Source organism: Lathamus discolor, chromosome 11 (genome assembly GCF_037157495.1).
Source record: "Lathamus discolor isolate bLatDis1 chromosome 11, bLatDis1.hap1, whole genome shotgun sequence".
NCBI lineage: Eukaryota > Metazoa > Chordata > Aves > Psittaciformes > Psittacidae > Lathamus > Lathamus discolor.
This window is the reverse complement of record NC_088894.1, coordinates 8,935,868-9,057,763: the sequence shown is the minus strand read 5'-3', so window position 1 is coordinate 9,057,763 and position 121,896 is coordinate 8,935,868. Positions and strand designations below refer to the sequence as shown.

The 121,896-nt window shown below is 41.8% G+C and overlaps 7 protein-coding genes across 15 annotated transcripts; 2 read left to right on the top strand and 5 right to left on the bottom strand.

Annotated features, from left to right (window-relative positions):
* Nucleotides 1–324: 324 nt before the first annotated feature.
* On the bottom strand, nt 325–27,673 carry RTF2 (replication termination factor 2). 2 transcript variants are annotated; one of them, XM_065691254.1, is made up of 9 exons: nt 27,534–27,673; nt 26,358–26,452; nt 26,160–26,253; nt 25,826–25,965; nt 24,594–24,672; nt 8,578–8,691; nt 5,101–5,143; nt 4,910–5,002; nt 325–2,453 (listed from the first exon to the last, which is right to left on the bottom strand). In XM_065691254.1, the coding sequence occupies exons 1-9, from the start codon at nt 27,600–27,602 to the stop codon at nt 2,272–2,274; spliced, it is 909 nt and encodes a 302-aa protein (XP_065547326.1). In that variant the 5' UTR covers nt 27,603–27,673; the 3' UTR covers nt 325–2,271. The 2 variants fall into 2 exon arrangements, with proteins under 2 accessions (XP_065547326.1, XP_065547325.1); XM_065691253.1 differs by having other exon boundaries at nt 5,089–5,143; nt 27,534–27,672.
* Nucleotides 11,786–18,971, top strand: LOC136020283 (beta-1,3-galactosyl-O-glycosyl-glycoprotein beta-1,6-N-acetylglucosaminyltransferase 7-like). Of its 4 annotated transcripts, XM_065691249.1 has the most exons (6): nt 11,787–12,184; nt 14,644–14,771; nt 15,240–15,334; nt 16,099–17,130; nt 17,584–17,679; nt 18,381–18,971. In XM_065691249.1, exons 4-6 carry the CDS (start codon nt 16,155–16,157, stop codon nt 18,605–18,607), a joined length of 1,299 nt encoding a protein of 432 aa, XP_065547321.1. In that variant the 5' UTR covers nt 11,787–12,184; nt 14,644–14,771; nt 15,240–15,334; nt 16,099–16,154; the 3' UTR covers nt 18,608–18,971. The 4 variants fall into 4 exon arrangements, with proteins under 4 accessions (XP_065547323.1, XP_065547324.1, XP_065547321.1 ...); XM_065691251.1 differs by lacking the exon at nt 15,240–15,334 and having other exon boundaries at nt 11,786–12,184; XM_065691250.1 differs by lacking the exon at nt 14,644–14,771.
* A 1,879-nt stretch (nt 27,674–29,552) lies between the features above and the next one.
* Nucleotides 29,553–51,377, bottom strand: CASS4 (Cas scaffold protein family member 4). Of its 2 annotated transcripts, none has more exons than XM_065691619.1 (7): nt 51,097–51,377; nt 38,110–38,538; nt 35,764–35,868; nt 34,694–34,843; nt 31,967–33,298; nt 31,148–31,207; nt 29,553–30,466 (listed from the first exon to the last, which is right to left on the bottom strand). In XM_065691619.1, the coding sequence occupies exons 1-7, from the start codon at nt 51,139–51,141 to the stop codon at nt 30,053–30,055; spliced, it is 2,535 nt and encodes an 844-aa protein (XP_065547691.1). In that variant the 5' UTR covers nt 51,142–51,377; the 3' UTR covers nt 29,553–30,052. The 2 variants fall into 2 exon arrangements, with proteins under 2 accessions (XP_065547691.1, XP_065547692.1); XM_065691620.1 differs by lacking the exon at nt 51,097–51,377 and adding an exon at nt 47,650–47,899.
* A 2,987-nt stretch (nt 51,378–54,364) lies between these two features.
* On the bottom strand, nt 54,365–62,872 carry CSTF1 (cleavage stimulation factor subunit 1). Of its 2 annotated transcripts, XM_065691911.1 has the most exons (8): nt 62,734–62,872; nt 61,780–62,579; nt 61,091–61,261; nt 60,192–60,387; nt 58,512–58,789; nt 57,522–57,719; nt 56,568–56,958; nt 54,365–54,908 (listed from the first exon to the last, which is right to left on the bottom strand). In XM_065691911.1, the coding sequence occupies exons 2-8, from the start codon at nt 61,897–61,899 to the stop codon at nt 54,649–54,651; spliced, it is 1,614 nt and encodes a 537-aa protein (XP_065547983.1). In that variant the 5' UTR covers nt 61,900–62,579; nt 62,734–62,872; the 3' UTR covers nt 54,365–54,648. The 2 variants fall into 2 exon arrangements, with proteins under 2 accessions (XP_065547983.1, XP_065547982.1); XM_065691910.1 differs by having other exon boundaries at nt 61,780–62,872.
* A 90-nt stretch (nt 62,873–62,962) lies between these two features.
* AURKA (aurora kinase A) lies at nt 62,963–70,542 on the top strand. 3 transcript variants are annotated; one of them, XM_065691914.1, is made up of 9 exons: nt 62,963–63,061; nt 63,390–63,477; nt 64,321–64,603; nt 65,179–65,233; nt 65,936–66,127; nt 66,733–66,871; nt 67,240–67,388; nt 67,950–68,124; nt 69,822–70,542. In XM_065691914.1, exons 2-9 carry the CDS (start codon nt 63,424–63,426, stop codon nt 70,011–70,013), a joined length of 1,239 nt encoding a protein of 412 aa, XP_065547986.1. In that variant the 5' UTR covers nt 62,963–63,061; nt 63,390–63,423; the 3' UTR covers nt 70,014–70,542. The 3 variants fall into 3 exon arrangements, with proteins under 3 accessions (XP_065547986.1, XP_065547984.1, XP_065547985.1); XM_065691912.1 differs by lacking the exon at nt 62,963–63,061 and adding an exon at nt 63,098–63,147; XM_065691913.1 differs by lacking the exon at nt 62,963–63,061 and adding an exon at nt 63,154–63,280.
* A 499-nt stretch (nt 70,543–71,041) lies between these two features.
* Nucleotides 71,042–78,776, bottom strand: FAM210B (family with sequence similarity 210 member B). The gene is made up of 3 exons (XM_065691915.1): nt 78,534–78,776; nt 75,474–75,646; nt 71,042–74,051 (listed from the first exon to the last, which is right to left on the bottom strand). Exons 1-3 carry the CDS (start codon nt 78,708–78,710, stop codon nt 73,835–73,837), a joined length of 567 nt encoding a protein of 188 aa, XP_065547987.1. The 5' UTR covers nt 78,711–78,776; the 3' UTR covers nt 71,042–73,834.
* A 37,546-nt stretch (nt 78,777–116,322) lies between these two features.
* Nucleotides 116,323–117,300, bottom strand: MC3R (melanocortin 3 receptor). Its single transcript, XM_065691475.1, has one exon. It carries the CDS (start codon nt 117,298–117,300, stop codon nt 116,323–116,325), a length of 978 nt encoding a protein of 325 aa, XP_065547547.1.
* Nucleotides 117,301–121,896: the final 4,596 nt, after the last annotated feature.

Sequence of the window (121,896 nt, the reverse complement as noted above, 5' to 3'; positions counted from 1 at the left end):
TTTAAATAGAAGAATAATGCATTCCTCTGAAGCACTAATAGGACTTTAACATGTATTGTCAAAACAGAATTAGACTGCAAATGAAGGCCTTACTATAGTATATCTTTTAGTGTAGTAATTTCATTATCTGTAACTAACAACTAATAAAGGTTAATAATGAAGTGGAAAAGAATACAGAACAAGGAGAACAAAGCTGATTATTAGACATGCATACAAACCGTGGCTGAGTGCTTCCTGGAAGCTCAAGTAAACCTCAAACTGTTTGATGTGATGTATATAGGCATTCCCATCGTCAGAAACCAAAACTGCTTACCACCATACAAATTCTGCAACAAGCCAATTTTTAATTATACTTATCAAAATAATAATAAAATCCTAGCAGTTTCATTCAACACACCTGACTCATGGAGACCACCTACACAACTGTAAACACAGCATTTGAACCTGCAATTCACTATTGCCAATTAGACATGGGGACAGTTTTAAACATAAATTATGAGGATAATGAATCATTTTCACACACAAGGTAACAATGTAACATCATGCAGTGGTTTTATAAGCCTCCTAGTTTCTGCATTTCTATTTTGGTTAGTTTGTGCCAAGATAATAAAAGCATATTTTAACAGAGGAAGAGAGGAAGGTGAAAGGGTTCCATCCCCCCCTCTGGTCATTTCATGTTGTTATTATTGGATTCAAATATTCAGCTGCTATGGAATTGCTATGGAACATTAACATTTTAAAAGAATTCCAGCCTTTGGAAAATAGCTAAGAATACAAGAGGCAAAGGAAAGCCCATAAAAAGTTATTCTGTTGTAGCACTGACCAAATAAGCACTTGTCTATCAGTTCAACTGAACACGAAGCATTATGGTCACACAACAAGAGCAAGTTTCATTTCAATCAACATCACAGGGATCAAAAGTATAAATACAAAAGCAAAACTGAGTGAGTACTACACCTAGCATCTTCCTGTAACAAGCAGTCATTGCTTCCTGGTAAAGACTTTTATGTCAGAAATGTGTGCTACAGATGTGAAAGCAGCACATTTCAGTTGCCTGCAAACTTCAAGAAAAACGTTTGCAAAGGCTAATCCAGCCTGGCACGGTTCCCTCCATCAGTCACCAGTGGATTTGATTCCCCTGACACTGGTGCCCACTTATTTCTCCCTAAAAAGCCAGTTAAGATCTGCCTGTTCCTGTTCTGTCACCACTCATTTCTCTCTCACCCTGTGCAAATGCTTGTATTTTCATGTAAGCTGCCAAATTCAAAATGGCAAATTGCTCCTCAGAGTTACACAGAACCTTACTGTTTCAGCAGAAAAGTAAGGAAACTCGCAAGTTGGTTCCATTGTATTCTGATCCTCTGAAAAAATAAAGCTTACACCTGGTAATTCTAACTTTAAAACACACACCCAAAAATAAAACCCTCAAAACCTTCCTGGGGAAAACCCAGAAAGCTATCGCAGGCTCATCTTTATAGATAACGATTTACAAGGGAATACTTGGTTATTAAAAACAGCCTACAACAACATGTACAAGAAGAATGCTGTACAAACAGTTTCATTATTATCCATTCATGTACTCCATCAAAAGGCAAATTACTTGAAAATACTTATAGAACCTTTAAGAAACATACTAGCTCTACCAAGTTAGCTGTCAGAAAGTTCCAAAAAATGTGAATTTCTGTACTAATACATTGAAAACTATAATTATAGTTGCAGCAAATATCAAATATGAGGCAGGAATTGTTTCCTGTGAGGGTGGGGAGGAACAGGTTGCCTGAAGAAGTTGTTAAAGGCCTAGCTGGATGGGGCTTTGAGCAACCTGGTCTGCAGACAAAGATGTTGCTGCCCATGGCAGACAGTTGGAACGGGATGATCTGTAAGGTCCCTTCCAACCCCAATCATTTCTTGGTTCTATGATAACAGAAGAGGACAGTAGGCAGATCCTCCTCCCCTCACTGTTACTACTGAGGACACTAGCTACTGTGATTAAGAATGACAGCGTTCAACCAGGAGAAGAAAAATTTATGTGCAGATAATCCATTGTAGAATCAGGTCTGCTGATACAGCATGGGTTCTGGTGATCTATTTCTTATTTAATAGAAGCTGCAACTAATACAAGTTTGTTAGTTATCCATAAGTTTATAAACAGTTTACAAACTGCATAATCCCAGATAGCATCAGATTACAACAAAAGTTCTGTATCAGTTATAGAAAAAGCCTTAGGGAAGAAAAGCAGTAATGAATGTTACATTCAGGCTCATCATTACTTTAGAAGCAGTATGCTGTGTGAGTAACCCAATTGGAACATTCTTCCTTTGAACGTTTTGCTGAGCTGTGCGATGTAAAAATAGATTTGTATGCCTCAGACTTCTCACTGTCCGCAATGGATCTCTTCACAGTAGTAGCAGAAGCCTTATTGACTTTTCCTGCGACAGACGAATTTCCATTATCTGATAGAGAAAAAGGAGTAGAATAAAGCAGGCTTAAAAGCTTACAACTGATAAAAGTATTTAAATAATGATGGAAAAAAGTATTAAAAAATAATGTGTGAAGAGATTAAGTATATACATTTTTCAGGGCTATTGCAAATATATCCCATAACCGTACTCAACACCAAGTATGTTCATAGCTTTTAGAATTTATGCCCAAAATGCATTTAGAAATCTTGGAGAGGAAGGATTTCTTTCCTACTTGTGTAAATCCCTTGCACTGTAATTCAGTATTGACATTTATCCCTCTACATGAAAAATGGCTCTGAACTGTTGTCTTAAGAAACATGAAAGTATTCCACCACCCTGCAGTATTATTTAGAAACTAGCTATCAAATGACAAAAGCTAAACTTGTGACATACTGTCCCCAGGGAATCTATCTCCTCCCTTTATTCTTTGCAGAGTCATTTATGACCAATAACAATGGCCTGCATAATTTCATATTTGGGATAGGAAAATGCCCATCCCTCTGTTTCTGATACAATCTCTCTCAGTGTATTATATCTATTGCTACACCCCCGCTCCCCCAACCTCTTTCTTAACAACTGTTTAATCTTTTCCAAAGTTGAAGGACTATTTTAAAAAGAATATGCCATCTCTTGCACAAAGAAATGAATACATAAAAGTCTGCAGAAACTCAACATATTCAACTCTGGCACAACAGCATGTAACGAGCTAGTAGGGAGCCTGTCTGAAAACACATTTATCTCTGATTTCTGCATGGAATCAGAGGAATTGTATGTGCAATCCTGAATCATCATAGATCAGACCCTTTTTATTTTTGGAGACTGCTGTTTTTAATGCCACCAACAATTGTCTGGAAAGAATTACCAAATACTGGATTTGAAAGAATGAATATGCATGCTGCAAGTCCAGAAACCTTAGGGTGCCATGTTCACAAATTAATTCCTATGCTACTGGCATTCCTCAATACACAGATCTTCCTTTATTTCCCCTTCTCTCCTCTTAACCTCTTGCTGGCCAATATAACTGCTGCCAGAAACATAAACTAATTACCTGACATTTCAAAAGGCGTATGTTTTCTTTTACACTCTTGGAAGACAAAGATACATAAACTATTATTAGAATTACTAGGTTTCTAAATATCCAAGAGCAATTATGATAACCTGGAATGCAACATTCTTAGAAGTCTATCCTTTATAAGAACCGACAGAAGAGGGCAGGTAAGGCATTTCTGATGGAAATTCCCCCAGCTGCTCACATAGTTTATCTACAGTTCATTGTTTAAATATTCTTAGTTTCTTCAAACAGAATTTTTCTGTGGCTGTTATGTACATGACTGAATACTCCACACGCAAAGCTCATACTGACTTTAAAAATGTACCCATTCCTATAGTTCTTAATGAAAACATTGGAGACATTAAATGACATAATTTCTGTAATATAGAGAGAAGGCACCATTCTCTAGACTACAGGACTGCAGAGTTTACTCATAGCTGCATGAGGTGCCATAGGTGCATCACAACATCCCAAAGTTACATTCCACTGCTAAAATTGAGGACTAAAGGTCAAGCTGTTAGCTTGGGACATTTTAATACACTTCACTGAAATAAACTACCATAACAGATTTCTTGACCACTTGTACTTCAGGAAAACTACCAGTTCTCCTCACGCTACCTCCTAGCTAATAAAACAGATATATCAAACCCTCGACTACATCACTGTGTAAGTAAGAATCTCTAATCTCATTTATTCAAGTTGGTTCCCACCAATCTAAAGCAATATTGGAATGACATAAACAAGAAGATCTGGCTGGTTTCAGAGTGAAAAAAAAATACACTGTGGTGGAAAGCATTTATTATTTTTATTAGTTATCTGCATCACTACAGCACTTGCCAGTCACAAGCACGGGCAGAGACCCTGTTGTTTAGGACTATAACAAGAAGTCAGTCCCTACTCTGTGAATTATTTACTCAGAGTATATGATGGATGACAGACAGCAGCTGGAACAAAGGCAAACTGTAGAATAAGGAAAACCAGACAAACAGCAGCCATTATACACTTTCTGCAGAGTCAGTGTTGTAGATTTCACAGATTTTAAAGCAAAGCTCTAACGAAGACTTAAATTGAGTACAGTTTCTATTGAACAATGAGATTTGTGCATGTTCATGAGTCAACTTCCTACTTCAGCTTGGAAAGGCACACTTTCAGGACAGAATTTTGAAATAGGGGGTTCTTTGAAAAACTGAGCCATGACATCATGGCTCCCTTGAAGACAAGAGCTGACCTTTTATTATTGAGGAAGATAAAAAAATAAAAGAAGTGAGAGGGTAGCTTCTCAAAACCATGGTACAAAATAGCCAGAAAAGGATCTCTCCTGCAATGTTTTTTTCATAAAGCAGAACTATTTGTTTTCCCAGGTTTTTCAAATTTAGATTAAAGAAGAAACACCAACCTGAACTTTTGGTGAGGATAACCTGCCTCTTTTCCCCAGAACTGGAACTGATACAGTCCTTTCCATCCTTAGCCTTTGATGGACCTGGAGAATCTATGAAAGAAAAAAAAAAAAAAAAGAGCTCATGAATCTGCTTCACAACTCAGAAGGCTACACAGAATTTGGAGCTGTGCCTTTACCTTCAGCAGTACCTTGCTGAGAAGCCGATTCTGCTGACTTGGATTTCCTTGATTTCTGAAACAACACAAACAGAAATCTGGTAATGTACCAAAAGGATATACAATTCCAAACTTGTATTTGATAGACACACAACTTCAGGTGTTATGTTTTTATGTCTTACACATCGGAAATTTTCCTTCCACTATCCTGATCCACACTTTTGCATTATTTCTATATGGAAGAATAATAACCTTGGGAACCTTGAAGTTACCTTAAAGAACATTCTGCAGGCCAAAACTAAACTGTCTGGATACAGTATTTTGGTTTGTATGCTTTGAAGGGGAGGGTAAGTGTTATCATTAAGGTAATTTGATACTCCGAACCCACATGGCAGGACAGTAAATTGCATGACATTAAACAGAACAGTTAACTGGAAACAACAACATAAGAAGGACATGGAGCTGCTGGAAAAAGTCCAGAGGAGGCCATGAGAATGATCAGGGGCTGAAGCACACCCCATATGAAGACAAGCTGAGAAAGCTGGGGCTGTTCAGCCTGGAGAAGCTGCAAGGAGCCCTCAGAGCAGCCTTCCAATATCTGAAGGGGGCCTACAAGGATGCTGGGGAGAGACTTTTCATCAGGAACTGTAGCAATAGGACAAGGGTGATGGGTTCAAACTGAAACAGGGGAAGTTCAGGTCAGATATAAGGAAGAAGTTCTCTACTGTGAGGATGATGAGGCACTGGAACAGGTTGCCCAAGGAAGTGGTAAATGCTCTGTCCCTGGCAGTGTCCAAGACCAGGTTGGGTGACATGGTCTAGTGTGAGGCATCCCTGGTTGTGGCAGGGGAGTTGGAACTACATGACCTTAAGGTCTTTTTCAACCCAAACCATTCTATGATACTATGATTTTTCAATTAAAAATAAAAACAAAACACAAAATCAGAATAATCCTGCATCTCATATCCACTTAATTTCATTTAGTTAACACAAAAATTCCTCCTGGTACCTTTCAGTAACTGGGGCCTTTGTTGCAGGACTGCTTGGGAAGATGCAAATAGTTAATCTAAAAATTTTAAAAGCATCTGTGGACCAGATTTTCCAAGTTAATTTATATTTGTCCAGATTAAAGCACACAAAACCCCAAACAACAGCAACAAGAATCCCATTAATGGCTTTGATGACATAAATGCCAAGCTGAAAAAGAAAGATGTGTTAAAGCAGTCATTGGCACTGTTATTACAAAAAATGACTGTATACATTCGGAATGGTGTACATATGTCAGGAAAGCTGCACAAACTCAGAGAGAATAAATAAATTGAAATGTGTTATAAAAATCAGCAAAACCCATGCTGCCAAGAATATGGTTAATGCTTGAGGGAAAAAAAATGCTATACCACACGTTGCTGCAAAGCTTAGCCAGAAGGTGGTGGCAGAGGGTTGCTATTCTAAAAAGCAAACTCTGATCTCCGGGTCCTCCAGTGCACATGAAAAACCTCTTTTCAGGGTGCTTTACAAAGAAAGTTACCTTAAGTAGCTGGCACCCGAATTATGAGATTTTAAATATATGTATGCATATATATTATATAGAAGTAATACACATTATATGTATTTCATTATAATATGACATAGTTGAGCTTGAATAAATTTTTACACTAGTGCAAACTGTGTCTTCCTTCCAAGGAGTTTGTACTTTATGCTCCAAATACAGTTGGTTCCTTTCTCTCCTTGCCAAAAGAAGGAACTGGGGAAGACACCTGAACAGCAATGCCAACAGACCCAAAATTAGAAATTGTCTTCCAGTATCAGGACTGCAGCTCACAGATCTCAGATTAAAGTGAATAGTGCCAGTGACAGCAGAGGAGACTGGTTCTAGATGCAAAAACATCAGCTTGTGCAGCAAGGCAAGGCAGAATTGCAAAAAACATTGAGAACTTGAGGATAAAATGCAAGGCACCTGCCGAGAGATTTGCAAATACTGTACCTGCCTGTACTGTAAACCTCCACTAAACAAACACAAAATATTTGCATATTCACCCCAGGCATATACACTCCAAAGCATGATTTCCCTTTGTCTGCCACCATAAGTGAACATGCCAACACTGTAAGACAACTGGACACCACACTTAGGTGGTACTACTTTGTTGCGTGTAAGCTTTGCTCCAGCTTTCAGACTATTCCAATTTACTTGAACCAAAGCTATCGGTGCTTTGTTAGGGCTACCTTCCTAATGAAAATTGAGTGCAATCAACTACTGCTTTTGGGGCTGATTACTCATCTGCTCAGATCTCCAAAATTCTATCACAAATTATCTGTAAAATTCTTTCAAATACTGAATTATAAATACTGGGAATAAAAAACCCACAAACATCTGAAGAGACAGCATGAGATTTACAGTACTGCTTTTATGCAAAAACCTATAGGATACTAAATGCAGAGGCTATAAACACAGAGGAAAAAGAATAGCAGGATTTGTAAGGGTAACCATTCTTTTGTTGTATTGCCCAGGCCCAAAGATGGTGTAGTGATGTATAAAGACCCTATGATGAGAAGGAATTATGTGCTCACAGGAAATTAAACCAGTATTTGTCTCAAAACAATCTAGGAAAACATTTGTACGCCATCTAATACTACAGGCAGGCAAAAGCAAGTGCAGTAATAGGGATGAGATGATCGACCTCCATCTAAAGTCTCCGTGGCTGAAAGTGTCATATTCATGCTCTTGAGATTCAACCAAATCTGTCTGCACTTTGGACTGAGTCAACACTGAGTTTTTGCTTGCTCTGTCATCCTCCAGAGCAGCAACGCCAGTTTAGAACAACACAAAAATGTTGAAAAAGTCCCTTATGCAGAACTTCCATTTGACATACAGTACCACAAAACAACTACTACCTCGCAGAGTAGTACACAGTAGAGCATTGAGCAGATAGGCAACTTTATTTACATGGCATTTTGCATCATCAGATTGAAACCAAAAATAAATGCAAAGACCTCAACACTGTGGCAGGAAGTAGCATCACCAGTAATCACCCAGGACTGTAAGAACCACAAAGCATGTAAAAATTTCCCAACAGTGGTCTTACAGAATCAGACCAGGAATCTACATACCCCAGTATTGTTTCTGACATTGGCCTCAGAGGATACTTTGAGATCAAAAAACTAATAACCTGCCATCAGTTTAAGATTTTGCTCATTACTAGAATTAACTAATACAAGCTCTCTTTGTTTCAAGAAAGATCTGAAGCATAGCTGGCATTGAATTCTGTGATCTTCAGAGCACTACACACCGCTTGCTATTCAAGACAGTTTCAGTACATACAACTTCAATAAGCCATTAGCAAAATATGCTCACAATCCCATTACTTTTTAAAGTAGCACTGAAGTACAACACAGCTCACTGAGTAAATCCTTCCATCTACATAAAGGTTAGCAAAACTATGCGATCTAAGAGCAGACTGCATTACAGACAAGAACTGTTTCAATTTTGTTTTAAACATATAAAAATATTACCTTTTCTAATTTACTTTTAAGTCTTCTATCCTCCATTCTTTTCTTCAATACTTCCACATCTTCTTTACTGCCATTAAGGATAATCACATCTTCCTCTTGAAAGGGAACACCACACTTAAAGGAAAAAAAAAAATGGACAAAAGCAGTATTACTTTTAAGGTCTGTATGATGGCTGACCTTTGCTAGAATTAATACTGTGCTTAAGCTCTCCAAGGAGATCTCCAGCCCTTCCACTTGCCACTAAGTCTTTTCCAAGTTCTTTCTGTTTTAATACAGCCTAACACACCTTCTCACTTAAAACGTCAAAGAGAAAATCTCAGTTGATTACCACAGAGCAAAATAATACCAATTGGCAGCATTCCCCTTCTTGAAAAGCAGAATAAATACTCATCTTACTAGTGAATAGTGAACTTTTGATAACCAGTTTAAAAGCAGCTCATATATCAATCTGCACAGCAAACTCTAAAAGAAAAATACATAGGAAATATTTTGTTCTTCTTCAAAGCCCTATTCCATTAATAACAAAAATTGCAAATTTATTTCATTATCAGTACCAACACTTTTAATTATTATTATTTTTCTTTAAAGGAAAAGTCCCATTGTGTATTTTCCATCCGTGGGTTCCTTGTCTTACTAGCACAAAATGCACAGTGACTAGATTAAACAAAGTACTCCTATCTACAATCTACTAAATTTTCTGAACCCCATAGGTAAAACCAAACCACTAAATTACTTTGAAATATTGTTTTAGTTATGAATGAATTTAATGAAGACCTAAGTGTTATGCCATGAATTTGTCTTTCAACACAAGGAGTAACAACTGTCAGAAGCAGTTTCTTTACATTGACTAGGGACAATGACAAAGGTGTTATTCCTCTGCATTGACTAGGGACAATGACAAAGGTGTTATTCCTCTGCATTAACTAGGAACAATGACTAAGGTGTTTTTCCTCTACTCATCAAGCAAACAGCACGAGGGAATTTTTCTCCCCAACACTAGACAGCAAAACCTGGGTTGTTTGGAACTTTTTTCTGTTTTAAAAATTATTTTTTAAATGATTCTGGGGATGAAAAGGGTTCATAAAAGCAGCATTACTCATTAACTCAGACTTGCCACCTCACTATCAGTCATCTGATCTATTAAACTCTGCCAAGTTTCAAAGTATATTTGTAATTAATCTGGATAATGCATGTAATGTGGTTCATGTAATTCCCCATTTGCTTTCTGGTTGAAGACACAAACGTTTCACTGTGCACATTTTTGATCAGTTCGCGAAGCCAGTACATTGACTATAACGTTTGCTAAGATCTCAATTTCTTTTCCTTTTTTATTTTGTTATTTTGTTAAATCCAGAAGCTTTCTGTTAATCTGGAAGATCAGTTAATAATCCTACCTCTGTCACTACTCTTCTGTTTTCTAAACAAAGGTTTGCAGTAGGAATTAAACAAATGAAAGGACACAGGGACAGTACTTTGACTGCAGTCTGCGGTGATGAATACATTTATTTAAATTATTTAAATATGGATTTAAAAATGTACTTAAATTCATTTAAAAATGAATCTGAACACAAGTGGTCAGTTTTGCAAATTTAGAAAGATTGCTCCTTCAGGTTAAAGTCTTCTGGGGCATATGTCTGATATCACAGGGTCTCCCTTGTTGTACCTTGTTTATACTGGGACATTAACTACATAGGAAGGTACTTGCTGTACTTCCTTAATGTTTTTGTAGCACCTTAATAGAAGATATTTCTAAATGAGACTGAACTTGTAAACTGCTCAGGAATGGACAAAAGCATTAGACCAGCAGCTTGCAAATCTGAATGCAAGATTCAATCTGTAATCGAAGAAGAGTGGGATGTTATCTGAAGGAGATGATGAACAAGCAGCTAGGATTTTGTCTAAGAAGCCTTCCAGAGTCCAATTATAAAAGCGCATTCAAAATTGTTTATATCTAAATGGCTTAACATGCTCGCATCATGGAATTAAAGGCTGTTCAAATATGATCAAGAAGTCTCCAAAGTCTGATAGTCATAAATTTACATACCCTACATATCCCATGTGTATACATATCCACATACACACACAAAAACAATATCAACTTCAAGAAAAAAACCACCAAAACCAGAAAGCAACCCAAAGATGTAAACTTATAAGTTTCAAGGTATTATGAGCTGTAAAGGAGATATTAGCTTTGACATAAATATAATCTTTTAAATTTAAACTAGTAAAAGAGATAGCTAAATAACTTTCAAACAATGAAGACCTAAATTTCAAGTCATTTTAACCTGGTAGGATAGTTTCTTACCTTTCTCAGAGAATAAAACACATGACTTTTGTTAGTAATAATGAAATCTTAGTTTAAAATGACTTCCTGAATTCTAAAGTTTACGTTTGTCTCTTAAGTTTCAGCTACATAAGACAACAACTGTACTTCATTTTTTGAGGTCAACTATTTTTGACAGTGAATTTAGGAGTTTTTTGGTACAGCATCTAAGATGTAGTTCCGCCCATGACTACTCCAGTCTTAATACAAATAAGCAGGCAATTATGTTCGTATATCTAGATGTTTACAGTAGTACAATATTTGACAAACACGATTTTTGACTATGCCACCCTACTCAGACATACAATGGGTCAAAGAGTAAATGACAACTTGGGAGAAGTGGAAAGTCTCCTACATACTAATTCACAGAACACAAACTTTCACACAGCAGTTGTAGCACCTCCTACAAAAACACTGTCCAAGCAGAAGCCTCTATTCACAGAACTTCCCTTGGAGTCAATGATAATGTTGTAACTTCCACACCTGCTGTACCTTAATTTACTTCGAGGTTTTCTCTCTATTTCTAACCAACACGCTATTTTTATTGGAACATGTCCAAAATACACCAGCCTTCTTACTTGCTTCCAGAACCCCAAACCTTCCCAATTCCAGCAAATTTCAGATGCTAACTTTTCACTTATTAAAAGCCTTTCACTTACTAAAAATCTTTATAAAAGTAGTATTATTCTGTTTCAGAATGAGGCATTTCATTTATCTTTTAAGCTTCCAACTACTATAAATGACCAGAGGCATTTCTTTGCTATATTTTTTTGCTGCAAATTGGAAAGTTTCAGCAGGCAAACAGTTAAGAACTCGGAGGAGGAGGAGGAGGAGGAGGAGAGGGCTGTTTCTTTCCCAGTTCTCATCAGCCAGCATGCTCGGTTAGCAGTGCAGAGGTTAAAGCCTCTGAGGTACGGCACTACTATTTATAATCATCAGCAATGTACTCTACATATTTGAAAGTCTGATTTCGGTCCTTTAAAGGCTGTCTGAGAAACAGTGGTAACAGAATTTAGAGAAGCTAAAGTTTTCACTCATTACTGTGAAGCAGAGGACATTTCTGAAGCCAAACAGCATTACTGCAGAATAAATATGCTAAGCATTGCGGGAAGCCAGATGAAGCCCTAAATGAAAACATTCCCGTTAATGTTTAACCCCTTTCACTTACACCAGATCTCCACACAAGCGACAGAATGAAGAACACTGTCTGAATTCTGCTGAAGGACAATGGGACTCTCTATTCGTTTTTATGATGCTGCCGTCTCCTGGCTAATTTCATGCAAGGTAAGACTGGATAAATTAGATTGTATGGCTTCAGATGTCTACTATTCCTCTATTAAAGCACATTTTTATTTTTGTGAAGCAGCAAATATTTTCACTTCAGAAATAGTTAATTATTATATTTATAGAAATATTTAATTATTTCACTTAAAATACTCAACTCTGACATAAGGTTAATACTTCATTTCTTTTTTACTTTGTCATAGAGGTACTGTATGATGGAGGTCATTACTACTGCTGTTGTTTGCATTATAAAAATTACAATACTTAGGAATACTTGTTATGCTCTGTTCAACTTCATTTTTATACCCTCTAACTCAAGGGTTTAAATAGCTTTCATAGTATTTGTTTGGAACTGTTATAAAGTCAAATACACAAGGAAAAAAACCCAATGACAGGAAAAAACTCTATAAATCTGTTGAGTATATACCAGTAAACACCAACACAGGTGTTTTAAGGAAGAATAATGTTACATTTCTAAGCCAGGGTTAATTGGGTTTGATGAAGAAATTTTGTTTTACTTGATATAGCACAACATAGAAGCAGGCTCAGCACACTTCCCTAGGCTGAAGCAAAAACGCAAAGTAAAAAGCAGTTAAAAGCGCCGATTTTTAACATTTAGATTTTAAAGGACTGAATTAGTATTCACCTCTTCATGAAATGTTTATACTAATGCCTGCATAATCCCCTTTCAGACAAAAAACAGACATAAAATATTTTGGGAGGAGGAGTTAGTACCTTTTAACCATTTTTTTATAAGATGATGTATTCCTAAATTGTTTGGTTCACTGAATTATGAAGTTTTATGAACTACAATTTAAACTAAGCTTTAATATTAAGCAAATACAAAGTTTACATTTTAATCTAAGCTTTAATATTAAGCAAATACAAACAGTACAGACAAAATAGAGTATTTAGAGGTGAAACGATGCAGTCCAAAACACTGTGGCAGGAAGGAACTGCAAAATGTAAAATGATTTGCTACTGTGAACTGCAGAGCAAAGTACATAGCTAACGGGGTCTGGATTAACCGAGATGATATTTCACAGGCTTCTTTTCAGGCATAAACGTAATTCTACTTTTCTCCAGTTTACCTATTTAATTGAGATGAAAGAGCTTAGCCTTACAACAACAATTTTCTGTTGAGTAATATCCGTAACAGCAATCATAAAGTTGCTTGAAAATCCCTACAGTGTCAACCACTACTCTCCGCAGTTCTAAAAATTAAGACAACTTCACCCTCAGATTTAGAAAATGTCTGTAACATAGAAAGGGTTGAGTTTCAAAGACATTCTGATAACAATAAATACCTATAATGGCACTCTTGCATAATAAAATTTAAAAGGCAAGATATCACAGACTGGGTTATGTCTGGACAGTGGATCTTCTCAACAGTATGACAACTTGCTGTTCAAGGGCAGGAAGAAATACAGGAGTATAGTCCTTGACAGGAGACAATAGCATAAGGGCTAAAGGATTCTTCTAAGTGGCAAACTTCAAATGCAATTGGACTAACAGCACCAATTCTAGCTCTAGATCTGGTAAAATCATAACAGAAAAATCAATGCTTTCATTCTATAATATATCTTGAGGCTAAAAGATGTCAAGTTCTGTTCTCGTAGGCAAGGCTTCATCATTTAGTCGTTCCCCAGAAACATATTAACACCAGAGAAGGAATTACTTCCATGCTGCCATGTAAAACACAGCTTCTCGACGCCTCATGGTTCAATAGGAAAAATCCATAGTAAACACTGAACAACCTAAAACATCCCTGGAAGCTATTACCTGTAGGGTAATAAAAAAAAATAATCTAAGTGTATGATACAGACAGCTTGATTCCCCAGAGAACTATCCTCTGCAACCTGTCCACAAAGATGTATTTAAGGAAAAAACCCAATGAACATGCTCATGTACATCATCATGTACAGATATTCTATATTCTAAGCAGGTATAAAGTCCCAGTTATTTCTACAGCTGCCCAGTGTAATTTTTATGTCTGGAATGAGCATTCCCTGTGACATACCATAGGGATCTCATCACATTCATTAATTCACAGGAACCTCAATGCTCCTCCTGTAATTAGTTTTTCTGACTCCATGAAAACCTGTGCTTCCCTAACAGACACTCCCTCTTCCCAACTTCTGCCACTGGGTACGTCATGGCCATATGCAAATCTATTCTTGGCTCCAGCAGTCAGCTGCAGGCTACAGCACAGCGTACTTCATTTTTACTGCAAACCCCTGGCTTTCACCTTTTTGTGGCATTCCTTTTCTCCTCCTTTCTGCACAATACCAAAAGGTTGACATGGATTTGATTTGCTGAAGCTTTTCTTCAAAGGGATCAAAGACTCACATCAAGCTTGTTTACCCAGTAAATGCATCCCTTGGGAGCCATGAAGAAAAATATATTCTTCTGGGACCTGATTTCCTAACGTTTTTCTTTGGCCTATTCATCCAACACAGATTGATGAGCACTACTGACAGAACATACAGGCAAAATGGATGAACCCTCCACCTAACATTCAACTCCACTTTCTGGAATGCTAAGTGGCAAAGAGGCATTTTTCCAGCATGAAATCCAGTGCATACTAGTAAGGACAATTAAATAAATACATTCTTTCCCAACAACCTAATAAGATTTTAAAATTGTGGTAATACAGAGTATCCATTCTCTTGATTCAAACTCTGTATTCTTAATGCTTTTTGAACTCTATGTCTCATTTCTACTACTTAAACTAAAACGCCCTCTTTATTTTCAAGCTTCTAAGACTGATGTATACTGAGTTTTCATTAAAAGAATTATCATCATCTTCTTTCTAATGAAAACCCTAGAGCCTTCTAACCACAACAGCATTCTTTATAAACACAGATTGTTCTCTCTCCCTGTGTAAAACCAAGTATGTTGTGATGTTGATAGCTGCAAAGCATGAAATATTTACAGGTGAAATACAAATTTTATTAAATAAATTCACTGAACAAAGAAAAATAATGTCTTAATTTAACTCTTAAGATTAATGGCAGTTGATGAACCCTTCCTCCACCCCTGGTATTTTCTCTAGGAAGTTCTATACCAAATGCTTCAAGGATAAAGCCTCCATGTAACTGCTGTGGGATTTAGTACTGCTGCACTCTCATTCTTCTGACTTTCAATAAGGTAAACATGAGGGCAAAAGAAAAATCACGATGGAAAAACTCCTGTGCCTATACTGATGTAAACTACAGTTACTGCAATGCTAACTCTGGCAGTGATGCACTTAACTCTCGATATGCACACATGCTAAAAATAAGAAATGAATGTCTGCATGTTCTGTTTTCCAAAGCACTAATACAGAGATGGCAGAGAAAAAAAAAAAAAAAATCTTATTTGCTGCCTGCATAAAGATAAAACCCAGTGTATTTTGTGGATTACATTTCAGTCTCTTCCTTTTGCTTGTTTAATAAATTTTCTGCTGATTTAATTTATTTAATTCTGGTCCTCTGGTAGAGCTTAAGGTTTCCTAGACCTTCAGGAAATCTCAGCAGCAGCTGTCCCCCAGCACACAGTGTTCACACATCTGCCCCGCTCTAAAGCTAGACCTTGACCAACCCACAGCATGGGACTCGCCCACTGACACATACCTGGCCTCAGAGGAGAAGGCTGTATCCAATGGATCAGCCCTCCTCCCTGATCAACTAATGAACCATAAAAAGCCATTTTGGGTTCTTTGGATAATTTTGTTTATCCTAGAAAGACTGCTTCATGGCTCTGCAAGTACCATATCCAAGGGCTGAGTACACTGCAGCATGAGCATGGGCACACAGAGTTCCTACTGGTAACTGGAAAGAGTAATCTCAACATTTAGATACATCACTAACATGTCATCTATTAATAAATTATAAAAAGTTCTCTCCATCTTTCTATCTCACTTTTCCTTTCAGATAACCCGAACACTTAATTCAACTACAATGAGAAGACAGTACCTGGAAAATAAAAGATGAACCCACTTGATGCAACAAAATCAGGATTTTTACTGTGCATTGCTGTCTGCATGTTCATCTACACTTTCATCTACCTGAAGGATACACTTTCTGAAGGGCCAAATGAACAAAAACTTAATGCAAATATAGCAGAGTGTGGGTTTTACCCGGATGAGCTTTGTTCAGCTCTTTTTACAGGGAAAACTGCTGCCTTTAAAATTGGAAACTCTTGTCAGAATACCTACCAACCTAAAACACTCAGCTGCGTTCAGACTTCATGCAACTGCTCTGTGGTTTTGAAGACTCTGCATTTTATCACAAGACCACTGTCAGATGAAGAAGGGAATTTCTCTTTGGCATACATTATTACAATTCACAAGGAGCTGGAAATGTTTGTAAAGCTGCTAAGAGCTATTTATATGCCCCAGAATATTTACTGCATACATGTTGATGAGAAGTCATCACAGGATTATAAAGCTGCTGTACAAAACATTGTCAATTGTTTTGGAAATATTTTTCTCTCCTCAAAAAGAGAAAATGTTGTTTATGCAGGATTTTCAAGATTACAAGCTGATATTAACTGCATGAGAGATCTAGTTCATTCCAAAATTCAGTGGAATTATGTTATTAATCTATGTGGGCAAGATTATCCCATTAAAACAAACAAAGACATTATACAATACATTAAAAGTAAATGGAATGGTAAAAATATGACTCCTGGGGTAGTTCAACCACTTCATATGAAACATAGGACACAGGTTAGTTACAAGGAGTATGTACATTCTGGAATGTCATACGTGTATCCAACAAAGAATACAAAAGCTAAACCTCCATATAATTTGACTATATATTTTGGTAGTGCTTACTACATACTCACTAAAGAATTTGTGGAGTTTACACTGACTGATGCACGTGCAAAAGATTTGCTTGAATGGTCAAGAGACACGTACAGCCCGGATGAACACTACTGGGTCACACTGAATCGTTTAAATGGTAAGATGTATGTTATTTCTACTATGCATAACCCCTGGAGCAACAGCACTGTAAGGCCTCTGATATGGACAGCTAGTGAGCTCCAATTCAGAGCTTAACAACACTGCTTAACTGAGTCACATTGCATAAACATGGTAATTTCTTCAGCCTTGATGCTGCCCTTTCAAAAAGTCACATCTGACAGCCAAGAAACAAAGCTTGATTCCAGAAAAGTACTACTTAACGTGCAGATCATTAGCTAGAATAATGTTGATTAAAAAGGAGGGGTTTTTGTTACATGAAAGCTCTTGCTCTCAAGGAATTAAAATTCATAAAACTGAGAATGATGCCTGTTTGCATGATGCAAATATCTGTAAATAAAAACTGAACATGACTACAGTTAAGTCTTCAGCAGTGAGAATTTTCCTTCTAATAAGTAGAAACAAATCTTATCAGAACTTTATGTTTTTAAAGATGCTCCAGGGGCTACACCACATGCAGACTGGGAAGGAAACATACGAGCCATTAAATGGAAAGATCAAGAAGGAACCGTACACAAAGGCTGCAAAGGTAATATGAATTTCAGTATTGAACTCAAATTTGACTCACTGACCAGCAGTAATGGCAAATTACACATTATGCTTTAAACAGGGTATTAAATGTGCCTCACTGGTCACATATAAGTTATTTTGGAAGTATCAAAACCAAAAGCCACCTTACTCCAGTGTATCCTATCTAAATAGCTTCTGACATATTCTTGTAAAGACTGTCACAGTACCCATATACTGACAACTTTCTTTCAACTGCCGATTACCAATGCATTGACTTGACCGATTGGTTTTCAGTGAAGGACAGGGGTTTTTCTGACAGGCATGCCTGCCAGGCATTTTCATCAACATTGGATTAAATCTTCTTCAATTTGAACAATAATAAAGAACAGTGCTGACCACATGGAAAACCACAAAATGTTTAACTGTCTCAACTCAGCACAGTGAAACATGTTAAACAGGTATCCAAATAGATCAGAGCTTCAGTATGTCCAACTAGGAAACACAGAATTAAGCAGAGCTGGAAGTAACATACCCATTTGTGTAAAATACAAAAGCAAACCCTTGCCTCTGTGTTTAAGATCTAACACTATCCTACATATATATTTTAGTGATGCTCTATGTGAAATCAAAAAGTAAGTTTTGTTAATAACACTACAGAGCGGTACTATTATTCTGTTCAGCTTTCTGCTGCTTTCAGGTAACTTCAATTTGTCTTTGCAGGTCATTACGTCAGAGACATTTGTGTCTACGGACTAGGGGATTTGCAGTGGATTATAGAGTCACCTCATCTGTTTGCCAACAAATTTGAGCCTGCAACATACCCACTTGTTATGGACTGCCTAGAGAGACGCTACAGGCTTAAAGTACTGCACCAGGCAGAAGTCCCCATCGAAGATCACTGGCGTTTTCAGGAAGAAAACTACTTCAACATGAAGCTGAATGTTTGAGCTTAACTAACACCTAATCAAGTGCTCAAAATACTGACAGAAATGTTAACATTCTTAGCCACAGACTTTACTCTGTGCATTATAGCATAAGTACAATACTGTATTACCAGCTTGCCAGTGAAATAAAGTTCTTATTTATTACAGTAAGATAAAAGCCACAATTAATGGGTTAATTCTCAAAGAAAATAACATGTCTGAATCTATAATTTACTCAAGACAAGGGGGAAGTTCATAATCCTTTAAGTGACACATTTAACTGGAAAAATGTGTTCCTTGTGTCCTTGGCAAAAAAAGGACTAACCAGTATGAAAACAATAAAATGGATGCAAGACCGAACAAAGATAAAAGAAAAGCACAAATTAAAGTCATGTCTATTGTGTGTATTATGAAACAGATTATTCTGAATAACTAAGATTTCAGAGCTTGTAGATATGCAAGTGACAGCCGGTTTCAGACACAGCCCATTTCACTGAGGATTTTTTGTTGGTTTGTGTCTCTCTCCCCTCTTTTTTCTTTTTTTCCTATGGCCAGCTGCATTTCTAATTTCATTGTGTAGCATGGCAACATCACTCCTGCCCTAGTCAGGTTTTACTCCCAATGTAAAGGGGGGGTGTACCAGGAACAGTAGTAGAGATCCTGCGATCCTTTAAGTCCCTGTTTTGGAAGCTCTGCAGGGGCTTAGGGCAAGCAAACATAGGAAAGTTGAGGCCAGAGAACAAAGGAAAATGGAGTGAAAGCCATCTTTCAACCCCAGTGTACCTGAGGGAAATCAAACTTCCCTGACCTTGCAACAAGTCTGCAACAACTGGAGATAACACCTAGCAGCAACTGGGACAAGCATCTCATTTCCCAAACCTTCTGCAGACCAAAGGCAGCACTTGCTGGTTTTATTTAGGAAGTGCTTTTCAATACGCAACACAGGCATAGCCAGGGAACAGTAATGAACAAGGAACAGCCCTTTTCCAGGCAAGAGCTACTCCTGCCTCTTCAAGAGTATGAAGGACACCAAGCCAAAGGGATATAGGTGGTGGTCTTTTCTACAGTATGACAACTCTTCCACAGGATTTAGTCTTACAAGACCATCTCTATACCCTGTCTCCAAAGGTCTTTAGTTAGAAGATACTGACAGAAAGAGCCTAGTAGAAACCTGAATTGTGACAAGTTGTTTCAAACTGTTCATCTCCCTTTACAAGTATTTTGGCAAGAATGCAGATGAAAGTATCATCCAGCAAACCCAAATAAACTCCTAGTTATTTTGCTTGAACTCTGATGGCAACTAATAAAATATAACCTGTTACTTATAAGCTCACTTGATTAGAAAATACAAGTTATTAATACAGGCCTAGGAGCAATTTAGATGTAAGCTTCAACATGCATCCAAAACATCAGTCAATTTTTACAAGAAAACTGACTTACAGATTAAGCATTATTTCCAAAAAAATCAAATGAATCAACAAATAACCCAGCAATAGAACATGAAAGCTTCTTACTACAAACTTATTCCCAGGTTCCTGGAACTGCACTGCTCATTTTCCCACACGAATTTCCCAGAAACATAAATTTCTTCCAAATGAACTTTAACCTAAAGAAAGCCCATCTGGTCTTTCTATTTACCCAGAATAAATAAATCTAGTTAGTTACAAAAACTTATAATCCCAACCCAAAGGCCTGTACTCAGTTTCATGTATAATTCAGGACTTATTCTGTTGTTAAATACTGCTGAAGATGGCTTTTTTATGCCAGGAAATACAAGGGATAAAAAAGAAAGGCAAAACAGAGCCAGGCAGCATGCTCACACTGAGCTTGTGGAGAGCCCCTGTGAAAACCATTAGTGAAGCTAATGGGTCTCTGGCATGTATTAATCATAGCAATATTCATAATTAATCTCCAAACCACTCCCAACCCACGGAAGGGCACTGCCAGCATTAATCCACTCCATGTTGTCTTCCAAAGTGCAGCAAATGCAGCATCTAGCTTTTACCTTTCATCATCATCACATAGAACAATTGTTGCGTATCGCTTCTGAACTGAATTAGAAGGATTAAAGTCAGTAACAAGGTGCTCTGTAACATGGGCTTATTTTGCAGAAACTGAACAAGTCAAACTGGGAAAAAACATCTGCACAAATAGCCCTCTTAAAATATAATTTAGTTATGACTTTGCCCAGATCAGTCCAACCACACTGGAGTGTGATCCACTTTTCCTAAAGGATTTCGTATCTTAGACAGAATTTTACATCTAAAACCGCCCAGAAAACCCATAATTGAACCACCCCACTGTCAATCATAAAGAAGAGCATTCTACACATTAAACTGAGTGACCATGACCACATTATAGTCTTGTGATATTTTTTACTTCTAACAATGGTAAACAAATTAAGTAATAAAACTGTCAAAAGCTGAAAGCATTTAAACATACATAAAAGTAATTCACAGAGTTCTGTAGGTGTTATGCGTAAATCAACCAACCTTTAGATCTCAGCAGCCAATGTTTACTAACTTTTGGTGACTGTTGATGTAAGAGCAGTGTCAAAGTGACTTTGTTCAAGGAAACACTGTGCTCTGTAACGTACTGCACACACATTAACTCTCTATCTGAAAGATGCATACATATTTTCTGTTTCAAAAAGCACACGTTCAATAGCTCTGTATCTAAGTTAAACACGTGGTTGTTTTATATGGCAGACTTTAATAGTTAGGGTACTATTTCAAGTGTGTATTAAGAGTCTGTTGACTCTGAAAACAATTCTAAAATAAATTTCAAGTGATGTAAGGAATTATATTTTAAAATGTAATCTTGTCCTTAACTTCCAGAGTGACTCCCCAAAGGGCTTCCACTGCAGATTCAATAACCACTGTTCCATCTCCAAACTACCTCTAGCATACTATTACACCAATCATAATTTCTTAGACAGGGGACTCAACACTAACAGTTAGCAACAGTGCCTTTTTTGAACCCCAAAACATAAGGTTAAATAGATGCCATACACTCCTAGGCACTTCTTTCACTGCATCATTTGTACAAGAATAACTGTCAAACAGCAACTTCCAAACAAGCAGGTACCAAAGATTGCCCATGAAAGAACCAGGAAGCCAGTTAGAACAGAAATTCTAAAACATTTAATCACTTTGGTACATTGATTTTGGTGGGGCCCAACAGAGATTAGCACTATCTCACAGTCTTCAAGATCCCATAAAACACAAAAAGAGCGAGTAGAAACAGTCTTCCTTGTTCTTTTCATTTAGCAGTCTGTTGGAGAATTAACAATAGGTAAGAATGTCCTATTCAAAAGTACAAGTTTCAATAGCCATGTCGCATGTAATTCTTCCTGAAGAATAGGAAGCAAGAAGCAGCAGAAAACTACTGATCTTCAGGGCTTCTGTGCAGAATATATAGCACCAAACTCTTATCTGGAATCAAAGCTGTTTCCCTTTCTGCTGATTGGAAGTCCTGTCCTGCACATTTCAGCATGTGACTTGGTACAGAGAGTTAGCATTTTTAATTCTTACTGTACAAAACCTCAAAAACATGGCTCGAACAAACTACGTTTCTGTGTAAACAGGTATTCCATATTTTCTTTCTACTCATAAGTTGCTGTGTTTTAGAAAAAGCTCTTTTTCAGTCTAAATAGAAGCTTCAGAATTTGTCCCAAGCACTTACTTCATCTAACAAGGTCACTCTCCAACATAAAACGCCATAAAAACATACTCACTGCTCTTTCAAAAAGTCTTTGGCCAGGGAGTTTAGTATTTTGGCAAGACCCTTCAAAGCCTCCCTCAACACTGCTACAGTGTCTGTTTGCTTGCCTTAGGGTTTCTCACTTTAACATCATTTTTTTAACTTGAATCCTTCAGTATACTACTACTTAAGATGCGAAGCAAGAAAGAACAGTTTACTTCCAAGGGTGGTTAAGTCACTTAGAAAAATGCCTCACACAATTACAGTTGCCTTACTAAAAGTCCTCCATCCATGACAGTTTCCTCTCAAATTCTTGTGCCATGCCCTAGTACCAGTACAGTATTTGTAACAATTCCAGTAAAGCAGATAAATACATATATTTAACATTGTCAGCTCTTTATGTAAGTTTCTATGGAGGCAAAATGTGGTTTTTTTGAAAGAGAACTCCAATAGAAAGACTGCTTCATCCTCCCTGCACCTAGAATCCATAAAGCCTTTCAAATCTAGTACTACAGAAATGATGAATTCTTCATCTCGGTGTTTTTCATTTCCTTGAACAAGACTAAATGTTTATAAATTCAGCTTTTTCCTGAACACTTATTTTGTGACCTGCATATCACTGGGCAAATAGATTGCTCTACTTCTTGTATGAGCTGCAACAGAAAAAATTCTGAGAAGAAAACTGAGCAGTGAGAAAACTGTCTGGTCTGTTAGGTTTCCCACAAAGTAGTAAGCATTCCCATGAGCAAAGCCAGACACCCTGCAAAGGGAGCAACCTAGCACAACATTTTGTGATATGCACCTTGTAGCATATAAGTATATGCTCATTATCTTGTTCAGATGATCTAGTTTAAGATATATGAGCAGAACTGCTGTTTGGGCTGCTGGGTGTTTGTATTCTCTGGTGAATGTTTTCATTGCATCACTACAGCATCTGTTTGACAGAGTCCTTTGGGAAACTTGCTGTTTACAATTTAGCAGAGTATCAGGAGTGCTCTGTAGGCTCACAGACAAAATTAACACACAAGAACATCTTGTTTTGAAAGAGCTTTCTTGTAGTGGAGAACTGGCACACATCTCTTAGACTGACACTTCTCTAGTTTATATCCGTGCTATAAACCTCATCCCCTGGGATGAAGTGAAAATTCTGCTAGCTGAAAAGAACTGAAAACACAGCGTAAACAAGCAAATATAGTAGTTAAATTCTTTTTTTAACTACTCTCATTGTGTTGCTCTCTGAAATCACATAATGCCTCTATGTCCACAGACATGGCAGGGGAGCCTAGGGCTGAGCATCTGGGCACACACTGGCATACAGAAAGTGGCAAGAAAAGAGTAATACTGTAGCCCACATGGATCTCAGGTTGCTTTTCATTTCAAAAACAATCCTGTAATTCTTAAAAGACAGTGGTTAGGACCAGTAAAAATGTGTGTATGGCAACCTGCAACACTCCAACATTCTGTGTTTACTTTTTTTGTGCTTTGAAAGAGCATGGATCAGAAGAGGATTCTATTTATTAATTTAAAAAAAATCTATTTCTAGCATATGTACAATAGACAATGATTATTTTTCAATTCATTAGTTCCAGTTCATTTACCATATATGCCCCATTGCTGCATAAACATAGAATGTGCTGGGGGAATGCTGCTACTTAGAACTTTAGATATAAACAGTTAAGTTAACCAGAACACACAGCAACCAGTCCCCCATGATCCTATTTAGAAGAGTTCTGTTCCCTTCTTGGTTCTGAATGCAGAATGAGAACATCATCAGTGTATATCCAAAATATCTACCAAATCACTCTTCAACTTTGCTCACAGGAAATGTGGACTAAAACATGTTCTCCTGGGTGGTTAGCATTGTCCCTGGGCACCAAAATCCAGTAATGAAAAGATGACAGACTAAGTTTAATACATCCACTTCACTATTTCTAGAAGTGTCCTTCTGAATATTGTGAAGAATCAACATGTGTGAAAACATTTACATGCAAACACGAGGTTGTGCTAAATACTGATTATTTAAGAAATCCAGAAAACATGTGGGATTCATTTAGTTTTTATAAGATCATCAGACTAGCCAAACCATCTCATTCCTGCATTGAAAAATCAAGCTGCATCCATCCCTCAACAAAATTCAGATTAAAAAAACAAGCTTTACAATAGTGGATGTGAACGCAACTGTGTATGTGTGTATATATATATATACATATATACGTACACACACATACACTCATATGTATGTATTTGTGCGTCTATCTGTGGAGGTCAGATATGACCCTACTGCTACTAAAGCTGATGAAAAACTCACCTTATGACAAACTTCTGATTTAATTTCTTTGAGAGCACGTTCAGAGAACACACAGCCACAGTTTCTCAAGAAGCAAAACCTTTGAAGAGAAGACAAGACATACAATTGTTTTTAAGAAGCCCTGTGCAGTGTTGATTTAACACAGAAACAACATAGGAATGGGCTAGCAGGACACAGTCAACTTCTTTACAAATTCTTACAGCTAATCAAAGTATCGGCATCTTTAAATAGATTAAACCACAACACATTTTGTTATTTCATTCTCGGTGTAACTCATCATGGGCTTACAACAATCTCTCAAGTGGATCTTATCAAGACAAATGCTCTTTGAGATGTTTTGGTATATTTGCTATAGCTCGATACAGGTCACAGAATCACAGATCATTTGGGTTAGATGGGACCTTGAAGCTCATCCAGTTCCAACCCCCTGCCATGGGCAGGGACATCTTCCACTAGAGCAGCTTGCTCCAAGCCCCATCCAACCTGGCCTTGAACACTGCCAGGGATGGGGCAGCCACAGCTTCTCTAGGCAACCTGTGCCAGTGACTCACCATCCTCACAGTAGAGAATCCAGTACATAGACTCAAGTGTTTATTATCTCCCACTCACATAACCAGCCCTCCCTGTTATGTGTATGTATGTGTTCCTCTCCTTTAATGCAAAAAGGTAGCTTGGGCATCAAATACTAAGAAGTAAACAGGATTTCAGCACCAGATAGTCTTTTGTTACTTCCTTTGATCTATAAAGACAAAATTTTATCAATTTCTTACGTAAGTAAAATCTGTTTTCCAAATCTTCTACTTAATTTTAAATAATATTTTAAGTTCTTTTTAAAAACTTCCAGGGATTTTCAGATTTATGCAAGTTTCCACAGAGAAACAACAATAAAAATACATTTTAAGCACCTAAAATTTCAGTTGATGCACACAGTAAAGTCCCAAACAACTTGTAGTCACTTTTTCTCTGCAAACATTGCCCTCTGTATTCCTTTACTGCATGTATAAATTAATTTATGAAAGGGTTAACTTTTTATCTTTCCTCTTGAATATGAAAGGACAGAACACTTAGCAGTCTCAACTCCCTCCTTTTGAAAGGAAGACAAATATTCCCCACAAAGGCTTGAGCATGTATATGATTTGCAACACTATTAATTCAAACATTTTTACCTACTCTATATTCTGTTTAGCACAGTAATGACTTTTAAAACAAAATCCAGAAACTTCAATACTGACCTATGTCTTCCATTCATTTCCAATCCCACCACTGGGCATATGAAGCGTGCAGACTGCATGTCATCATATTTGCCACCTTTTATACTCTCTTTATCACCACTCCAAGCTGGATTATCTGCAAGCTTTAGTTCTGTTACATTCTGAAAAACAAAAATGTAAGTCTTAAGCTATTTAATAATCATTCTTAAGCCATGATAACATTCCCTAAGATTTTTTTAGTGTAATTTGCTATTTTTAACACTTTTAGTGTACACTAAAAAGACAAGCAAACTGAGGTCTTGTTGCATGTTTTAACTTTCATGGCACTCTTCACTATTTGACACAACCTGTTTACCTTGATGCTCTTGATATGTGATGCAGCTGTCATAGGAGTTTTATCAGCTGACTTATCCAACAAAAATTCAATGATGGCATCTTTATTATACAACCTGTAATATAAAAAAAAATAGTTAATATATTTGATTCTCATAACATTCTTTCAATAATTAATTAGCACCTTTTATTACAGTGGTCTATAAGGAAATATTCATACCTGCCCAGCTCACAGGCCACAATTGGGCGACGCAACTTCTCCTGACTCAGAGCACAGTAGTGCCATTTTGCCACCAGTTCAGCATTTTTGTCAGCCTGAAGGATAAATAATACTCATGATTTAAAAATACCTTTTGTGTTTGTAAATTACTTAACCATAAAAATCAAGTAATACTTGGAGCTTTAATCAAATCCCCAGGTATCTTACCAAACCTACTTTCTGCGCTCAAAGCTTACCCATTAAATAGCTTTAGCAAAACTTCTTAGCAAAATTCATTATCAGCTTTGAGAGTTTACCTCTATTAACTTTTCCTGCATTATGGGACTGGTGACCTATCTCCCTCATCTGACTCAGTTTTCTTATTTTTTGCCACTTCCACCTGTCCCTCTCCTTCTTTTTCTTTTTTGCTCTTCACATTTTCTCCTTTGCCCTCTTCCCTCTAATTCTGCATCTCTGCCCTGCCTGGGTCAACTACCAGATCCACTCCCTGTAAGGATCAAGATAACAAAAAAAGCAAACATGGGGATATCAGGCTGCTACCTGCTCCTCCAGTCTCAATCCACAAATTTTATAACAGATTAGGTCATAAAAGAAAGGCTGAGGTTCACAACTACTCCAATAGCCTCGTGTGGAGAGGAAAAGGATTTTAGTTACTTATTTTACACCAGCACGCAAAGTTTATCTAAGTTTTCTGAAGCTTCTTGTGAGATTTTCAACTTTCATCCACCTATACGCACACGGGATGCCACTGTATATCCATTACCCTAAAACTTCAGCCAAAAAGAGCCCAAGCACCATTCAGAATGCAGGCAGATGGAATGCTGAAATGGCCCATAGTCTAGCCACACTATTAAACTACTTATTAAAAGCATTACCATCAGACACCACGCCCCTAGGTGAAGGCAGAATGCCCTGTGCCGGGAAAGCCCTCCAGGAGAGACACAGCTCTCCGCTACAGCTGCCACTAGCGCCATAGATGCAGACCCAGAGGCGGTACCCGCAGACAAGCGCTTTTCCCCCCGCTGCCAACTGCCAACCCCAGCGGGCCGCGCAGCGTTCACCAGCCCCCCCCCCCCCCAGGGCCCCTTCCTAGGCCGCGGGCAGGGCCTAGGCTCACAAGGCCGGCCCGACGGCCCAGGCCGCTCTCCCGGCCGCGCTCCCCGCCGCCCCTCGAACCTTCTCGACTTTGCGGGGTCCCTTGACCAGCTCATGGCGCTTGGGGATGGTGCCACCATCGCATCCCATCTTGCTCCCCCACCCACCGCGCTTCCGCGTCCACTTCCTCACAGCACAAACACTTCCGGAGGTGAGAAGCACTTCCGGCGCACAAAGAGGGAGTCATCTCTGCTCCATAGCAACCAGCCGGCTGGGGGCGTGGCCACAGCTCAAGGAGGGAGGGGTGGGACGGGGGGGCGGGGCGGGCGAGTCCATCGGGCGGTGCCGGGGGGGGACGTACCACCGCACGCCGGGGGGTACAATGGCTCCTGACGGGGTGGGTCACCCGGCGGCTCATCGCTGCCCGCACCTCACCGCAGCGGAATTCCCCCTTAGTTATGAGGAGACCCCTCATGGGACACCGATTTTGGGTGATTTATGGCCAAACGAGGTGTTGCAGCGGGAGGGCTGTGGGGTGCCCCCGCTCACCTCACCGCTGCCCGGGCCGCTGAGGGGGGAGGGCGGTGACGGACCACGCCAGGGTTTAATGCAACTGAGAGGGAACGCGAGGTGCGGTTACGGCACCGAGCTGTGCGAGCAGTACTCTTGGGAAAAGCTGGTGCTTAAGTAGCGGTAAAAGCCGTGGCTGTAGTAAAAGAGATAACGTTTGTTAATCAAATCCTGCTTATGCTAGTAGAAAAGCCAGATGTCGGCCTTGAACAGAGAAGGAGTAGGCCTTGTATTAACCACAGACATCCGGTAATGTAAACAGTGCTTGTGCAAGCTTTGTACTTATGCAAGATATGACGAGCTATGTGTTAAGCGAAGGTCACAAGACGGTTACAAGAGGAAGACTCGGGGCCTTCATCCCAGCGACCACCAAGAGACAGAAGAAGACCCCATAGCAACAGACTGGCGCAGACGCAGAGCACACCGCGGAAGGACACGTATACCAGAAGCAGAGGACTATAAGAACCACAACCAGGAGAAAGGGGGTTGCGCACCGTTGGTGGAGCAGAGGCTCCCCGGCCGCCCAACGCTGTTTTGCTTGCTATTGCTTGCCAAATTTATTGTAATAAATTGATATATCATTTTACTTAATTGACTCCCTGATTTTATCCAAGCACTCTATAACAGTGGCGACTGCCAAGTGAAGGTGCAGCCGAGGAAGATGAGCTGGGTTTCCCCAGCGTGTGTGCAGCAGGGCAGTGCCAGTTAGCTGTAACTGCTCACAAAGGTAATGGTCCAGGACAAAGACACAGGTACAACACTGCCAATAAAGGCCCGACTTTGACATTTCAGATAAAACCTTTAAAATAAACCAATTGGGAAGATCACAACGCAGGAGTACAATCTGCCTGTGTGGTGACCGGCCACTGTTGTAGTTCAGATCCAGTCCATGTGGGGATAAAGTCTGGCAAGTTTCACAGGCCAACATAATACAGGCTCTGTCCCGTTTGCAAGGCTTTGCTCCAAAGCATCTGCTTGTTCAGTGACTGAAATTGTTGTTTCAGCTGGAGCGATGCTGTGAACAGCTCCAGGCTGCGGCAGGACCACTGTGCCGGTATTTAAAGGGTAGAACAAAGAAGATGGAGAGGCTCCCTTTTTACAAGGAGTCACATCGAAAAGGCGAGAGGTGATGGGCACAAGTCCCTCCTGAGGAGATTACAGGAGGGAAATATCTCTCAATGAAAACAATCAGAATCTCCCCGAGAAGTGGTGAATTCCCCAACCTAGACACTTAGTACTCAGCTGGACAAGGTGTTGTGACAGCTAGTCTAGGTCATGCTTTGCCTAGGAAGGTTGGACCAGGTCATCCTTGAGGTCCCTTCCAACCTGGTGTTCTATGGTTCTATGCTGATATGTAGCTCCCTGTAGATTTACCAGGAGCCAGGACTCCTCCAAGTTTACTGTGCTCAGCTACCAGCTGGAGCATTTCCCATTAACGTCTAGGATATGTGCAGTACCTGTCAGATTTTGTTTTATAATATATGCATCACATTCGTATATAAAAAAAAAAAATAATAATTATCTCTGCTGTTTGAAAAAGAAAAATATTATTGTAATTAGAAATTGTGAGTAAAGTCCTCAGGGAACGATGATGGGATATTATAAATTACAGAACATTGTGCAGCAAAGTCTAAAAAGAAACTTGACATACCTGAATAAGAAAGTAAAAACAAAGGGAAAATATTTATCTGACCTGTACAGAAATTAAAAAAAAAAAGAAATCAGCCAGATAATAATTTTGCTCTAATACATAACAAACATTCCTGCCCAGCCACTAAGATGAGGACATTATCAGGCAGGATCTGAGCAATGGAGAAGAAAGTACAGATTTAATTCTACAAATCATTTTCTACATCTGCTGCTGTGTGGATCTCCACCTACTAAAAGTGCACCAGCACCCAGGAAACTGCCCAGCAGGAGTTCTTAGAGGTGACTTAAAGTTAGTCTCACTGAGCTGCTTTTGCCTCCCTTGGCTGCCACATGCCAGAGGAGCAGCAACAGTGAAGAATCTGTGAAAACAGCAGTGTCTTTCACTCCATCATTGCTCTAAACTGCTGTGTGTATTTAGACAGCTCCTCAGTTTGTTCCTGAAGTTCCCTGATGGCATCTGCATTTGGATATTGTATTGCAGCATTTTTAGTAGCGAGAGCCAGATTCTTCAAGAGGCTGCAGAACCGGCTGCTGCCGTGGAGGACGTCGTTCCGAGCATCCCTGTCTTGAGTCTCTTGGCAGAGAAAATCCACTAACTTTTGTCCCACCATAATGATCAATTTGCTGTGGGATATGAAGACTTCAGGTGGCTGGTTGTTGTTCAGACTCATAGTAAATACACCAATTGCCTTGTGAAGTGCACCGAAACACAGCCTGCAGTGCTCGGGGAGAGCTATTTTTTTTGCAGAGTCCTGCTTGCTTTGAATCACAGTCTTCTTTGCAGATGGCAAAACCTGGAAAAAGGTTAAATAAAAAATAAATAGACTCAGCTTGGTGGCACACTGATAGTTTTTTTACTCTATCTGATATCCTTCACTTACAGGGAGTTTTGTTAGTTAATAGTCTCCAAATTGCCCCGTCCCAGGAGTCTTTTACTATCATTTCTCTTTCCATAATGTACTCAATTTCAAAGTGGTATTTTCTCCTGATTGTCACTGAACACAGTTTTAATAATGGATAGCACACAAAGTGCTGTAGTGAAACATCAGTCCTTTATACGGTCTGGACTTCAGGCTTTCAGGTAGTACAAAACACTCAGACTTGATCTTTAATGGTCCTGACTTCATGAGGATTATGAATTATTAAAACTGTACAACAACAGTAGAGTCAGTCCTTACGCCAGCGGTATACAAGGTATTTGAACTACTTTCACAGCCCCACCCCATATGATACACAAAGGCAAGCAAATAAATAGTATAACTTTAAACTGTAGTGGTTCATTCCATTTGAGGAAAATAAATGCTTTCCACAGGTTTTCGGCAGTAATTCTAAGAACTAGTTCTGGAAAAATTAACTAGGAGAAACCAAATCAATCTCTCTGTATAGATATGTGTGTCCAAATGCAAATTACTTTGAATTTTAGCAATTGGGGCCCAGGAATCCTCATAAGTAATAGTTTTCAAAATCAGAAATACCTTTGGTTTTGAATCTGTGCTCTTCTTTACTACTTCTTTACCTGAAATGATTTTCTGTGCCTGTTACAAATCAAAATGAAAGCAAATTTGAAATGGTTTGCATTAAATATTTAAATATGAATGTGTTTTTCCTCTTCTTTCGGGTAAAATAACTACTTGCTATGCAGCCTTCATGTTGCAACAAAAATAGTATGTTTATTAGAAGCAACTATAGGGGTTTTCCTACTAAAAATTTCATGTCTGATCCAGCAAGAGCTAAGACTGAAAGCAACATCAGCAAAACATAACGTTTTTGAAATTACAAGGAGAGGCCAGCATTACTTTGTGAAACCAAGAGTTACATTCTTGTAGACATTTCAGTAATTGCAAGGGGAATGATTCTAACAAGCATCCAAAATGCTTCTAACAAATCTGATAATTCACAGTTAGAGTTTAATTTGTTAAAGCAAAACCATGCTTTCCAATATACCTCAGGTTAGAAAGTGAACATCACCTGGAGTGCCATGTCAGAGTCAAACAAAATGTACTGGCAAGAAGAGAACTACTAGTTAGAAGCAGCAAATTGCCAATCCCCACCTAGAAGCTAAAAATGTTTTCTCAGTGCTGGCTGGCTGCCTAAATTCTCAAATGCCACTTCAAATGATCATTCTACATGTGCCATCCAGCCCTCTAACAAAATCCTGAATTTATTCGAAGTCTGGAAAATAGAAGTAATGCAAACTGGATTTGGCATCAACGCAAAGATGTAAGAGTGCTAATAGCTTAGTGTTTGCAAACCCTGAAGAATGTAGCTAGCTAGTAAAATCCAGTTATACTAACCTGTAACTGAACATAATCTGAGTCCTCAGTGGCGTTTTCTTTTGACTTCTCAGAAGAGGCCTGACTTTGATTGGATTTATCAGGAGTATTTGTCTGAAGTGAACCCATTTCTGTTCTTCTCGGCACTGTGATTTGTTTTGCCATTTTGTATTCTGGGATCACTTTTGATTGTTTCATTTCTTGTTCCTTCTCACTCTTTCTGAAGAGGAGCTTTCCATTGGCAATGATGATGGATACAAACCTCTTGATATCATCTGGAATCGTGCGGGCTACCATAACAAAGCGATCAAGATCATCTGGGCTGTTTTGAGGTTTCCTGAGGACCAAAGCCTCTAGTGACCAGCTGCAGTTGTTTAGAGCTTCTCTTGTTTCTGTTAAAATTTTGAAGGAGTTTGTGAGAATTTCTAGCTGTTTTTTAATTCTGGTCTGAAGATTGTTATCAGTGAGGTAAGAGGTGTTTACCTTTACAAGTTGAGCAAAGGCCAAGAATTCTCCCAGCGATACTTTTATGTGATCGACTGCTCTATGGATTTCCTCAATGCTTTTCTCTAGATGTTCTTGTAACCTCCATTTACTACTCACAAAGATCATTAAACTTGCAACAGAGCTGGATACACTGTGCTGCAATCTAGTCAGGGTCTCTATGGCTACATCAAGGTCCAGTTTAATTTCTTTGGCAGGCTCTTCTGATGATGAGATAGAAAAAGACTCAGCAGAAGAGTTTGAGGATGTAGAGAGGGTGCTGGTTCTGCTGTCCACACTAGAAACAGATAATCTGTCTTGTTCTAATTTAGCATCTCTTGAAAGCTGTGGAGAAGCACTGTGTGCTTGCTCTCCAGAACTATCACTGCTTTTTTCCAGCTCTTTCTTGGACTCCACAATAGTGGGCAAACCTTTTGGAATATCGTAAACACTCTCTTCAGAGATCTGATTCTCAGCCTTTGGAGCCAGGAGAAGTGGGGGGACATCACAGCTACCGTTTTGTGGCAAAAGGAGCACATCCCGTGAGGGTGGAACATCGTAAAGATGGATATCTGGAAATGTTAATTTCCGTTGCATTGGTGGAATATCATATAACTGTGGATTTGCAGCTTTGGCTTCTGTATTTGTTGTTAACGCCTTGTACCTGGCTGGTGGTATGTCATACAGCACTTGGATCTCCAGGGAATGGCCAGAAGGGGTTTTTAATCCTGTTTTTTCAGGTGATACTGGAATATCATAAATCCATTCTGACTTTCGAGGATTTGGCAAAGTATTGTAATGGCCCCAGCACTTTTTCTGAGATCCATTTTCTGCAACATCACTTTCTCTTTTGGGAGGAACATCATATAACTGCAACAGAGCACACAGGATGTATAAACTGTGGTTTGAAACAAGAAACAAAACTGAATTTCTAGAGCCCGTAAAGGAATGCAACTCTCAAGTAACTGCAATAAGTGATACAGGTTTGCTAAGATGGAAATAGAACTTGCCCCATGCCTAGAAAAATGTCTGTGTACAGCTGAAGTCGAAGCTGGAAAATGTGGATGCAGGACCACTTCTTGTGTGAGAAAATCCAGACTAACAGGCACTTCAGGAGAGACTGTACCTGGGTGCCTTACGCACATGAATCACAAGCACTAGGGAGTGCAAGGAGCTATAGGACTGTGCAGCATCAATAAATATCTGAAGGAAGTGGTCTGTAATAAGTATTTTACAAAGAATTGGCCAGGTCAGGCTTCCCCATTTGCAGAAGATGTGTGTGAGAAGGGGAGCCCAGGCACGGGTGTTTCAGACCAAAGCCAGATTTTTCCAAATTGCCCACAAACAAAGAATTCGAAGATAATTTGATTTTGGAAGCAGCAATAAACCACATCTCTGGAAGGAAATCTGCTCCCAGGCTGTTACAGCTGATGGGTACAGTTGCTAACAGGACAAAGGTATCAGGAATGCCAGCTTTAGTGAACAATTGCTCATATGCCAGGACCCCAGTTCTGGGTAGCACCAGTCCTACTGTCACAGCTGAACAGGCTCTGTGCAAGGCTGGTTTCTCTAATCATGAGGCAGCCATGAACCTGCAGCATTTCTCTTTAAATCCACAAAACCAGGAAGCCTCAGATTTCCTGTGTTGTCATAGTCTGCTGCAACATCCCGTATCTTAGCCCTGGGCATGTGTGCTAAGGAGCCTGTAAAAATTCTCTTGGATCTTAAAACCATTCAGGAAACCTGAAGTAATTGGCACTCAACTCATAAAGAGTTTTCCACTGAGGCATTTTCTTTGTTGTGAAATTTCAGATCGGTCCTTTTTTCAAGGATGGTACTTATCAAACAGTGGGAAGCCTGACCCACCCCCCAAAACCAGGTGTGTTTCACTCCCCAAAAAAGTCTCAGGAGGGTGCTGCATGGAATAGGGACCATTCATTTCTATTTGCTTGAATATTACAGACATTCAAGAACGGGGGGTACTGAATTTGCTTTTCGCACTGTCATAAAAAGAAGTCAAGGCAAGAGATGATGTTGCCTGCAATCTAAAAATCAAACACAATCACAGCTGTAGCTTTAGTCCTGGTAGGTACCGTGACTATCCAGGAGCCAAGCAGCATTTGTCTCTTTAATAGGAAGGACAAAGCACTACACTGAAGATGTGCTGGTCTTACCCCTCCCATCACCTTGGGGGAGGTTCAGCACACGTGTGCAACATCACAGTAATGAGAGATGATTCTCTCATGTCCAGCAAGCCTTACTTACTTTGCCCACTTGTGAGTCTTTCTGGGTAACGCCTCCTGCCTTTTCTGGGCTGGACGGGATGTTGTAAAGCTGCTTCTGCTCCTCCTGGAAACACTCCGTGGATCCGACCAGCACAGCGCCCTTTCGTGCGGTGGGTGGAGTAGAACCACTCTGGTCAAAGGGAATAAAACCAGGTTGACTTCAACCCTGTTGAGACCCCACTGAAGAGTTGGACAGATTCAAAGGCTTTCAGGTCATGTACTGCATGGCACAAGGCAGCCACCACCTAATTGCCTAACTTTGGGTCTGAGCAGGGATCACCCCACCTATACAAAGTGGATAACACAAAGGAGTTGTTGGATAACTTAACAATAAATGAATTAGAGTGGGTTCAACCCTGCAGTGTCAGGAGCATAACGTGTGTGGAGGCTCTGTGGACATGCTCCAGTCCCACATGCACCTTCGTGTGGTAGATGACGGGATGGGTCCTGGCATCTGTCCCATCTTGGTGACCTACACGGGCTGCAGTGAGATGTAGAGGCAGTACGGTGACATTTGCTCTCCCCAGGGCAGCATGTTAGCAAGAGCAAGATCGTGTAACAGGATGCTTCAGCAGTAGATGCAGCCAGCATGTTGCCCTTATCCTGAGTGTATCTAATCCCTTGCATTTTCTTGCCCAGGAGGCAAGTGGTGTGTGTGACATTTAGTTTCTTTTTCACATGCATGGTGACTCTTCTGTAAACATCTTGAAATCTTCCTGACCAAATGATGCAGAGACAAAGCATATTTCCTGATGGATAAACCAAGGCAGAGAGGCTGACACTCTGATACTGAGAATTTATCTGTGCCCTGGAACTCAGTAATGGTAAAACAAGAAGTGTTTCTTAGAAATGTACCAGATAAGCTACATTTCCCTAAATGTCTGCCAAACTCCAAAGAGAACTGCTTTACATCTTGAGCTTCCCTAAAAATAGATTATTTTCTGCCAAATTCTACAAAAAGTGAACAGGGAACCACCAGAATTTACCTTTAATTCTATTCTGAAGTCCTGCAGGGTCAGAGCTGCAGGGGGGGACCATGGTTGGACTCACCTGCGTGAGCAAGGACTCCCGGCGCTGTGTGGATGGAACATCATACACCTCACTCCTGATACTTGGGACTGAAGCCCGGCACGCTCTCGGGAGAGTAAACAGATGCTTAGAGGGGGAGAAAAACCAACAGTGAGAGAGCTGCAGTGAGCACTAAGCTCAGGACATCTTTGAAAACTCACGTTAGTTGAATAGGCCACTGTCAGAGTACTCACTCTTAAGGGATTAAAAACCTTCCAGCTTTTCACTGATGGTGATAGGAACTAACCTTACAATCCTGCGTGGTGTTTTTCCCCCCCAGAATTCTCCTTTGCCAGCATTTCTGCTTTATTTCAGATTAGAGTTGGCACATACAAACCAAAGGTGATCTGCCTTACTAACCAGGGGAAGGAAAAGATTTAGGGAAAAACCAGTTTATCACTTTAATCTTTACACTACCCAAAAGCAGAACCACCAAAAGGAGTAAGTGGGGGAATTTCTACTTCTCCAGGCCCACAGAGCCATCAAGTCAAGTCATATTTAGTGGAAGTAAGAGCAACAAAAAGGTACAGGCTGAGACACATTATTCTGTATTTATGAAAGACTGACTCATTTGGAAGGAGTAATCTAGATGTCCTGACCAGCTCCATAGAGAAGTCTGATATGGGAATTACATGAGATCAATTACACACAAATTCTCCTGTTTGCTCAAAATGTAATTTGAAGGGCCATGACTGGTGAGGCAGTAAGTTAAGGTGCCAAATGAATGTTTGGAGAGGACATTGTTAAAAATCAGCTTCCAAACCACTGAATTTTGTTCGTTCAGCATGGGTTTAGCCTAGCTTTCCACAAGTAGTTCATAAATGTACTCCTACATGTTACTGACCCACAGAAACCCTACTGCAAAAGAGACATCACGGTAAAGTATTTAATATTGGAAGTTGTGTTCCCCACCATGTGAGTGGTGTAGCCACTGAATTCAGAGGAGCAAGGCTCCAGCTTTGCAACTGCCTACGTCATGAAGAAAGGGAGCAAGGAGTGAGCACAATTCCCCTAGTAATCTGTGACATAAGCCAACTTGCTTGCAAACACAGGCATAAAAGAAGAGACTTTCCTGAGTTGAAAGGGTAAAAGGAAAGGCATCTTTAGCTGAGGTCTGTTTTCAGATGGATAGATCTTGTTCAGTATACAGCAGAAAGGAAACTAAACCAAGTACCTTTTCTTGCTATTTTTTAAAGTACTTTCAGTCACAGTGAAGCAAGAAGGTGCCTTGATGTTAGGCAGAACTGACAAGGCTTTTTCAATAGGGTGAAAGCACACAGGCTTTGGGGGATTTTGTTGTGTTTTATTGCTTTCAATCAGCTCCCTCAAAGATTTACAGTGGCTTTACCCAGCTGCTCAGAAGGCAGCTGAGTATGCCAGGAACTTTGCCAGTTGTCCCATAGGATCTACATGGGACTGCCCAGACCGTGGAGGTTCCCTCTGCCCTCACAGAGCCTGTTCACCCCTGAGCCTCCTTGTGCATCTGTGGCCACCACGGTACAGTTGGTGTAGTAACAGCTGGGGCGTTGTGCAAGAGGCAGCTCAGGCATATCTGAATTTCTTAAAAGCACCCTAAGATGTTGTTTTGTCTTTCTCTGTTAGAGGAAACAAGGCTTAGGTATATAAACTCATGAAATGACAGAGACACAGGAATAGCCAAGGACATCTTCTGTTGGGCCATTCATCCAGATCAAGAACAATAAATGACATTTTTCAGCCTGTTTTGCTGCACAACATGGACAATTTGTATCCATCTCACACTGAGCTTGCAAATGGCTTCTTTAGGGTTAGGAGTGTGGAGAGATCAGATCACAGCACTTACTGAGGTGCTGGAAATAATAAAACTAGACCAAAGGCATCAATCACACAGCAAAGGGTGGCTTTTTTAGTTACAAATCATGTTCCTGTGCAGATGGGTGCAAAGACCCCACATGTGCCCAGAGGACTCTGGTCGCTGTAGACCAATAGAGGAAAAAGCTCTGTGTCTTGTTATTTTAACTTTGGGGTAGGTTTGTAAACCATTTCTAGATTCTTCCAAACAAATGGTATATTCTTTATTTCCTGCCCTATTTGACAGCCTCTTTAAACTGTCAAAAAAGTGAGGGACTACAGAATATAGAGTACTATATGTTGCCCAGAGCAGCATTTCTCATACAATGCTATAAACTGTAACAGAATTGATGGGAATTTCCTAAACACCATTTATTTGAATGGCTCTGCTGTGAATTCCACTGAGATGTTCAGGCCAACAGCAGTTATTACTTTCCTGCTCCCAGTGATAGTTTTAATAATAACACTTACTACTCTTATAGCTGCTTGTGTTCTTACCTGGCTTGTTGAGCTTTGTGTCCTTTCACTGAGCAGCTGTGCAGCCATGGCTGGTACCTGGTATATTGCTTGGGCAGGTAGAGCGGAGACCCTCGCTGGAGATTTAACCCACCCCTCCATCTTCTCATAGGTAGATGACATCACGGTGGGCTTGGGGACGGAAGGAACCTGGTAGATGTTTTGCTGGCCGGGTGGTGACTCTGCGGCACCGCTCCGGTTGGAAGGAGGCAGCAGGGCAGCCTGAGAGGCAGCAAGTAGCTGCAGGCGGTTAGCGGGGGCCAGGCCCTGCCTGCCATGGAGGGAGCATCTCCACCAGCCTTCGCTGCCGATGACATTTTGGTCCAGAACCGTCAGGATGTCTCCTTTGCGGAAGGCCAGCTCATCCGAGCACTCTGCCTTGTTGTCATAAAGCGCCTTCGCCAAGGTGTTCTAGAGAGAGAAAAAGACCAGCACTGCTCTACTGCACCAGCAGAAGTGTTGGTTTGTGTCTGGTTTGGTGTTTATCTCCTCCTTAATTTCATAGAATCATAGAATCGTTAGAGTTGGAAAGGACCTTAAGATCACCCAGTTCCAAACCCCTGCCATGGGTCACACTAAACCGTGTCACCCAAGGCTCTGTCCAGCCTGGCCTTGAGCACTGCCAGGGATGGGGCACTTCTCTGGGCACCCTGTGCCAGCGCCTCACCACCCTCACAGTAAAGAACTTCTTCCTTATCTCCAACCTGAACTTCCCCTTGTTTCAGTTTGAACCTATCACCCCTTGTCCTATTGCAACAATCCCCGATGAAGAGATTTCTTTCAGTTTAATTCAAGTCCACCCATTTTTGCATTAACCACCATTTCTCAGTGCATTGGTTTCAGTGAGTTTAACATTTACAGCCTGTGTCTTCTGGGCTCCATGCAGTAAAGAAATATATAATAATAATAATATAACAATATATTTTTTTACTACATTTCCCCCCAAAGGCAAGAGCACTGCTAATGTTCATTACTTAGACTCATTACTTCACCACATCTCCATATGAAAACCAGGTGTTTTCCCATTGCTATTCTGTGTATTTTTTGTCAGAAGGTGCAGAAAAAACACATCAAGCATCCAAAAACTGAACCTCATGCCTTGCTGCCTGCTACCCAGCTCATCCAAGGACTTCAACTGCATCTGGAAAAGGCTGATTACTTTTACCTGCCCTCCCAAAAAATCCCTTCACAACCAAACATCAAAACCATCCTGACCTTGCTTGTTTTCCTTTAAACTTTGTCTTTTCTCAGTCTTATAAAAGCAGATCTCTCAGCAACATCAATGCTAAGGGGATTAATAAGTGCTCAACGGCAACACTAGTGGCAGAAATGCTGCTGAAGAGCTGTGATGCTTGTGAAGACCCAGACTCAGCTGTCTGCATCCACATCCACCCCAGACTGCAGGGTTGGATCATACTGATTCAGAGCATCCCAGGCTAATGACTTATGTGAGACATCAGCTGAGGGAGAAACCTAGTTATGCACACAGTGGCACCAGCTCTGCTGGCTGCTAAGTCTTCATGGCTGGTCAGTGCGTTTGTGAGCATTTCTTCAGGTAAGCACACCTGAGACAGTGTCTGTGTTTCTCTCCATCACACAGACATTACCTGTATCTGAATACCTCTGTCTCCAGTATATCTTGCAGCATCTTCCTAGACTGCTCTTTTAGGCAGGAAACCAAGGAGGAATAAGCAAGAAATCCTAAGGTCACAGAAACTGTGAGATAGCAAGTATCCATCTTTCCCAGCTTCTTCACCTCTCTAGAGCCCTACCTCTCTCAGCTGAAGCCCATAAATTTCTGGCAATTGTGAGTGTGTAGATCGCCATGTTTTATTTTTACCATATTTTCGGAGGTATTTGACTACTCTGCACAAGGTGAAAGTTAAAAGAATAAGAAGGGTAGGAGCATGCAGTTTGATTCACCCAAGGCATTTGTGCAAAGGGTAAAGCAAGCTGTAGACATAGTGTTTTGCAGTACAAGATACCATTTTCTTTCAGCTTTAAATCCAGACTGACTGCTTCCCAGTCAGTGGGACACTGGCTGTTTTTAAGCATTAGTTTCTTATCAGAACATACAAGTAATGTCCAAAGAGATAGTACCCAAACAGGAAATATGATGCCTTGCATTTTTGTCCACAGCATTTGCTGTAAAGCAACAGCTGGCTTGAAGTTGCAGCAGGAATAAAGCAATTTGTCAGCTCAGCTGATGAAAATGGCCTGTTGTTCGCATCATGCATTTCTTGGTCAGGGTGACCATGAACAATGGCCTTTTTATGATACATGGGCTTGTACCTCAGCAGCTGCCAGAGATGGACAACAGCCCCATTTACCTTGCATCCTAGCCTTATTAAAACAGCCTTCTTGCCTTGAACGTGGGAGTCCACTTTCTGTTTGGACCATGCCAAATGCTCTGAACCACCTGTGTTGAAGGCAGGCCTCCAGGAATCCCACCACAAAGCACAGTCCAGGCTGGGCTTGGGCTTCACACATTGTTGCAGTTATTGAAATAAAGAGGAAATCAGCCAAGTTTTCCTATTATCCATCAGCAGCACTTGTAGATCCCTTGTTGTCGAATGCTGTGCATTCACACTGAGAGACAAGACCCTCTTCTTCTGACCCGAAGAGGATGGGTAGAGGAACACTCTCCCCACTTTGCAACCAGGCAACTGAAATGTGAAGAGCCTTATCCAGGCACATACAGGAAATCAGTGGCAGAGCCAGGAAGCCTGAACCCAGGAATTAGTGCACGAGACAACGAGGCTGTCCTTCCTAGCTGCAGCAACACAAATAAGAGGTTCATGGTACGGTTTTAATGGCATCTAAATGTGACATTTCCCCAGCAAATTCTTGTGGAAATAGCATACTAAACACATTGTTGGTTCTAATTCTTTAATCAGCCAATGTATTGAAACTACGCTAACCTCAAATCTAATTTGTTTTAAATATGCTGATTTTCACTGGGTCGGAATTTGGCCTGTACACATCAGTGAGGATTTCTGCAGAGACTGCAACCTAAGTCACATGGAGTGAGGGGATTCCTCCTATTCAGCAATACTCAAACATGACTGCAGCAGGTCCTAGCACGATAAATTATTCCAACTATTCTCTCATTTCTTCCCCTAGACACTGCTGGAACTGCTTTGCTGCAGAACAAGTGAAGCAAGAGAACTGCCAGGTCAGTGAAAGCAACAGAGAGTTCTAAGCTGTGTTCAACAGCCAAGCTCTTCCACAGACAGGTTGTCAAAATTCAACTGACCACCTTGTCATTTGGCAAAGGCAGATGATATATTCAGGGCGCTCACACTAAATGAAGAGTTAAACTACAAACTCACACCATGAAAGTCACAAACCTGTTCAGCAGAGGGGTCCCTTCTTGTGAAGCACAGCACAATAAAGCTGTGCCAGCATCCAAGGGCGAGTAGCCCACAGCAAGGTACCTTCAAAGCAGAATGGTTCAGCTTTCGAAACATGGTCTCTGTTCTGTGGAGCTCAAATTAGGGCATGTGGGCTCACATCTGTAGGCAGCACAGATACCCAGGACCCCTTGAGACCCTCTCAATGGCAAGCCAAGCAGGGGACTAAAAAAGTAAAAATTAAAAATCATAGGACACTTTGGAAAAACTGACTTAGGTGGAACAAATCGGCTCATGGATCATCTCATAGCCCTTCCATAGAGCTGGAACCAAAGTGATGGAGACAGGCTGCAACCTCCAGATGACAGAACATGGACAAACTGGGAGGATGTCAGACCTCTGAACCTTTCCAAAGGTTTTTCCATGGAAGGCAGTGCCACATTAAGTTTCAAGGTTCAGAACACATGGTTGAGGACACAGTGATAGAGTTGGAGAGCAAATCTTTTCCATCCACTCTGTTTCCTTATTGTACAAGTGCACAGCAATATAATTTGGTCCTTCATGCTTTTCTGTCAGCTGAACCAGCCCATCACTGGCACAACAGGACAGCCGGTGGCGCAGATACGGTTCCAGGTGACAGTGACCCAAGGCTTGCAGCCCTTGGTGATGCTTTTCAGTTCATTTTGAAAAGGGTAGAGAAACTTCGGAAGGTATTTTAATGAAGGTCTTCATCCTTTTGCCTTGGAACTAGCCTCTGAAGGGACTTATAAAAGGCAGAAACGTTTAACACAGAGGATATCAGTAACTTGTAACTAGCAGTCCCATGCAAAACCCTTTCAGAACACATTCTCTTGTCGCAGTGCGATATGAGGAGGCACAAATCCCCCACACCAGCCAAATCACTAAGACAAAGCAAAAAACCCCTGCCAACATCTTCTGTGACTCTTGTGTGCCCACAGCCTGGCAGAAAGCTTCAGCAATACATTGAAAAGAGCAATACAATCAGCACCACACCTCAGAAGTAAGGCATTTCTGCTCAGTTCCAATCTCCGTAACAACAGAGAAGAAGGAACATTTGCACAAGGTGTAAAAGCAACAGGTCAAGCAGGCCTGCCTTTGTATTTTGCTCCCTCTTCTCCTTTGCTCCTCTATTTACAGGACTAGTAAGTCCCCTTTATTTCTCATTTCCTTTCCAAGCATTCTGGTTGCTCATACAGCCTCTCAGGACCTGACTGCACCAGGGCTGATGTGAAAACATTTCTACTGCACAGTGTTATCTCCAAGGGAATGTAGGCAATACTGTTCACATAAGCTCCATTAGTTTTTAGGAGTCCCAGTTGTGGATTCAACAAGTATTAGCCCAGGATGCTGAAGCAGATGTTGAGGATCAGCCTAATACTGGTAAAACCAACTGTAACAAGCTCACAGCAACGACTAGCATCATAGACGCTGATGTGGTTAGCTATTTTATAGGATATACATGTAAGCAAGTTTTGAACTGGCAAGCTTTGGTACAGACAAGTGCTGTAGTTCTGTCAGCAAAGAGTTTGCTATTGGTAGTTGATTTTCCAATGAAGTTTGAAATGGCACTGAATCCTATGGCTCCAGAAAAACCTGCCGGAGCCACTGAGCTGGGCCAGTTATGAAAGCTAGATTGATACATCCATGTTCCACTGACATTAAACCCCTAGCAAGACTCCTATGAGGAGCGTACAGCCATTCTGAGTAAACCAAAGCATGGTGGGGCTGGGGAAGGAGCCACCATTCTGCCTGTGCCCTGTCCCATGCTGCCCACAGCCAGCTCAGCATCCTGCTGGCTCCATCTGATCGTGTGAAGAAACTGAATTACTGAGGAGCCCCTGGATGCCAAATCTGTTCCCATTTGTTTTCCAAAGAAGTCTGATTTGTGGAGACATCTCAGAGAACTCACCCGAATTGATTCTGTGATCACAATCACTGGGAGTAATTTTATAGGCAAAAGGTACAGGAGGTTTATGGGGTGAGTGCTTGACCTGATAGCACAGATAGCGGAGGTCTACCCAGTAACATGGGGTGAGGTTATGTGTAGTACAGGTTCTGGTTTGGTGTGGGGCTGTTAATCAGAAACTGGGCCCTATCTACACTTTCAGCTATCCAGGACATATATAAGGAATCACTGTGGCAGCCCCCTTCTGTCGTGTAAGCAGAAGCATCTCTGACCTGCCATTAACCATAAACAAGTACTGCATTCCCAGGATCACAGAGACCTTACAGGATGTGTAGCTGGGAGGAAGCTTTGCTGTGGGGCCAATGGGATCTGCACTTTCTCTTTATTGCCAGAGGAGCGGAAATGGGCTGTCTAACGCTATCACCCACAAAATGCCATCGAGGGCCAGCTATGTACAGCTCTTTGTTATTTTATGCAACCTCATTAATGTGTCTTTACAATAACCCACATGTGGTCAGTGCTAAAGCAACACATGAGATCAAATTGTTTCCCCTTCTTTGACATTTGCTGCTTCTTCCCGTCAGCAGCCCTGAAAGAAATCTCCGAAGACAAAGAACATCTTAAAAGCCAGTCTCTCGCCCCATGAGAAAGCACCCGCGGATGGTGCCGATACTCTTCTCTCACTGAGCAGATTCTAACAAGACAATGACAGAGCACGGACCTAGAAAACAGAGGCTGCGTCTGCATCCTCTTACCAAGACACTGTTCTCCCCCACACAGTCCACGACCATGTTGGAGTGATGCAAGTTAGTCACGTAGAATCACAGAATGGTTTTGGTTGGAAAGGACCTTAAGATCATCCAGTTTCAACCCCTGCCATGGGCAGCAATGCCTCTCTCTAGACCATACTGAATGGATTTACAGTGCAAGACCTCTGCTAACACAGGTTCAGTTAACTTAGGCATGCAGAAAAGTTCTCCTGTAGCTGGAAGGGTGTCTCCCTTCATTGGGGTGTAGATCAGATGTTAAGATAGCAATTCTCCCTGCAGTTCAGACTTTTTACATCTTTATTGTTTGTGTAACCTTACCCAGCAGCACTCCCACTATAAAACCTAACAGCCCTTGGGAATCTTCACAATGAAAGCTGTTAACTCATGTTTATTAATGAAGAGAGGGAGAATTGTAATTAGGACTCAGTAAGGCTGATAATTGTACAATTCTACAATACAGAATTCAGTACTCACAGACTGACATCTGTGCTTTATATACACAGTAAATACCTGTGCTTTTACTAAGGCAAAAAACCCCCCACTAAGTTCTCCTGATCCCTCTCTTGTTCCAATCTGTATCCTCAGCCTACAGCAGAAAAGAGAAGTCCTTTTAGTCCTTATAAAATACATGCAAATGTTGCATAAAAACCCTTCATGGTTATCAAGTGATAATGTGAGCATCCTGCCTGCAAGTCTGCCAAAATGATGTCTCTACCCCTCCCCTTCCCACTCAGTTTGTGTTTGGAACATCAGTTCACTACTACACACTATTTCACGTGACACAGAGGTACTGTAGTACCTCAGCATTTAAAATGAAAAATAACTTTTTTTTTTTGTCTGCTGTCTTAAATGTGCTTCTTAAAAAAGCCCCATTAAAGCAATCTTAAAAAAGAGACAGTTTTAATCATGGGAGTTTTTGTGGGTGAAGACAAATATTTCTCATCTGCATTTCACACATAAAAAAACATCTGCAAGCACTTTTACTGCAGGGAAATGGGATTTAACGTATTTGAGGAGAAGATACAACTAAAAGCAAGGGGTTGTGCTTGCTGAACGGTGATGTTCATGCATCAGTGACACCCTCTGATGTGTTTACAGAACTGTTTCCAGTTAATCCCTTCACCACCACCAAAGCTGAAGAAATAAACATTCTCCATTGCCCCGTGAGCTGGGAACAGGCTATCCAGAGAAGCCCCATTTAAACAGCACACCAGGCTGAGTCAATTGAATTGCCCGATTCCTTTAATTGTAGACAGGGTTCACATCTTCAACATCCCGCTGAAGAAAGGAGAATCCACCTTGAATGCTCAGCTCTTTCTCCACATGCATGTGATGCATGATGCCTTCCTTCTACTCGCGTCCCACTTGATGCGCAACATCTGTGACTTGCGGAAGGTCCTTGGCCCGTGCTTTTGTGTTTGTGTGTTTTGGAATATAAGTGACCTGATCACGCCTTTTCCAGACCTTTTTGCATGAGCTTCAACAAGGAATGGGTGTCAGGGCTTGCTTTTATCGCCTGTTCAGTGGTTAATTGTTTTTTTGAGCGTGGAGCCAGCTGCTAATCAGCAGGTTTGAACTTCGGAATGGTCAAATCAGTTTCGGATGCAATAAAGAAGAACCAGTTTCACAAATGAGGCAGAACCACTGAGAGACAGAACTTGTGCAGCTCCACGTTAGTCAGTGCTGCAGAGGTGGGAATTACAAGCCAGGTCTGTTGGTTTTCTCCACAAATGCAGTTAATCACATTCCAGCTGCGTTAGAACCAGCAGACGCCTCCTCTCCCTGTTTCAGTGCGATCAGGATTTCATCCCCATTCACATTTTTGCATGTGTGGTCTCATGCCTAAGTTCAAGTTAAAATAAACTGCCATTTCCTGATATTTAGAAACCAGAATACGTATTTATGGGTTTTGGTTCCTCCCACAATCCAAACAGTTTTGCCCATATGCACCAAATGACTTTGCTTTTAGTATCTTCATTGCGTTTTGCTACAACATTTATTTCCGAATGTGGATTTAAAGATCCAGAAAGTTCTGATGTGCACAGGTTTTCTCTGCCTGCCTCCTAAGCAATAGACGCTTCAGAGACTCATCAGAGCAGGGTCCTTCCTCCCCTTCCTCTGCTTGTTTGAACAAGCAAACAGTTCCTAGGATGCATACCAGGAGCAAGCCGCAGGTTTTCCCTTTCCAGGCACTGCTGTACATCCCTGCTCTGGGTGCACAGGCGGGACAGGATGCATCCCACACCCCATCTGACCCGCTGATTCCCTGGGCGCATCAGAAGTGACGGTAGCGAAGGGGCAGCAGCCCAGGGGTGGGTGTTCTCTGATTCATAATGAATCAGCGGCGACACCACAACTCCCAAACGCTGCGGCTTCCTCCAGCTCTCCCAGCGCAGTTATCTGCCCCAGAATGGTATTCCTGTTTCAGACTACCACTTGGGAGCAAGCTGCCTTTATCTGGAATGTTAATGTTTCCCTGGGCTAGGATGCGGGAGGGTTTTCTCCTGCCCTGGTCCCCTGTGTGCATTCTGGCTCAGGGCAGCAGCTGGACATGGCCCCTTCCCCTGTCATTAGAGCAGGCACACGGGGACCACACAGACCCTGCCCGAGTCACAGCTGCCAGAGATCAGCTGCACATCACGCTGCAAGATCCACCCCGGTTCACAGCCAAAGAAATGGTCCTTAGCACAAAGCAGGGTAATGCCAGGAGCCTCTGTGTGTGGGGCTGCAGGCTGGGGCAAAACCATTAACATATGACTCTATAAACCAGTTTATAGTCATGTTTTTGATGCTTCCACTTCTTCCCCTCTCCTTCCATCCCAGGGCAGTATTCACTAAAGGTGAACACAACCACTACCTCTTCTTTTGAGCTTCAATTCTCTTTGCAAAGAGCGCTGCAGTGTTATCCTAGAATGAACAGACCTCCCCAGGCTTGCACAGCTCATATTGATGTTTTCTTCTGCAAAGAGTGGCTCAAGTTGGTGACACATTTCCATTGCCCGTTTTCTAGTAATCAGTGAAAAAAAAAAACTAAACCAAACCCATATATATTATATATATATATATATATATATAAAATAACATATGGTTCAAATGGTACTCATGTCTCAAATGGTACTCATTTAAGCTCATTATTTCCCAGAAAATATGCAAAGCAAAAGACATCCTAATGACCAGCCAGGACCATCCGTGTTAACACTTTAACAAGGTGCATTATTGCCTCATGTGCAGGATACAAAACCTTGCCCTTCTTAACCACACCGTTGTTCTTGATAAAGCATTTTTGTTCAGCTTGATTTGAATTGTATTTTAAAGACTAAGACCCCATGCTCTGTGCGCAATGAGCAAATAGGATCAGCGGTGTGCTGTGAACAGGGATCCTGATAAACACAGGTTTTACACTGTCCACGTTTCCGCTCCAAATGAAGTACGGCCACTAACTGCAACAGAAATACAATAAATCAGTACTTACATTGACCTTCATTTTGTCGTCTCCTACCTCCCCGTTACTCCATCACCTGAGGAGGAGGACGATGAGATCTCCCCCAGCCCTTCCCCTCCCAGCCCAAGCGGAGCGGCAGAGGCAGCGAAGGGTCCGGCTGGAAGCCCCGCTCCAGCCCCGCTGCGCTCGAAGGCAGCCGCGGAGGAGCGCAGCGCCTGGGAGCGGAGGGAGCTGATCCCGCAGCGGAGCTGCCTCCAGCGCCGGCAGCTGCTGCGGGGCCGTGCGGGCACACGCACAGCGTCCGTCCGGTCCGTGCCCCCCTCCGGCGGCCGCCCCAGGGAGCGCCTTTGTGCTTCACAACCGCATCCGAGCGGGGAGCCGGGGGGCGGTGGGGCTGAGCCGGGCAGCGGGGCTGGGTTCGAAGCGCTGCTTGCAGCATCGCTCTTTGCTCTTGGTTTGTTGGGCTTAAAAGGGGTCTGGCTTCTAGATTGCGGTGCTCGGGCCCCTGGAAAACTGAGCAGTTCTCTGTTGTCACAGAAATCCCTGCAAAATGACCTCTTTCTTCAAGGGCAGAAAACCTGAAAGCTAAACAGTGACTGCAGCTGAAGGGGTTTGTTCCTTTGGTTGTTATTAACCTGAATCTGTAATATTATTAAATAACAGTTATTTAAAATTACCCATAGTTGCTATTTGCTCAGCAACAGCTCTGCCTGGGTCGCACGCAAATGCACGGATTTTACCACTCTGCCCTTGTGAGTATCTTGGGGTTTGCACACTTCTTTTACTGGCTTTGCCTTTGCACATGCTGCCTTTGCTCTGGCAAGTCTTTTCCTTCCTCTTTCCATGGTAGCGCAAGACGAAATTGGGCACTGGCTCTCAAACCCACAATCACGCAACTAGAAAAGCCAAGCATCTTGAATAGGAAATGCTGCATTGAAAATGCTTTCTCAACAAAATCTACATGGGGCAGACCAGCAGCTGATGCCCTTGTCCACATGAGAAAGGATTCCTGGCACAAAGCAGCTCATTTCAGTGCTTTTGGGGCTTTACTTTTCTTTCTTTCGTATCACAACCAGCACTGTTACTGGTGTGAACGCTCCATAAAGAAGATAAGGAGCAGCCATTCACTGACTAACCTGGAATTTTTCCGATGTCACCAGCGCTTGAAACGATCCAGAAGTACAAGTAACAAAGCTGTGGACACAAAGCTACTTTCAAATACAATTAAATGTTCCCTTCTTCCCTGTGAGGGTGCTGAGGCGCTGGCACAGGGTGCCCAGAGAAGCTGTGGCTGCCCCATCCCTGGCAGTGCTCGAGGCCGGGTTGGACACAGGGGCTTGGAGCAAGCTGCTCCAGTGGAAGGGGTCCCAGCCCGTGGCGGGGGGTTGGAACTGAATGAGCTGCAAGGTCCCTTCCAACCCAGACCAGTCTGGGATTCTGTAAGCTGGGGGGGACAGAGAGTATCCCCCCCCAAAAGGTGTTAACTTAAGTTAACACTTAATTGTCTTAACTTTACTTAATTGTCCATGGTTCTTCCTCAATCACCCACACCAGTGATCAGAAGTTTGTATTAACTGGCGTAAATTACATGAGGTTAAAATTCCCTGGGTCAGGACTGTTCCGTCCATGGCACAACTGAAGTTTTACCTGTAAGATTTCCCCAGGAAAGCTGGGCACTGACTCCACTTCCACTCCTCTGCATCCCTGAGAACGGCCCCAGATTTCCTGTCTCAGGAGACTCTCCAGTATTTCCTCTTGGCTAAGGAGCTCCTTGTTCAGTGCATCAGCTTTGGCAAATCCTATTTTGAATCACGTTATCTGCCTCCAGGTGCTGGAGATGGAGCCTGGGGGGTGATGGCCTGCACGTGGGGCTGTGGGTGCACGCATCACCCACATAACCACATCGCACTCGTCTGCCGGCAGGATGGGAACATGTGAACTGGGCAGTCTGGAAGGGGAGAAAACCTCCTATCAACTTAATGCGTGTTTAAAAGCCCTCCCCTGTTTTTCTCTGGCAACAGAAAATGTTGTCAAACAGCACAAGAACTGTTCCCCAAGCGCAGGCCGACACGCACACTGTTTTAGATTGCACCACGAGGCGCAGCGTTTCCTGCGCAGACTGTGTCGCAGGTGTACGTGCAACAAGAAAGGAGTTGCATCATTCCTCCAGCTCCGCCTGTGCCCTGGGTTCATTTCAGAACCAGTTTTCCTTGTGAAGGTGGGATAATTTGGGCACGGTGGTAACTGCAGCGTGTTACCTGTCCCACCAAAGCTACCGATGGTTGGCACGTGGTGCTTCAAGTCCAGGTAGTAGAAAAAACACATCCCTGATGCTTCTGTGTTAAGTGTAACGTTCAACTATTACAATAAACAGCACTGCCAGGGGAGCAGGAACCTTAGAAACAGCTAATAAATTATAGAGTGGAAATTAATCGGACTTTTTCAGTTGTTACTCAGCTGAATTTGACTGGGTGTGCTGTGGCCATGTCTAAAGATCGCACAGCAAGACAGGAAATGAGCTTGCTGTCACCATTACATTTCTTCAGCCAATTCAGAAAAGTGAAAATATCATTCTTAGAAATAGAAACTCCATTCTTTGTGCAGAAATCATGCGATTCTATGTCATTAAAAACGTCATTTCTGATGACGTCACATGAAGAAGAGTCCTCTTAGCTTTACATCCTCAATGGCAACTTTTGAGTGCAAAAAAAGGACTCACTGTGCTGGTACTGAGCTTTTTTCCCCCACTGTGTTTCCTGTCAAATTTCCAGAATGCAGTTTATTTACAATGACCACTGAGATCATAACCCAGGATGAAACTAATGATTCCATTGCCCTGCTCATTAACCTTGCAGACAGGAGCACAATCAAGGCACTGACTTTGGATCAAGACTTCAGCATTCTCTAACCCTTATAGCTGCAGCAGGGTATTTTATCTATGTATATATACATACAATTACAGCAGATGCAACAGGAATACACAGATAAAAGCCAAGCCCCTCATAAGCTTGTTCCAGTCTTTCAAACTAAACTAATACAGTATTCAAAATGGTTTGCATGTAACACCGGGAAATGATCTATCACACAGCGAGTCACCTGGACTGTCTCTGGAAGTCTCTGACAGCATAACCACGTCTCTAATGTTACTACAGGATAGAGGAAAACTATTGGAAGCTTGAAGGTCCATATTTACTATCTCACAAATGAGTTTATCCACAGGTATTTTCTGCCTGGGGAGCCTGCTTTATTCAGAGCCCTCCCTAGGAGGACATTCCTTACGGTCAATAGTTTTGTAGCAACAGAGAGTGCCAGGAGACAGTGAGTACATTGGCATCGTAAAAAGCTTTCTGTGCAGCTCAAGAGAACACCAAGCATTTCCCACATCACCAGCGCCACGCTGAATTCAAACATCAAACCCTCCTCTAGGCCCCTTTTGTCTTAGTTGTTTATACGCTGTACTCGGAAAACCAGACCTACCTTTGCAGTTCTGTCGAGTCTCACGTGTTTATCCATTGCTGTCATTCACATCACTTGGAGCAATACAGATAACCCCGGCAGGAGGGAGAGACTCTGCCCAGTCTCCATGTGTTAGGAGCTACGTCTCAAGAAAGCACATCTGCATTTAGGAACTTGTAGAAAAGATCCTTATGAAAGGCAATTTCTGTGACAACAGCCAAGATTACAAGGGGCAGAGCTCAAACCAGAAAAGCCCCTTAGCATCGGCAAGCGAGAAAAAGAGCCTGTCTGCAAGTGGAATTTTCCTTGGTCTCACTGTCACCAACTTGTCGCAATTAACCGCAGTCAGAAGTCTCATCCTTTGGGTTTGCTGCATGTTCCTGTATTTCCTCTTTTAGAAATGGAATGAACACAAAACTAATACGTACCACAAGGGCTGCACAGTGCTCGATGGAAACAGGACTGCTACAGCGGCATCAGTTCAGGAGTTTGAAGCCAGCAGCTCTTATGCCTTTCAAAGACACTGATAAGGGCTTGTTTATAAAGGGGCTTTGGTAAAACCTTACATGTTGCCATCCACCCCTGTGGTGAAGGCTGTGAAAGATTCCCCCCAGCTGCACCAAGGCTCAAACACTTACAAGGGAATGCATTTGGCTCCTGGCTTGCAGCATCCACTCAGTGAGTAGAGCAGTTGTGCTGCACCAAGTTTGAAGGGTCCCTTACAGCCAGCTGAAGATCTCCTAACCTGAGCTACAACCATTGTAACTACTTTTCCTTTACTGCACTTTATTTTCCTGGGGTTCAGTCTCATTGGCAGCTCTCATGGAAAGCCGGGCTCCATGTCCAGGAAATGAGAAATACTCATCCCAGCCCAGAACCCCCTCTTCAGTATAAAGTTTGAAATCTGTTAAAAGGGTGGCAGATTAGCCTAATTCCAGAAGGAGCCCTATAGGAAAGCCTTTCGCTAGAGCTGGGTACCAATCAGTGCCAAGTCAGTGTGCTGAGGAATGCTGAAGGCTGAGAGATACAAATCCATAGCTATGGTTGTCTCCAAAGCTGCTTTCACATCGGCATGGCTCTCTGGCCGAACGCATTAGCTGTGGTATCATCTCACCACGCTTCCATGACAGCTTCTTCTTCTGAGAAGCAAGAGTAGGTTACACACCAGACAGACACACCAGACCTTTGGACAGGTGACAGAGGCTTTCTTGAGGAGGTGGTAAATCCAAAGTACAACAGCGCTGCTCTGGGATGTAGCTACTGAGAGACACAGACTGCAAAACTCATGAAGGGCAAGTGGCTGCACTGGCGTTTCAATTGATGAATACAGCTTCTGTGTGTGAGGCTTTTCTGGCAGTAGCAGTATGATCACATAAAGAATGTTTATTGAGATACTTGCAGACTTGCACAGCAGAAGGATGTATTCCCTCCAAGCAACTGCAGATCAAACAGGGTGACTACATGTGTGCACAACCTTGTTCTCCACAAGGCAGCTACAGCTCCTCTTCACTTAAACCATTGCTTGCTCCCAGTGCTGTATAGCAGCCTTGCCCCCCCCAGCCACCTTCAGAGCACCACTAGGATGCTGTAGCACTAAACCATTTCACTCCAGGATTTCATTATCTACCCAGAGGATGAGTTTAAGTTTCTTCCAGCCCTTATTGCTTAAACAGAAAACCCCAAACTTCTGGCCTCAAGCAAGATGATGAAAAGTAAGAAAGAACGTGATATGAAAAAGAAAGGTGCCAATGGCAGAATGTTCTTGTGTTGAATGAACTATTTCTACATTTTACATTTCAATATTCTATAACTACTCTTTTAAAGTGTTTTTAAAATAGAAAAAGTCCAAACACCAATAATGAATGTGTTACTTAGGGCCTCTTTAACGGAACTGACACGAATGCAGCACTCCTCTCAACACTGACAGTGCTACCAGCTTAGCAGGCAGGCTGCAAGAGGAGGGTGGCTGCCACTGAGTGAGCACAGAGGCACTCTCCTTGTTTCTCCACGAAAAGAGCCACCAGAACTGCTATCTCATGATAGCATTGCTGAGCCCAAGGAACGTTTCCAGAGCAGCAGCTTTTAAGAGAAAAAAATCCATTCTCTCTTTCAAAAAACAACCCCATACACCGCAAATGTACAGTTGAGTCTGACCCAGATGTAACACAACAAATGAATTCAAGCTTCAACATGTCCCCAAAGACACAGCTTTCCACTATTAATTTTCTTCTTCGTTATATAGAAAACTAATACATTCATATGTTAAGTAACTTCTTAAAAGCCAATTTTTATTTAAATACAGACAAAACCTGTACCCTCGGCAGCCCCTGATAAGCATCAGTGGGAATGGGGAGTTAATCCAGCAGTAAGAGTAATCTTACATTTAAAAATCCTAATGAAGGCAAGTGCTGAGCTTTTGACAAGAGGAAGCCTCCCAAATATGAGGCCCGAGAACACTGTGCAAAGATGCCTCAATCAATACGTTTAAAGCTTTGCACAGGCAACTCTCTGTAAAATAAGTAGTGAATGTCAAACTTACAGAAGGTTTAAGCATAGTTCCTTATGGGATGAGGTCTGGGAAACTTGGACTATAGCAGTAACAAGGAGAAACACTGAGTCTGGGTTTCTGAATAATGAAGAAAAAATGTAATTCAAGTGCTGTGTAACAGAATGAAAACGACTCAATAAAATGAAGCAAAATGACATTTCTGAGGTACACGTACAAAAATTAACATGCACAACAGCTTCTTGGATACGATACTAAAAGTCTCGATGGCAAAATTATTCTCATTTTCACATGCCACAGCACATTTTACATTTGCAATGAGGGTATTTCTTGGAAATACCATGAATTCATTTTGAGATCCCACTTGTCAAGATAAATTCAAAACAAGACCCGATTTTAAGTCTGAGCTTTAATACCAGAACTAGAACACCATTTCTGGAATTCATCTAAACAGTTTAACATCCTGTTTCAAGTTCTTATGGCACAAAACTGGCTCAGAACTGAAGGGACACTTGGAAAATAATTGAAAAGAAAAAAAATACACCCCCCCCCGACAAAAAAATACAAAACAGCTTTACAAAGAATGATCAGAACTGAAGGCAGCTTAAGGCTTCATTAAAGTATTTGCCAAGTTCTGCTGTTATTTGTGTAATCCATTCTTTAAACAGACTTCAGTGGGATTGCACAGATACAATGCAGCGCAAAACTGGCTCACACTGCCCAGTCTGAGCAAGATACAGTCACATTATTGTTTTGTGGCATTTAGAAAGACAGGAAAACAAATTTAATCCTTTCCGCAAGGATCATTTTATTCTTTGCCCCACTCCTTCCCCTCTCCACTCCTTGAGTACAATTGGAGATGACTGACAAAAACCGATGCCACACACACTAATAAAAAAATTAGCATGGGGCAAAACTTAGTCTCAGTATTTTGATATTATTTCTGCCACACTTGACAGAATGAAAGACCAGACACAGAGCAGCTTTCTTGTAGGCATCTGTCGGCAGTACAATCAACTCAAGATTATAGAATCAATCTGGAGCATCACTCTTTTATAAAGAGGTCCTTAGTCTGTCGTCGATCTTCTGTACCAGAATCTAGCCCTGTAGTCGTCACTGCAGGTCATGAAGCCAGGATTGGTAGGAGAATGGACAATGCAACGGACAATGCTGTTGTGCCCCAGAGAAAGAAGATTTCTCCTTTCAGCAGTTCTTGAGTCCCAGCAGCAGAGACTTATGGTCCTTTCATCCGGAAGCAGCACATAATCTTCTGTGTGGTTGAAGACAGCTTGTGTCCTGTGTACTTGTCGTCCACTCAAACCAGCTCCTAAATACATGCAGCAAAATATTAACACAGATAGGATTAGTTTTTGGAAGTTTCCAAAGACCTAAGAACAAACCTCCCATAAGCATCAATTTCTGCAGTCTATAAAGGAGCCTTATTTTCTCAGTCTACTGCTTCCACATACAACAGGTGAGTCAGTAATGAACAGTTAATATACACAGTACATTCTAAAACTTCTTAAAGGACAGAAAGATTAACTACTCCAGCTGTGTCAGTCAAGTCCAGCCACTCACTATGAGTGCAGTCACTTAACCTTAAAAGTACTTTTGCCTTATATATTTTGTATGAGGCTTACAGCTGTAACTAAGGCGAAATAACCAGAGACAGTCAAATACATAAGATTCTCATTACCAATGACAATTTTCAATGGATATATCATATGGCACTGTATGACCTAACTTGGCTATGCTTCCCCTCCAAACCCTTCAAATAAAACGTGTAGCTTCCTATAGGGGGCCTATAGGCATGCTGGGGAGGGACTCTTCATCAGGGACTGTAGTGACAGCACAAGGGGTAACGGGTTAAAACTTAAACAGGGGAAGTTTAGATTGGATATAAGGAGGAATTCTTTCCTGTTAGGGTGGTGAGGCACTGGAATGGGCTGCCCAGGGAGGTTGTGAATGCTCCATCCCTGGCAGTGTTCAAGGCCCGGCTGGATGAAGCCTTGTGTGGGATGGTTTAGTGTGAGGTGTCCCTGCCCATGGCAGGGGGGTTGGAACTAGATGATCTTGAGGTCCTTTCCAACCCTAACTATTCTAAGATTCTATATAGGCATTTACTCTGCACTGCACACACCTGCATCCTACCTAGTATGTTGCCAAAGTTTATCAAGGAGGTGCTGCACTCTGCTGGTTGAGAGCAGATAGAGCTAGCATACAGAAAAGGACCATACACATCCCAAAAGCTGGTATAAAATGTTTTCAACATCTTCTCATCTTTTATGCTATGACTTCTAATGCTTAAGCACATTAGTGCTTGACTCAAAAGCTTCCCCATCACTTAGCCGCTATCGTATGCAGAGCTTCTGCATCCTTCACCATTTAAGTCCTGCAGAGATCAAAGCATGGTATTGCCAGAATGCTCTGAGTAGGACCACCTTGCATACAATTGAAAGGAAACCAAACAGCTGCAGTGATTTTAGAATATTGCCACAGCTTACTAGAGCCATCTTTCGCACAAGAGTCTGATTGTTAAATAAACTGCCACAAAGTAGGATCAATTACCCCTGTCTGAGTGCGTGCTCTGAGGGAACGTGGCCTACTCTAGCCAGAAATGGATTAGGTATTGGTTTTGACCCTTCCAGTTTAAACTGTGCCCCTACTCTAGCCGGAAAAGGGCAGTGCTCCTTCTTACTTCCCCCTAATTTAGTCACAACTTCCCCCCAAAGCAATGGAGTAACAATGTCAGAAAAGTCTCCAAAATGCACTCAAACTAAATACATTTACACTGACTGACATACAGGAATCACAGTTGCTCTTCTAGAATTAGTCTACTTAAATGTTTTGAAAAGTCTGGGGCAATTTAAGCTCAAAGCAGCAGTCTCCCAGTGCCTTTAAGAACTACTGTTCTGACAATATTACCACCCCTGCTGTGGGTCAGTACCTGAAAGAGAAGGTACTCGGAAGGTCACATGCCACATACCTGTATATTTGACAAGTGTTCGACCAGTGGATATCTCCCATAGTTTAGCTACAGAGTCTTTTCCACTTGACAAGATATACTTTGAGTTTTTGGAAAAAATAGCAGAACAGACTTCAGCTCCATCATGTGCCTTCTCAAAAGTAGTGATGCAGCGATTTGAAACACCATCCCACAGTTTGATGCATCCATCCTTACTTCCCGTCACATACATGTTTGCACTTGTGTTGTAATTCACTGAACATATGGCATCAGTGTGCTGATCTTGAGGATTGCAAGACACAAAACACTGGAAAGTATTGATATCGTATAGTCGTAAAGTAGGGTGCTGCGTACCAACAAGTATGAAATCTCCAGAAGGGTGAAAAGAAATTGAGCGCAGCATCTCTGCCTCCTGTTTGAACAAAAATACGTAATTGGTGTAAGAAAAAAAGTCTGAAATGGAAGTGTCAATTCTGGTGGCATTAAAGTGCTAAAAACCTGGTTAAATTATCAGCACAATGTGTTCTGCTTTTTTCAAAATAGAAAATGCTTCCCATAGGATTAAAATGACAGGCTGCCTTAGTTTTTGTCCTGAAGCAGCTTGCAATGCCTGCTCATTTTTGCGATATTGCACAAGAGTGACAGGAGGTGCTGTCAGCTAGTCACAAACCCCAAAGCCCACCACCATATAATCCCAAATTTCTCCAGAAGAAAGATAATATAATTGACATCAGAGTTACCCAGATCAGATCTGATCTAAATTAACAAAAAGCAGACAGGCACTAGACCTAAGGAAAGTAGGTATCCATTATGCACAAACTCTTAACACGTAATTACCATAATGTCTCCACATTTTGTATCTGCATACGCCTACAAACCTAAGGACTTACAAACCCAGACACAATTCAGGTTACTGGTACCTCAAGTACATATACATTCATGCTTTGGTGGCTCTGAACTAGTATCATATCTAACCTGTATGTATTTGAAGGCTCTTTTGGCAGAAGGTTTTGAATAATCAAATAATTTAAGTGTGTAGTCCCTTGAACCAGATGCTAGGATCTGTTCTGTTGGATGAAAAGCTAAGCACGTAACTTCATCCACATGATCATATAGAGTCCGAATAACAGGATGATTTTCCATGTTTTGCTGTGCCGTCTCATTCATCATGACCTACAAAGAACATTCAACAAGTCAGTGTTAGAAAGCAGACATGCTTTTTAACAGAAAATGTAGGGCTTATGCTTGCCAGAGCAGCTAAACAACAACTTCATTTCTGACACACGCCTAGGCACATATCACCATTATCTCAGTCATTTAAAGGCCCACCAGATATTGTTGTAAGATCCCTGTATCTTTACAAAGGTCAACTGACTTGCTAAAGGACATGCTAGTTTCAGCAGCAGAGAATGGGTACAAGAAAACATACCACTGTCATAAGCAGCCCAAACCAAACTACTGTACTGTTGTAAGAATTAAGGGACGCTGTACCTACTGGGAAAACTGCAACTTCTGCTCACAGGATACTGCTGAGAATTTGGTGTGCGCTCTGCGCAAAACCACCCCAACCCACCCACTTCTAAACTGCTACCTGGTAACCACACTGGAGAAAAAAAATGATGCAAATAAACATTATTATGTGAAACAGTTCTGAAACACAGCAAATAGAGGCTGTGGAGGCCAAAGGTGTAAGTGGGCTCAAAAATAAACTGCGTTCATACAGTGTAACAATTATCGGCATCTATTAGAAGCAATTTCTGGCTCAATTCTCAAGGCTGCTGCCAGAAGTTACACAGATATACTTGCCCTATTTCTTCTTCCTTCTCTTCAAGGGTACTTTATGAGCCGCTGTTGGAGTAGGAAATACGGCGAGACAGAACCCACTGAGGCAGCCACAAGGCACAGCATGAAACAGACAGCATCTCAAGAATTCAAACAGTGGTTACGATTCAAGTCATATTTTACCTCAATAGGCATAGCACTTTTGGCCAACATTCTCTCTGTATCAAGAATTTTTATTGAGGCATCAGCAGATCCTGTAGCTATTAACTGTCCGTCTCTGCTATATGTAGCTACACGACACGGCCCTTTGTGAGATGTGACATAACAAGTCTCATATTCAGAAGCCTCGGGAGACATGGTCTGTACATCTGCATCAAATTCCAAATCAATTCCTGTGCCTGGAGCTACTGTATCTGACCGTCCAATTGCATACTGAACAGCACTGTCATCGTTCTCCATTCCTGCAAGAGAGAAGTTGATGCACTTAAACCAGGTTAACCTTCTCCTTAGACAGACAGGCTGTGGCCATATCTATGCTACAGGCTTTGGTAACAGCTACAAGTCAGGTTTTGAGGCAGCTCCTGTTGAACAAGGCTAAGCTAGCAGAGCAGATTTAGAGACACAGCAGTACTTCTCACAAGAAGTGAGAGGTAATTTGGCTACTCTAGAGCAAAACACAGCTCTCAAAATTAACTGTGAAAATACAACCAGCAAATTCTGTAGAATGACAGTATGACAGTAGAATGACAAATGCACTGACAATCATGTCTGTGAAGCCACTGGCAGCTTTTCACGGAGGAAGAAACAAGCTCCAGCACTGTTACATGAGATTTTATTTTAAAGACTGAAGCATTTATCAATTCTTTCCAGTTCACTACATTGAAGGAAAAAACCCTCTACTCCAACAATAACTAGTGCAGCATTGTAAACAGAAATATTTACTCCTCTTCACACCCACCCTATAGATTTTTATTTATTTCCAGGATGCATCTACGAAGACAGTTCAGCACTCGAAACGGTAACAGAGCAGACACAAGAATTTCCAGCTACGTGCCCAACTTTGATCATCGATCCATCAAATGCAAGTTTTTCTTGCTTTCATCTACAAATTGCAAGTCTAGCATTCTTATTTCAGAGACAGGGCTTCACATATTTATACCCTTGGAAGTCAAGTAGCTCAGGCAGCAGAACCAGTTCAGTTACAATACAATGATGGTATGGCTAGACCTCTTTGAGTATCTTAAGTCAGCTTGTTTCAACAGCAGCTCTGGTGTTGTGACTACATACTGCGGCACAGATGTACTTTCAGAGAGAAAAATACACAAGGGAGAGAACAGGCAATACCTCTGCTGAGACCCTAGATTGTGAAGCTAATTTTCTTCAGACTGATATACTAAGGCTAGCAGAGACTGCCAACGGAAGGGCTTGCTCCCTTTCCAGTCAGGAAGAATCATATAGAAAATATCTCTAAAGTTGGCACAGAACTGTGTGGGTCTGACACAGAACTGTTACGTCTGTGGGCACAGTGATCCTGTTTACTGGAATGTGCTTTTAGAAGGCTGCCAGTCACCCAGGACCTTGAGCAAGTATTCTTATGTGTTACAGAAGTGCAAACAAAAGGATTTTGACTATGTGATGTTTTGCTTTTAATGCATATTAAACAATGAAACACAGAGCTAGAATGCCCGTCAAAAAAGCCACAGAGGCAAAGGCTTTATCTAAGTATGTGAAGTGTTATGCTATTACTAGACATAACCATTGCATAAAAAAATATTGTCAGAAACTCTAACCTCTTAATTCACAAGGATCTAAACTAGAGATTTAGAAACTAGACTTCTATGTTAACTTTTTATTGCAGCTTACCTAACTTAATCAGGTGCAGCAGTTGTTCAGATGGGGCACAGACTGATTGTGGTTTTATCTCATTTATCAAGCCATTGGCAATATTTATGTATCCATCATATAGCAGCTGACTAATTATCAGTTTATAAAGTTGCTGACGGTCTTTCAAACTGACTTTTGTTCTATACATTGTGAGCAAGGAATGCCTTGGAGGGGCCTGAAATAAATAAAGAAGAAAAATGACATACAAAAGAGTCTCATGAAAAAAGCACAGCCTTCAAATAAAGCACATCCTGCCCAATTTCAGTGCAGACACCTTTATTTTAGGTAAGAATCAGAGACATTAAACTGAAAGGAAAAAAAAAAAAAAGGCAAGGAAAAACCTGTTGCACTTGTCTCCCGTAGAAATGAAAGCCTCACCAATAAACAGAGCATGAACTGTATATTAAGGAGCAATGGAGAAGACAGAAATAATGCGGCATTAGTTAGCAGAATGAATCTGTCAAGGCCTTTCGCTGAGCCCCGCCAGAAGGCGGCCCCGGGCACTGGGGAGGGGATCGACCCAAACCATGCAGGGCAGCCCAGCGCTGGCACCCTCCCGCCGCCCTGCCCCGCTCCCTCCCTCTCTCTCATCCCGGGACACCGAATCCTCCCCACCGCCCGCAAACCCTCTCGCAGCCCCGGGCCGCACGACCCGTAACCGGCTCCGGGGACCAATAACCGGGCAGCGAGGGGGCGTGGGGGAAAGGGGGCTGAATGAGGGCGGGGAGTGCTCAGCTGGAGCGCTGCGGCCACGGAACGCGGGCTTCCAGCGCCGCGGGAGGGGCGGGCAGCTTCGGGCGGGAGCTGCCGAGGGCGAGGCCCGGCCCGGGCAGCGGAGCCGAAGGCGTCGGACAGCGCGGCGCGGCCCCGGTACCTACCGATCCTTCCTTCTGCCTCCCTCGCTCTCCCCCTAAAATGGCGACCGGAGCCCTGAGCGCATCGATGGGCGGCGGCGGCAAGGGAGGAGGCGGCGGCGGCGGCCGGGACCGAAGAATGCTCCTCCGCGAAGGCTGCTGCATCGATCGCCCGCAGATCGATTGGAGGCGACTCTTGAAGGGGAGAGAATCGCAGTATCACATGACCGTGACACCACGCGCGGGCCCCGGCAGGTCCCGGTGTCACGTGACCTGTGACGCGCCCAGGGAGCCCCCGAGCGGCGCGGAGGGGCGGGGCGGGAGCGGCCGCGCCCGGGGTCCCAACCCACGGCCCCTTCCCGGTCCCCTTCCGGGGAGGCCGCGGCCTTGGCCCGGCCGCGCTCAGGGCGGGCGGCAGCCCCGGGCCGGCCCCGCACTCCGGCTCGCAGCAGGGGGACGACTGCCGGCGGGAGGCGGGGAACCGGGTGCTTTTGTGTCCCAGCCGCAAAGCTCCGAAACGCTGCTTCCGCCGAGGCACCGCGATCCCAAACACGGGACGTGAGCGGGCTGTGAAACAGCAAGTGCTGACACTGCTGCCCGGCGCTGCAGGCCGGCCCGCACCCGGGCACCTCCCGCGGCCGGACCGCTCAGACCCCGGCGGGCCGAGCCCGCCCCGAGAGCACGCCCCCCCCCCTCCGAAAAGTCCTACTCACGTCAGCCTCAAGAAACGGCAGTCGAAGCGGGCGCGGGTCAAGCAGGGGGGATGCCATGCTACCCATGCCCCGTGGCAGCTGACGTCTATCACATGCTGCAGCGACACGGCGACCCGACATCTTCTTTTTACCTATCCTGTACCACTTGTGAACACCAACACACACAACTGGTTCGCCTCCGCGCTTGTTTTCAACACCGCAGAGACAGTTAAAAGTTGCCTTCGATCAGGGTTCTTTAGAGGCCCGAAGTACTGAACCTAGCTTCAGCTGCCGCTTGTCACCCGGCAGCCAAGGTCCCCCTCACAGGCGTGAGCAGGACCACAGGGGCAGCTGAGATAGCACAGCAGCCTCACGCTCCTGTTACGCTGCTGCTTGCAAACCGCACTCGCCGATTGTCCGCTGCCGCCCGGCGTCTCCTCGAGAACCCGTGCGGTTTGGGGCACTGCCACGGGCTGCGGGTCACCGCTGCTGTGCCACGAGGGGTCCGCGGGCCGGGGGAGCCACCTCAGGACAGGCGTCCCCTGCCGCGCTGTGCTGCGCCGAGGCGGGGGAACCCTTCGCACTTGTCCTCAAGAGCTGGCGGCACGTGGGTGCTGCCCTGGGCCGCACGTCCCGGCAAGCGCGAGGCTGAGGCCTGCTTCACCCCTCTGCCCGTCCTCCCGCCCCTCGGGGCTGCGAGCTGCCACCGGGGCACCTACCTCACCGGCTGCACACAATGGCCCCCGGCCCCACTCGCGCTCGGCTCCACGCGAGGTGGCAGCACCGCCTCTCCCTCGGCCCGGGCCGGCGGGTAGTGCGTGCTGGAGAAGGAGAGGGAAGCGGCTGGTGCCTCGCGGGATGCGGGACGAACCTGGCGCCCTTCCCCCCGCGGCGGCGGCAGGCTCCGAGGCCTCGGTGGCTGCGAGGAGGGCACGGTAGTTGTAGCGTTGCCACAGGTGGGTGGTCTGGGCGTACGCGATTTACGTAGCGGAAGACCCGAGCAGGCAGACTTGGCGGAGCAAAGTGTGCGAGCGGCGCCGGTCCACGCAGTTGGAGTACGGAAGGAACCAGCGGCGGAGAGACGGTACGTAAAATACGCATGTAGCGCAAACACCGCCCTCGGGGCGGGCGGGGCGGGCCAGCGCGGGGTACGCAGCAGGCTGCCGTTGCGCATGCGCCCCAGAGGCTCTCGGCGGCCAGGCTCGGCCTCGCAACGAGCGGAGCTTGTGGAGAGCCAATGGGCCGGCGGCCCGGTTGAAAAGCAGCCAATCAGCGGGAGCGAGCGGCGGGAGAAGGGCCAATGGTGAGAGGCGGTGGTTTAAAGGCTATTTAAGGGAGGGCGGTTTGAATTTAAACAGTTGTGGCGGCCGGAGGTAGCGGAGCTGGAGGGTGAGCGGCCGCCGGGGTTCCGGGCTGCGTGGTACTGGGGGGCCCGGCCCGCTGGGCCCTGGACACTGCGGGTGCTGGATGAGACACCCCCGGCCGGCGGGAGGCTGCGAGCGCGGAGTGGTGGTGGCGTGAGGTGGTGTATAGCTAGGTCTTGGGGCCCCCCGGCGCTCGCGTACGGGGAGGGGAGATCCGAGGCGTGGTGTTTTGTGTGCAGCTGACCGTTTGCCACGTCCTGTCTGTAGGCTAAGTTCTATGTAATTGCTGTTTTCGGGCGCTATGGACAAGAATACAAAAGAGAACCGTTCTGGGTACCACAGCCGTACTATAAAGGTAAATGACTCGTTAGGTTGGTGGGTGCGTTTATCCTGATAACGCAAGAGCTACAGGTTCCCAACTGTAGTAATTATCAACTGTACTAAGCAGCAAAAAGGGGGGAAACTGTCTTGAAGCAGTAGCTTCCATGTGCAGGAAATAATTGCCAAAGTTGTTGAAGCTAATCATTGGCATTTGAACTTCACTGTAGCCAAAGTATCCTAGAACAACTAGGTTCCTCAGAGAATGGGGCAGCTCAGATTGCTGTCCCATCCCTGGCAGTGTTCAAGGCCAGGTTGGATGGGGCTTGGAGCAGCCTGGTCTAGTGGAAGGTGCCCCTGTCTGTGGCAGGGGGTTGGAACTGTATGAGCCTTAAGGTCCCTTCCAACCCAAACCCTATTGTGAACTAAGAGTTTTCTTAAGCATAAACCCAAACTACTTTCCCTTATTGGACATAAAAGGTTAAGGTTCAGCTACCTGTTTTTACTGAGTGAACTTGCTTTGTTCTGTGGAACTCCTGTTGCAGTGCAATATATGTTAAGATGACTAGCGTTAAAGGAAGCAATGACTCAAAGCAGGGTATGTTTTTATAGTAAGGATCTGCTGTCTTAATACCTTTGGCTGATGTTCTGGAGAAGCATGTGGAAAGGTTCTGCTAGCTATAAGTATGTTTGCTGTTGTAGAAAACTTAACTTTCTTCTCAGTGTAGAAATTTAAAAATGCTTTTAATCATAAACCAGATCAGACTGTGCTAACTTTTCCTGTTCATGTACTTTGTGGTGTTCTCCTGCTTTATGAATGTGGCCATGAAGGTTGTAGTATGCTATTCCACAAGTAATACATAATCTTTTCTTTTTGAAGGTTGCTAATCCCTTTGGGGATGGCCCGAAGCGTGTCCCTGTGCCTCAGCATTCTGCCCAGAGTCGGTTACTAAACAGTGGAGTTCAAGCGCAGCGCGTTCTTTGCTCTTCAAACTTTGCCCAGAGAGTTCCAGTACAGCCACAAAAGCCTGTATCTTCAAACCAAAAACTGTCTAATCACCAGACAACGCAGCAGCCCCGACCAAAATTATCAGTCCAAGCAACTGCTAGGCCTCAAGTTCCAAGCAAGAACAATGAAAAATCTCAACAGGCTCCAGCACCTGGTAATTCTGAAGATTATGTATATATGTTTGTACAGTTATGACACTTGGGATACTTCTGTTCTACGAAGCAGAGTGGAGTGCAGAAAAAGCTGATGTTGATTACGTGGAGAGATGGCCTTATAGAGAAGTATTTGGTTGTGCCCCTGCCCCAAAACAGAATAGCAGCACAACTTCAGCTTAGATTTTACTGCATTCTCCTTGTTGCCAGGGTTACCAATATAGGGCCAATATGGGTGTTTAAGAATTTCCAGATGCTCATTTGGCAGTGTGTTTATGTAATTGGTACTCATACATCAATTTTTCCAGTATTCATGTTAATCTTTTGTATATAAAAATACTGTATTTGGGGGAGGGGAAGTTTTTTTTTTTTAATTTTAAGAAAGCTTTTAAAATTACATCTTTATCGCTGTTAACTGCTATGCTGCTTTGACAGTAGTAAATTGTTGGAAATGCCATTGAATGTATTTAAAGAACTGCCTGAGATACTGCGCAGAGGCTAGATTTGCTCCCATGTGAATTTTTGTCTTGTGATTCTGGGTCTGTTTCTTAAAATTGATCTACTTCTCTATACGTAGCAAAAAGTTCTGAAGCAGAAAGCACCTCTAAACAGAAAAAAGAAGAGACTAAAAAGTAAGTTTTATATCTAAATTGTTTTAAGCTAACTGAGCCCTGTTGGATTCAGCTTGTTTTTGTCTTCTAGGACTTCATGCTGCAACTTAGTTGCAGCTAAGCTGAAGGCTACTTGAGCCTCTTTGTTGTGGAGAGCAGTGGCCCTACACTTACTTCATAGAGACAGCAGATGAAACTAGGAAAGCTTACTTTGACCTGGTAATTCTCAGGAACAAGAACTTCCTGTAATCTAAAGAAAACTTTTGGCTAAATGCATAATAGGTCTTCCCATGAGAGAACACTGATAGCCACTGCTCCAATCACAAGATGCACACTTGAAAACAAAGCCTCTGTTGTATGTGCAACAGGTTGGAGTTCAAGGGTCAAGTTAGACATGTAGTATGGCTATCTTAAATAGCTTTGAAATGCTCTAGTGATAGGTCTTTATTAAGTGTATTGAAGTGAGCCTGACTTGGTATTTTGTAGTAGTGTGGTTGACATTAGTGTGTCTGTGTGTAAACTTAAGGAAGGAAGAGACAAGCTTTCAGAACTTTCTTTTGAAAAGTCTCAAGGCATATTTTGTTCTCTTGGTGGTGGTGTAAAGACTAAAATCTAGTGCAGATCACTAAGTATCTATTGAACAGTAACACTATAGTCTGTAAACCTAGGAGTCAAAGCCCACACAAGTATCTAGTTTTCATAACTTGTTCTTTCCTCTTACAGAAGGCAATGGTCTCTTGATGATTTTGAAATTGGTCGTCCTCTGGGGAAAGGAAAATTTGGAAATGTGTACCTGGCACGTGAGAAGCAGAGTAAATTTATCCTGGCACTGAAAGTGCTCTTTAAAACACAGCTTGAGGAGGCTGGCGTAGAACATCAGCTACGAAGAGAAGTTGAAATACAGTCTCATCTTAGGTAAAATTTCATGACCAGTTACACTCTTTGTGTTTAAATAAAATAACCTTGTTTATGACAGCATAACCTGCTGTGAAGAAGAGAAGTTTCTTTTCAAGTGTATGACACCTTGAAATTGCTAGTTAGAATTCTTGCTTTTCTGCAAGGAGATTTATCTTTGTCTACCTTGCACTGAAGCAACCTCTGGTAAGATCTTCCTGCTGCTTGGATTTATGTGGGTAACAGCTTTTTCTCAAAGTCTGAGTTTGTTTCTGGCATTTTGTTTCTCAGAAAATAAGCCCAACTTGAAGAAACTAGTTTTCACAAAGTGTTAAATTCCAAAACCCATGAGAATTGGTACCTTCAATGGTTATTACTCTTCCACTTGCTGTAGAAGGGTATGGACAAGAAGATGTGAATTAGCTAAACTTTTGGTTAGCTGCTTGCTAGCAGGGAATCTAAGCTGCTGCTTAGATAAACACCATCTATCTGCTATGAAGCTCTCAATCAGTATGTTGTGAGCTGAAGGCACACTTACAAGATTACATTGAAAGGGGGGAGGCAGGAAATTAAAGTTTTATGGACAAATATACCTGTTCAGAAAAATATTTAAATGTTTTTTGCAGGCACCCCAATATTCTCAGATTATATGGCTACTTCCATGATGTTACAAGGGTCTACCTTATCCTAGAGTATGCACCACGTGGAGAAGTCTACAAAGAACTTCAGAAGCTCACCAAGTTTGATGAGCAAAGAACTGCTACTGTAGGTTGTTCTAGCTTCTGATGTGTTACTTGCTCTTCATATTTGGAATATTTGCATCATAAAGCTAGATCTTCAGATAAAGTTCTGTATTGTTGTGTGAAACTGTGATTCCTTAGATGCTAGTTGATGTACTTGCAACAAGAAAGAAAGAAATTGGGAAGATGCTGCACAGCACTGATATGATATTCAGCATTGCTGAAGATAGTTGTAAGTGCTTGGTCATTTCAAGTAGAGCCTGTATTGTCAGACTTCCAAGGGTTTGAGGAATAATTGCTGTAACTTCTAATTAGGCCTAGAAAAGGCTATAATGTAGCCAGATAAGCTAGAGTGACAATGAATTTAAAGTTTTGTTCTCTTTCTGAATACAGTACATCACGGAACTAGCAGATGCTCTATCATATTGTCATTCAAAGAATGTGATTCATCGAGACATCAAGCCAGAAAACTTGCTGCTTGGCTCAAATGGAGAACTAAAAATTGCTGACTTTGGATGGTCTGTGCATGCTCCATCTTCTAGGTGAGAATGTAATACATACCTTGTGCAGTGAAAGACTTCTGTAATGAAAATGTTACTTTCGGCACTCTTACAGTTGTGGAATGGAAGTAAATGCTAACTTCCTAAAATAGTGGACAAAAAAATCCTTTAAGAACTGGGCCACTGCAGCAACTTGTATATTTGAAAACTTGCTGAACCTGGAAGTGAAGAAGGTTGGTGTACTGTTGTTAAGGGTTATAGCAGTCCCTGAGAGCACAGACCAGCATTTGTGTTCAAACATCACTCTAGCAATAGACTTAAGTAATTTCTTCATTAGTGTGAATTGTATCTAACAAAGGAATACTATACTTAATCTAGGAAGTGGAATAAAGAAAGGAGGGATCAGGCTGACTGCAGTGATTGGAATGCTTTAAAGCAAAATTACTGCTAGCACTTCTTTACCAGGTGTTCTGGTGGTGCAGTCTATCCAGGGTAGACAACACTGAAGTACAGGTGATTGCCAGCATTAGCTTTTATCTGGCTCTTTAAATGGACCTTACAATTGCCATAAGCAGTAAATTATTAATTTTGCCTTTTATTCAGGAGAACAACTCTCTGTGGGACTCTTGACTACCTACCTCCTGAAATGATTGAGGGAAGAACACATGATGAAAAGGTGGATATTTGGAGCCTGGGAGTTCTGTGCTATGAATTCCTTGTAGGGAAACCACCTTTTGAATCAGAAACATACCAGGAAACCTACAGAGCTATCTCCAGGGTATGTGCCACACTTACTTAAACTGAGGCAGATGAACCGTGCTGTCTTTCAGTTCTGTTTTCTTATTGAAGTGTAACAAATGGTCATTTTGAAGCAGGGCATGTATTTCAACTAGAACTGTAGAAAGACATAATGATACGCATAAAATGTGCCATGCCAAGTGCAAGGTCCTGTACCTGGGTGGGAGCAATCCCAGCCACAGCTACAGGTTGGGCAGAGAAGATATCCAGAGCAGCCCTGTGGAGAAGGACTTGGGGGAGCTGGTCGGTGAGAAATTTAACATGAGCCAGCAGCGTGAGCTCGCAGCCCAGAAAGCCAACCGTATCCTGGGCCGCATCAAAAGAAGTGTGACCAGCAGGTTGAAGGAGGTAATCCTGCCCCTCTACTCTGCTCTTGTGAGACCTCACTTAAGAGTATTGTGTGCGGTTCTTGTGTCCTCAACATAAAAAGGACAAGGAACTGTTGGAACAAGCCCAGAGGAGGGCCATGAGGACGATCGGGGGCTGGAGCACCTCCTGTACAGGTTGAGAAAGTTGGGTCTGTTCAGCCTGGAAAAGAGAAGGCTGCATGGAGACCTCATAGCAGCCTTCTAGTGTCTGAAGGGGGCCTATAAGGCTGCTGGGGAGGGACTCTTCATTAGAGACTGTAGTGATAGGACAAGGGGTAATGGGTTAAAACTTAAACAGGGGAAGTTTAGATTGGATATAAGGAGGAAATTCTTTCCTGTTAGGGTGGTGAGACACTGGAATGGGTTGCCCAGGGAAGTTGTGAATGCTCCATCCCTGGCAGTGTCCAAGGCCAGTTTGGACAGAGCCTTGGGTGACATGGCTTAGTGTGAGGTGTCCCTGTCCATGGCAGGGGGGTTGGAACTGGATGATCTTAAGGTCCTTTCCAACCCTAACTATCCTATGATTCTAAAACTAAATCCCTAAAACAGTCTTCACTCATTCAGTAGAATGAGACCTTAAGGATACCTTGCCTTATTGTGGAGATTGGTGACATGGACTCTGGCGGGGTACAGGGCAAAGACCTTTATTGCTTCACTAACACGCTTTTTATACCATTGTTCTACAAGCATGTGCCACCAGAAACACTGATAGGGTACTGCCTTGTGTTCACACGCTTCTACTGCTATACTGATTGGTTCAATGCTGCTGTCCACGCGTTTCTCCAGTCGTTAACGGAGTTCTTTCTTTCCACCACAAGTCCCCTCCTCTCCTGCCCTCCTCTGCTTCAAGGACAGAAAGAAGGCCACCTCATCAAGGTTAAACTCGCTCTGGCGCTCCACACCTTACGTACTTAGTTCTCCCCTGTTTCTGCCTGCATCTGAACTTCTGCCTCTTCATGAAGCAACCAATCTTCTCCACCTCTTTCCTAATTTATAAAATGAATATTTAACATCCAATGTGTTACTGAAAATAAGTAAGATTAACCTTTCCTGTTGCATGCCCTAGAGAGGTCCCAGCTAACTGATCGTAAGTACATTGAACCAATAAATTAGCTTCACTTCTGAGAACCTTGTTTTCTTCAGGATTATCATGACATTTACTTAATCTTGCCTCAACAGGCATAAGGTGCATAGCCTGAGGCTGACTCAGCCTTTCTTGATCTACATCAGGGGGTAGAGCCATTTGTCTCTAGTTTGGTTATTGTCAAGGAACTCCTGCATCATGTTTAGTATCCTTCTTTTTCCCTAGGTGGAATTCAAGTTTCCTCCATTTGTAACAGAAGGTGCGAGGGATTTAATTTCAAAGCTTCTGAAGCATAGCCCATTCTGTCGACTGCCCCTGAAGGATGTACTACTTCATCCCTGGATTACAGCAAACTCTACAAAGGTGCCCAGTAGCAGAAAAAGCGATGGTGCTGCCCCATCCAGAACACAGTCTTAGCAGGGACAGCCTCATGGGATCAATGAGAGTCTTGTACTGTGACTACTGTAATGCCTACAATACAAAAAGCAGGTCTTGGAATCTAGTGGCAATTGGAATGCAAGTCTTTGGCTTAGCAGTCTTACTAAATTCTGATCGCAATGTAAAGTTATTTGACTTCTAGCTGGACGTTGTGGAATACTTAAAAGTATACTTGAAACCTTGTCATGTGTGGGCCAGGTATGTTGATGTAAGTATTAAGCTGTTCAAGGCTCTTATGATGTGGTTTGTCCTGGTAAAGGTTCATTGGTCCAACAACAAGAGTAAGTTGGTTTAGCTTATTGAACAGTGCAATATCCTAGAGATACCTGCCTCTGAATTTACTGGGCTGCTAAGGGTATCGTAACTGTGGTGTAATCTGAAACTGAGCAAGGCGAATGTGTTTCTTGAAATGTCCTAAAAATGATGTGTGCATTATTTTTGTCTAATTTTTATTTTAAATGTGAGCAGTCAACTTCTGAAATAAAGATGTGTTGTATACTGATGTCAACATGGTAAGGCTCCTGATGGCATTATCACTTTCACTGGCTGTGTCTAACCCCTTGTCTTTACCATCAGGACAGCTTGATTCTTTGGCTGTGATCACACAGTAAGTTTACTTCACTCCTCTGTCAAAAAGGAAGCTGGTATTAAGTTCTTGCTCAAACTGCAGGTACCAAAAGTAGGTACACTTGCCAAAAGCAGGTATTCTACATTTGCCATACAGGACTACAAGTACCAACCATGTTGCCACTTAACCTTTTGTGGCTTTTCTACAACCACTGAACCTAGGCAGAAGCCTAGGTTCATATTTTAAATGCAGTTATTCAAAGACAACACAGTCTGAAAGCACTTCTGGGAGAAAGGTCTGGAAAGTACAGTTTTCCAATGGGATATGTAACGGGAACTAATGTTAACATCTGGTGTTGTAAGATGTTATTCCCTAAAATGGAGCAAGGGTCAGGACACTTGCTACCAAAGCATACAAACTGATAAAACTCCAAGCAAACTAAGAGAAAGCAATTTATTGTATTTTCATTATAAGGCTTTAAAGGTCATTGCTATTTTACAAGCCATTTAAAAAAACCTTTTTAAAGCAAGGATTCTAGAATTCAAAAAATATACTCTCAAATTAATATAATACTTTGTAAAAAAACCTTCATCTAAAATTGCCAGTAGTTTATACAACCATGTTTTATCTGAATAGGTCATCTGAATCCTGGTCATAATTTAAATGAAGCTGTTTCTTTACAGCAAGGAAGTTGCCAGATAAAAGTACCAGCACTAAGAACTTTGAGGTGCATTTGCTTTAAATGATTCCTGATTTATAGAGAGACATTTCAGAAAAAGCTTGCATCTTCCTTTTCTATCAACTCTAGGACAAAATGTACTTATCAGAAATGACTGATTAAATATATCAAGGCTGCCACATGATGATTCTGGAATTCTTCTGTTATCCTTGTTAATGGAACATTGCCCTGAATCGATACAAACAGAGAGGACATGCAGGAAAAAAAACAAAACACAAAGGCTTCTGTGACCAGGAGAGAAAAAAAGCCAAAGTAAAACTTACTATTAAGAAACAGTGACTGCCCACTTGAAATTTAAAAATATGCTACTTGCTCTAGAATGTAGCAGGTCACAGAAAGCTGCACTACTGTTTGTTGCACATTGTCATACCATGCTAACCCTTCAGCTGTGGTGTACATAGTGCACTGTTTGATAGGCAAGAACTGCATGAAGCTTCCATCCACATAACAGGTATAATCACACAGATCAGTTAGGGGTAAAGGCAGAGCTTCCTTATGCTCTAATTAGAGCTGGCAAGTTGAAGCTAGTGCCCTGGCCAAGCTGCCAGCTTCAGCAGCCATACTGCAAACAGGCATACAACAGGAGCAAGCCAACTGCATTTTGTTGCTTTTATTTTTGGGGAATAACCAGCTAGTTCAAATGAATGGGACAGACATGCCTCCTCCACACACAGATATGTGAAGCACCAGAGTGCTGGCTCCATATTCTAACAAGTAAGCCAAGCAGCTGTATGTGACATAAGTTCTCTTTGTGACACAGTTTACAGCTCGACAGGCCACACTGCAAGGCTAATTCTCAGTATGCCCTGCTCCTGTGGCTGTTAAACACTGCACAAAATACCAGTGTAATGCACCTTTACATGTGCCATGGATGGCTATGTATGCATTATATATTAAGCCTCCAGTATGTGTATCTGCTCACTGCAGGGACTGTTTCCATCCTAAGACACAAACCCCTCAACTGGGCTAACAGCACAGCCCCACAGACCAAGGGGGTTCCTTGCTTTCAGCTGGCAGTCTCTAGTATCAGCTTGCTTCCACAGGGCAGATGAAGTAAGCTACCTCTTCTACAGTTTTCCCTTTCTCTCAGTTCACTAAATTTCAGGGTAACTGCCTGCTATTTTACTTAAATCAGACTCCTGAATGAACAGATTGTGTCAGAGCCACCTTGGGGTAAGTATCAACAAAGGCCAATGTAAAACAGCAGACCTGGAAGGTGGAACAGATCCTGAAGTCTGACAGATTTGACTTAAGCTATCTCACAGCAGCACAGTCCTGAGTCTGAAACCCAGGTTTACCATGATGCTACAGTCAGTACTCAAGTGTTTGGGATTCAGTCTTCAGTTTAACTGAAAAGTAGTACATAAACATGTGCATGTGCAGCTGCATTCTAATAGGAACAGCATCCAAATAAGATTGAAAATCACTTCTAACTGGTACATTCAAAAGTCTGTCAGACAATAGCACACGAATTGCTCTTGGGAAGCTATGAATTGCTATGTCAGGACTTCAGGTGCAGATTTCAGTTTCCTCCACAGAAGCAGAAAGCTGCTAGGATTAGTTTTCAGATCAAAAAGATGTGTGCCTAGTACACAGCCAGATCTCAGTACATTAAAAACCCACAGACATCTTTGCCTCTGACTTGATAATCTTTGGAGTATGTTCCCACAGGAGGTAATTCTGGTTACACCGATTTCAGTAGAGTCTATAGGCATAAAAAAAAAAATAAACACCACAAAAAGGACTTTAGTAAGGCCAGCTCCTAGCCTATAAATAAAACCCATCTTCAAATAAACTCTTGAAACATGGAAGCACCTCAAAGGTAGTTTCAGAACAGTGCATTGCCTGTTCTGGCTAAAACAATTATTACTGTGCAATTAAGTGTGCGGGTACTCCTGCCTAAGTTAACTCAGCATGTGTGTTGTGCTGCAAGACTGTGGTCATGATGTATGCCCCTTATAACAAAAGAAACACCCACCTACCACTTTTGATTCCAGTATATACCCTTACCAAAAGAGCTATTCATATAGTAGGATATTGTTGATCCCTCAGCCTATTAGGAAGAGAATCTTACTCTGTTTCCCAAATACACAGACACAAGCTACTGCTGACACTCTATTTTGACAAAAAAAAAAATAAAAAATTAAGGCCCCCAAAGCTAGATTATGAAGTCCTAGAACTGTGTGTTCTGAAGAGACTGCTCATTGTCAAGCACTTATATTACCACTTGCAGTGAAAACCATTTTAACAGGTTTTTCTAAAGAAGAGGTGGCAAACTGGAAATAAGGACAGCACTTTTCAGTGTACCATTCACCACCATTCACCTGAAAGAACAAGTAAGAAATGCAAGAGGAGGTCAGCATTTACATGGATCCAAACAAGTCTTTTAAAGAAATTTAACAATCTCAAAAGCTATGTGGATATAGAGCATTAAAAAAAAAAAAAAACCCAAACAAAAAAAAACCCATTGGAGTAAAAACCAGCAAGAAATCCTCATGGATTTGGGGTAGGAGGTTTGAAGAAACCAATCTTCCGGCAGTATCGGACAACGAATGGCACAGAAACTACGGTAATGCTGATTCTTACTGGAGCAAACAACTTGTGAATGGCATATGCCAGCACAAATGTGCTTGTGCCTGCTGCCATTTTAGATTGCAACGATGATTCACTGAAACCAAGTTTGAAGAGAACTGCAGTCATATCCACTCCACTGGGGAAAAAGAACACAAAATCTCTTTAGTTTATTTTAAGGTTGCATGCTAAAAGAATATAAAATGCCATTTTTTATTTTCCAGGGAATTTCACATGGCATCCAACTGGAATTTATTATAAATTATCTGATATTGTTAAATAAGAAACTCAACCAATTAGTTCAGCAGTAACAGCTTAAGTGACTTCTGCAGCAACACATGCAGTATTATCAAATGCACTTCTTCCCCTTAAATATAAGGACAAGTTACTGTGCAGTCAAATATGTTCTTAGTTTTACAACTGTATAGCTGCAGCATGTGCATGGAGAACATTCAGCCCCATGTTCAACCTTCAGAGAGAAAAGAATCTGCTTCTCTACTTCTGAACTTTAAAAAAGTCAGAAATTTGTGAACTGGTGTTGGAAATTCATCTTCCCAAGATGTACAATGAAGCCTCTTTGTGTCTTGATGAAATTTATCACATTAATATAGAGTGACCCAAACCAAATGAAGTACCTGTTGCTAGGCTTAGAGTGTTCTAACAGTGGAGCAAAAGCTGAGAAAACGACAAGAATCTTATCTAAAATCAAGCAAGTGAAGGAAGTATTATGGATCTTAAAGAAGTGTTATCCACCAAAGCCATTAATATTTTAATTCTCTACAGATGTAACAGCTTTCATCAAGGTCCCCACATTTGGAGTAATTTTCTGAAGCTGTTAAATCATATCTGAAGAAAGAAAATTGTCACCCTGTGTGTGCCACGATGTACTAAATGAGAGAAATCAGCATTCACATATCCTCACTGAAGGCAAGAGTAAGCAGCAGGGAATATTCTGAGGGATAGTGTGTTTCCCTATCTCCTCAACTGGAATATCTCATGCTGAAAGATTATTTATAACTGAGGCATTCGCACCAGGAGCCACAGACACAATTTCCCACCTGACTCCTATATGGTTATCTAGTATTTTCTTTTTTAATCTAATCCTGTTTCAGAATCTGCTACCTTCTGCAGTTCAACTGCAAAAACAGAGTTCAACATCCAGAAAAACAAATTTATCTCTAAGCACCAGCGCTTTTGTGTGGCTCTATCTCTACAGACCATGCTACTGCATGAAAATAAAAGATATCTCTGCAGAACAAAAACGAATTCTCTCATCTGTTTAGTTGCTCCAGTGCAGTCTCCACTCTGCTGTTTTCACCTGCCCACCATGGATCTTGAACTTATGCAAAATAAAAAGACCATGTACATCCAACTTCTCTCATGCCTGATGGGAGATTAGATCCATTAACAGATCTATCTAAACTCAAAATACAGAACATTACTGTGTATAGATCAAAGGGGCACAAAGTAAATGTCCCCTTGCAGAAATAAGCACAATAGTAAGATATTTTTCTTGGCTAAACCATTAACTAGAGGCTACAGACAACTGTAAAAACCTCACCTTGACACAGCCAGGTAGAAGATACCTAGAGATACTAATGAAATTCCAACATGGAATGAAACCCCTACAGCACCATACTCTTTAAACACTCGTTTCAGCTGCTGGGATTTGTTGAGTTTCTTGTTTTCACCACTGGGATCTGTGGCTGCCTTTTCAGAGGATCCACCTGTGTCCTAAAAAGAAAACAAAAGTATTTATTACCATTAAGCACAATACCATATTCCAGCCAGTTGAGCCAATCTGAAATAATGAAAGAAGTGGCTTGCATACAGCACTGCTCAGAATGCTTTGGGAAGGTAGTAACACATTTTTGCTCTTTCGCATCAGTATAGCAGTCACTTGAGAGATGAGACAGAGGTGCCAAAGAGATCTTTGCTTACACCCACTGCTCAGCTTTATACAGCGAATTCTTGTAACACAGCTTTTTGCTCAAGAGCTAAGTTGCTCATGACACTGGAAGCCGACACGATACCAACTGATGCTCACTCACTAGCAACTTCCTGATAGAAGTCCAACATTTAAGTTCCTATAAATCACACTCTGTAGATCAGCTGAAAAAACAAAGAACCAGGGAACTGCTGCTGACAGCCATGAGCAATGCTGTTGACACAGTGTAGACAATAGCTACACAGACATGCCAGTGCTGGTGTAAATAGCCTAACTTCACTGAAAAGTTTTTTCATTTGTCATAGTGAACTTTATTGACAGCTTTCATCTGGGTAAATTTAAAGTGCAGAACTTCATATGAAAATATACCCCAGAGCAATGTGATAGTGTGATGCAGGCAAAGAAGGGCTAGTAAAAAAGACAGCCCTTGGATACCTCCTCATACTTGCCATAGAAGAAATACAAACTGGAGAAAGAAAACGTTTCCACAGAGACCTCGGGATTTTTCTCTAATTAGCGAGCAGTTGTCAGGAAAGATTAGAAGAGTCCTTTCTTTCCAGCTGAATTCAGCAGCAGTCATGACAACCTGTCAAGCACACTAAAGGCCACTGCTGCCCACAGGACAGTGACAGCTACTGAGTGCCTGGCAGCACTTTGTCCTGCTGTAGATTGCTTTCAATTAGAAGAAAATTAGAAGAAAAATACTTTTGATTAATCCCTGGAGTCAGTGAGAGTGCACATGAGTGCACATGAGAGGATCCTCCCACAACATTCATGGTAGGATGAACCGGCTTTAATGTGTGATTACAAACATACCAACCACACCACTTTGCTGCTGTTTTCTCTAAATATGTATTTAGGGAATTGTGTAGCTCAACTTATTCTGATTATCATATCTTTAAAAAAATAATAGATAATGTTAGGTTCGGGGTTTTTTTTTGGCTCATGAGCCAAACTGAACAAAACAGTCTCACAGTACCTTCTGCCAAAAGCTGTCCTAACAATTCAACCAACAGCATGTGTTTAGTCAAGAATGCTCATTTATTCAGCAGTGTGATTTTCTTAAAAGCCAAGCATGGTTTGAATGGTGGTTTAAGACTTAACAGCTTACAGTGAATTTTTCATCCAAAGATGATATTACTAATCTAAGGAGCCAAACACAAGGCTTTTCTTCACACGGCTGCCATGAAAATAGGAGCTGGCAAATCTACAGATACATAAGCCTCAGGGGAACTCCCATGTCTCACAGCCACAACTGCAAGATGGATTATAAAGACTGAAGAATAGCTTGTTCTCATCATTCAAGTACATTTCAATTCACTCATGCTCTCAGGCTCACAAGCCAGGCAATTTCTGCATGGTACTGAAGCAAGATGTTAAAAAAGTCTCACTTTGACAGATGTTATTTGGATTACTCAGGACAGTTGTGTCCTCAACAACTTACAACTTAGCAGAGAAAGCTACCCTTTTGCCATGTAATTCTGCTACAATATTTCTCCTAGAAAGCCAGTTCTGTTCACATAATTTAGGCAAGGATTCAGCTTCCTAAGAAAACTAAGGACATGAAAACAAATTTGAAGCATCATGTTATGCTTTGCAATGAGGCTACCAAAATTAACCTGAATATTAAACTGTGGAAATTAAAACTGTACATGAGGCTTTGTATTGAAAGCTTACATTCACAAGCAGGTGTCAAGCAGGTCCCTGTATCCTACTGAAATACAGTATGAACACGATTTAATAACCTCCTGAACTGGAAAAAACACCTGCATGTAATTTTTCATACTGAGTAAATTCAAATTACAAAAAGAAAAAACAACACCCCAAAACAATGAATGCAGTGAAAGCAGCCTTTCAATACCTGAAGGGGACCTAAAGGGATACCACAGAGGGCCTCTTCATTAGGGACTGTAGCGACAGGACGAGGTGCAGTGGGCTTAAACAAAAGCAGCTCAGGTTAGCTATAAGGAAGAAGTTCTTTACTGTGAAGGTGCTGAGGCGCTGGCACAAGTTACCCAAGGAAGTGGTGAATGCTCCATCCCTGGCAGCGTTCAAGGCCAGACTGGACATAGCCTTGGGCAACATGGCCTAATGCGACCCGTGGCAGGGAGGTTGGAACCCAACCATCTTACGGTCCTTTCCAACCCAAACCACTCTGATTCTGTAACAGCAGAAACTCGCATTACTTTTCCCTTCCCACCTCCAAGAACTCGCCTGGGTGTTGAAAGCGCAGTGGAACACATCCCCAGCGGGGTGCACGCTCGGGTCTTACCTCTCAGCAGATGACACGGCCCAGCCAGGCTGCGACCCGCCGCCGCGCTCAGCAAACCCTTTCAGCCACGGTCACCGGCAGCACCCGCCTGCCCCGCTCCGCGTGAGCTACCGAAACCCCTTTATCTGCTCACGACTCACCCGAAGTGCTCACACTCCGCAGCTCGCAGGGCAAACACGCCAGGGTGCTGCAGGCCAGCCGAACCCCTAACCTTGCACACACCCGCAAAGAGCTGGGGAACCCTTCCAGGCCACGACAACTTTGTGCTTTAATCAAAGCTACGACGCGCTCCTCACCGAGACATCTTCCCTCAGAGGCGGGCCCCGGGCCGCGCTGCCCCCTCACACAGGGCAGTACCTCAGGAGACCGGGTCCCACCGAGCCCCCTCCCCGCTCCCCTACCTTGGCGGAGCTGCCGGCGGCGGATCGCAGCGTTACCAGGGGCAGCGGCGGGCTGAGGCCAGCCCAGGCCGGCCGCGGACCGCAGCACAGGCCGCGGGGAGCGGCGGCAGCGAGCAGCGGGGCGCTGCGCGGGGGCACCAGCGGCCGCAGCGGGCCCAGGCGCAGCAGGCGGTACATAACAGCGGCGCGGCCAGCACGGCGGGCGGACAGACATGACACACCGAGCACCCGCCCCTCCTGCCGGGCGGGGCGTGCTTATGGGCGCTACCCCTTTAAGGAGGAGGGTGCCATCCCTTTAAGGAGGAGGGTGTCCGTCGCTGGGTGGGGTTGTTTGGCTCTCCTTGAGGAGAGTGAGTGCTCGCTGGTTGTCTGAGGGGAGAAAGGTGTTCAGGGACAGTGTCCTGCGCCAGCTTGGCTGGCTACCCGCTCCCCAGCCCTTCCGGAGGGAGCTGTATGGGGGTGACTACTGCAGCTTTGCGGTGTGGCTTTGCAGATAGCTCGCTAGACCGGGAAAATCGCCTTTTCACTCCCCTCGGTGGTATTCAGTCTTGTAAGTGTGAAGGGGAGGCGGTGCCTGTCGCCTTTTCGGCATGCTCCCGAAGTCTGCATGTGCGCTGAAGTGGAGAGGTGGTTAAGGTGTCATTGCTGCTGCAGGTCCGGTGCCTGGGCTCACGGTGCAAGCAGTTTATTTAGTTACTGGCTTTATCTAGAAGAGCTCTGGTAATTTGCCAGGGCTTCATGGTGCAGGGCAGAGTGCAAGCACAGAGCTTATCCAGCTCCAAAGGGTTCATAGCATCTCTGAGACCAGAAGAAGCTTCCCACAAGCACTGAGACGGTCTCACGTTTTCATCTTGTTTCTACATTAAAACCACAACAGGACAAGTATGACTTAAAAATACCACTGAAGTGTAACATCAGTGGGGGAGCTGGAGATGCTGGATGGAGAGGGGGTGAATCCCGGTGCCCTGGGGAGCTCTATTGCAATGAGCAGGGCTTTGGTTGGTCAGTAATTTTCAGGATCAGAGGATAATTGCAGTGATTTCCAGACCTTCTGCAGTGTTCCAGCTATTCAATACTAATGCTACTGAACGCAGAATCATAGAATTGTGTAGGTTGGAAAAGATCTTTAAGATCATTGAGTCCAACCATTAACCCAGCATTACTAACTCCATCACTAAACCGTGTCTCCAGGTGCCACATCGCAATGTCTGTAAAATGCCTCCAGGGATGGGGACTCCAACACTTCCCTGGGCAGCCTGTTCCAGTGCTTGACCACCCTTTTGCTGAAGAAATTTGTCATAATAGCCAATCTAAACCTCCCCTGGCACAACCTGAGGCCATTCCCTTTCAGCCTGTCACTTGTTCCGTGGGAGGAAGACCGACCTGCACTGTGGTTAATACCTATGGTTCACAGAGTCATTGGTGTTGGAAAGGATCTCTGGAGATCATCCAGTCCAACTCCCTGCCAAGGCAGGGCCACCTAGAGCAGGTCACACAGGAACGTGTGCAGGCGGGTTTGGGATGGCTTCAGAGAGGGAGACTTCAAAACCCCCTGGGCAGCCTGTTCATGTGCTCTGCCACCCTCAACATAAGGAAGTTCTTCCTCATGTTGAAGTGAAACTCCTCATGGTTTAGTTCATGGCCACTGCTCCTCATCCTGCACAATGCCAACATTTCATAACTGCAGTGGCTGCAGTTTTCTGAAATGGTGGCTTCTTGCCATCATAGACAAGGCTGCTCACTGGGGTGGGGAGGGTAAATACTACATTAATGTACTGAAACAATGCATCTGAATGCTGAGCTCCAGCAATAAATGACTTCTCTTTTCCTGGTGTCTAAGCGTTTCCTCTTCAGGCATGTTGTTTTTGCAGGGATGTAAGCATACAGGGCTGAGTACAATAGGAGCGCTGTGTCAGATAAATAGGTTTTCCCTCCGGAAGAGCTTGCAGTTTAGGAGCACAAGCTGGAGCTGCACAGGACAGCACTGAATGCATGGTGCTGAAACGGCATGGTGGGTGGCTCTTGTTAAGTGCAATGTGCCATGGAACAGATGGGTTTCAGGGAGTATATTGGAGGAAGAGAGGGAGAGAGTTTTGCATGCATTAAAATAGAGTCTGTTCTGGGTATAATAAACAGCACTGCCACTTCTAGGGTTTTACACTTCCTTTAGTTCTTGCCTCATAAATCCAGTCTCTCTCTGCTTTGTAGTTCCTTGGAACACAACTTCACATACTCATGTTCAAGTATTTACATTTATTACAATTCCAAAGCAATTTGTTGATGTGTTTTCAGTGACAATTTATTCACCAGCACCACCTGAGCAGACAGATGATACTAATGTGGCAATGCTCTAATCATAGCACATTTCACTTTTGTCATCATTTTTCAATGAATTATAGGAAAATCCAGGAGTTAATTTTGGTCTCACTAAGGGAGATGTCAGTTGAGTTCTGCTGACATGAACCACCACTGGACTCTGCACAAAGACACTGGACACTTCCCTGTGTTTGTCTGGCAGACCCATTAGAGCCGCTGCATGGTAGAGAACGCAGAACTGCTCTCCTGTGACATATGTGTTATGCTGCTGCTGGCTGTCTAGAAAGCCTGGGCAAATGCAGGAAAGATCAGGAGGTCAGTTAATGAGGCATAAAAGCATTATGGTTGGCAGTTTTATGTGGCTGGCTGCTGTTTCCAAAGTCTCAGTGGGAGATTTTGCTAGAAGCAAGAAGGAGCAATGCCATAAACATCAAATGATGTAACCTCATTGAAAACCAAGCAAACACCTGGGCTTAAGATGCCTTAATGTGAAGATAGTTCGCAAGTGCAGGGAGAGCCTCACCCCATCAATCCAGCTTGTCCAGATCCCTCTGTAGAGCCTTCCTACCTTCAAGCAGATCAACACTCTCACCCAACTTACTGTCATCTGGAAATGTACTGAGGGTACCCCCAATACCCTCATCCAGATCATTGATAAAGATAATAGCAGAACTGGCCCCAACACTGAGACATGGGGAACACCACTTGTGTTCCCCAAATTGGGAACTGGATTTAACTCCTTTCACCACCACTCTTTGGACCTAGCCATCCAGCTAGCGAACAGTCCTGCAGTGAACAGTCCAGGCCATCAGCATCCAGTTTCTCCAGGAGAATGCTGTGGAAAACAGTGTCAAAGGGGCTTTACTAAAGTCTACGTAGACAACATCCACAGCCTTACCCTCATTCACTCAGTGGGTCACCTTGTCACAGAAGGAGATCAAGTTAATCAAGCAGAACCTGCCTTTCATAAACTCATGTTGACTGGGCCTGATCTCCTTGTCCCATATGTGCTGCTTGATGGCACTCAATTGAATCTGCTCCATAACCTTTCCTGGCTCTGGGACCAGGCTTACAGGCCTATAGTTCCCTGAATCTTCATTCCATCTATTCTTGTAGATGGGCGCCATGTATGCTAACTTAATGTCTGGCACAAGTGGGAGAACAAGACTTTAGGCCTAAGAAAGAACTGCCTTGAACTCCTATTTACTAGCTGTAACTAGTAATTGTCCTTACTAGATCCCATGGAAGGACATAACCCTGTGTCCACCAGAGTGGGTGCAAAGCAGTTGAATGTGTCAATAGAGATGATTGCTATTGTTAGCAAGCAGGACTGACTAGTAATTTTCATTTTTCTAAAATTACCTCAAATTGTCCTATTTATCTTTGATAATTAGAATATAAATCTTTATATTAATTAACAAGTAACACTGTAATAGTTTTTCTCATATAAGTGTACTTATTTCTCTGTCATTCATTTTCTCACAAGCACTTGTATCAAAGTGTTTTGGTATCTCTGCTAAAACATAAGACACACTGGAAAAAAAAAAGGATGCTGCAAAATGACAAAATATTTACAGATCTCAAAAGAATGTTCAGCAGTCCTCAAACAAGAGCACAGTGTGTCAAGGTGTGAATCCCAAAATTCGCAAATCAAGATGGCTTTGGGATCTATTACGTGAAAATAGGTTTAGGTTGACAATGTACTTCATCTACAGCATTTGTGTCCTGTCTGGACCACTGCTTCCTCTCTCAGCCTGTTGTTATGTAGATTTTCTGTTATTTCCCTTTTGTAATTTTCCAACAATCAGATAGTGCTGCTCTGGTTTTGTGTTGTTTGTGTTATTATTGCATAGTTACTGTTTATTGTCAGTAAGAGTAAAGCTGTGAATTAAGACGAGAGATTGCTAAAGAGGCAGTAAGTAAAATATCACCAGAAGATGCATTTGGATTCCCAGGAGGTGAAGATTTTTCTGCAATGGCCTTTCTCATAAAATTTGTCAGAAATGTTCATCATGCTTTTATCAGAACACTTATAATGAAGTAGCACAGGGGGTACCCTTTATCAAGATATCTATTGTAAACCCCTTATATTATACTTTCCCTTCCATAATTTGACTTTTTGAAGTCAAAATCTCTCTTGGTTTCACAGCGCTATAGGCACAGTGACAGAACTGAAGTATGCAGAATTGTTCAATCTGCGGTTTGTCAAAAGTGCTGGTTGTGGGACCCTGCAATGAGCTAGTTCAGGAGTTAAATACATTTGTAAGGGTAAATGTGATTAGTAATTCAGTAACAGCCTACTTTTAATAATGTCTCAGTCAAACTACAATGATGTTTTGATGACAAATAAATCTTAGAAGTCTTCTAAATTTTATAAATTGCACAAGAGCTAATTCATGACACATTTTTCAAATCATTTAATCTACAAATAATTTGGGGATCGTGAATGTTCTAGTTCCAAGATATAATGCCTTCTAATGGACAAGTAGGAATTGGTTCCTATATGAGAGTGGGAGTTGATTGCTTGTGCATGATGGAAGCTATATTGTTTAGTATTTTTACAAATCTAGTAATGCCATGTACATAAATATAATGAGAGAATTTGGGAACTGATCATGAACCTCATTCACAAAAGAAGCTAATATTTCTTTTTAATAGCAAATTAGAGGCACGGCATGTGAACAACTTTGAAGTGGCCTAGTTCTTTAGTACATTGGATTTTTCACATTGTGTCCCGCAGGTGTTTATATTAAGAAGATGAGATAATGTGGGTAGTTGATGACTATGAATTAAAATGATATCAGGAAAGGAATATCAGGAAATTTTATTGCCTTGAAATTAAAATTTGTACCTGTGCAAAGTATAACACAATGACTGTTTATTATTTGAGGAATCCATTGGCAGTTTACAAACATAGTAGGAAATTTCTGTGTTACGAATGCTCAACTGTATACTAACCTTTCAGGGACATCTTCCTCCTCAAGGTAAAACAGGGGAAAATCATTAAAACTTAGTATCTTTTATTCCAGTGGGAGAAGATTGCCCTGCTAGGATAGCTAAATCTGAAGGAAGCCAGCCCAGATATTTTTGTCAGTGAGGGGAATTTAGGGTGAGAAAAATCTCCAAACAAGACAGCAGAGGAGGAATTAGTTGCTTTATTTACTTGCAAATCCTTGAAAAATGGGGCTGTGTGGCCCTGTTTCATTTCAGGGCCCTGGAGGTATGTGGGAACTTTCATTTATTGTGGCTTCAGCCCCAATCCCTCTGAAAGCTAATATTTCAATTTGTGTGATGACTTGTGGGAGCCTCTGCACAAAGTTGAATTTGAGCTACTAAGCAGATCTCGCTCTTTGACTCCCTATTCTTGTTGAGAAGAAAAGGGTTGTACAATAAAAAGAGAGAGGAAAAAAAAAAGTGAAAACATCCATATTGCTTGTATTTATGTGATCTGCTGCTGATTTCATGTGCCCATCCTTGGCATGCACATGTGTGAGCAGACTGTTGCTGTTGAGCAGTGAAGATCCCACTCTTCCTCATGGAGAAAGCAGAGTTTTTCAGGATATTGGTGCCTTAGTTGACACAACAAATCAGCAGCATTAATTCTACTCTCCACAAGAGTCCTCTCCAGTAATCTGATGAGATGTCTTTTCATTTGAATGGTGTGATATACAGCCATTTGGACATCTGTGAGTGAAAATCCCATCTGATGTCTCCTGCTAGGTGTGGGAAAAGCAAGAAGGCAGCAAAGCAAGAAGTTGATTTTTTTCACAGAACAGATAAACTAAAGAGAGTGGCAGCAGAAGCAGCTTCCCTGGCACCCACTAATGCGTTTTACCCTAACATGGAGGGTAGCTCAGCCTCCAGGTTCAAGCAGCTCTTGCCCTTTTTTGCCCTGTCTCTGTGTATTAATGCTGCACTGAGGACACACAACTGACTTCATGGAAGTCACCGGCTGTTCTCACCTTTCAGGAGCTATTAACCTGGGTTGCATTTGAAGCAGCAATAGTTTCTGTATCCACTGTTAGTTTCTTGAAATGTGTTATCACATACCTACTCACAGTTTGAAAGCCAGGCTTCACCATTTAAGTCACCTTTTTGAGTATCTAGCAAAGTTTCCAATCCTTGTGTCTGTGAAGAATTTACCATCCCTTAGATTGATATTTATTTTGCAGTAAAGTGCAAACAATTCATTCAGGTACCTGGGGTTTGGCATTTAGATAAGATTTCAGATGGCTATTTAATTTATCATTCAGTGCAGCCCACTCCGAGGAAGGGTGTCTGCTTTAGACCCATACCTCTGGAAAAAAGCTATCAAATTTTTAAACCAGATGAACTCAGCTATCCCAGCAGAAGTGCAATGACTTGTGCTGATGAATCTAACACAGGGATGGATGCAAAATGATGCTGTTTAGTGAATTCTTTTTAATATCTGCTGCTGTTAAAACAGGTAATGTTTTTTTTTGTGAAGTCAAAAATTATGGGGACAAAATTAGAAGCTTTGCCTCCTCAAGCTGTTTTACACCTTTTCTGATTCCCTTCAAATCTGTATAAACTCCTTTAGATTTGTTTTTTGAGTTGACTCACTACTGACTGAATAATGTGATGATCATAATTCACTTCATGAGAATTTAGGAAAAATTAGTCAAGAGACATGTTTTATATTTGTTTTCCTAAACATTCAGCAATCTCAAATTGTTATCACAAATACAAAAGCCAGTTGTCCTCTTCCCCTTCAGGCTTAAAAGCCATGTAAATAGTTGATAACATTCTGCTGTAGAGGCCCATGACTCAGATTCTCAAGTGCAGCTTTTGCTGCCCTTTGCTCCCTACCAATATTGCAATAAAACAAATTGTAAGCCAATTTAGATGGAACGAGTAACAGCCAAGGCCAGATTTCCTCTTTTCTACCTCTCACTTCATAATGCCGTAATGAGATTCTGGCCAAACTACTCAGTGCAATGCAATATTCAGTCTGCAGCGTACTCAGAAAAGGCTGATGTGAATTACTAAACACAGTCATTAGCCCCTATTTGTATGAGGTTACTGGAAATTGTTCCCATATCTTTCGGGTGGTTATGCTGCTGTGCTGGGACACATCCTTCTAAAGTGAGTGACGCACCCAGTCCATACTCAATATTGCAAGTGAGTTTACCTTGAACCTTTTGATTATAAACCTTTAGTTTGACAAAGAGTTTCTGATGTGACTGGGCGTAAGGAAGAAAACCTTCTGGGAACTTCCTTCATAGCATGGCTAAAAGGGATAAAGCAGTCCCTACCTCCTGCCTGCTCTACAGAGCCAGTACTCAGGAGCGATGCAACAAGCGAGTGTTTTGCTGAAGGGTAGGTCCCCATGCTGGTACCTTATCTCTGTTCTTGCATCAGAAGAATTGCATCAAGAAGTTTCCTGAGACCAGAAGAGGAGCAGATGCAGGAGGAGAGTGTGCCTTCATTTGGTGTCTTCTGCTCTTTTTTTTTTTTTTCAGCTAGAATTTGAGATACACCCAAAATTGTAACTATCTTGAATGACCAAACCTTAAATAATGATAATATTACTTGTGTTGGTAAAATCATTTAATAGATGTGAGTAGCTTATAATATGAGCTAATAGCTAGAGCGCATTGTAGATGACAGACCACAGTTACAAGCAGCCTTTTGGTCTGCTGACCTTTTTAGCAATCCTTAATGGGGAATATTCGTTTAAAGCATCTGATCTCTCAGTTATAAAATATTTATGTCATATTTTCAAGTGTGATTTGGTAAAGTAGGACCACTATGAACAGGGTCATTTCGTAAAGGGTTGTCAGCTTTGTGTTCTTACCTGATTCTGATGCTGCATTATGATGGTGCTTGTTATATGATCTCAATAGGAGAAAAGAGCCTGTTCTTTGCCTCTGGGTGTGTGGTCACCCTGCAACTTGTCATGTTCTTCTTGTGACACTAGTTAGCTGTCAGAAGCACCAGTCCATCATGAGTCAGCAAGTGTAATGGCAGGTATTCTGTCTGCATGAGTAAAGTCTTTTGATGCTTCTGGCAGCTGTTGCTTGAGAGCAGGCATTGTAAGAACTTGTTTGGGACCAGAGTCTATACAGGCTTTCTTTGGGAAATAGCAAGAAGGCAGCACTGAGGGATGTTGCTTATTCACTGTTAGATATTTCTCCCCTGCCAAGCACATGCCTTACAAAGTTTAGTCAATGGATGGCACTGCTGACTTTTCACAGCTGGGCTGGTTTTGGGAGCTGGCTTGTGCAATGCAGTTATGACTTATTGTTTGGTTTAAACCATATCTGAAAGCTTGCTATTGCAAAGTGGTTAATTCAATAGTAGTCATGCAGCTGGCTGCTCTGGAACGAAGAGGGTGTAGGTCTTGTTGGCCACTGGGGAGTACTGTCAGGGAAATGTAACCGTCCCCAGCCAGTTCCCATTCATCACTCCCTAGTTCTTATTAGGAAAAAGGCTTCCTGCACCTCATGCTGTGTGGGTACAGAAAACAGAGTGAGATTTTTTTCCATTGAGAAGGCCTACAGCACATTTTGCTGAGAGAAGTCCAAGCTGCTTGGGCTCCAAGATAACCAGAAGTCGTGTAACTGTTACGTGCTGAGCTAATGAGCTCTGCTGAGAAAAAAGCTGTATTATTTCAGGCCCAATGCCATGCAAATATGGTTATCTGACTTCTAATAACACTTGGAGCCGCTGCCAAGTATAAGCATATCTGTTGAGAATATGGACAGATACAAATTAAATTGCTGAATGTTTTCTTACTGCTGCAGAAAGTTCTTTACTTGTTCTCGGATGTGCAGCCAGTTGCCAAAATACACTTGCAAGAATCAGGGTATACAATCTGCTACAGTAGCAAGTCTAAAGAATGGAGGGCTAAGAAGGTATCCTCAGCCGTAGCGAGAGAGGGAGGAAAGCCACTCCACTGTATTACTTCCCATTATTCATTATTTCTTATTAATAATGAATAAGACATTCCTCATTATTTGTTATCGTATGGGATAGTACATCAGAATTCACTTATTATTTATGGGTTTAGCAAGTTTATCTGTTTATTATAGACTACTTCTCATTTGAGCTTACTGAGGCAATTCTTAATTACACTGTCGTAAACCAAGAGTTTGTAAAGTGGGAGAGAGGGAGACCCAGCAATGTGAATCTAAATGGGGCTCAGAAAGGAGAGCTGAAAAATCAGAAACAGTAATGACCTTGGATGTTGTACAAAGGTTTTTAAGCATTCAAAGGAAAAAAGAAACAAACAACAACAACAACAAACTGTGAAGAAAGGGGAAGGTTAGAAGAAAAGCTGTCTATGAACAAATCCTCTTATTCCAGAAGCCTGGATGAGTTTTAAAAAATAACCTGATTACAAAAACTCCTAAAGAAACTCAACCTGATAACACTGGGTGCAATTCAGTGAATTGAATAGTGTTGCAGTAGTATAAAACTGCCATAAATCAAAGAGCGATCTGAGCCTTAATTATCAGTCTGCTATAACAGCAGATTCAGGCCTATGGAAAACCCTCAGTGGCTTCCATGGTACATCATCCCCCACATACTAGTAGGCCTCCTGCGTTCTAGAAATAGATAATTAAGAAAAATAATAAATTGGTAGACCATTTTGCTTCTAATTGGGGGGCAGATGTATTGAACCCTTGAGAATCTTGATGGTTTTGCTAATAGTCAGAAACAAGCAGCACCTGCTTCGTTCTCAGTGTTTTGTGAAGTATCAGGTTTTTAGTGGATGCGACATGCATCACAGATCGATACCCAAGAGACTATGGTTTTGGGGAAGCTGCTCTGCTGCCAAAGTGAACCTGAAATATTCTGGTTTGAGAATGAACTGTTTCTCATCTTTGTGGTTACAAAACCTAATTTTGCCTATTACTAGAAAAGCCTTCATCTGCTTCTCACAGTAGTGCAGGCAAAGTAATTGCATTGGATAGAAAGATCTAACAATATACATTGTCTGCTAAACACTTACTACATTAAGCAGCTCTTGTTTCGTACTGACTCATGAAGTGAATGAATACCAGTGTTTATCAGTTGCTGGTAACGATCCTTTTGAATTCAAGTTTTTGATGCAGCCTACGGGATTTGGAGTTGTACCTGTATAATGCTTGAACCCACAAACATTAGGCAGGTGGTTGTAAGCAGTTTCTATGGGAATAGCATTAAAAGCTATTTAAAGAATGAAAGAAAAATGAACACATTTTTTGATTTATTACAAAATAATTGATCCTAAAAGCTAGCATGAAGCAGTTCATGCACTGAGACAATGATGCACATAGATGTTTAATTCTGCTTTTGTTAGAGGTGAAGTGTTTATAAGTACTTGCGGCAGGTGAACACTTTTTAGACGGAAGTTATATGAACATTTATAGTTCTGCTCTATTTTTACTTTATGTGTGGAGGAACTGTATTGATGCACACTGCACTCTTTCCTAAGACAATATTTAATATTTGTATTTAATTCTCAGTGAACAAAAAGAGCTTGGGCTTAGTTCAGATAATTTCCTTCCCTTTTGTTATCAGTATAAAGTCAGGAATTTAGGGGGAAAAGAAAAGATAAACTCTTTAGTGTTTTTTGAAGTTGAGGCGGTGGCGCTGGAGTAACAAACCAGGGTGTTCAGCACTCACAGATACCCTAGAATAACAAACTGGCATGTAAACCAACGGGGAGCAAACAGGGAGCAAACCAGCCTGTGTGGTGGGAACAGGGGGCAGAATCGATCTGAGAATCTTGTTACAGGCTGCCAGGAAACAGTGTTTAGCAGGAAATGTAAATGATTAATTCAACAAGATCTGAAAGATGCCTTGTTGGTGTCATTTTGAACCGGGTCACTGTTGTTCCAGTGCAATATCATCATCAGTCCTGAATATGTTGAAACTAGTAGAAACTGGAAATGTTAATTATGAGCCAGCTCAGCTGTCTTTTACCCCTTGAGACAGCATCATCCAGCTGTGATGCCTGAATAGACTTTCTCACACGCCATTGGCAGACACTGATTTTTAGGAGCTGATAGACCCCAGGTCAATAACTTACCTAATACATTTTCTGAGTCACCCATAAGCAACTTTACACATGTGAGATTGGAAAGAAATAGTTGTGAGTTTATGATACCCAATCCTCTTACAGCTGTTTTCCTTGGAATAGGATGCTCTCCCTAGGCATCAGGACTGCTACTGCAGAGGTGCAGCTTTGGCTGTGCCCAGCTTCCATCTGTACACCCAGCCACTCAGGCAGCATCCCCTGCCTGCTTGTTTGACCTGTTCCGCATTGAGCACCGCCACCAGGCTGGAGCTGCGCCAAGAATTCACTCAGTTCAGAAGTTTCCCTTTTACAATGGAACAGATATAAAACTGTGACCTTGGGAGCACATATTACCATTGCCTAGATACGGGTTGTTGCCAGACAGGGCATTTGACCCTGTAGCAAACTCTGTGTGTGCTGCAAGAGATGCTTAAAAAAACCTCGGGACCTTTAAGATCTTTATTTAAGGAACAAGGTCATAATCAGTTCACAGGATGTACTTCAGTGGACAATACCAATCAAATTGAAATTCTATGCTGTATATTCATGCTCAGCAATAGATTTTTTGTTAATGATGTAAAATGCTAGCTAGAAGAATGGTTTCCATCTAGTTTAACAATAGGAGCTCTTGCATAATTCCCTGGAGCTTACAAAAAAAAGGCTTAAAAATAATCTCCTGAAATCTTCTAGAGTGGCACTGACTGAAAATAAAACTTGAAATAATTTCCTCCGTAACCTATGTTATTTTTAACTCGTTATCAACATCTGAATTGCATTTCTGAGGCAGCCACCAGATGTGCTCACAAGTTAGAATCTGTGTTGCATGCTTTTATTTTTGTAGTTAGTAGTGCTCCAAATGAAGGAAGGAACCTTTTTTATTAGGAAAAATACTTAATGATAGTTAAAAAAATCCCACATTGCCCAGCTTGTTATTTCCTGCTGTAGACTACCAGGTGCCAACTTTATATTGCAGTTAGAGCATTTGTATATTTGGAGGATGTTGTGGTTTAAGCCCAGCTGGTAACTCAGAGCCACTCAGCTGCTTGCTCACTTCCCCTCTTCTTCCCTCCAACCCTCCGTATCCAGAGGATGGGGAGGAGAAGAGAAAGAATAGAAATTCCATGGGTTGAGATAAGAACAGTCCAGTAACTAAGGTATAACACAAAACCACTAGTGCTACCACCAATAATAATAATAAGGGAAATAACAAGGGAAGAGAATATAAAACTAAAAGGGGAAAAGGAAAAGAAAACAATAAACACAAGTGATGCACAATACAATTGCTCACCACCCGCTGACTGATACCCAGCCTGACCTGAGCAGTGATTTGGGCCTTCTGGGTAACTCCCCTCAGTTTCTATGCTGGGCATGACGTGCTGTGGTATGCAATACCTCTTTGGCTAGTCTGGGTCTGGTGTTCTGTCTCTGCTTCCTCCTGGCTTCTTGTGCCCCTCCTCACAGGCAGAGCAGGAGACTGAAAAGTCCTTGATCAGAATAACCATCACTTAACAACAACTAAAAATATCGGCGTGTTATCAGCGTTGTTCTCAGGCTAAAGTCAAAAACACAGCACTGCACCAGCTACTAGGAGAGAGAAAAATGGCTGCTAAAGCTGAAGCCAGGATAGAGGGTAAACCAATGTCCAACAGGGAAGATATTTAACTTCCTGGAAATTTGTTGAAGATCATGAATACTGGGGGTTTTTTTGAGTGACTGTGGGAGGAAGTCTGTTGAACACATCTGTCTTCTGGTTTCTTCTTCACTTTCTTTCTTAAACCATAGTATAAGACTGCTGTGTGCTCTCAGGCAGATGTTTCATTGTACCTCAGAAGAATTTGGTGACTTTTTGCACATTTCCTAAAGCATATAATATAAAAAGAGTTGGTGAGCAGGTACTTTATAGCAGTATTTAGGGGTCTGTAAAAAGAGAAACAATACTTTCCACTGTTATATTTTGAACTTAGTTGCTTCCTCATTCATATGAAATTTGATCGTTATTTAAGAAAAAACAAGTTGTCTTTATAATGTGAACTCTGGGCTGTTTATCATGCTGAGTTGCTCTCACCCTGCTGTTTTAATGTGGGGATGTGGGGTAATTTCTTGCTGGCCACCTGCTTCAGAGAATTAATTCAATATGCAGATGCTGAACTTTAATGAAAGACTAATTATCTGGTAGTGACTGAGCCTCAGAATCCTGACTGTACCTTCAGGCCTTTGATTCAGACCCCTGGAAGGCAGCTGACACCTTCACACTGTGTTTTTTCTGTTGAGGTCCTGGCTTAGCACATACACACTTGTGTTGCCACCAGGCCTGGAAGGTGAAGGAGAAAAACATCAATTTCCTTTATGATTAATTTGGATTAATTATGTTTGAATGAAGCAATCTGGAGTTCAATGCGAACTTTAGGAGATACAGTTGCTAATGACCTAGTAGTGGTTCATCTGTTATGAGCTGGTCTTTAGCTACATTATTTAAATACAGTGAGTTGAATACAAAAAGCCAGTCTCCTAGAACAGAGAGGACTTCACATAGGAATGAGCAAAGTATTTTAAGTTAATGGAACAGTTTCAAAATTAAAAACCCCTATCTTCTTTGGACTGCTTCTGCAAAGCAGAAGGAAATGTGCTTTACCGTGCATTTAGATGGGCTTTCCAGCTGCTTTGTTAACTGAATGCAAAGTAGCAGGCTGAGGCGGGTGCATCAGGCTGTTGGTTTTAACCTAACTTTTCCTCTTTTTTCCTTTCAAAAAATAATAATTACGGAATGAGCATTTCTTGGACTTGTTTGAATGCTCAAAATGAGCAGATGCTCACCTAACATAGTGTGACATCTGTTGATTTTAAATTTTGTTTTTGTTTCATCAGTTCTATCCTGATTAAAATGGCATCTTCTGATATTTGATGTTAGAACTTAAGTTTTGCAAAATCTCTGGGGTTTTAACATTCAATAAACCAAGGAGCAGAGAGAGCTGGTAATCTGAGTGCTGAGGGCAGTTAGCAAAATCTGTGAACCAGCCCAAGAGCTTTAGCTGGAAATAACCAAACTTTACATGAGTGCGGGCCCTGACATTTATTTTCAAGGATTTCTCACTAATAAAGGTTTTCTTTCTTTCCCTTTTGGCTTTAGATAGATATGTTTGATTCAGTGGGTTTGTCAGCATTCCCATGCTGTCAGAAATCAGACAAACAGCCACCCATTTATAATGGAATAAGTAAGGCGAAGAAGTCATTTACTATTGATATTTGGTGCACCTAAAATATCTTACAGGACGAAACAAGTTGTCTGCTCCTACAGCTGTCTTCAAAGCAAAGCTCTTATCAGGTCCTAGTTTTCCATGAAGAAGTCATAGTCTTGCAAAGCATTGAATAAATCGTTTTCCAGAGCTGACATGAACGAGTGAGAAGCTTCATGTTTCATTTGATACATCTGGATGAGAATGTAGCCTGAGAAGTGCTCTTAAAATTACTTCCATTTCTTAGCTTTATACACTGCTGAAAGTAATTCTTATCACATTAAAGCTTGGGGTTTTGTTGTTTGTTTTTTTTTATTTGTTTGTGGTTTTTTAACTTATAAAGGAATTAACTGCTGAGAAACATTGTAAGCTTTTGGAAGAACCAGTGATTATTTTAATGTAATGTTTTTTTTCTGACTTGACATCTCTTTTTTATGTATTCCGGATCTGAATCACCCTCAAGCTGAAGCTAAATATTACTGATGAATTCTCCCGTGTCTCGCTTGTAGATCAGTTGTTCCTTTGTCTATTGTGTTTGATTTTCATCTTGCATTGATGGAAACTTGCACTAGTTCCCTAAGGGCAACTATCCCAGTACTAAACTAACATAAACAGAGGATTTTTCTGACTTCATGTGTTTACCAGGTTTTAACTTAAGCAACCATGAAAGAACACACAAGTGGGATGTAACTGTTGAATGATGACTCCCTGCCTCCTCCACATCCAGTTTTTGTACCCTTTGTGCTGCCTGTACCTGTGTACACTTGTGATGACAAAACTGACCTTAGCAAGTTGCCATTTCTGCTTAAAAATCACTTGTGTGACTATCTAGAGAGAAATTTGTGCCAGTGACTCCTTGATTACCAACCTGTCTGCATGGAACAACAGACGCTTGATGACAGGGCACACTGATGTTGGGTGCCCTGGACTTGGCATTGAAGAATCAGAAGAGGTTTTGAAGTGGGATCCTTCCCATGAAAAGAGACCAGTCAATAGCCATGGGGAGAGAAGGCAGGAATTTCACTAAACTTGAAACGGTGACTAGTTCTTTGAATCAAGGGGTGAAGTTACCTTAAGAGATGAGGTGGAAAGAAGAAAGAAATATTCTCTGGGTTTCTTCCACCCACCCTGACCTCACCAACAGTTGGTTGGTTTGTTTGGTTTTGTACTTTCCTTTTTAGAAATTATCTGTGATTTAAAAACACCAAGCAACCAGCAACCTAGAAAACAAGAAACAAAACTTCTCAACTAACCCCCTCTACCAAAACACCCACTTTATTGCTATGTTCTGTGCAGGTGCTGGCTGCAGCACTGAGTCATTTAGCAGCTGTGTTCTCATTCTCTTCACCCACTCTTGTCACCTCTTGACTACTCCTCTCTGCATAGCCCCTGGCTGTTGTAAGCGGTCCTGGTGTGGCCTGGGCAGAGCCTACATGTAGTTTCTGGTGCTTTCGTCCAGTGCACTCCGTCCTGAGCAGTTTCCAGTCTGAATGCTTCTGCGATTCAGCCTTCCAAATTCCCAAACCCACATAGATCTCCCCTAAGTTTTCAGCTACATAGTTAATCTCAGCCCTAGGAAGGGATAACAGCAAAGAAAATGGGTGTTTTAGTAGAGGAGGTTAGTTAAGAAGTTTTGTTTGTTGTTTTGTTGAACATGTGCATCATGTTGTTTCAGTCATATAAATAACTTTGCAGTCCTCTATGACATGATGTATTACCATATAATTGCATAGCTAATTTGGCAGCAAGACTAAATTAATTCCTTAATCTAGAGCTTTGCAAGATATACTAGTCTTTTATGCTGTGGTTCCCTCAATTTGGAAGGTAGCCAGACAAACAATTTGTGATGATAATGGTGTAATTGTTCTCTGTCAAATCCTGAATGTTAAAAAGAAAAAGCCCAGCTTTCTTGTACTGCAGCCAGACACAGTTGTCACTCTCTTCTATTCCACCAGGTGGAGAAGCTCACCAGTGCGGCTGGGAGGAAAGGGCGATGGATGTTAAGCAAACTGTGCAAAACTGCTCTTGATCAAGAAATCGTTTGTTTAAATTGAACGACAAAAGTTTCAAATGTAACATGTTATTTTCTAAGGGAGGAAGATGACTTTCACAAACAAAGCAAGCACCGTTTCACAGCCTTCTCCATAACCGTACTGACTATCAACATTGTCGTGGTTTAAGCCCAGCCAGCAGCTAATATATAACAATAACATAATAAATAATAGTCTTTCCACCTGTAATTCTATTATTCTGTAATCTATTATTAATATATAAATAATAGCCTTTCCACCTGTAATTCTGAAGGCACTCTTCAAAGATGGGTAAAATCTTTAACCCTCTTTTATAGATGCAGAAGCAAATAAAGGCTAAGCAGCTTTCTTGAGATACACTATAGAGCCATAGTAAAGACCGTGAATCACCCAATTTTGAGTAACAGCTAATGAGCCTAGAAACACCAGCACAGGAAAACTGACAAATTCTAAACCTGTATGGATTTATAGTGAGTGAAAACATGTATCATAAGCACTTCTCAAACTGAAGGGCCTAATTTGATCCCCAGTTAGGTGACAGTACAGTATTTGCTTTTGTCATTTAATTGTGTTTTCTGTTTGAGATTGTACTCACTCAAAGAGCATCCTCTGAAAACTTTACCGTGTTGTGTGATAACACATGTGGGGGCTGGCGGCTTATTGAAATTAAAGAATAAAGGGTTGGCTTTGTTGTTGAGACTGAGTGTTGAGCCAGGCAGCCCTACAAAAGATCCTATCCCAAAGGTATTCTCCATGTATAAGTGTGGGATTCTGGATTCCGGACTGAAGACTTATCAACATTGGTAGGAGCAGATAGGTATGAGGTATCTCTGGTTATGTTAACTGTGAATGTAGGATCATTTGCACCAGGCTTTTCTGAGCTGGCAGGACCCAAAACTGCTTTTATGCCTGGTGATCTAGCTATCCTAGCCCAAGACCAGGGCTCTACTAGCTAAAACACAATGTGAAGCTGGTGCGAGTGTTGTGCCAGCTCCGTACATCGACGTAAGCTATCCACTTGCAGTATGGCAATGCTTAGGGCAATGCTGTCCACAGGAAGCACACAGGTTTATGAACCAAAGTCTCATCCAGGTTTCACTGTCTTGAGAGAAATGCCTAACCTCTGTTATCTCAGTTTACTTAGCTGTAGGGATAGATATTACTATAATCACGTAAAGTGGTCCAGTTACACAATTTGAGGATTAAGTGAAGCACTAAGTAATACATGAAGCAACAGATGATCCATAAAAATGTATTCTTTTGAAATATAATCCTGTCTTTTGATATAGGCTAGCTTAAACTTCAAAAGCCTGGCTCTGGGGAAACGGGCCTTATCCCTACTCCTAGACTTTCTGAATGTGTCCTGTTTACTGAAGCATCAACCAGCATTCTTCTTGCCTGAATCTTGCTTTTTTGTGCACATCTCAAAAAATGAGAACATGATAGTTAGAGCCATGATAGTTTTAGGTTGTATCAAGGTGAACTCTGTCCTTTCAATCTATTATAATGTTTGGTCTTTCTGACCCCAAATCAAAGCTATTTTCTGAAGCATTGCCATGGTGATGCACAACACAGTGTATTGTCTTTGCCAGTGCTTTTAGAGCTTTATTGAAATGCTTTTGAGCTGAAGATGTATATAAAATAATAGTACATTATGTTGGAGATTGACTTACAATGGGTTGCTATATGAAATACTTAATAGAATCTCTAAAATTATATTAAGAGAAGTTACCAGAAAATTAAAAATACCTAAGTATATAGAGCTGCAAAAATAGACATGGGTGAGTGAGTACAACTGAGCCTCTCTTCCAAAGCACTGCAGGAAGAAATATTTGCTAGTAAATTGGGTAATTGTTTCTGAAAATTGGCAGCTATCTAGTTTCTGGGTAAGCCTCCAGTATTACCTATTCCTAAGAAACTTCTTTGGATTCACAGAGTGCTTACTATTGTGAAGCTAATAGATACGTTTTTGATGAATACATTTTTCCATTTGATTTGTAAGAGCAGTAACCTTTAGTCACACACAGACAAGATCATTTTTATTCTAGGCTTAGTCCAGCAAAATTGCTTGATTCAGAGTCTGATATGCGCACTGGCTTAATTATTTTTTTCCATTGTGACGAATCTTATGTGATGATCAGATTGTGAAGTTTATTTTACATGGGTGGTAAGTTCTTCTTAGGTCTGATGAATTTATTTCTCCTCTGTTCTCCCCTGCTCTTTAAAAACTACTCAGGATTGCTTTTATTGCTTTTCAGAACACCCTTTGTAACCATCATATTCTGTAGATCACAGAGTCATAGAATCACTTAGGTTGGAAAAGACCTTTAAGACTATAGAGTCCAACCATTAACCCAGCACGGCCAATTCTGCCACTAAATTGTTTCCCCAATCTACATGTCTTTTAAATAACTCCTGGGATGGGGACTCCACCGCTCCCTGGGTAGCCTGTTTTCCTGGCATGCAATTGTGGGGAGTGAAGGCGGTAAGGTTTGCATGAACAGTTTGGGAATGAGCTCTGAGGCCTTGGTGCTTTGACAAGCCCTGGGGTGATGAGTTAGGGTGTTGAAGGCCAGAGGATGTGGGGGTTGTGAGAGAGTCTGTAGCATTGTGTTCGGACTATTTACCTGGAGAGTTTTACAGGGGCCAATGAGATTGAACATTGTATGTATGTGCAGGTTGGGAAAGTACCAAACAGGGGGATAAAAAGGGCTTGGTTGTAATAAAGTGTTTGAGTCTCTGCATCAACTTGAGTCCATGTTGTGAAATGCCATGTGCAATCAGGTGCCACTTGAGGGAAGTAAGTTCTATGATTCTAATTATTTACTGCTTCAGATACTGGAAGTTATTTCTGTTTGAAATGTAATATGGCCAAATTATTACTTTGATCAAGATGATGAGTTCACGCTCATTTATCTCCATTCTCATTTCATTGAGAAATCCTTTAATTTACAGAGATGTCCCACTCCGAGAAGCCTCCCATTAAAATTCAAGCAATACAGCCTTATTTTTTGCAAGAGCGGTTACTGGAAACTTGGAGGTGGAAGAGAATGGGGCAGGATGTTTTAGGTCATAAGACTGAACCTCCCAAGTGCGTTTGGGCATTACTCAAGAAGTTAATACAAACCAATGCAGATCAGTTCAGCTTTGCATCCAAAAGTCCAATAAATAGGCTGAGCTAGCAGACCTAAACTTGCTTGTGGTAACCCTGAGTCACCCTGAGTAGCTGCCTTCTTCCAGCAGGTCCTTCCTAAACCTGGAAAAGGTCTTTTCCAAGGATTTTTATTTTCCATTATGAGACATTTCCTGAGACTGATGTTCTGCTAGTTGGTAACCACTATGTCTCCTGTGTACTCTGTGGTTGTAGGCTATTTTCTCCCACAGAAGGACCCATGCCTACTGCATGGGGATTGCACCATTCTCCAGACAAACCAGTCTTTGTTTCTGGCTTCCTCTTGCTTGAACACTTGAAGCTGTGTGCTAGCTCTAGCTCCCCATCCCTTTGCAGCCTGGGTACAATGCAGAGTAATTTAATTAAGGATGCTCTGTGGGGAAAAAAGAAGGCTGCAGCAGCCGGGGGACAGCACATAAAAGCAGAGCATCAGCTGCAGCTAAGCAATCAATTGTATTACAAAGAGAATAACTATGGGATGCTGTGGCAAGTTGGAAAAAAGGCATTTTATACAACTTCACGTGGATCCCATGTTATGCTCAGAATGAGGGCACAGAATGTTCCTTTAAGAGCTATGTGAGTGTTGCATCTTTGTGTATTGCTTCATTTTTTTAACTGGACCATGACATTTCATGAACTTGTGCCTTTTCCTTTTTTCCCCTTATTTATACTGCAAAATATTTAAACAGTACCTAGCATTGCTTTTGAAAGTTTTGCTGATAACTTTTGTTGCTTTTAGCAGGATTGGTCAGCCTCAGGAAGGAAAAAAAGGATGGTCTTGTCATTTCTGTGTGAGTTTAGAAATTACAGGGCTCCTGTAAAAGAATCCACAGGTCCATTTAGGGATCTAATTTTCCCACATGCTGTACAAGGAGTTTTGCTATCTTGCCAGCAGGGGCCAGCATCCTGGATGCAGAACCATCTTGAAGGAAAACGCAGGTAGGAGTGCCCAGATGTGTACATATGTTCTACCTTGGCATGTATTAACCTCTTTTCTTTCTAAGACTTTTATCTCTGTGTATGGCACAGGGTAGAGGGTCAGATGATTAACAAGCCTCTCTTTTATTACTTCACTTTTTGCGTAAAACTTCCTAATTCCCCGAGGATTTTAGGGTGAGAAAGAACCTCACAACTTGACCTTGGTTTCAAATGGACAGGTCACAAAGGTCCCCATTCTTCTCCCCACACTTGCTGTGGCACTATCAGGGCAACTATAATTGCATTGATGTTGGCAGAAAGAAACCTACTTCTCCAGAAACTCCAAGAGTTCCTCCATTGCAATGGGAATTTTGAGACTGTCATGGTGCTTAAACTGTTTTAAAAGTGCAGTACTGCTTGGTCTTTCAGGATCTGGCTTAAAAAAATATAAATCCAAACTCATTCTAATGTTAATTGCACTGAACTATGTACCAGGCTAATTGCAAAGCTTTTAGCTATGTTGGTTATCCATGCGCTCCCTACTTCCTTGTCCAGAAGTCCCAAATTACATATAATGGAAAAAATTAAAGCATTAAATGGTAACTGCAAGTGGCTTAGATTGCAGTCTGCCATAACATCTACGTCATCAACACAGGAAACACAGTGTTATTGTCTGGAATGTTTCCATTCATCCAAAAGACATCGAAAGGCTTACCCTTTGACTTTTACATGATAAATTGCTTATCTTTAAATGCTACAAAACAGAAAAAGGTGTTTTTCTTATAATGTATTTGTGATTCTGAAAGCCATCGGAAAGCTGTACTTAAGGATTGTAAATTAGATAGTAAAAAGCCTGAGCAACGTAACAGAAAGTCCTCAGTTTGGGTGGCTAACATTTTAAGTACCATGTCGTGATGCAGTAAGGCGATAACACTATAGTGTCACTTTATGGTGATAGGGCATGTCACTGGAAGACAACAAGGACAAGGACTCCTCCTTGTTCCCTAATTCCTCAAAGGAGGGGACTCACAGAAGTGACAAGGCCACAAAGTTCTTTTATTGTTGAGGTGTCTGCTGATGCAAGAGAAACTGGAAGGTTTTCAGAGCAACAGAAAACACATAGCCACCTCTCCTTTTCTTTGGTTAAGAATGTCTTGCATGCTGCTCAGATGCAGTCTGCAAAGTAGGTCCAAACACATTCCAGAGGTCCACCAAAACCGAGCTCTGGCACAGTTTGGATGAGGTCATTCAGAGCTAGTTGCTGGAATGTCTTCAATGTATTTCACTTTATTGGGCACCTCGAGTGTCCACCTGATTTTCTTGTTGTGCAGGTCAATTACTTGTGCTGTTTTTCTGGGGCTGTAGCAAACCAGAAATGTTCGTTAGTGAGTTATATTCAAAGATGATAGAAGCATCCTCAGCACCTGTCTATGAGAAGAGCAGTCCCTGTTGGAAGTCTGTGCTTGACTGACTGTGTTAGCATAACCAGAATGAATGTATTAATGGTGCTCAGCAGGTATCTGAAAACAAGTTTTCCTTGAAAACACTGCTAGATTATGTCCTTCAGTTACCTCCTACTGCTGACACTGCTGGGAGAAAGATCTTTTCCGGTGGTTGTAGAGGTGTTAAAATCAAACAAACACTCCGGGATTTTGCTTCAGCAGGTCTTAGAAAAGAAGTGAGCCGAGTCTTCATGGTTCTTTGAATTTTTTGCCTCTCTTGACTATTCTACTCTGTAGATATGTCCTTATCCCTGAAGCACAGATGTATCTTCATAAAACATTAATTTATCCCCTGGGTGAGAAGGAAACAGAGCGAGAATAAAGGGAAGCATTAAGAAGTCTACTATGAGAGACTGTATGTACCTTTCATGCTCACTCATGATCTGTGGCCTGATACTGTATAAGTCCTGATATAAAACTGCTGGCCTTTGACATGGGCTGCATCATGTCATGATGTGAGCTTTGACATGAGATGCACCATCAATGATAGACTGGGAACAGTTGTGCTTTCCAATAGGACACAACCCATTGGAACCACAGCTGCCAGGGTGGAGTTTATGATGTCAAAGACAATCAAAAGCATTGGGAAGAGGCAGTAAACTGCTTAATTCTTCAGTTTCAGAAGGGGCCTGAGAGGCCTGTTGCTTTGTGCCTCTCTACTTGCTATAGTTACTGCAACTCTCCTGCAGCTGCTTTTGAAATGAGCTAGCTTGAACCCTGATGGAAAAGGCTGATAATCAAATAGGGCTGATCTTTAACTTATCAATCAACCAAACAATGTCATTAGGACATAAAAAATGCATTGTAGCTTTTGCATTTGTTGTGAAATAGCAGTTGGAATGAGGTATTGAGAAAAACAGGTCCCAGAACAAATTCAGCATGAAATATTCACCATCTATGACACAGGCCTTCCTCTTAAATTACCAGTGTCCTGAAGGTCAGATCCTGCACACCCACTTGACAGTTTTGCTGATCTCCCCATGCTACACTGTTCTCAGGCATTCATTACTTCTTGGTAGCAGTAATCACAAAGTCCTTCTGCATTGTCTCTTTTAAAAAGTGTCATGTAACTCGGGAAACAGTGCAGTTTGCTTTTGTCTACAGAAATGGCAGCATCTTTCCAGTCTTTCTTCCTTTAATTATCTTGGAGAAAAAAATTCCATCCAATTGCATAATGGCAAACCTTTAAGTGACAGCACCTCCGAGACTGGCGCAGTTTCAGTACACTGGAGTCAGCGTGGATGACCTCTTCCCGTTGTTCAGAAACAAAACCTTTAGCCTCATGTCTGGGTTTTTTTTTTTTGCTTTGCAGGAGAACCCCAGGGAGAAGATGATCATCTATTGTAAAAAAGTCACACTTTTTCTAAAAGGAATACTAGAAGTAGAAGCACGAATCTGGAATTATGGCAGCATGTTATAAACAAGAGCAGCCGGGGGGCAACCAATGCACAAATCTTTGCTTCACGAGAAAACTACAGGAAAGGTACAATTGGTATCAACCAAGAGAGTAAAAGCTGCATGAAAAGAAACTACTGATGGATGTAAGAAATGCTGATGCATTGAAGATGTCTTTGCTCTCGTTCATTCTCCATGAACGCTTCCTTCCACGTACTTGGCCATCAGCTGCAGGCAGTTTAGTTTTATTCTGAGAAAGTGGTTGCAGATGCATTTTATCAGCTAAATTCAGAACAGTCTTTAGAGGAATGGACCATCTGTACTGCTGTTGTGTCTTCTAGGTGGTCCCACTCCCAGTGCTGAACAAGAACTACCTCGTTAAACAAGCTTCTTCAGCAACGGGATGGAGAGGCCCCTGACAGCCAGGTACAAAAGCACTGACCATGATAATTTTTCCAAAGAGGATTTTTGATCATTAGGAAAAATCCTAATGATTCCCTCAATTAATAATTCACTCTATTGGGATTAGGTGACATTCTCAAGTGTTTCTGTTACTGTTGTTGAAGGTTATTTGGGGGTGTGAAGATGGCCAGTGTAACGAGCCAGAGCCTGAAGCATTTACTTATACAGAATAAAACCCTGCCAGTATCTCACAGTATGGTGTCAAGAAAGCCTTTTGTGTTTTGTTTTAATAAGAAACTTCTCTAATTGTCATTTAATGTACACTGTTGCATCCGGTGATAATTTTTTTCCACTTGAGCGACCTTCCCATTTTGGTATCTATTTAAAACTGATTTTTTTGTCAAAGTTGAATTCACGATGGCTCCATAACCTTCCTCCCTTGAAAGGAAGCAATTATTCAACCAAAAAATATATATACACTTTGGTTATTATGTTAATATGCCCACTTCCTGCTGAGTATTAAACTGTACTATTTCTAGGGGCTGGACTGGGAATATGATTAATAACAGGTTCTGATACAGAAGACAGCAAATCAAGGCAGGGTAATAGTGATTTTTCATTTGAATCACAGACAAATTGGCTGTTTTGCAGTACTTGTCTATGGCAATTACATGTTGTTTTGCTTCCTAATGCTGATTTCCTTCCACAGTTTATTAGCATGAATATCAGGGAAACGCTAGCATATTGTTTTTGTCTATAAACACTTCTGGCCAGGTGGAGAAGGCAGCCCTGTCTGAGCTGCTGATTAGTTCTGTTTGAATTCAGGCACTCCTGCAGGACAGTGTTTTTGCTGAGTGCCTCTGATCATGCCCGTGCTGCGGCACAGCAAGCTTCTTTCAGCATCAACCTGCTTGTGGTGGCCATCCGCGAATGGCGTGATATGTGAGGATCTGGGGAAAAGATGAACAAACCTTCTGCAAGATATAATGTATACCAAAAGCCAGATCATGTTCTGTGGCTTGCACAAGTCACTACGCTGAGCTTAAACTGCAGGTTTGTGCTCTGCCATGGAGCGGTGCCGAGCTGCTTGAAATGCTTCTCACTTCTTTTGTTATTTCCAAACAGGATGTGGAGCCCTTCAGAAATGCTGTCCTGCTGAGTTAGATTTACAGACTTTGGCTGGATTTGCTCAGGGGGCAGTCATCAGTTCACATTTTGTGGTGCTTATGGTTAAAATCCTGTACTCTTCCAGAACCCAATGTTCCCAGCAATTTGAAGAAATTTGGCCCCAGCATGCCTTTAAAATAAAAAAAGGAATTGGTTTTGTTTTCCAATTTCTGCCATACAGAACAGTTGTATTCTGCAGCTCCACAAAATAAGATGATAAAAATTGAAACAACAGTTGGATTAAGTTGACAGAGTGTCTAGAAGAGAACCATTTTGATTCAAGCTTCCCACAAGAAGTAGGTAGTGCTAATCTTCGTAAGTAAATTGTAGATTGCTTTGTGACAGTTTGTCTTTAAATGCTGATGGCAAATCTGTGGATCTCATTTACTTTGCACATTCTAATTCAAACTAGCTAGATGTAAGACAGGCAGCAGAACATGGAGTGCTTTAATTCTTACTAAAAGAACACAAACAAATAATAAATGCAAAGAACAAACATGACAGCAAAACCCAGTTCATTCCAGATTTTCTGTGAATTGTCAGTGGCTGATTCAAAGTGTGCCTTCATAAGGAAAATGAGTGTATGGCTTGTACGTATACATGTATAAATGCACAGATATAGATGTAAATATATGTATGTAACTCATGATGATGGGAAAGTTCTTAAGAAACAGATATTTCTTACTGTGAGCCACTGACTGTAGGATGTTAAAGTACACACTTTAGCTACTTAGGTATCATGAATGTACAGCCAGTGTGGGTCTCATTGCAGAGGTGCTGACACAATGGGCAAGGTGCTATGGGATTCACAGTGTAAACAAAAGTTTTACACCTGGATTTGTTACATTAACATGGTTGTGCTAACCACCACTTTTCGACCAACGACGCATTTTGCGATGACAGTTTCTCATTAAGATATGGCTTGTTTCTAGACTTTTCCTCCCCTACAGAAATTACTTTTTTGCTCTAAAAGTAAGTGGTGGTTTTGATCGTGGACAGCTTTCACTCACTGCTTACAGAGCTGTCTTAATGTACTTATCTCTTCAAGAAAAATAATGTCAAAACCTTGTGTTACGTGTTCTGCTCTTACCAGCTCCCAATAAAACAAGGAAGTGGGTAGTATATCAGTGAACTAATTTTCTAAAGAGCAATATTTGTGCATATGCCTAGGCAGCTATTAGGCAGCTATTTGCCTTTTCTGATTAGTAATTATGCAACAAATTGGGAGTAACTGTCACATTAGAAATAAAATATTACTTCAGTGTTTCAGAATAATTTTTAATTAAGCAGAACTACCAAAGGGACAGCATTTAAGAAAACAAACCACACAACCGTCACAGAGCTCCAGCTATTCCTGAAGATTCTGCTCCCTGGGCTATCTCTTGGCTGTTATAATCTGGAAAATACTGTTCCCTGAATTAAACATCCTCCCTGGCAACTTTGCTAGCTTCAGTATTTGACATTAATTAAGAAATGGTTCCCTACATCTTTTCTGATCTCTTCCTTAAGCTTTATGGAACCATCAAAGATGAAAACAGGAGTGTGTTTTGGTGGGTAAATAAGAAATTCATGTTCATTTAGGAGGGGGGCAATAGCAGGGAAGTATGCAAAAGATACTTCTGCTCATGCTAACCATTTTGGAATCAGTTGCCCAGGGAGGTTGTGAGTGCTCCATCCCTGGCGGTGTTCAAGGCCAGGTTGGATGAAGCCTTGTGTGGGATGGTTTAGTGTGAGGTGTCCCTGCCCATGGCAGGGGGGTTGGAACTGGATGATCTTGAGGTCCTTTCCAACCCTAACTATTCTATGATTCTATGAAGTAGCATTCTGGTCTGTAAGCCAGCAGCAAGGGAAAAACAAAGCCTCGTACTCCAGTCTTTCTTAAGCAAAGCAAACCAGAAATGTCTGGTACAATATTCAATATTTCTTCACGCATTGCTTTTCAGATAATAATTTGATTTTGAATATTTCTTGTATATTTGGAGTGTCAGTAATTTCACTGCTCTTAGATTCTGGTAAGGAGCTGCACTTAGATCAAAAAATTATATTTAAAATCCAGCCTATCTTAGAAATAATTAGCTGCATTTTGATTACCCTGTCAGTCAGAGAAAGCATGGATTTTCACTGTGCATGTGTTATCATATGGAATTTAGATTGTGGTTATTTCACTCTAAGTAACAGTTATTTGGCCTTGGTTGCCTTAAATGTCTGTTTTGTGTAGGCTTTAAGTTTTAAAGGGTATTATCAGCTCGTTATTTAACCCTTAAAAGTACAGTATGGTTTTAGCTAACAAAAATTGAGAATACCTAAAAATAAAGGCCAAAGCTACAGGGCAAAGTTTTCATGTGCCTCTTGAAGGTTTCCTTTTTCTGTCCCTTTGGACTCAGCAGAGGTTAGGACTACTTCCCATCAAGCCTGGATAAAATCATGTAAAGTCTTATTGTTAGCAGAACTGCATGGAGGCAAGTGTTCCCTTGTCTCTTTTGTATGATTGCCTTTGGAAATACATGAGCCTGCTAAGTGCATCTGGTGTAGTGTTTTGTCAGCCAGCAAAGAAGGTATTTTAATACAAGAGAAAAAAACCTTTGCATGGTGACATGTCAGCTCCTAGTGACACTACACAATAAATAATCAGAGGTGGTAGACATCTAATCTAAACCAGTTTAATATTATTTGAGATGAGAGGAGAAAATGATGCATTGAAGCTCTGAGAACATCATGTTTTTCTACGTGGTGAATTCATTTCCAAAAAGAATATTTAGTAACTTACGTGTGCACCATCTGATTACATGTATGCGTGATTTTCTTTCAACAGATTTGTAACTAATTATGTATAGAAATTTGGGGGGAAAAAAAAGAAAGAAAAAGAAATACAATGTTTTATCTTCATAGAAAGTCACTGCCTCATTACTTTTGTTTCCAATGTCATCCCTATTTCTTCTAGCTTTTGATTTAAAATTTAGGTTTTCATAGTTATTAACTTTGTAACAGAATTTATGACATCTCTGGTTTATAATTTTAAGACACTTTTCTTTGACAACAAAAGAATATTTGCATTTTAGGCAATAACAATGTGATAGACTTATCAAATTGCATGCTAGATCATCCATAATGAGACTAAATAATATGCATCAGTAGTGGAAACAACATTTGCATTGTTATTACACTCACAAGTCAGCTTGTGTATGCTTTCAGTTGTATATGCCTGTATGTTATTTTGGCTTCAACTTAGCTTGCTTGGCCAAAAGAAAAAAGCCTATGCTTTCAGATCTAAATACAATTACTATTGCAATATGCAACTGTCACAAATTGTTGCTGCATTTTTTTCTGCTTCATCTAGTCTGGTTTTAGTCAATGGGAACTTCTTTGATATCATAAATACTTCGATATGATGTCTTAGTGACTAATTGCATTTACCTAAGTTGATTTAGAATGTTGAACACTGTCCTCTCCACTGTAGGTATCAGCTTGTATGAAGTCTCTCAGTTACTCCTGTGCATGAACCTGCTTTTTCTGGGCACAAATGCCATACCAGCACATGAACTCTAGCCACACAGTCACAGGTTTATTTATGAAATGGCAGGTTTATGCCAGTTGTATACATGGGTTGTTGATTTGTTTTTTCCTTAGACCTCATTCTGTGAAGTCCCCATTTGCTACGCATGGCATTAAACAGGGCAGTAGCATCAAATAGTACTTAGGAAATGGGGCAAATTATTTGTCTGTTCAGCTATCATTTGAGTAACAATAGCCATCAGTACAGAGAGAAGGGTAATAGCTGAGACTGCATTTGGTGCATAGGGTTGAAAACACTGTGGCATGGCCAGCAAGGAGATGAGTAATAATCAAATGACCTTAAGAGCATCTTCCAGTCAGATTCTGCTTGTGACTGCCTACTGTGATAGATGTCACAGGGAGCAGTGTGGTGCCCCTTGAGAGAGGAAAATTGATTTCAGAGAATTTTAGTTGATTCTGCTTAAAAAGGTCTGTTTTAACACTGCTTTGGTGTCTGCTGATGGGCATTTTTCCTGTCTTTGCTATTCCCCTTCCCTGCAACTGACTGTTCAGGTCACTGTGTAATGCAGGAGTCAGTATTCTCCCTTGTTTTGTGCTTTTAAGTAGCACCTGCTTTCACCATTTTGGTACTGAGAAAGTCACTTGTGTCTTTCAGAAGAAACAGGCTGGGCTTATGGATATCTGGTTAAAATGGGAAGACCTCTGGCCTCTGGGCCAAGACTATCCACGTGGTATGCATTGATTCCTAATGAAAAATGCCAGGACCAACCTGGTCAGAGAATACCTCTTTCTGAAAATCCCTACCACCCCAATAATTAATCAATTAATTTATTAACATATACACAATCTGTTTGGACATTCAAAAACTTGTGCTAGGCATACCCAAATTTTCCTTTTGGCAATTTACTTCATGCAATTTGCACGGCTTACCACCATAAATTAAATTATATGTTGATTTACTTTGCCCATGATCTCTTAGAAAAACTGGATGCAGAGTACCCTTTAAAGCTTGTTTAAGCATTAGACTCTATGCAAATGGATTTCATTACTAGAATTGTACTAGAGCTGTGATAGCTGTCTTCTCAAATGAGGGCTAGGAAGGTGGTTAATGGCGCTTGTGATAGCTGTTGTGGAATACATGATCACAGCTACTGATTTACACATTCTTGACTCAGAAGGAAATGAGAATCTGTGTGGTTGCAAAGGCAAGAACTAAGGCCACCCACCTCATACCTGGCTGCAAGCCTGGAAATGTATTAACAGTTTAGGAGCATCTTTATCTGTTAAAGACCAACCTTTGCATCATATAATGTGCCTTTCTGATTAAATAGATGGCTTGTTACCTAAACATAAAAATATAAGGCAGTGCACTTTGTTAGGGTAATAGTGCAGTGTTTGGTTTAAGTTTTATACATCAAGTGTATATGTAAATCTATTAACTGCTTTCTTATGTATGAAGATAAGTATACCATATACCTCATGTTCAGTCCTGCTTCCTGATTTGTTTTACCAGAAGTTTTGAATTCTCAAGTCTACCTAAACTGCTTTCATGCAGAGAATTTGAAAACAAAATATTATCTTTATTTACTGTCCATAAGCCACTTCAGAAATTTAAGTGATGAGTCCTTGATTTAGAGCACATTTCCAAGCACATGCAGTACAATTTTGAGGTAACTAAATGCACATCTTTTTACAGGCATCATGTAGTTGACTGTGATGAAGAGGCAGGAAGTGAAAGGCTGCAAGGATTGGTCTGATGTTTTGCTAAAATGCAGAGTAAGTGAGTTCTGCCTCATCTCGAGAGACGAGTGTTGTGTGAAGAGGTGCTTTGCTTTTAAAGGCTCAAGACAAGACTAGCATGTAGGCTTTGTGAAATAAGACAGTAGCAATGACACAGACAAAATCTGTATTAATTAGCTGTTGATTTCACACTTATTGGTTCTTATATGCTGATAGCACCAAAGATATCCATCCTCAGATCTTGCTCTCTCCTGTGTCTTAAATGTCACTATGTGCCTCCAGTAGCTGTTTTGCACAACTGTTCAGACTTTAATTCCCCATCCACCTTTCTCTTACCTCTTGCTTTTGCCTAATATTCTCTTAAAGGCACTGATCCTGGTGGTGATGAACATCTGAATTGCAATGACTCACGGAATTAGCTCACTGCATGCTGGGACTCCTGCCTCCTGGAGGTGCTGGAGCTCCAGATCTCCAAGAGTTTGGTCAATCTCAGAACTAGATTTTCTCTATGATCTCAGAACAATGGTATAACTGAAAGGGATAGAAATGCTTCTGTCTGTCTTTTTCCATGATGTGCACATTTCATATAAATACAACTTTGTAAAATTTTCCCTATTTCATTTTGAATTTGAGAAGGCCAAGGCCTACAAAGTTGGATGCAAAGTCAGGGTCTTTCACCGAAGTTGAGATAAAAAGACTCATTAGTTCCCAAAGCAAGCTGCTGCAAAAAAATAATGCTCCTTCTGTGTTGTTTTTTTTTTTTTTCCTGAATATAGAATATTGCATGGCTGCTTATCTTGATGAAACTAGCAATTAGATAAAAACATTTAGAGTGCTGTGTTTTAGCAGTCAGCATTAGCTCTCTCTGTAGCTGACGAAGAAAGTTGTTCCTGGCATAGATATGGTGAAGCGGTGACCTCATTCTAGGCAGTGAGTAAAAGAGTCTCATCCTCTTCAGCAACTGCTGAAGAGGAGCTTCCTTGCCTGCAACATTAGCCTTAGGGAATACTCACCACCGTGAGGTAAGATATTATAATAAGAGAAGAAGAGTTAAATACACTTAGAGCTGAAGAAGTCCTGAGATGACCCTCACAGCTGCATGCTAATGGCAGAGGAAGTAATCTGTTTCTTAATGCACTTATTCTGAATCACACTTGGATGCTTTTCTCAGCATGCTCTCAAGTAGCTTTAAGTCATAAACACCAACACTCATGCAAAACTCCATGAAGGTGTGATATGAACCCCTAATGAAATGAGTGTTAATAGGCCCTCAATGCTTTGTCTCATCACAGGAAATAGCTGCTTAGAGTGATTCTCCCAGCTGCACCTTTTCACTGCTTTGATTATCAACTCACTCAGTATAATGGCCCCTTTGGGGTAGGCTGGTTCAGTAGCACAGTTTTTGAAGATGAAGAGGCACTGCAATTGCTACCCAACTGCTTGTACAAAGTGGGCTTGTGTTGAGTGGGTAAACCTGAATTTGAACATGTGTAATAGCAAGTGCATGTGGTGGAAGGTCTGAAGTTGTTTTGCCTCACCTATAGTTTCTTGTACCTGTGCAAATATGCAAATCTGAAGAAATGGTCATTTCTTGCCATGTCTGTAGGTTTACCTGTGCTTAAATGTTAATTCAAGGTAAGTTAGTGAATTTGAATAGCTAGAAGTGTTTCTGAATCAGTGTATGGGTGTTTATTTTTTAAAAAGCAAGCCTTCATCCTATTTATTTAAGCTACATTTGTTGTTACATCAGTTAATACATGGCTATAATTATTTATATGTTAATGCAGAGTAGTCTCGAGTCCATCATGTTTGTCCTTTGGGTTTGTAGTTGAGTTTCAGCTTGCCTCCAGTATGTGTCCTTACAATTGTAGTGATTATATCAGTAATGTGTTGAAAGTGTTGTGGTGCTTATTGTACCCATTACAGCAGATGAGTACTGTTCTCTTTGTTTTTTTTTTCTACTATATACATTTCTGATCTTGAGTCAATAATAGATACAGAAAAAACAAAATAGTATCACTTAAGCTTCAAGTTGAATAGTGACTGTGCATTACTAACGGAGACAATCTGAGCACTGAATTCACGGACTTATAGATTTTTTTTAAGTAAATATCAACCCAGCAACGCTGCTGTGTTTGTAATCATAAGAGAGGAATAGCTGTGTGTTTTTCCATAAACAAAACAAGACACAAAGACCTTGGAATTTCATAACTGCTTATGGTAGATACTCAACTGTGACGGTATGAAAGCAAAAATAGCTGATAGTAAATAGATTTCCATCCCAGAACAAGGAAATGTGTCTTACTCTTGTGCACGGTCATGTAAATGCGTAAGAATAATGATTAGGTCTACTTTTGTCACCAGCGTCAGAATGATGTGAATACTGGTTCAAGTCTTCCTGATTAAGTACATGTTTCTGGACTTCTGCCCCATTGACCAATGCAGCCCTGCAAAGCCATCAAATTTACTGCATTCCAGTCTGAGACTTTTCTAATTCATCTATGATACAGAAACCTCCCCATATCAGGCAGGTTTAGGGATACTCTGCCTAGTGCTGAAGCAGTGAGTGTGATAGAAATATGCCTTTTGCTCCAGTCAGCACTGGTGCCAGCAGTAAGGTCCTGAGTTGGTACCTTACTCAGTGATTTTAGGTTGACTTTAAGAGGCATATGTTATGAATGTGATGAATGAGCATAGTTCTTGTGCTACAATTGAAATTGCTTATGAAATATATAATGACTGTGGTGATGTTAAGGTGGTGGATGGTTATGAAAAGTGGATTGGGAGCAAGCTTCCCTATGTCTGTTATTTCTGAAAAAAATAATTACTTTTAAGCAAGAAGAATAAAAAAATTGCATGTTTTCTAGGCCAATTTAAAACATCAAAAGCTATATTTTACTCTTTGAAACAAATCTGATGGAGCTTGTTTTCATTCATCAGTGTTAAGCCTGACTTGAGCGGTGACCCTGTTATGTGGCAGCCTAGGGAAGAACGCAATGAAATGTGCAGCTGTGACACTGTGCTGCTCGCACTGTAGTTAGCTCCCCCAGCGCAAATCGGCTTCATGTGTAGCTCTGGCCGTAAGAACCTGCTTTATTTTCCTTCTTCAATGACTTTGTCCAGTATAGTATTGATTGAATTGCTTAAAAACAAGGCTGCATTTTAACCTCTTATGTTTTAACCTTCAAAACTGAACAGAACAGCATCATTTGAATGTTCTTCAAAGACATATATGGGCAAATACTTTTTTATTAGTCTTCATGGTGTTCTTTGAAAACTATACTTCTTCCTTCCTGCTGGAAACCTATTGAACATGGGCATTGTGTTATAGTTGTGATAAAAAGCTAGGTCCAAACCTGAACCCAGAGCTCTTCCGACGGGAACACCACAGAGCCCTGTTGTGACTTGGTACCAACATTCCCGGTGATATCTGGAGCTGAGCCTGCCTGTCGCTGCTCTGCACCCTGTAGCCCACTGAATGTTGTCCGAGTTTCCACATCTTATTCAGAAGGGATCAAATTGTATCAGTTGGTCTGAGTGCAGCTTACCTCTGCTTTTGGATGGTGGAGATAGGAAAGAACAAGCTGCTCTGGAATTGTTGCATCTGCTGTACCCATGCTGGATATCCCAGTGCCCAGGCTACCAGATTTCTATCACACTGTCTCAGAGGTGTGCAATATTGATTGGGATGGGTTGCCCAGCAAATGGGTTTCCAGTGTATTTTGTGAAGCTGTATTTATTTGTGAGTGAGCTTCAAAATCACTATAATGGTTTAGGTATAGCTACCAAAACAAACAGCTAATCCTCGTCCTGGTCCAGGCTTCAACAAATGGAAGCATCTTATAGCTGTGGAGAGGTAATGAAGGTATTCTTACTAACGGCCCTACTGATGACCTTGGTTGACTGCAGAATTCTGTGCCTGGGTTTTGCTGTTTATCCATTAGGGCAAATGCTTTCAATTATAAACTATTTAGACACTTACTGATGGGAAAATTGCATGCGTAGTGCTGAATATTGTATGAAAGGAGCAGATCTGGCTGTAATTTGCAGATTTGCTGGGTTGAGTTGACTTAGCAGGGTAATGCATGCTCCTGCAAATTCAAGTATTTGTCTGAACATAGGAATATTTTCTAACAAGTCTTTGAGCAAATGGTAATCTTGCAGTGCTCATGAACTGCCTGGATTTCTTGCAGAAATACTGAATCAATAAATCTATATAAATGACACCTTTAAATGAAAAGGATATTATTTCAGTCTGCCATTTCTCATGCTAAGGGAAACTGAAAATATCTTGTTCAGCCCAGCACTCTTACCAAGGAAGAAACATTTTTTTCCTAGAAACAGATTATGTATTAGCTTAATAATGCCAACTCAATTGTTCACATTTCACTGCAATTATAAACAGGGCCGATTCTCAGCAGATAGAAATGTTGCTTTTGGGTACCAGCATCAGGTAAGGACTGATGCCTGTACTAGTGTATATTGCTGTGATATCTTTGCTCTGCTCTATACACATGCCCATAGGGTCTGCTGCTGGGAAAGTATACTGTCGGGAGCGGGGGGGGGGGGTGTGGGGGGGTGTGGTGTGGGGGGGGTGCTTCTGCTGATGTCTCAGTCCTTGTGTGTCTCTTTGAGCCCTGTCTCGAGTCTCAGCCCTGCCCCTGAGGACTGAGGACGGCTGAGTGCCAGTTCCAGTACTCCCTTCCCAGTGAAGTGTTAAGATCTGTCCCACAGCAACTGATTGCAGTGTTATTTCCTTTGAGTGCAGTCCTGCAGAATTAGGAGGTTTTTGCCCTCTGTTAGATGCTATTTCTGGTTTTGTGAACCAGACCACCAGGACTGTGGTTTGACATGGCATAGTGCTCTGATAGACGCAAACATGATTCTCAGTGATGTCTTCAGATTGTTTTATTCAACAGATGTATGTTTTTCTTAAAGGCAAAGCACAATATGAATCAGTGTAATCTAAAATCTCTTTTAAAGTGATAAATAAGTAGAACATCAGGTGCAATTAAAGCTAAATACACAATAACCTGAGGCAGAATATCATGGTAATCCATGTTCCAGAACATAAAGGTACGGAACACTGACAACAGGTAGAGCTTTCGTACAACAAGTAGATGCAGTCTGTATGAATAATGTGGGCCAGTTTTGTGGTTTCCTATGCTGATTTGTTTCAGTTCATCTTAACGCACCAGATCAGGTGCTGCAGAAGTAAGACAGGCTGAGCTAACAGAACAGATCTTAGTACTGCCAAGCTGTAAATATGCAGATAAGGCTGAAAGCACTCGGGTTTGCCATTTGCTGGTGTTTTCCTCAGTCTCTACCTGAAATGTGGGAGAATTTTCATCTCTGCTTGCTCTGCCACATGCTCCAGAGGGACCTTGGTGGGTTTTTTACTTTAGCCTTTCTAACAGTAAGGGTTATGAGATCAAGTAAGTGTTAGAACATTGGGAGTCTTGGGAAGGTGGAAGTCTGGGAGGATATGAGAACTCTGGTAGGGAATTTAGGGTGTGATCAGAGGGCAAGGGGGATAGGGAGCATGAGGTCAGTTTGTGCTGATGGGCAGTATGGCTAGAGCACAGAAAAAGGGGCTCTTGGCTGCTTGAATATTATACACCCCATAAGACTGGGAAGTTGGGTTGCTCCTTATGTAGGTTGTGGGATGCTGAGAATGAAGAAGTCAAATATGGGCCAGTATCTGCAGACTGTGGGAGATGTCTTCCTTACGGACAGAGCTGGGTGCCAGAGCTGGCAGCAGTGAAACACCTTCAGCCTGGGTTGTACCAGGACTAGTGTGTGAATGCAGAACTTGGAGGCAGAGTAATTGGGAGGCTCTGGTCTGGAGTTCCTAAACTGACAGAGGGGACCCCCACAAATAACAACAAACTAGCAACTTCACTCAAATGGGAAAAAAAACAAACCAAACTTTTAGTCAAATGAGATCCTTTAGGTGTTAGAAAGCATTAGACAACCCCGAAGGCTTCAGGTTACTGCACCTCCTAAAAGTGAGACACCAGAAAGGTGCTAATTAACTTCAGAAAGGCTTGGAGTTTTCTTAGCCTGGCACTGTCTATAATACTGTATATATGTTGTATTATATACAAATCACATCGTCCTTTGCTCAGTTACAATAGATTATGCTATTTGAAGGCCACTTACATGGTTTATTCCTAGAAAAAGCAGAGGCAAAGACTAAATTACTGCAGCTGAAATTGCATGCTTTACATGCCACCAACTTGCACACATGGTTTGAAAATGGTTGCAAAGAGCATGTTGCTTTCTTGTTTCCGGTGCAGGAGTGTCCATCTACTGAACTCAGTGTAAAGCTCTTGAAATACAAAGAGACTGACCAGTGACATGCATTTCTGAATGCACAGAAAACGTATCTGCCATATACATCTTATTTCTTCTGCATACCTGACTTGACCAAATGGATACCTCCCTGCAGCTTTTACACAAAGCTAAATTAAAACTATTTTGTTTTTAGCTATTCCTTATGTTCAGATCTGTGTAGTCTTCAAAGTTTCCTAGGGATGGGTCTCTTTGGTGATAATTTATCAAAAGAAGATTTCTGTGACTTCATTTTATTAACATCCCAAATACTACATAGACCAGTGCATCCCAGTCCAAAAAAATAACAAATTGAGGATGTGGTACTCCTGTGTCACAATAATGTAAATGCCCTCTTCATACGAGGCACATCCATCAGGCAGCTGTTTCAGTCACACTATCACTGATACATGAGTTTAACTGATTTCTACTGAAAACATATTTCAATACAAGAGGGATGTTCACTTTCACCCTTCAAACATTTTACTCCGGTTGCTTTGTAGCAAGCAGGATTAATGTCAATCTATTATTTTAATAAAAGGTAGAGGCATGGGAGTAAGTGTAAAACAATGCTGTTACCTGTTGGTGTTTTGATTTGTCTTGCAAGTGAATAGCTTTCCATAGAGGCTACTTATGGAATCTTTTAGAAAACACTGACCTGTTGATAGTAGCCCAGAGATAAAGCTACAGGTACAAATGAATGGCAGAGAGAAAATTATTTCAATCTCTGTACAATTCCCTTTCAGGGTTCATTTTTTCCAGCAAGTTTCTTAAGCTATTTTGCAAGCCACTCTGGATTGTTTTCTGTTAGAACTATTTAAATGGTTTCAAATACTTCAGTTGAATCTGGCTTTCATTTTGAAAAGTATGAATCAATGTATTTAGTTGTTTGCTTGTTTTCCTTTTTCCTATGCTTTTCCTTCAAGCAATGCTTTTAATCTGGAGATATCTATGTATATAGATACATATCTAGATACATATGTATATTCATACCCCTATTGTGAGTATCCTCTCTCTATTCTCAACACAGAGCTGGATATTTACAGCATGCACTGTCCCACACTCATGCCATAACAGCAACACACTATTTCTTTGAAAGTTTTTCTCATCTCCAGGCTTCGGAAAGCATAAATGAGTGGATCAATTACTGAGTTGCACATTATCAAGACAAGATAGGTATTGAAATGTGAAGTGTAGCAGACACAGTATGGATTCATTGGGCAAGAAATTATGAGAATGAGGTGAAGGAAGAAAGGTGCCCAGCAAACAATGAAAACACCAAGTAATATAGTGATGGTGATGGCTCCCTTCATGCAGGTACGCTGGTAGGGCACCCCATCCACAGGGAGGGCTGCAATCCGCTTAACGTGCAGGCGTGCAAACAAGAACATGTGGACATAAAGGGAGGCCATGAGAAACAGCATGGTAAAGAACATGGTGATGAGACAGACAATGACAGTTTTGCTTTCCGAATAGGCAATGAAAATGATGCCACAGATGATACAAGCAATCCAAATGACCACAATCAGGGTTAAAGCTTTCTTCACAGTCATGATGCTGTGGTAACGGAGAGCATAGAAAATAGTTATGTACCTGTCAACTGCTATAACCAAGAGGTTGCAAATTGAGGCTACCAAAGAAATGCAAATCATTGAGTCAAAAACATTGTCCATATGCTGAATAAAGTGGTCATCAATGATCAAATAGCCGTTGCTCAGGATTGCAATCATGATAGTCTCCAAGGCATTTGACATGCTCACTAACATATCTGCAACAGCCAAACTACAAAGGAAAAAATACATGGGAGAATGTAGGTTTCCATTCTTCAGCACTGCAAGAATTACAAGGATGTTTTCCAGGAGGCTGATGATTCCTAAAGTCAAGAAGACCTCAGCTTTTATGAAGACCTGCTCACAAAATCCATCACTGCTTCTGTTGTTCAGTATTGAGTCATTGAAGTCTTCAGTAACATTAAGCAGCACAGGCTGAAATGAAAATGCAAAGTGTGTGGCATTCATTGTCAGCAAAGGAGTGGAACTCACAGGTGATTGTGGACCTGACAGAGCAGAGGTGGAAAAAAGAAGAAGAAAGAGGGGTGGGGAAGGAGAAAAAGGAAAAGAAGTTGTTGCTGTGCACGTGGGATGGAGTCACGCCGGACTTGTCTTTAGTCACTTCTACAAGTAGAAACACAGAAATCTGCATTCACAGTGAGTTTTGTGTCAGTCCCAGGCTGCTCTTCTCCTTCATAAGAAAGTAAGCTTCAAATCTTGGAGGCATCAAAGAGTTTTATTTGAAGGGAAGAATCATCAGCAGCACATTGCTGGTTTTAGCTCTTCTGATGATTAAAAGCAGGGGAGTTTTCTGATCTGGTATCATCTGCTGGGGCCAATGCAGGTTTGCTGTCAGTGTGTTGCAGCTCAGCGAAGTATCTCCTGCTATTTCAGTGGCAAGAAAGGGAAAGAGAACTAAGGGATTTATAGTGCATGAAAGAAAAAACAACTCCTACTTAATCCTCCGTGCAGAGCATTGGCCATTAGAGAGCAAGCACCTTTCTGACTGACAGCTGCAAGCACCAGGTACAGCATCCCCACCGCTGGCTCCACCAGCGCATCCGAAACGGTCTGGCGCCCTCTGCAGATACCGAATAGGATGGGGTTTGCCTTAAAATTCTCCAGAAGAACGGGGTTTTCGTGCAGAACTTTATGGCTGTTGTGGGCAGCTGGGTCCTGCCTAGCGGGGCAGGCAGCTGAGGATGCCGTGTGTCCGGGGTGCCCGCACACTGTCCTGGCCTCTATCCCATGGCTTCTCTCCTGCCTAGAGCCAGAGCTCGTTTTTGCCTGGTTAGAACGAGCTGGGCGAGCACTGAGCTGGGTCCAGAGAAGTCCTCCCTTTAAGGCTGTCCTGGGCTCACTCAGGCTTTGACCCTGTGACTAAAGACAACCCGAAGGCAAACTGTATCACAGACTGGGTGCAGGTGCAATAATACGCCCAGTTGCTGTGATGCTCTGAAGGCTGTCATTAGCTAGGTAATACTGGTTTTATCAGAAACGAGCTCCCAGGGATTTCATTTCTTACCCACAAATGCTTTGGGTTTTGTTTGGTTCCTAAATTCCTTGCTCACAAGTGAAACAAAGTGCAGGTGTGTCTCCGCATTCTGTGCCAGGAGCCTTCAGCTCTGCCGAAGGATGTCAGCCAGCCTAAAGCCTTAACCAGCTCTGGCAAGTTGATCTCACTCTGCCTCCCATTCTCCCTGTCTGCACAAGTGTGAGATGTACTGGCAGAGAAGGGTCATCCCAGGAGAGCCAGAGCCTCAGCTGGTTATTAGACCAGTTACGTGGAAGTTAATTTGTAGCTGAATTCAACTTCCAAACCGTCTCTGGCAGCGCTGGCTTCAGGGGCAGAGTTCTTCAAGTTCAATTGCCAGAGTTAAACTTCTTTTCTAATTTTATTATTGTTTTAAGTCCTGTCACCCAGCTCATGAAAATGGACTCTTAATGTTGGTCTGGTTTCCTTGGTAGCACCTGCAACAGCCTGAAGCCTTCTGAACTAACTGCTCTTGAACTTTGACATCAACCCTTAAATCTCTGAAAAGTCCTTTATTCCTAAGAGTAAATGATGGGTCTGTGGGACTGCTCCAGTATCAGACTTGCTTTAACAAAGATCCTTCTAGTAACCTTCCTGGGCAGTTCATGTGGGCACCGAGCTGTGGGATGAGTTGGTCGGACCCAGCATGTTACTGGGTTGCTGGGTTTGTCTCCAGTGTTTCAGTGGGTCAATGTAACCTTGAGCACCTGTACTAGAATTGCTGCCCAGCTGGAAATCTCTGCTGGAGAAATGAAACAGATTTCCATGTGCCCTTTCCTTTATTTACTCTTTTAAAGGTAATCCTTCTCCCTAGCAGCTGCTCTTTCTCACAGGAGCCCACCACAACTGATCTTTACTGGGATTGCGCTGATTTGGAGCCTATGCAGGACCAGGGATGTTTTCAGTTATCATGTATTAACAGGCAAGCATAAGGTAATTTTTTTCTTTCACATTATTCACTCCGACTATGTATCTGTAGTGAATTTTCTTTGATTTTTAGTTTTGAAAGTGCTTGCTCATGTCTGTATACTTCATGACTCATGTATTTGCAGAAGTGCTTTAGAAACAAAGCCATACAATCCATGTGTACGAATGTGTGGGGTTTCTATAACAGGTTTCTTAGCTCAAAAGGTCACAAATATTTTCCAGATTTATTCTGAGCACAAATTATTATCACAAATTATTGACCCACAAGTCAATATCAAGAGGCAACAAAACTCAGATTCAGAGTCCAGATGACAGCTTTGCAAGGACAACATCCAGTGCTGTAATTTTAATGAGGAAAGAATAGCTGGGGACTTGCCCATCAAGTTGTCTGTTTAATGTTCTGAAGATCTTAATTTGTCTCTCAGTCTCTCCCTCAATTCATAGTGATGTACTTTAAAGCAGATAGCTTAAAACAACAATCTGTGTCCCATGCAGTGAGCTGCCTCATGCCAGCTTTCTTGAGCTGATGGAGTGCACTCCAGATAGTGATTTCAAGACGTAATGACTATCACTGCCTTGTAAATGCTGTCTTCCCAGCTGAGGAGGAGCCCGTGTTTGCAAAGGCTGGGCACATGTCCCTCCCTGCCAGCTCTGTCCTTTGAAGTGGTAGGTGGAGGTTGTATACTCCCAGGGTGAGGACAGGCCCAAAGGCAGAGCTCCCATTCATACCCCATTCATGGAGGAGAGCTCACCCTAGAGGAATAGCATCCTCTGGACTTGGCTATGCATTACCTCCTGATGGAGGGGCACTGTGTTTTAGGCACCCACATGTTTACCAGCACATAGGAGTGCTTTGCCATTTACATTTGTCTTGTCTTCCCATCTGACTAGTCTCAGCCATATACTGCATTAATCTCCTAAATATGGACTTCAGAATGCTCCATCCTTTGTTGCCACACAGTTTCAAAAGACGGCTACAGATCTCCCTGCCTTTCAGCTGAATCTGAGAATAAGAAGCATTAAATATGTTGCATCATGAATTTTTGAATGTATCTGGCAGCAGGAATTGAGCCACCATTTGCACTGAGATGCAATTTGAAGTGGAAATTGAACATTATATCTCAAAGTGGATTAATGGCACTATTAGCTTTGCCATTAAGTGCTAAAAATAGTGGGCTAAAACCTCATGTATCTGATTGCAAGCTCAAACTGACTCTAAGGTCTTTACAAAAGTGGGAAGAAGCTGTGTTCACACAAAAGACAGCAACATGCTAGGTGTTATTTTCAAAGGGTATGAAAGGATTTCTTTGCTCAGCATTGGAAAACCTACGTGATCTGAACTTCTGTAGCACTGTAGAATAAGTTGCTGCCCCTCAGCTGCCAGTTCCTGCTTCGTTTCCAGGTACATTTACTGCTAATGCCTGTTGCAGTGCAAACTAGACAGGTTGCTCTAACATCCACCGCAGTGGCGCAGTTGATTTGCATTCTGGCAATTGCTATGTTACATCTGAGGAGTGGTGACTTATTAAATAATGATAGACATTCACATCCTCAATCTCCTCGAGAGCGAAGTCCAATTCTTTTGTATAGGGGGCAGAACCATGGCAATTGTTGCAACCAAGGGCATATAAAATGAAATAACACTTGGTTATCCCTCCACCAAAACCAGGTGAAGAGAAAGTTGGAAGTTAGAGATATCAAGGTGACTGTGTGTACATCCCAAATTTTGCCTTGTGCATAGCTGTTCCCATCTCTTATACCCAAGTCCTTAAGGGAAAACAAACTGCTGCCTGGGCTGTGCTCAGGACAGTTATTCAGAGGAGGTCCGTGATGGAAGTCATGCGGGTTGAGTGAGACTGGTCAAGGTTTTGGATCTTTGGGCTTTGCTGGTGAGCCTGCAAGCACACGGCACATCTGAATGCTTCATTGCCACTCCATGGATGTTCAGAAAGTGTTGTCATCTTTCTTAAGTTGGTGAGTAAAGTACCCTTCTCACCTCTTGTTTTGGGCTTTGCAGTCCGTGATTAATGTTACATTTTATAGCCTTCTCTGCAAGTGTTGTGAGAGTATGTTTATTTGACTCCCAGGGAGCAGTGTCAGCTTTCTGCTGTGTTCTTGTTTATTCCCAGGACTTGAAAAAGAAACTCACTGCTGAAATTATTGACATTGTTTTTTAATCTTGTGGTGTGCTGAATGGTTTCTGTCCCTGTAGTTGCTATGCAACTCTCATCTACTCTCCGTTTCTGGTGCCATGTTCATGTCAGACAGCAGCTGGGGCCACAGGTCAGGGGAGAATAAGTGCATGGGAAAGGAAAACATCTCTTGCAGCACCGTGTTCAGTCCCTTGCTGTATCAGCTGCCGTTGATAACTATATTATCTCCTTCTCGTGTTTTATTCTTTCAGCTTCCAGCCCAAAATCCCTGAACTGTATTGTTCCTTATAGATTGGGAGGAATCTGTGTTTCACCAATTTGGTGTGACATTGGTTCCATCAGGTTATCATATTTTGTGATGATCAAATAGGTGGTAAGAAATATTTGTGATTTTGGCTTCCAGAATTACCCTTCTCTTTTTCTGATTTTTTTTTTGTTAATATATATTCT

Coding starts and splice junctions, on each gene's coding strand:
- LOC136020283 (XM_065691252.1), top strand. CDS start 16,155: ATGAACCCACTTGATGCAACAAAATCAGGATTTTTACTGTGCATTGCT. Junction 17,131..17,583: donor CACACTGAATCGTTTAAATG/GTAAGATGTATG, acceptor ATGTTTTTAAAG/ATGCTCCAGGGGCTACACCA. Junction 17,680..18,380: donor CGTACACAAAGGCTGCAAAG/GTAATATGAATT, acceptor TTGTCTTTGCAG/GTCATTACGTCAGAGACATT.
- RTF2 (XM_065691253.1), bottom strand. CDS start 27,602: ATGGGATGCGATGGTGGCACCATCCCCAAGCGCCATGAGCTGGTCAAG. Junction 25,966..26,159: donor CACATATCAAGAGCATCAAG/GTAAACAGGTTG, acceptor TTTGTTTTTCAG/AATGTAACAGAACTAAAGCT. Junction 5,003..5,088: donor TCAGCAAGGTACTGCTGAAG/GTAAAGGCACAG, acceptor TTTCTTTCATAG/ATTCTCCAGGTCCATCAAAG.
- CASS4 (XM_065691619.1), bottom strand. CDS start 51,141: ATGACAGCAATGGATAAACACGTGAGACTCGACAGAACTGCAAAG. Junction 35,869..38,109: donor CACAAAGCTCAACAAGCCAG/GTAAGAACACAA, acceptor TCCCCCTCTAAG/CATCTGTTTACTCTCCCGAG. Junction 34,844..35,763: donor GGGAGTCCTTGCTCACGCAG/GTGAGTCCAACC, acceptor CCCTTTGACCAG/AGTGGTTCTACTCCACCCAC.
- CSTF1 (XM_065691910.1), bottom strand. CDS start 61,899: ATGTCGGGTCGCCGTGTCGCTGCAGCATGTGATAGACGTCAGCTGCCA. Junction 61,262..61,779: donor TGCCGTTTCTTGAGGCTGAC/GTGAGTAGGACT, acceptor CTCCCCTTCAAG/AGTCGCCTCCAATCGATCTG. Junction 58,790..60,191: donor GCTGCACCTGATTAAGTTAG/GTAAGCTGCAAT, acceptor TCTCTCTTGCAG/GAATGGAGAACGATGACAGT.
- AURKA (XM_065691914.1), top strand. CDS start 63,424: ATGGACAAGAATACAAAAGAGAACCGTTCTGGGTACCACAGCCGTACT. Junction 64,604..65,178: donor TCAACAGGCTCCAGCACCTG/GTAATTCTGAAG, acceptor CTCTATACGTAG/CAAAAAGTTCTGAAGCAGAA. Junction 66,872..67,239: donor ATGAGCAAAGAACTGCTACT/GTAGGTTGTTCT, acceptor TTCTGAATACAG/TACATCACGGAACTAGCAGA.
- FAM210B (XM_065691915.1), bottom strand. CDS start 78,710: ATGTACCGCCTGCTGCGCCTGGGCCCGCTGCGGCCGCTGGTGCCCCCG. Junction 75,647..78,533: donor CCGCCGGCAGCTCCGCCAAG/GTAGGGGAGCGG, acceptor TTTTCTTTTTAG/GACACAGGTGGATCCTCTGA. Junction 74,052..75,473: donor TTCTACCTGGCTGTGTCAAG/GTGAGGTTTTTA, acceptor CTTTTTCCCCAG/TGGAGTGGATATGACTGCAG.
- MC3R (XM_065691475.1), bottom strand. CDS start 117,300: ATGAATGCCACACACTTTGCATTTTCATTTCAGCCTGTGCTGCTTAAT.